This window comes from Mus caroli, unplaced genomic scaffold, assembly GCF_978045245.1.
Source record: "Mus caroli unplaced genomic scaffold, Mus_caroli_1 scaffold_1, whole genome shotgun sequence".
NCBI classification, from domain to species: domain Eukaryota; kingdom Metazoa; phylum Chordata; class Mammalia; order Rodentia; family Muridae; genus Mus; species Mus caroli.
Window position 1 is genome coordinate 150,882,767 of NW_028227256.1, and position 144,179 is coordinate 151,026,945.

The 144,179-nt window shown below is 43.1% G+C and overlaps 3 protein-coding genes and 2 non-coding genes across 7 annotated transcripts in view; 3 read left to right on the forward strand and 2 right to left on the reverse strand.

Annotated features, from left to right (window-relative positions):
- Positions 1-8,367: 8,367 nt before the first annotated feature.
- On the forward strand, positions 8,368-39,717 carry Shcbp1l (SHC binding and spindle associated 1 like). The gene is made up of 10 exons (XM_021163377.2): positions 8,368-8,772; positions 11,964-12,113; positions 16,651-16,865; positions 18,213-18,299; positions 18,369-18,587; positions 20,771-20,876; positions 32,196-32,349; positions 34,117-34,367; positions 36,028-36,150; positions 39,340-39,717. The coding sequence occupies exons 1-10, from the start codon at positions 8,410-8,412 to the stop codon at positions 39,589-39,591; spliced, it is 1,920 nt and encodes a 639-aa protein (XP_021019036.1). The 5' UTR covers positions 8,368-8,409; the 3' UTR covers positions 39,592-39,717.
- Positions 23,383-23,522, forward strand: LOC115032429 (small nucleolar RNA SNORA4). The gene has a single exon (XR_003838108.1). It is a non-coding gene; the product is annotated as a small nucleolar RNA SNORA4 (small nucleolar RNA).
- Positions 39,718-43,544: 3,827 nt separating the features above from the next.
- On the reverse strand, positions 43,545-79,448 carry Dhx9 (DExH-box helicase 9). Of its 3 annotated transcripts, none has more exons than XM_029477691.2 (28): positions 79,292-79,448; positions 75,101-75,233; positions 74,103-74,243; positions 70,059-70,176; positions 67,780-67,892; positions 66,976-67,124; positions 64,581-64,627; positions 61,767-61,903; positions 61,304-61,393; positions 61,032-61,193; positions 60,862-60,939; positions 60,242-60,433; positions 57,520-57,661; positions 56,800-56,882; positions 54,972-55,128; positions 53,637-53,737; positions 52,805-53,018; positions 52,569-52,663; positions 52,287-52,360; positions 50,660-50,812; positions 48,813-48,973; positions 48,103-48,214; positions 47,394-47,555; positions 47,162-47,289; positions 46,073-46,302; positions 45,867-45,982; positions 45,345-45,545; positions 43,545-44,509 (listed from the first exon to the last, which is right to left on the reverse strand). In XM_029477691.2, the coding sequence occupies exons 2-28, from the start codon at positions 75,209-75,211 to the stop codon at positions 43,846-43,848; spliced, it is 4,131 nt and encodes a 1,376-aa protein (XP_029333551.1). In that variant the 5' UTR covers positions 75,212-75,233; positions 79,292-79,448; the 3' UTR covers positions 43,545-43,845. The 3 variants fall into 3 exon arrangements, with proteins under 3 accessions (XP_029333551.1, XP_021016703.1, XP_021016713.1); XM_021161044.3 differs by having other exon boundaries at positions 67,780-67,895; XM_021161054.3 differs by lacking the exons at positions 66,976-67,124; positions 67,780-67,892; positions 70,059-70,176; ... (1 more) ...; positions 75,101-75,233; positions 79,292-79,448 and adding an exon at positions 65,340-65,478.
- Trnai-uau (transfer RNA isoleucine (anticodon UAU)) lies at positions 46,500-46,572 on the forward strand. Its single transcript has one exon. It is a non-coding gene; the product is annotated as a tRNA-Ile (tRNA).
- Positions 79,449-97,010: 17,562 nt separating the features above from the next.
- Npl (N-acetylneuraminate pyruvate lyase) overlaps positions 97,011-144,179 on the reverse strand; it is a 47,328-nt gene continuing 159 nt past the window's right edge. Inside the window, exons 2-12 of the mRNA XM_021167052.3 lie at positions 140,085-140,168; positions 132,074-132,147; positions 130,391-130,478; positions 123,435-123,492; positions 123,011-123,086; positions 111,174-111,266; positions 107,446-107,594; positions 107,286-107,332; positions 104,565-104,649; positions 101,260-101,299; positions 97,011-97,560 (exon numbers count right to left, since the gene is read on the reverse strand). Coding sequence (XP_021022711.1) covers positions 97,382-97,560; positions 101,260-101,299; positions 104,565-104,649; positions 107,286-107,332; positions 107,446-107,594; positions 111,174-111,266; positions 123,011-123,086; positions 123,435-123,492; positions 130,391-130,478; positions 132,074-132,147; positions 140,085-140,152 — 957 coding nt within the window. The 5' untranslated portion in view covers positions 140,153-140,168 and the 3' untranslated portion in view covers positions 97,011-97,381. The remainder of the gene's footprint in view (positions 97,561-101,259; positions 101,300-104,564; positions 104,650-107,285; positions 107,333-107,445; positions 107,595-111,173; positions 111,267-123,010; positions 123,087-123,434; positions 123,493-130,390; positions 130,479-132,073; positions 132,148-140,084; positions 140,169-144,179) is intronic.

Genomic DNA, 144,179 nt, shown 5'->3' on the forward strand with positions numbered 1-144,179 from the left:
TATCTCAGGAACACCTCGATGCTACGGGAACTCCGGAAACCCAGGGAGGACTGCTTTTATATATATATATACCCCAGCACTGGGGAGAGCTATGTGTCCTCCTGGGATTGGTCAGTCTGCTGGCACTTTGATTTGTATGCACCCGCTCGGGAGGGGTTGGCGCCAGATTCGGGCTAGCACCTGCGCAGTGGCCTTGGTTATGGCGACAGTGTACCAGAGGCCGGCGCCATCTTTTAGGCGCCCGGCTGCCTACAGGCACTGACAAATGCTTACTTGACTTATCCTCTGGGCTCTGGTCCAGTCGAAATGAGCCTCCTTGTGTGGAGTTTTGTGGTGGCTGTACGGAGTGTGTCTCCTCTTGTCTCTCTAACTCCAAGTCCCAGCCCAAGTGAACTCACTTCTGCTTTTATAACACTCGACTGAGTATGACTCTCCTGTAGCCAGTCACTGTCAATCTTTTGGGTAAATACAGCTCTTTTCAAAGCATAACGACCTCGTTCCATTTCCTTTGGTAAAACACCTACGCCATTTCTGGTACATACTCAAAAGCTTACAACTGTACTTCAGCCCTACTCAAAAACCTACCACGTTTCATTTCCAATACTCAGCACTCCCAATATTCATCAGAGTTTGTCTGTGCCTTTCCAGTCTCCTAGCAAAAATCCCTAGAGATAAGGAAGGTTCTGGAGCAGGGATGAGTTTGAGAGTGATAGGTTTTGTTTGTTTGTTTTTTTGTTTTATAACATTTATTTATTTATTTATTCATTTATTTATTTAGCTCGGGTCTGTTTATATAACCCTGGCTCTTCCGGAACTTGCTATGTAGTCAAAGCTGGCCTTGAATTCAGGGATCCACCTGACTCTGCCTCTCAAGTGCTGGGATTGATGGGATGTCCCACTATGCCTGGCCTAAAATAATTTTATTCATGTTGTCTACGTGTAGGTACGCTCGCCTTAGCACACAAGTGTCTGTCAGAGGATCATTTTCAGTTCCCTTTCTACCACGTGACCCTCAAAGATCACAAGCAGGACCTCTGGCTGGGTGTGGCCTGTAACTTTACCAACTGCGGTATAGCAATGGTCCCTACATCTATCCTGCCCCCTGGCCCCAAGACACACTGCTCTCCTCTCCATCCCTGTTTTTCTCTTCTTGTTTTATAAATATGTGCCAAGCAACCCACGCATTTTCACGTACAATTCGATACCTAAGCAACCAAGTCATAAGCTAATGTCACCTTGAGAAAGATTTGCATTTTGGGGTGGGGGTGTTTCAAGACAGGGTTTCTCTGTATAGCTCTGGCTGTCCTGGGACTCACTTTGTAGACCAGGCTGGCCTCGAACACAGAAATTCGACTGCCTCTGCCTCCCAAGTGCTGGGATTAAAGGCATGTGCCACCAGGTCTGGCTCAAGATTTGCCTTTGTTTGGAAATAATAGCAGACGACATTGCTGTCTAAAAATAACTCGGTTTCTGTCACTGATATATTTGACCCTTCTGAAAAAATGAAAAAAAGCTCTCTCCTTTTCTCTTTTAACATGGGAAGACATTTTTTTTTGTTTTTCCTGTCTGTGAAGTTGTTTTCCAGACGTGTAGCTATTTAGCTCTGTTTTTCAGTATAGGGAGTTCTTGGAAGTGGATTTTTAAAGAGGCAGTTCCAAGAATTCTATCTCCAGCTTGCTTGTGTGTGTCTCCTCTTGCTTCTCTAACTCCCCAGCCGCAGCCCTCATGAACTTACTTCTGCTTTTATAACACTCCACTGAGTATCCTGTAGCCAAATGCAGTCAGTGTCAATCTCTTTGGTAAAGAGAACACGTTTCTTACGATAACATCCACATTCTATTTCCTTTTGTAACAGGTGTCATTTTCGGTATATTTTCCAACCCTTACAGATGTCCTTTCTGGTACCACTCAAAAACCTAACACATTTCATTTCTGGCACATACTCAAAAAGTTTTCACTAAATGACTGGCTGTTGTTTTTTAAGAATTATTCTTTCACATTAATTGTATGTAAGTCTTGTTGCCTTTGGAGTCCCCAAGAGGTCATCAGATCCCCTGGAGCCAGAGTTACAGACAGTTTTGAGATGTGGGGGTTGGCAACAAAACTTGGTTCCCTGCAAGAACAATACTTACAAGAACCCTACAGTGATTTAATCTAAAACAAAATCTCCTTGAGCTGGAAGGATTGCTCAGTGGTTAAGGGCACTTATAGCTCTTGCCATATTGCCAAGTTTGCTTTTCAGCTCCACCTGGGAAATGCTTAAGTCTCTTCTGTTTTGCCTTAAGCCAGCTGTCACTAGGTGTCAGTGTCTGTTTTCTTTTTAAAGGAAAAAAAAAAAAAAAAGATACAGGGGAGCTGTTTGCTCAGTGACTTCAGATTTGAAAGATTAGAAGGCTGGGTTTGGCTTCATGATGAGCCAGAAAGAAGTTTTGACCGGAAGTGTTTTCTGATAGAAAATGGAGTGTAACTGTTACATAAAATCTTAAGAAGTTTGTACATCATGAGTCAACCTGTAGAGTCAATGCCCAGGCCCTCTCCCTGCAGATGCTCTAACACTCCCCAAACAACAATTACACAAAACAGAGTCACTGAGTTACAGGATTTATTAGCTGCCCACTGACTAAAAGCCTATAGCGTTACATCCTTGTGGTGAGGAAGGTCTTAGCTGAAATACAGGTGGGCAGTGTCAGAGAGGGAACAACCTAGTATGAAGGACAAATACCCATTGCAGTACAGAAGTTGTAACCTCCCCGCCCCCATTCTACCCCTCCAGCTACGTGATTCGCTCCCCAGTTAGACACTAAGTATCACAGAAAGAGATAGTGAGGTAGAAGAAGAAAGCCATGGAGAAGTGATGGACTACTGTCCCGAAGCTCAAACTTCAACTGAAAGAAGAAAAATCCATGACGAAGCATCGTGCAGATTGGGACTTGGCGATGGTGTAGTACAGGAAACTGTAACACTCAGGAAATAGTCAGGACCTGAACTCTTGAATTCACTTTTGAACAAACAGAGCAAGAGCCCAGCTCAGGCCGTGATAAGGCGATGGAACTTGGGGGAAGATGGGATCCGTCTAAGTGCTGTGAATGCAGAGAATCTGTGTAATATACCTACCTATCCCTCCTTAGGACAAAGATGCATAGACTAGGAATGTAGGGAAATTGGTCCTTGATGGACCCGGTTATGCCATCCCCAAGAGACTTGATTGCTAACGTAGTACAGGTTAAAAGAAAAAAGATTAAGCTGTACTTAGTAGGGGAGACATTACTACCGCCAGAGTATTCAGTATACACTTCTTCCTTGGGGGGAGGGGAATGGTGTAGTAAGCTTCAAAATTACTAACCCGCCCACCAGCTGGATGTGGCCAATAAAACGTCAAGGCCCACAGTGATTGCCAGAAGCCTGTGAGAACTGGGAATCAGACCTTAGAGACTAACATGGCAGGCTGGGGCAAGGTGCTTGGATTTAGACCTGAGCCTAACAGAACAATTCCATCACCGGTGAAGAGACTGCAGTGGCTCTAGAGGGCAGCACCGCCCCAGGATGTGGAGGCTGAATGTTTCATAGTAAATGTGAGATATAGAGGGATAGATGGAGTAGTGTCTCCCCTACACTGCTGACCTAATTTTTCTCTTTTGACGAAGCAATTGAAGAAGCGATTGGATTTTTTCTTAGTATATTGGACTTCACTAGTGTTTCCTTTCTGTGTCCTCTTAGCAACCAAATGTCCCACACTTGGAATCCATGGTGACAAGCCCTCAGAGATTCTGTCCAGGCTCTGTAGTAATGTTTATTTCTGCAATATTGACGCCTGAGTGTGGTATGGGCTCTAAGAATGCCCAGAGCACAGAAAAACAGTAGCTAAGGAATCTAAAAACGGGTCACTGTTGAAGTGGAAACTTAAGGGTTCTTTGGAAAGTCAGTTGTGTTAGATGGTGTTTTGCTGGGGCAAAGACATGAAGAACGTTTTGTTAAAGTGGAACCAGGTGTGAAAACCTGAGGTGGACTCTGGGAGGAATGTTTCGCTGAAGCAGACACAGGAGGAAGGATGATGTGCTAAAGCAAGCACGTCATGAAGGACTCTTTGCTAATGACACACATGTATTGGTCTGCCTTACAATGCATAGCTGAGCTGCATTTGCCAGGACTCCATAGAGAGAAACGCACCAAAACACTTTTGGTGGTGTGCTGCAGTTTCTTGCTGCCTCCTCTGATTCCGGCTGATTGGAGACATGGTTTGAGGCAAGGCACATGGAAGATATGTGATATTTGCAGGGTATAAAAAGAACTTCACGGAGTGATGGAGACAGAGCTTGGCTTGCTGGTACAGCTAGCTCTGCAAACTTGTGGGTCTCCAGTCTTTGCTGATCTTTGTTTCCCTGGAAGCGGAACAGCAGACAACTTCTGGTATTTCTGTTGGTCCCTCCTGCTGACTCAAGCAGAGGTTGAGGCTTGCCTGTGTCTGCTAGGTGGTATAACCACTGTTGGCAACCAGATTCTACTGAATTGGACTGCTGGTATAGCTGTGAAGTGTTTGCAAGTGGATCAAGCTGCTGCTGCCTGCTAAACTATGAACTGAACTGCCATTTTCCAGACAACACAGATGGGAGTTGCTCCAAAGAACCCTTCTAAACAGGTCCACTTCCCCGTATCCTTTCTTTTCCACTACCTCTGGTGGGTGGTGGGCCTGAAAGTAGGTTAAAGTCTTTAAGAACCACCATTAAAATATGGTTTGAACAAATTAGAGTTACACACTGTGTGGGTAGACAGGGGCATTTCCAGAGGCTGTAAGGTTGTTTAAAGAAAATCTCAGAGACATGAGGTTAGGTTACTGCCCTCTCATCTGTGGGCCAATATCCTGGCTAGTTTTTATATCAACTTGACACAAGTTAACGTCATCTTAGAGGAGGACACCTCAATTAAGAAAAAGTCTCCATAAGATATGGCTATAGGCAAGCCAAGAGGGCATTTTCTTAATTAGTGATGGATAGGGGAGGGCTCAGCCCATTGTGTGTTGGACCACACCTGGGTTCTAAAAGAAAGCTGGCTGAGCAAGCTATGAGGAACAAGTCAGTGAGCAGCAGCCCTCCATGGCCTCTGCATCAGCTCCTGTCTCTAAATTCCTGCCTGGCCTGAGCTCCTGCTTTGGTTTTCCTCAATGGACTACGATTCAGGACATATAGGCCAAGTAGACCCTAGCTGCTTTTGGTTATGTGTTTCATCACAGAAATAGAAGCCCTTACTCCGACAGCCAAGGGGTCCCTGAAGCATCATGAACTGTAAAGGTTATTGCTTCTCCTGCCCGTTGTGCCTCAATAGAGTGAGTCCCTGTGGCTGAAGACAGCAGATGTTTTAGCTGAAGCACATGAGGAAATCAAGCTTGTACTGAACTAGAATCTCCCTCCCTGGTGCCAGATGGTGGGGAACTGTCTCCAACAATTTTGCTTAGCTATTGACCCTGTGTGCGTGCGACAGTACCAACACGTCAGGCCAGAAGTTCCCAGTGGTGTAATAGCGTCACGACTATTTTGGGTGCAACCAATGGCTTTTCTGTTATATTTAATGCTACAACACAGGAGGGAACAAACAGCTGGTACCACGTGATGTCCTGAACACAGGTTTCATAGCACGCCTCCCTATCCTCCAGTTCTTACATCCTTTCCATCTCTTCCACAATGTTCCTTTATAGCCAGAACTGTTTTTTAATCCTTTGTAAGAGTGACTAATGACTTAGGGTCTTGTTTTGTAATTCTGGCTGTCCTGGAACTCATAGAGATCTGCCTGCCTCTGCCTCCCGGTGGCTCTGCATTCTTCACACCATTCTCCCTTCTATTTTATTCCTGTCTGAGTTGCCTACAACTTACTTCTCTTTCATAACTCAGCTCCACTGGGAATTTTATCTGCTCACGGAAATATAAATCAATACTTCTGGGGAAAAAACAATCTGGCAATCTGAAGTTGCTAACGTCGTCCTTTTCATAAATTAAAATTTAACAAAAGTTTAGTTAAGAATCCCACTTTGTGGCCCTGACTGGCCTTGAACTTAGAGACCCTCCTACCTCTGCCTCTCAAGAGCTGGGATTAATCTACCCCAGCTCTAAAAGGGTTTTTGTTTGTTTGTTTGTTTTGGGGGTTTGTTTGTTTGTTTTCTTTGAGACAGGGTTTCTCTGTACAGCCCCGGCTGTCCTGGAACTCTCTTTTTAGACCAGGCTGGCCTCGAACTCAGAAATCTGCCTGCTTCTGCCTCCCGAGTGCTGGGATTAAAGGTGTGCACCACCACTGCCCAGCACTAAAAGCTATTTTTAAAAAGACTCGGGTTAAATATTGATTACTCTGGCAAGAAGGAGATTGTTTTCTTCCATGCTTTGGATTTTTTGTTTATATTTATTTATTTTATTTTATGTGTATGAGTGTTTTGCCTGCATGTGTGTATGTATATGTAGCATATGTGTGCAGTACCTACAGGGGGCACAAAAGCATCTGATTCTCTGGAACAGGAGCTACCATGTGAGTTCTGGGAATCAAACCCTGGACCTCTGGAAGAGCAATGAGTCCTCTTAACTGCTGAGACATTTCTCCAGCCCCAACATAGTATGGCTTTGAAATATGTATGTAATAATCATAGTCCTTACACATGTTGTTGCCTACACTTTGCTTAGGGTAAGCAGGCCTTGTGTCTTTCATCTGTATGCCTTTGGCGTCTACACGGTGCCTGTCTGGCACTTAGTAGTTCCTATGAAACATCTGTTTGTTTCCGGAAGAAACAAAAACTGGTGCTGTGTTTGAAATTTAAACACTTTGAACTAGCTCACAGGATGTTTTTTTTTACTCTAAACTTAAGGGCTAAACTAATACTAATAAAATAATTATTTTTTAAAGAAAGGAAGAGCAAAGTATTTAAAACAAAATAACAAGAGTAAGCAGGGGGTGGCAGTGGGTGCCTATCACCATAGTGCCTGGGAGGCAGACGCAGGGCCCTGCAAGCTTGAGGCTCAGTCTACACAACACACCAGGCAAGCATGGACTGCACAGTAAGACCCTTCACACACACACACACACACACACACACACACACACGAGGTAATGAATTAAAAGAAGAGAAAAACAGCCCTGTAATAGATTTTATTTGAATGGGTGGTCTTGGGTGGTTATAATGGCACCATTTTAAAGAAGGTCAGAAACTCCAGACAAATACAGTGAAGTGTGAATACAGAATAATTCAAGTCCTAATTGTTTTCTGCACTACAGTAGCAAGATACAAATGGGAACATCTCCTTCAAAATAAACTCACAACTTCACACAGTGTCCTTCCAAGTGAGCGAGAGGGAAGGCAGGTGTTTTCCCAAGGCACCTCAGCTCGGGGGCTGTGCGCCCCAGCACAGAGTCCAGATAGAGTAAACAGACGGTATTCCAACGGGCTCAATACACAAGCAGTCTCACATACCGGGAACTGGAGTCCTGATGGTCATCAAAGGCCGGGAGCAACATTTAGGAAAATGGGCTTGCTCACCGTCGCCACCGCTGAAATCCATGTTGATAAGGGTTGCAGTACTGTAAACACCCATCAGGGAGAATTCTGAGCAGCTCCACAGATTAATTTGTCCCATTGGCTTAATCACATCTTCACACACACACACACACACAAAGAGCAATTTGTTTATGATATGAAGGGACGCCTAAACTGAGATCCGCATGGAAAGGTGATCCCGGGTGCCTACATCTATCCGCAGAGTTTTCTCTGGTAATAACCAGCTGGTTCCAGTCACAAATGCTTCCTAGAATAAAAATATGTTTCCTGGGCTGGTGAGATGGCTCAGTGGGTAAGAGCACCCGACTGCTCTTCCGAAGGTCCAGAGTTCAAATCCCAGCAACCACATGGTGGCTCACAACCATCCACAACGAGATCTGGCGCCCTCTTCTGGAGTGTCTGAAGACAGCTACAGTGTACTTATATATAATAAATAAATCTTTAAAAAAAATATGTTTCCTTTGGCTGGGGGGTCTGATTCAATCGGTAGAGTGCTTGTCTAGCAGGTAATGAACCGCCCCATTGAGTGGGGCAGGCCTGTGAACCCAGCACTTGAGACGGAGAGGCAGGAGGATCAGAAATTCAAGGTCATCCTTGGCTACCTAGATACTTCGAAGCTTGCCTGGCCCTGAAATGTTTCAGGACCTAAGGGGTGGATGGGTGGGGACCAAGGAGCTCCTAGGTTCTGCCATTAGGCGATTCCAAGGAGCAATGGGCGGGGTCAGAGGCAGGACCCCGCCCCTATCCCCGCCCCCGCGCAGCGTGCTCCCACCGCCCCCGCACCTGCCTTTATTTCCCGCCCGCGCACGTGCTCGCCCACGGAGCGCGCACCGGCTGCGTGGTCCCACGAGGGGAGGGCGGCCAACGGCTGCGGCACGAACATGGAGTCGGATGCCACGACCTCAGAGCCCGAGGCCTCGGTCGGGAGTGACAGCTCACCAGCGGAGCGGACTGTCTTAGCCACCCTCCGGGACTCGGTGGCCGCGCCCGCCAGGGGTCTCATGTCCCCCGTGCGCTCGGTAGTGGCCTCCCCGCGCCCCGTGAAGGGCAAGGCGGCACGGCGACGGCTCCAGCTCCCGCCGGTCACCCAAGCCGAAACAGGTGACGAGGAGCCCGTGCCCGCGGTGCCTGAGGACCAGGAGGAGGCGCAGCCCCTGCCACCGATCTATGCATCCCCCATGAGGGGCATGTGGCGCAGTGAGAAGGTGGCTCTGTACTGCGACCAGGTGCTACAGGGCTCGAAGGTGCGAAGCTGCAGAGGGGCCAGCTCAGGGAGGTTTGGGTCTTTCCCACAGCAGGAAAAGCAAATCTGTCCCTTCAAAACAGTCTTTTGGGGGGGGGGAAATCAGTCTTTTGGAGTCAAGGGGTACAGAATGCCACCTTGGTCACCTTAGTCGTTGCCCAGACCCTCAGCTCCTGCCCTAGAGAACTTGACTAACCTGTTATACAAAATTGTCAGTTAAAATGACACCTTCTAAAAGATGAGGCCGTGGAGGGCTCATCACAGTCTGGGCATACATCTTACTGTCCACTCAAATACACAGGGCTCGGTGTCCACACACCCTAGTGTCCACACGTCTCATTGTTAACACACCCCAGTTTTTAATACATCTTCATATTAGGCCCAAACATAAAGCAAATATTACGTTGGAATTGTGAAAATGGCAGCTAGAGAGACGGCTCCTTGGTTAAAAACATTTGCTGTTCTTGTAGAGGGATCAATTTTCCTGTCCCAGAACCCACAAGGTGACTCCCATCCATCCGACACTCCTGTTTCAAGGGATCCCAGATCCTCTCTGAGCCTTCCCAGGCATCAGGCGCAAGGGTGGTGTGAATACACGGATGCACATAAAAACAGGCATAAGATGTCCTAAGAATGGTTCCCAGTCAGTAAGTCACGATGTAGACAGATGTTTTGCATGGAAAGCACCTGATAACACCAAACAGAGTGGCACATGCCTTAAATCCCAGCACTTGGGAGGCAGAGGCAGGCGGATTTCTGAGTTCAAGGCCAGCCTGGTATACAGAGTGAATTCCAGGACAGCCAAGGCTACACAGAGAAACTCTGTCTCAAAAAAACAAAACAAAACAAAACAAAACAAAACAAAACAAAAACCCCACCAATCAGAACAAATAGCATACATTTTAATACTGCATTTTATTTAAAGTATAGCAGAAGAATTTGTGTACAAGTATATTCGTTGCAGTGATGGGTATAAAAATTGGTGCTGAGCATGGTGACTCATGCCTTGTTTGTCTTTTTTTTTTTTTTTTTTTTTTTGGACAGGGTTAGCCTGGAACTTGCTATGTAGACCAGGTTAGGCCAGAACTCACAATAATCCACCAGGTTGGGCCAGAACTCACAATAATCCACCTGCCTATCCCTGTACTTGGGAGGATGCTGGAGCCTGAGAATTGTGAGTTTAAGGTTAACCTAGGTCAATCTCAATAGTGAGATATTTGTTTCAATAGTAAAGAAATAGCTGGAATTCTAGATCAAGTGGCAGAGTGCTTGAAGTATTTGATTCCCAATACCAAACACATGCCCTGCATTTATTGACGCAATTCCTGCACTCCTGGAGAAAGGAAGAAAGGATAGAGCCATAAAGAACTACAATGAGGCAGGCATCATGGTACACCCCTGTAATCCCAGCACTTAGGAAGTTCAGGCAGGAGGATTGCCCTGAGTTTGAGGCTAGTGTGGGCTACCCAACAACATCCTGTCTCAAACAAAAATAACCCACAAAGAACTTCATGGCTTCACACAGTGGAAAACTATGCAGTTGTACATTCATGCTTATACTCTAATTAGGTTAAAAAGCAAGAAGCTTGGAGGTGGGCATGATGGGTGGGTGGGTGGGTGGTTAGACACACAGAAAAATGACTGAAAGGAAACAGGGCATGAGGTCAGCAGTGCTCACTCTCGCCAGGGTAGGGCTGATTTTAAATTATTGCTTTTGCATTTTCTGTCTCTTCTTCCTCCTCCTCCTCCTCTTCCTCCTCCTTTTCTTTTCCCCTTTTGAGTTTTGAAAGTCTCTCACTATGAAGTCCTGGCTGCCTGAAGCTCATTAAGTAGTCCAATCTAGCCTTCAGCTAGTGATGGCCCTCTTGCCTCTGTCTCTGGAGAGGTAGAGTGACAGATGTCCCCACCATGATGACCATGTATTTCTTGTGTTTTTCTTAAGTTTTGCTTATCTTAGAGACAGGAGACATTTTTAATTTAAAAAACGGGCTGGTGAGATGGCTCAGTGGGTAAGAGCACCCGACTGCTCTTCCGAAGGTCCAGAGTTCAAATCCCAGCAACCACATGGTGGCTCACACCACCTGAAATGAGATCTGACGCCCTCTTCTGGAGTGTCTGAAGACAGCTACAGTGTACTTACATATAATAAATAAATAAATATTAATTTAAAAAACATCCTCTATAAAACTCAGACTGTGTAAATGGCCTATTTTTAGTCAGATATTGAGGATTGGTGGCCATGCCTGCTAAAAATCTGTGGAAATATTTGTATTGATTATTCCATCATTGAGTATAGTCTAGTGAATTTCATAACAGCTTAGATTACTTACCCTCTATGTGTGTCTGACTTTAAATTTAAAAATCAAAAGGGCAAATACTTAACTGAGTGTTTAATACACTTCTTGTTTTATAAAATGGAATGCAGTTTAAACTTTTTATGTGTTGAATTTTTTGTTTGGCTGGTTTTTGAGCCAGCCTCATGCAGTCCGAGCTGGCCTTGAATTCACTTTGTATTGGATTCTGGTCTCAGACCCCATTTCTTCTGCGTGGGGAGGAGTCCGTGCTGGGATCGAAGGCCTGAGTCCGAATGTTTTAAGGAGTCAATGCCATTTTTTTTTTTTAAGTTCATCAAACACTCCTATGTGTGTTAAAACTGCTGCTGTGATTTCCAAGATCACACTCCTTCTGCCCGGTGGATTAATAAGCTACCTGGAGATGTGGCAAGAGTGAAAAGATCTCCTTTTTTTTCACACTTATGAGTTACTGTTAACTATACTGTTAAGTATAGTTTTAGTTTAAAATATATGATTTTTTTTTAGATTTTTTTCACTGTTTAAGGCAATATTGGTTATATTTTCAGATAAAAATTGTTATAAACGTCTATATATTTATTTAAAAGACTTATCCAATTAAAAAATTATCTGTGCTTGTGTGTGTGTGTGTGTGTGTGTGTGTGTGTGTGTGTGTGTGAGACGGGGGAGGGGTGTCACGGCATACTGTGGAGGTTGGGAAAGCTGGTAGGAGTCACTTGTTTGTCTCCGTCCACCTTTATTGGGGTTCTGGGAATTGAACTCGGATCTCACACTAGCTCTGCAGCTCCTCACCCTCAGAGCTGCCCCTCCAGGCTCGCTGCCTCTCCTGGCTCGCTGCCTTGCGTGGCCATCTGCACAGCTGTGTCTTGTCTCTCATTAGGCAGAAGATGCAGAGGAAGCTATGAGTAGATACCTGTTGGAGAAGCTGAAAGCGAAGGACAGATGGCTCGGAGTCTGGAAGAGTAACCCGGAGCTCTTCTTTGAGAAATATGAAGAGGCGTCCATCCCTTTTGTTGGGATCCTGGTCGAGGTATGTTTTCCTCATGTTGTCCATTGAATGAAACTAGCAGCCCCTGTTATGACTGAGCTGTGGTTCTGTTCATCTGGACCTGTAGTACTCAGGCAGATATCAAACTGGCGAGTGTGGGAGTAGACAAAGATGAGCACTGACATAGGTTTATGGGGACAATTAACGGTGAACTAGGATCTGGTAGCACTGAATAGTAGTCATCAGCCAGCTTCAGTCACCCAAATACTGTAAAAATAACAAAAATGTCTTTCCTGCCAGGCATGCACTCCCAGCACTAGTGCGACAGGCAGCCTGGCCTACATAGAGAATTCCAGGGTGACCAGGTGACACAGAGAAAACATGTCCCAAACAAACAAACAAACAAAACCCACAAAAATGTATTTCTTGAAAAACTAGTAAATTGGGCTTTTACAAATGGTCTACTAGGTCGTCATATTTATCTAGATTTTATATATAATCATTGAGATGAGGGAATAAAACCTGATGTGGAAACTGTTGTCAAATGTGACCTTTTCGGTGTGACTGTCCTACAAGCCATTACCTAAGCGTCAGGTGCACTAGTCCACAGGCTGGAGAGTGTGGCACACTGGTGTCATACTTTTGAGTCCCTTAAAGATAATTATCCTTGTATAGAAATTAATACCAATATTACAGTCATTACTGTCCTTCAAGAGATTTTTTTTCTTTTTTTTTTTTTTTTTTTTTTTTTTTTTGGTTTTTCGAGACAGGGTTTCTCTTTATAGCTCTGGCTGTCCTGGAGCTCACTTTGTAGACCAGGCTGGCCTCGAACTCAGAAATCCGCCTGCCTCTGCCTCCCAAGTGCTGGGATTAAAGGCGTGCGCCACCACGCCCGGCTGAGATTTTTTTTCAAATTTTTTTTCTTTTACATTTTAAGAAAACCTTTGTATGTGAGTGCCTAGTCCCGTGTATATATACCACAGCACATATGTGAGGTCCAAAGACAACTTTCAGGAGTTGCTTCTTGCTTCTCTCCTTCCATTGTGTGCGTTCTGGGGCTCAAAGTCAGAGAGTTAAGCTCAATGGTAAGCACTCAGCCACTGAGCCGTCTCCATGACCTAGAGGGATGTTTCAAGTGTGTTGCTTTGGTCACAAGAAAAACCTTGATGCCTCGGACCAGTCCCAGTCGGCCTCCCTCAATCTGCGAAAAAATTTCAGGGTTCCCATTACAGGTGAGCATGGAGTTGGCGAGAAAAGGGTGACAGACAGACAAGCACACAGGGAGTGCTGCATCTGGATGTAATTCTTCACCAAGTGAACACCAGTCTTATCTAATACAGAAAACAAAGGAGTAGGTGTCACAGCAGGCAAGGTACATTGAAGTATCTGACACAAAACAGAGGAATGCCTTCAAAGTACTGACAGGAACCAGGTAATGTTTACAGTAAAGATAAAACAGCCCTGCCTAGAGTCAGCTAATCACAGGTAAGGATTTCACACCCTAGTCACAATTTGTGCTATACCTTTGAGCCTTGTGAAGCTTGCACCAGGGGTTCTGCTCTAGCAGACCTTCTCATGAATAATGCAATACCACAACCCCCCTTTTTCCTAGGCCTTGGTAAATACTTGCATATGAGAGTAACTTGGCTATTTTTTAAAGTATCTGTAGGGAATTTCCATTTGTCAAAAGAATTCACCAACTTTCTTCTAATATGCCATGTAGTCTGCTATACCTGGCTGTAATGAAGATTCTAAGTATACTTTGCTAAGCTTGCCCTGAGACTTCTCTTTTCCAGTAAAATACTATAAGAAAGCATGCAAGACCCTCCACAATATCTCGGACAAATCTGGGGCATTCTAGCTATGGGAATGCCAAGGTTCCAGGAGGCTAAATGTCCATGAAACTCTTTGCCTCGGGACTGCTTCCAGGCTTTTAGGCCTGCCAAGAGAGTCACTACTGGAGTGGATGTAGCACCTTGAAATTTATCACATCACAAGCTACTTGAAAGCAATTAAAATATATATGCTGTGTGAAAAAGTGAGCTCAGATCTGCTTGCTGTCTTGCTCTGCTTCTTTTTTGTTTGTTTTTTGTTTTTTAGAGACAGGGTTTCTCTGTGTAGCCCTGACTGTCCTGGAATTCACTCTGTAGACCAGGCTGGCCTCGAACTCAGAAATCCACCTGTCTCTGCCTCCCAAGTGCTGAGATTAAAGGTGTGGCCACCACTGCCTTGAGTCTTACTGAAGCCAAGTCTCAGCGGTACTGTGTGGTGCATTCTGTTCTAAAGTCATAAGAATTTATTCCTATGGACCCAAATCTGTTACCCTCCCTAGAAACCTATGGTGTGTGTCGTGTGTGTGTGTGTGTGTGTGTGTGTGTGTGTGTGTGAGAGAGAGAGAGAGAGAGAGAGAGAGAGAGAGAGAGAGAGAGAGAGAGATGGAAAGACTGACAAAAAGAGACAGACTAGCTCTTAACTCCAGAGCTTCATGCACTTTAGGCAAGCTCTCTGCTACTGAGTTACACCCCAATCCTCATTATTTTTTGTGTTTCTGCCACAGCAAATGAGCATAAGTTTGGTGTATTAAGAGTGCCAGGTTACAGATCCTCTAACTCTATATAGATCAGAGATGTGCTGTGTGCCTAACGGAGCCGATAGTGAGGTGTACGCAGAATGACAGACTTTTCTAGAAACAGGGATGGGGATCTGTTTCCGTGCCTTTTCCAGCCTTCAGAAGTTCCCTGTGTTCTCCGGCTGTGGCATTTCTCCCCATCCTCAAGCTCAATTTGTCATCGCATTACCAAGTTGTCATCGTATCACCGTGGAGCTAGCTCTCCAGGCCGGAAGATGTGACAGGCATGGCCCTGGCTGGGTCGTCCAGAACAACCCTTCATGTCTGTCTTCCAGGGTAATCTAGCTGCAAGGCCCTTTTTGCTGGGATGGCAATATAGTCACAGGTTCCAAAGATTAGGGCCCAAGCATCTGTGGGGGCCATTATTTTACCCACTCCAGTCAGACATTGAAGAACAGAATTTGGAAACACAGCACTTGTATTTCTTCCAGAGGACTCAGGTTTGTTTCCCAGCACCCATGTCAGGCAGCCTCTAACTCCAGCTTTTGGAGGGCTCCAACACCCCACCTCCCGTGGGCACCTTCATACACCCATGCTCATCATTCAAAGTACAAAAAGGCTTTTTTTCAAGGTGGTAGTGCTTTGAAGGAGACTGTCCTCCATGGGCTCGTGTGTGTGTGTGTGTGTGTGAACAACTTGGACCTCACTTGGAGAGGTTATGGACCTTCCAGAAGGTGGAGTCTTGCTGGAAGAAGTACATACCTGGAGACAGGCTTTGAGGGTTTAGAGCCTCTTCCAAGTTCCAGATCTGCCAGCTTCCTGCGTGTGGTTGAACATGTGATTCCTCAGCTTCCTCGTCCGGCAGCCCACTGCCGTGCCTCTTACACAACCTCAAACTGCACGTTCAGATGAACGCCTCCCTCTATAAGTTGTCTTGCTCATGGGATTTTATCCCAGCAACAAGAAGTAGCTAGCTAATACGGGTGTTCACAGTGACTTTTATGAAATTTAAAATTTCATCAAGTGAAGTTGAGTGGCTGGCAAGCTGGCTCAGCAGGGAACGGCAGTTGTGAACAAGCCTAACAACCTGTTCCATCTTGGAGACTCGAGTAAAGTTGGCAGGAGAGAACTAATTCCACAAAGTTGTGAAGCTAAATCTATTCAGCCCAAGGACTTTTTAATGCCCTTTTGGAATGGTCTTTCATTTACAAATGATATAATGTAAACAATATTTCTTTAAACATACCTTGACCAAAGGCAACTGGGGAAGGAGGGTTGATTTGGTTTGCACATCTACATCATAGTCCACCATTGGAAGAAGTCAGGGCAGGCATCTGGAGGCAGGAGCTGATGTAGAGGCCATGGAGCGGTGCTGCTTACTGGCTTGCTCACCATCATGTGCTCAGCCTGCTTTCTTATAGAACCCAGGACCATCAGCCCAGGAATGGACCCACCCACAACAAATTAGGCCCTCCCCCTTGGATCCTAATTTTTAAAAATGCCCCATGGGCTTGACTACAGCCTGATCTTACGGAGGCCTTTTCTCAGTTGAGGCTCCCTCCTCTCAAATGAATCTAGCCCATGTCAAATTGGCATAACACTATCCAGCACAACATATTCTCTTTATGAAACTTTAAAGCTAATGCATTTAAGGAAATGCTTGAAACCAGGCACTTATGATATGTGCCTTTAGTCCCAGCACTCTGGACACAGAGGCAGATGGAATTCTAAGTACAAGGACAGCCTGCTCTACAGGGTGAGTTCCAGAACAGCCATGGCTACACAGAAAAACCCTGTCCAGAAAAACTCAAAACCAAAAAATAATAATAAACAGATAAATATATACTAAAAAGGAGGTGCTTGAAAACTTGTTGGTATTTACTGTCTATCCAGAATTATTCAGTATGTTGGTTGCAAGAAGCCATAAGAATCTAGAAGAATCAGCACTGTGACTAGAGCCTGGTGGCTTTGGTGAATTTGCAGTAACCTACTGTATGACATTTTCCCTAGGTGACGTGTAAACCCCGCCAGAACTTGTCGTCTTGTTTCAAAGTGACAGTTTCTGTGGCTGAGCCCTTTTCTTCTAACATTGCAAATATCCCTCGGGACTTGGTGGACGAGGTTCTAGGTGAGCTGGACTACAGTGCGCCTCTCCTGGAGGTGTATCCCGTGGACGGGCAGGACGCCGATGTCCGAGACATTGCTCTGGCCCTGGAAGTTGTAAGGTAACGAAGCTTTCTTACTCCTAAGACTTACAATTACCTTATCCAGCTGCTCATGTCATGCCTGAGCTGTGCTCAAAGAAACACTTTATATTGATTGATTGACTTGAGACTGATGGGTTCAATTAACCCGTTCTTAATTAACACAATATATGTATAACTCTGTTGGTCACAAATTGCACAAGTATTAGATATTAGAAAAGCTTTGCCCTGTTTTTATTTTGTACTTTATAAAGCCAGATGTGGTGGTGAATTCCTTTAATCCTAACAGGAGGCAAAGACAGGTGGGATTCTAGAAGTTTGAGACCGGTTTGGTCTATATAGTGAGTTCCAGGCCCCCCAGGGCTACATAGTGAAACCCTGTCTCAAATAAGTAAATCTAAAAATTAAAACAAACAAACAAAACCCCGAATTCTAGAAGCTGGGTACAGTGATAGACATGGGTGGTCTGAACATTGGAGAGGTAGAGGCAGGGGGATGGAAGTCTTAAGGTTCACCAGCTGTGTAGGAGGCTGAAGGCCAGCCTCGTCTAATGACACCGTCTCAAAAAGGAAACACAGTCCAGACAGTTTACCTACCCACTTGTGTGTGTGTTTGGCCGTCTGTCTTAGTGTCCTGTCTATTGTGCTGATGAAACACTGAAAGCAGAAGCGGCTTAGAGGAGGAAGGGTTTATTTGACTGACATATCTTGTCATGGAAGTGAGGACTGGACAGAAACCTGCAGGCAGACACTGTGGAGGAGCGCTGCTTGTGGGCTCCTGAAGGCTCCGAGTAACTAGCTTTCTTATGTAGCCCACAGTGAGCTAGGCCCTCACAGCAGTTAACAATTGAGCAGATTCCCCACAAACTGTCCCACAGGCTGTCTGATCTGGGCAATCAATCCTGATATTCCTTCCTCAAGAGACTTTAGGCTATGTCAAGTTGATAGTTAAGTAACCAAGAGAGCATCTGAAATATGTTTGATTTTGTTTTTTTGGTCCCAACTCCCACAAGCTGATCTCTGTGTTATGGGTGCACATGGTGGTGAATAAAAGAGACTGCTTTAAGGAAATAAATGTAACTTTTTAAAATTAAAAATCATTAAGAGCCGGGTGTGGTGGCGCACACCTTTAATCCCAGCACTTGGGAGGCAGAGGCAGGCGGATTTCTGAGTTCGAGGCCAGCCTGGTCTACAAAGTGAGTTCCAGGACAGCCAGGGCTACACAGAGAAACCCTGTCTCAAAAAACCAAAAAAAAAATAAATAAATAAATAAAATAAAATCATTAAGTTTTGACATAAAATTTTCTAGAAGCTTCGAGCATGGTCTAGGTGTCATTAGTCACAGTCATCCTAATTTGGTTTATTGTAGGTTTTTTTATGATTTTCTTTGGAGAGACTGGGATGATGAAGAAAATTGTGAGAATTATACTGCCCTTATTGAAGAAAGAATTAATCTGTAAGTAGAGTGGAGAGCGGCCGAGCTGCGGGGGGAGGGGAACGTGTAAAGCTCACTGTTCCTTTCCAGGTGGTGCGACATCCAGGATGGGACAATCCCCGGCCCCATCGCACAGCGCTTCAAGAAAACGCTCGAGAAGTACAAAAACAAGCGTGTTGAGCTTATTGAGTACCAGAGCAACATCAAAGAAGACCCGTCTGCGGCCGAGGCTGTCGAGTGCTGGAAGAAGTACTACGAGATAGTGATGCTCTGCGGGCTGTTGAAGATGTGGGAAGACTTGCGGCTGAGGTAAAGGATGATTCTATCAAGAGAGTCGCAGAGGAGCAGAGCATGGGGACTCTCTGGTGGTAGCTTCCGGCCCATAGACAAGTTTGATTAAAATAGTTTAGGGAGGTGGATGAGACTGCGCACATGTATAACCCCGGCCTATGATCACCAGGAGGATCGGGAGCTACGAAAGCCTAGGCTACATGAGAGGCTGTTTCAAAAACAACAACAACAACGAAAGTAGCAATCGGGGTAGTCATAACGATGCCTTATTAATAAATTAAGTACATTGGAAAATTATTGTAATATTAGCTATTTCTGTTATCATCAAGCAGTAAAGTGATCCAGTGAACCCCAAAGACTGAGTCTGAGGAGGACTGGTAAATGCGTTGTCTGCAGGAAAGGAGGCCTCTCTTTGAGCTGACAGGAATGATAGAGTCAGTACTTACCCTGAAGCTCTCGTCTCCTGCAATCAGGACACAGAAAAAAAAAAGTCAAAAGATAGAGGACCAGTGTAGTAGAGGTGTCGAAGGCCGATGTTACGGAGATCATTCTGTCCAGAGGGAAGCAGGCTGTGGTTTTATAAGTCACATCCTTAGAAGCAAACCAACCTGTTCACTAATGGTTTCTAAAACCATGGGGGCCGAGGAGACAGCTGAGCAGTGCAGAGCAGTTGCTGTATTGTAAGAGCTGGGATTAGTTCCCAGCACCATGTCAGGTGGCTCAGAACCTCCTATAACTACCGCTCAGAAAGGGTGAAGCGAAGTGACCCCCCACTTCTGTTTGTGGCCCCTCTCCCACAGACACACATCTACACATAAAGACAAAATAACCCTTTAAAAATTTAAATATGTCCCAAAACTTTTTACTTCTCCAGATCACAAGATACAACCCACCTCTGCTTTGTATAAGTCTGCAAGAGTGGATTATGAAATAAAATCAGGATCTTTCCTACTGTGATGGAAAGTCAGAGGGGCCAAAGCAAAGGTTAGAGTAGGCTACATACAGATTTCTCCATCTTAAAGAACAGTCCGTTAAAAATGAAAAGATTTTAGAATGTAAGGGTTTAAACATAAGTTATCTAAAAGATCTTGTTGGCCATGTGCGATAGTGGACACCTTTAATTTCAGCACTTAGGAGGCAGAAGCAAGAGAATCTCTGTGAGCTGTGGGCAAGGCTAGTCTACAAGTAGAGTTCTGGGCAACCAGTCCTACATGGTGATATCCTGTTCCAAACAAAAACAATTTAAATAAATAACTAGATAAGAAAGCTCTCGTTAGCCGGGTGTGGTGACACACGCCTTTATTCCCAGCATTCAGGAGGCAGAGGCAGGTGGATTTCTGAGTTCGAGGCCAGCTTGGTCTACAAAGTGAGTTCCAGGACTGCCAGAGCTATACAGAGAAACTTTGTCTCAAAAAACAAAACAAAACAAAACAAAACAAAACAAAACAAAACAAAACAAAACAAAAAAACAAAACAAAAAGAAAGCTCTTGTTAAATGCTCTCAAGTTGCCCACTGCTGTGAGGAGCCCCTCACTCAGGCCTAGGGACAATAGCAGACCCCCAAGAACTCACGAGAGACCAAGCTTGATGCAAACCACATGAGGCTTTATTCGGGGAAAGCCAGAGCTCTGGGGACGACTTGTATCCCACGCAGGGGTAGAGGAGTCGACCCCGAGGGGGAAGGGGTCCCAGTTTTTATAGGCCCTCAGGGGAGAAAGGAGAATGGGGGAGTAGGGGATTTCCAGATCTAAACAATGTCTATTCTCAAGAAATGGGTATGGGAGGGGTACAAGGAAAGAGTCTGGTGCGGGTGTAGCAACTCCGGATTGGCCCCGGCTGTGGTTGCTGGGGAGATTTTCTGACTCTATCCCAGCAACCAATATCACAAACACCTGGCAGTGAGGTGCAGCAGTGGGCACACACCTGGGTTCAAGGAACGGTCAGAACATTGGCAGACACATGAGTTCGAGGAGCGGCCAGAGCATTGTGCACCTCTATTTTTCTAAATCAGTGAAACTAGTTCTGCTAACAATGAAATCTATTTTGCCAATTTCAGGGCTTCTGTGATCTTTTATATTTTGTCAGGATCTTTCACTCTTAGCATGCTTATGGTTTATAAACCATGGTAGCTTACAAAGTGAAGATAGGTTGAGTTTTTTCCATGTTAATTTATGCACACTTTTTTTTTTTTTTTACTATAGAGTTCACGGACCTTTCTTTCCGAGGATTCTGAGACGTAGAAAAGGGAAGAGAGACTTTGGGAAGACGATAACCCACATCGTAGCCAAAGTGATGACCACCGACATGGTAAGACTCATTGTCCCCTGGGCGTCTGAGCGTCCATCCACTCAGTGTGTGCTGCCCACCCAGCACCGGCACCGGGACTGACACGGAGGGGGAGCCCCCATGGAGCGTTCTTGTCTGACTTGGGATAATGCCTGCTTTCTTCCTTATCCCAACTGGGTGTTGGCTACAGATACTAGATAAGCGCTGACAGCTCTTCACAGCACTGCGGCCTTGTTGCCAGTGAGTGAGCAATGTACCCACAAGAGAGGCTGCAGCCAGGGGGGACAGACATGCAGCGTTGGCTCTTCATACATTTCATAGATTTCAAGATAGAGATCCAGCCAAGTAAAGAGGCAGCCACAGCTACAGCATAGACTAATGAATACTGTAACAGGATGATATAAAGGGAACCTGTGGGTGGGCCACAGGCCAAAAGATTTTGACAATGCTGGCTCGGAAAACTAACCCAACCGGAACCTGGTTCTGTATCAACTGGACGGACCCTGGGTGGATGTGTTTAGCCAGCCTCTGAACAAATATAAGTTGTTCTGAGACCAAATGAAAATATCTCTACCCAGCTTGATGCTTCCCAGCATTTCTCTGTGAACTCTTCTGCCTCCCCTGGCCTCCGCTCTAGCCTGGTTTTCATTGTCTCTCGGTGCCTTTGCCCTCCCGCTGACCTCCCGGCGCTCAGGGTTTGCCCTTTTCTTGCAGTATCTGATCCCTATTTATCAGTCTCTTGTTATAACTTGTGTTATATAGTTATATACTTGTATATGTTTATGATCCAAAGCACATATACAGGCCTGATATGTGTTCTAAGCACAAACCTACTACTGCCTGTTACTCTTAGGTATGCAAGCTCCAATCTGCAATTAAGTTCAAGATCAATCAAGTTCAAGGCTTGCTGTTGTTCCAGCCTGTATTTAGTTGCTAATTATTATTTTCAGGAGTTATGGAGTTATGTGAATAGTCGTCATCACCTTCACACGCACTGGAGCATTGCCCCCAGTGACCTGCAGACTTGGGTCTTCCTTGTAAGGAGAATTTGATTTCAGTAACATTGCCACAGAAGAAGTCCTTCTGGGTTGAAGGTTGTAGTGCTTCCTGCAATCCAGTACCCAAGGGACTGGAGAGGAGGATCGTGGATTTGAGGGTATCCTGGGCCTCTTCCTGTGACCCTGTTGAAGGGGTTATGTCGAGGTGAACCTTGTCCACCTTGGAGAGTGCAAGAGTGCATTCCATTGCTAAATGACTGTACCCACACCTTTCTCATGAGTGTAATGTCCTTTCTGTGCCTGTCTTTTTAGTTTTGTATTTTAAGATTTCTTTATTGTAGCTGTCTTCAGACACACCAGAAGAGGGCGTCAGATCTCATTACGGGTGGTTGTGAGCCACCATGTGGTTGCTGAGATTTGAACTCAGGACCTTCAGAAGAGCAGTCAGTGCTCTTAACCACTGAGCCATCTCTCCAGCCCCTGGTTTTGTTATTTTTAAGGCAGAGTCTTGCAGCCCAGGCTAGCTCTGCTTCAGCCTCCAGAATGCTGGAATTACAGCATTGAGGCTCCTGCCTGCTGTGTGTGGCCATCTTTTGAATTCTATTTCGCTGTAAATGTGTTTGTCACTCATCCAGTCACTGGGCATGATCCTGGCACATTGTAGATACCAAGCAACAGTTTTTGTTGAATCAATAAGCCTAGTGTATGACAGGAAAATAAGGTAAGATGAGAAAGTCAGAGAAGTGCACCCTGGTTGGGACACAACTCCTAAGAAGAGTGTGAGAGACCAAAGTGAGCTGAAGGCTCATCCTGTTTGGAGTGAATCTGTTCTCTCTGCTTTGCTACATTTTATTTATTTTCTTTGTGGAAGAGGGGACATGTGTGTCACAGTGCATGCGTGGAGGTCAGAGGACATCTTGTGAGAGTCAGTTCTCTCCTTCTACCATGTGGGTCTTGGGTGTTGAACTCAGGTTGCCATGGCAACAAGAGCTTTCACCTGAGCCCAGACAGCTCCTCTTTCTAATATTTGTAACAAAGTGGTTGGTTTTGTTTTGTTTTTTGTTTTTTTTTCATTTTCTGGCAATTGATTGTACTACTTTATCAAAGATGTATTCCTTCCAACTCATACATTTCACCCTCTGCTTGTTGGCTTCCACCTTCTTTCACTCCTTAGCAATGTGCAGTTGAGTCCTTTTCCCCAGGGAAGAAAATTCTAGGTTTTTTCTTATGCTGGTAACAAAAATGTTGGAAAGCTGTGGCAAAGCCATTGCCATTGGCATTTTTCACATGGACTACATGTGACCACCAATTCTTCCCAAGCCAGTACCTCTGGTCACCACACATAGGTTTCTAGCTGCAAAACTTATTAAATCAATTATCTTGTAAGCTGGACCAGATGGTTCTTCAGTGACAGATCTTAAGAGAGGGGACCAGAGGATCAGAAGGTTAGGAGACAGATAAGTTTGGGACCTGGAGGTCTTGCACAAGCTATGCCTTATTCCAAGTAAGCTTATTAAAAAGTACAGCATCTACCAGAAGCTATATTTTTGGGGAAGGTTTTATTAAATCACCTTAACCAATGCAGGTTATTTGGTAGAATGAATAAGACCACACTCTGCAGTGGGATATACCACTTAGTATGGTTCATTACTATATTGTGGCCTACATTGGGGGGAAAAAAAGAGTATAGCATCTTATATACTCTTCCCAAGGTAGAAATGGGACAAAGTCAACAGAAACTGTCACAATAGGATAAAGTCAGAAGGAGGTTAATCAAGCAATGTCACACAAAGGAAACGCAGGTGCCTCAGGAGCTTTGTGGACTGAGCACAGTGGCCTTGGGACTGATATTCCTGTCTCCTCAGGAGGAAGAGCAGGAACCTTGGTGCCTTTGAGGCCCCAGCCCCAGCCCCAACTGGTCTTGTTCAGTCTCATCCTTTGTCCTTTCTTCAGATCCCAGCAGGCCTCTGAGAAATCCTTGGGTCAGTCTGGCTCTCAACAACCTTGCCAGTCTGCAGATAAATGAATGGTGATATTGACCACGATAAGCAATCAGGTAGAGATGCTGTATGTTCTGTGGGGCCTCAGATGAGGGGTTCCTTTTTTACACTTTGAACAATTTGTAAGTGGCCTTCTCGGGTACAGAACTGTGCCACAGTAAAGTGACCTGTGGTGTCATGTGTAGACATTTCTCCAGTCTTGTCAATGCTGATGAAATGTGATCACCCACCAGGGTTAGCACATTCGTGTTGTGACTTTGCGCATGCACACAGCTTTTTTGGGTCATCCGTGGTGAGGGCTGTGAAAACCTGTTCCTTAGGAAGCTGGCGAGAGGCTGCATTCTCTTAGCTTGGAGACTGGTAGATACATGGATTGGAAACATGCAGTCCACTGTGTTATCCGTGGTGGCAGCTGCTGCCTGCTTGAGAGCTTCTTTGGACCAGGAGCTGTGGCTATTCTGAGAACAGAAAGATGTAAATTTCTCTTTTATATTAATTATTATATCAGCACCTAGGAAACATCTTTGTAAAAATTATAGATCTTGTTTTTTCTCTCCTTATATTTTTGATTTGTACTTCTAATTTTTGTCTTTAAATCTCCTCTGATGTAGACACAATGGCACATGCCTGTGGCCTCAACACTCAGGAGGCAGAGGCAAGGGGATTACACAAGTTTAAGGCCACCCTGGTCTACATACAGAGTTCCAGACCAGGATAGACCACAAAACAAATCTGTTCTGGTTTTATTTTCTCCATTTTCCTTTATCAACAGAAACTTGATCTTTATCCAAAGCAATCCTGTTTTCATTTTGTAAGTAATTGTTCCTAATCTGTGGAGGGGCAAGATAGAAGGAAGGCAGCAGTGAAGAGACACTCACCCAACTGGCACCTGACTGAATACTTAGAGTTTTCACTTACGTGGCTTAACCTCCCTTCTAGCCCACTGCCTACGAGAGGTGGTGGGGAAAAGGTTATTAGGATACAGGGGGAGTGGGCCTGTGTGGACATAGTTCTTTGGAGCAAATCCAGTCTGCATTGTCAGGACATCAGCAGTTCAGTTCATGTGAATCAGCAGCAGCAGCAGCTGGCCCAGAAGAAGCCCCGGGCGCTGCTGTATGCTGCTGTATGCTGTGTAGAAGGAGTTCCTTGGGGAGTTTTCAATCCCCAGTTGTCAGGATCTCAGCAGTCCAGTTAGCAGTGTTAGTAGGATACCAAACACAAGTCAGCAGTGGTGGCACCACCCAGCAAAACCAGCCAGGCCTCTGCAGAATGGGCGTACAAGTCAGCAGGAGCCACTAGGACCAGCAGAGATACCAGGAGAAGTTCTCTGCCATGCCTCCCTCAAGGAATGAAGATCAGCAAAGACAAAGATTCAAGACTAATGAAACATTGCAAACCTAGCTATGCAAGCCAGACAACACTGTCCATTGAGTCATATTTATACTCTCTTCAAACATCACATACCCTCCCGTGGGTCAGACAAAACACCATGTGAGTCTGTCTTAACAAAACTCTACACAAGTCTATCAGCTGACATATCCAGAAACGTCCACTTCACTCCGCCAATCAGCCCAAGTCCGTAGAAGTGGCAAGAAGTGGCCAGAACACCACTAGAAGGTTTTTTGTTGTGTTTCTTTCCATGAAGTCATTACAAACGATGACTAGCAAGGAATGGCAGGGCACACCAATACCATCCAGTGTTGCCCACTGTCTGTTGGGTTATATTTATATTCATACTTAATATCATGTGTCCTTTGACCTATGTCTGCTTCAGGGAAACACCCCTTCACATGTTTGCTTTAGCAAAACATCATTTGACATAACTGACTTTCCAAAGAAACCAGAACTTTCCACTTCACTTGACTGAGACTTTTGGTTATAGATTGCCTTTGAGCTTGACAAGATATTATGGTTTGATCACAGGAGCAGATCTGCATGCCACCTTCATTACTCTCTAGGCTTTCTGCCCCTGTAATTACATTGATCACTATAAGCTATACAAAGGACATGGATGCTGCAGTCAGAAAACCCAGGGCCCACTGCTTCTGCCATCTCTTAGGGATAGCAGTTTCTGAGTCTGCTTCCAAATGTCTTTCATTTAGCATGGTGTGATGGTTTGTATATGCTTGATCCAGGGAGTGGCACTATTCGAAGGTGTGGCCTTGTTGGAGTAGGCGTGTCACTGTGGGCATGGGCTTTAAGACCCTAATCCTAGCTCCCTAGAAGCCAGTCTTCTGCTAGCAGCCTTCTGATGAAGATGTAGAACTCTCTGCTCCTCCTGCACCATGCCTGCCTGGATGCTACCATGTTCCCACTTTGATGATAATGGACTGAACCTCTGAACATATAAGCCTATGTGTTCATATAAGCCTCTAAACATATAAACATATATGTCCTTAAGAGTTGCCTTGATCATGGTGTCATATCACAGCAGTAAAACCCTAACTAAGACACATGTTTCAAGTTCTTCATATGGATTATGTGTCAGTGCTGTGCTCATTTTATAACCAGCGAGCTCCAGGACCTTCTTGTCACTGCAGTGTGGGGGTTACTGCTTTGGTTTGAATACATTAGTGCTAAACTCAGTGTTGCCAATAATGTGTCAGTGTTGCATTTAGGAAAATAAATTAGAAAGCACTTCCCCATGGTGTAAACTAACCTAAAGTGAAACCAGATTTGAGTTCTCTACTTCTGTCTCCCTGTGTCTTCCATTTTTTTCTGTGTGTCTGTTATATGAGTCTGAATCTATGCTCGCCTGCCTGCTCTCTTACATTTCTGACTGTCTTCATGAAGTGGGAGTTGCTGCAGAGGTCTTTAACAGGATTTACAGGCAGAAGCCACTGAGTTCAGCTGACCTAGCTGGTCCAGATAACAAACACAATCAGGTGATATCCGTAAGTTGTCTTCCATATTTGTGGGGGATATTTATTTTATAAGATTGCTTTCAGCCTATATTTGCTGTTTTTAGCAAGTAATGACCACAACACATATATACACACATGCATTATTCTCAGTCGGGGGCATGGAAGAGTACATAATTTAAGATTACAGCTTTGCATTAGTGTAGGTTGTAAAAGTTGAAATCCAAGACAAGTAAGTTTGGTTGTTACAGTATTCTTTTAAAAGACAGGTTAAAGATAAGCTGAGGACACAGTGGGATTCTGGTCGTAAGTGACCAGTCTCTAAGAAGGGAAGAGATAGTTTCATAATAATAATTTCAACATAATGCCATATGTTACAGATACGTATCTGCACACCACTGCACTTGGCATTGTTTAACGTGGTGGCTGGGGAACTGCACATGTGCAAGCATTTTACTGGCTGAGCCATTTCCCAGCCCAAAGCTCTTAAGGGAAGTCACTAATCCATGTTGAGTTCATTTTGTATTTAATGTGGGGTCCTAACGTCATTTGTGAAAGAGACCTTTCTGCCCTGAATTGTCTTGACATCCCATTGACTGTTAACACCACCGGGGTGTTCTTCCTCTAGCCTGTTGTTTGTATCCCACTAATGACGTCTTCTTTACCCCAATACCACACTGTTTGGTCAGTGTGACTTCGTAGTAAGTTTTGAGATTAGAAATGTAAGACAAAAAAACCACCAACAGATTGGGAAAGGATCTTTACCTATCCTAAATCAGATCCAATATATATAAAGAACTCAAGAAGGTGGACTCCAGAAAATCAAATAACCCCATTAAAAAATGGGGCTCAGAACTGAACAAAGAATTCTCACCTGAGGAATACCGAATGGCAGAGAAGCACCTGAAAAAATGTTCAACATCCTTAATCATCAGGGAAATGCAAATCAAAACAACCCTGAGATTCCACCTCACACCAGTCAGAATGGCTAAGATCAAAAATTCAGGTGACAGCAGATGCTGGCGAGGATGTGGAGAAAGAGGAACACTCCTCCATTGTTGGTGGGATTGCAAGCTTGTACAACCACTCTGGAAATCAGTCTGGCGGTTCCTCAGAAAATTGGACATAGTACTACCGGAGGATCCCGCAATACCTCTCCTGGGCATATATCCAGAAGAAGTCCCAACCGGTAAGAAGGACACATGCTCCACTATGTTCATAGCAGCCCTATTTATAATAGCCAGAAGCTGGAAAGAACCCAGATGCCCCTCAACAGAGGAATGGATACAGAAATTATGGTACATTTACACAATGGAGTACTACTCAGCTATTAAAAAGAAAGAATTTATGAAATTCCTAGCCAAATGGATGGACCTGGAGGGCATCATCTTGAGTGAGGTAACACAATCACAAAGGAACTCACACAATATGTATTCACTGATAAGTGGATATTAGCCCAAAACTTAGGATACCCAAGATATAAGATACAATTTGCTAAACGCATGAAACTCAAGAAGAATGAAGACCAAAGTGTGGACACTTTGCCCCTTCTTAGAATTGGGAACAAAACACCCATGGAAGGAGTTACAGAGACAAAGTTTGGAGCTGTGATGAAAGGATGGACCATCTAGAGACTGCCATATCCAGGGATCCATCCCATAATCAGCTTCCAAACGCTGACACCATTGCATACACTAGCAAGATTTTGCTGAAAGGACCCAGATATAGCTGTCTCTTGTGAGACTATGCCGGGGCCTAGCAAACACAGAAGTGGATGCTCACAGTCAGCTATAGGATGGATCACAGGGCTCCCAATGGAGAAGCTAGAGAAAGTACCCAAGGAGTTAAAGGGATCTGCAACCCTATAGGGGGAACAACAACATGATGAACTAGCTGCATATGTATTGAAAGATGGCCTAGTCGGCCATCACTGGAAAGAGAGGCCCATTGGACTTGCAAACTTTATATGCCCCAATACAGGGGAATGCCAGGGCCAAAAGAATGGGAATGGGTGGGTAGGGAAGTGGGGGGGGGTATCGGGGACTTTTGGGATAGCATTGGAAATGTAATTGAGGAAAATACGTAATAAAAAATATTAAAAATTAAAAAAAAACATTGGCAGTATGAAAAAACTTGAAGAAAATAAATGAATTTAAAATGATACAATAAAAAAAAAAGAAATGTATTTTCAGTAGGTTTGTTTGTTTGCTTGCTTGCTTGCTTGCTTGGTTCATTGGTTGGTGAAGATAACTTCTTGCTTTTCTGCAGAGTCCTGTAGAAGGGCTGAAGATATGGCTTAGTCAATAAAATACTGGGACCTGAGTTTCTATCCACAGAACCCATGTTAAACAATAAAAAGCTGCATCCTGAGGTACAGATGAGGCCACCAAAGTGGGCATGTGGTTTTTTTGTGTTTCTCATATGGTTTGCTTATCTTATAGACAGAAGCAAATTTTCATTTTAAAACTGTCATTACCCATGCATGCTCTTTGGTTGGTGGCTCAGTCTCTGGGAGCTCCCAGGGGTCTGGGTTAGTTGACACTGTTGGTCTTCCTATGGCATTGCCATCCCCTTCAGTTCCTTCAGTCCTAACTCTTCCATAGGGGTCTTCAGTCCAGTGGTTGGCTGTGTCTGCATCTGTCTCAGTCAGCTGCTGGTATAGCCTCTCAGAGGACAGCCATGCTAGGCTCCTGTCTGTAAACACAGGATAGCATCAGTAATAGTTTCAGGGTTTGGTACCCACCAATGGGATGATCTCAAGTTGGGCTGGTCACTAGATGGCCTTTCCTTCAGTCTCTGCTCCATTTTTGTCCCTGCATTTCCTTTAGACAGGAACAATTCTGGGTCAAAATTTTTGAAGGTGGGTTGGTGACCCTATCCCTCCACTGCGGGCCCCTGTCTATCTACTGGAGGCAGTTTCTTCAGGTTCCATCTCCCCACTGTTGGGCATTTTGGCTAAGATCACCCCCATTGAGTCCTGGAAGTCTCTCACATCCCAGATTTCTAGGACTTTCTAGAGGTTCCCCCAACCCCTGCCCCTAGAAGCTGCATATTTCTATTAGTTGAGCTTCTCTCCTGTCTCCCTCCATACCTGATCCTGCCCCTTTTTTCTCCTCTCTCTCCCTTATCCCACTCAGGTTCTCCCTCCCTCTGCCTCCCATGATTAATTTTGTTCCACCTTCTAAGTGGGATCAAAGCATCCTCACTTGGGCCTTCCTTCTTTTTAAACTTCTTAGGGCCTGTGGGTTGTATCATGGGTATTCTGTACTTTTTGGCTGATATACACTTATCAGCGAGCACATACCATGCATGTCCTTCTGTGTCTAGGTTAGCTCACTCAGGATGATATTTTATAGTTCCATCCATTTGCCTGCAAAATTCATGATGTTCTCCCTTTTAAATAGCTGAATAGTATTCCATTGTGTAAATGAACCACATTTTCTGTATCTATTCTTTGGTTGAGGGAAGTCTTGGTCACCAACCAAAGAGCATACAGAGGCTGGTCTGAGGCTTCCAGCACATATGTAGCAGAGGACTGCCTTGTCTGGCCTCAGTGGGAGAGGATGTGCCTAATCCTGTAGATGCCCCAGGGAAGAGGGATGGGGCGGCGGGGGGGGGGGGGGGATCATCCTCTCAGAGGCAAAGGGATGGAGTGAAGAACTCTGGGAGGTAGGGACTGACAGGAGGGGCAACATTTGGAATGTAAATACATGAAATAATTAAACAAAACAAACATCATTATTACTGGGTGGTGGTAGAGCACACCTTTGATCCCTGAACTTTGGAGGCAGAGGTAGGTGGATCTTTGTGAGTTTGAGACCAGGCTGGTCTCGAGTGAGTTCCAAGAAAAACAAAACAAAACAAAACAAAACAAAAAAAACTAAGGTGAAAATGGTGGCATTTGCTTATAACCTCGGTGCTGGGGAGATGGAGACAGGCGCCTGAGGTTTACTGGCCAGCTAGCCTAGCCGAGCTTATTTGACAAGTTCCAGGGCAGTAAGACTTCCTGTCTTAGTGTTTACTTAGCCATGGTGGACTGCAGCCTCAGACACTTTATGCTCTGAGAGTAAAGTATATAATCCCAGGGACCGGAGGCAGGCTGCATGTGGCAGAAGCATGGGCTTCCATAGCCGCGTCTAGACAAAGAATAGGCAGTATAGTGACTAATTCGAAGTAAACTCACTCCTGTCCTCCGTACCTGAGGAGGTCACAAAAGCGCATACCTGAAACAACGCCATGGGTTTTAAGAAACATCACAAAGACTCTTGCCCTGTTTTTTGTTTTTTGTTTTTCCTTTGTTTTTTGGTTTTCGGTTTTTCGAGACAGGGTTTCTCTGTATATCCCTGGTTGTCCTGGAACTCAGTCTGTAGACCAGGCTGGCCTAGAACTCAGAAATCTGCCTGCCTCTGCTGCTCAAGTGCTGGAATTAAAGGCGTGTGCCACCACTGCCTGGCCTTGTCCTATTTTCTTGGAGTTTTCTCATAAGCATTCAGAATTCTCCTCACAGGACACCACTCTTTGACTGTGTACCAAGGGTGGTCTATACCTTTAATCCCAGCACCAGGGAACAAAAGCAGGAGGTTCTCCATGAGTTCAAGGCCAGTTCAGTCTGCCTAGGAAGTTTCAGGTCAGCACAGTGAGATACTAGCTCAATAAATAAATTGATAAATATCATTGCTTTATGATAAATAATGAAGTTCCCTCCGTATCCCTAATGCAAATCTTTGGTACTTTTTGTTTGTAACTTTAGAATCTTCAGTACATGAAAGTGTGTGAATTTCTATAATTCTGAGCTAAAAAAAGAAAGTCAGGACTAACAATGGTTCAGTAGGTGAGGGGACTGAAAACCTGAGTTTGCTCCCCAGAACACACATGGTAGACAGAAAGAAACAATGGCCATAAGTTGTCCTTCACACATGTGTACACCACACCACACCACACCACACCACACCACACCACACCACACCACACCACACACACTCAATTAACTAAAATAAATGTTAAAAAACGAAGTGTAACTGGGCATTGTGGCACACATGAGACAGGGTTTCAAGTTCCAGGATCACCTGCACTACTTAGGGGAACTTTGATTTAAGGAGAAAGAAGAAGAAGGGAAAGAAGAGGAAGAAGCTGATGATGAAGATGAAGAACAGGGAGGAGGGGACTATCAGGAAGAAGGGAAGAGGAGGTGGTGGTGACAGCAAGAAAGAGTACAGTGTCCAGTGTCATTTGCCTCATATTTAAGGCTTGACCCGGCACTCCTCCACAACCTTGAGCTGTTCGTTTAATTTCACTACTTAAGGTAATACGTAATATTCAAAGTGGCTTCTGGCCTATAATCCATACCCAGCACTTGACAGAGGACTAATGGTCAGCAGATGAATGCATCCTCTTTAGTAAGTCTTCCGGAGAGAATGGCAAGTCCAGGAAGTGTACTCAGGTGACACGCTGCTAAGGTGCACGGCTTTCTTTTCTTTTCAGGTAAAGAACTTGTCTTCGGACACACTTCTCCAGCAGCATGATGACCTGAATCTGGCTTTGGACAGCTGCTATAGTGGAGATATAGTAGTCATTTTCCCGGGAGAATATCAAGCTTCCAACCTCGCTTTGTTGACTGATGACATCACTATAAAGGGTGAGCGTGCGGGCAGTCCTTTGCAATTTTTCTTACAGCAACACAGATGAGCCAAACTGTGTACTTGGAAGCATATTGTTCATACTTAGTTGAGCAATCAGAAGCAAGAACAGCTTATCTATCTTAAAGTCCCTGCGTGCTTTTCCCACTAAAGACCATGGTGCTCATGCTGGTCTCAAGCTTTTGACCTTCCCTGAACAGGCTTGGTGAGGGGTAGAGCTACACTGTGCCCAATGGTTCGTCATCATTTCTTTTTTTTTTTTCTTTTTGCGGTGCTTGGGATTGAACAAAAGCACCTGCTTAGGCAAGCACTCCACTGCTGTGCTATAGCCCCAAACACTACTCATATTTTTTATGCTTTTATGTAGTACTCCTATTGTCCAGTAGGGGTGAAAAAGAATAGTGAACTTACATTCTACAAGCAAATCTTTACTATAACAGTATCTTATCAAACAATCTGGGTAATAATGATTGTATAAATACTTTAAAACAGATGGTAGCCTTCTTGATGTTAAATTTTGGACAATTGCTTTAGTAGAGCAAATTATTGGTATGGTTATTCTAAGATTCTCTGGCGTTTGTGTGTGTGTGTGTGCGCGCGTGTGTGCATGCATGCGTGAATTCAGAGGTCAGAAGACAGCTCTAGGGAGTTTGCGCTCCCGTGCCACAGTGAGTCCTAGGGATAGGACGGAGATCATCAAGCGTGGCAGAGCGTGCCTTTACCTTTACTCAGAGTCATTGCTATGGTAACTGATTGTAGATCGGAAAGCAAGTTAAGATGCAGTGCATTTTTTGTCCTATTATACACAACCGTTGATTATATGAAAATATATGCGATTTAGAAGCTGGGTGAGTATGGTGCCTCATGCCAGTAATCCCAGCACTAGGAGGCTGAACCATGACTTTAAAGCCAGCCTGGGCTACATAGTGAGTTTTAGAACAGCCTGGGTTAAGAGTAAGATTTTGTAACTGTAATTGTTATTTTTATTTCTTATTATTACTGGTAATAACTAATGGAATGAGTTTGTTGAATAAATACTGGGGCTGGAGAGATGGCTCAGTGGTTAAGAGCATTGGCTGCTCTTCTGAAGGTCCTGAGTTCAAATCCCAGCAACCACATGGTGGCTCACAACCATCTATAGTGAGATCTGATACCCTCTTCTGGTGTGTTCAAAGACGGTTACAGTGTACTTGCATATAACAATAAATAAATACTTTTTAAAAAAATAAATACTGCAAGTATAGTTAGGTTGATTATAAACATAGGTTCCAACATCAAGTCATCAACTTAATCTCCAAAGATAACTTTATAGGTGTGGGTAAGGAGTTGGCTCAGAGAATAGAGGGTTTACTGTGTGTGCAACATGAGGAGCGTGAGGTCCCCTGTACCATATGATTAGGAGTGGCAGTGGGCACGTCTGTAACCCAGAGCTAGGCAAGTGGTGACAGTCCTGGGACTTACTGGCCAGTTAGTCTAGTTGAAACAGTGAACTCCACATACAACACGAGGCCTTCTCTAAAAAACGGCATAGGAAGTAGTGGAGGAAGGTACCTGATCTCTACCTCTGGCTTCCACATGCACAGGTGAGCACAACTTCACACCTACATGCGTATGGGCGTATACGTGATTGCATTATATGTAAATAGCCAATTAGTTGATAGTGAATATTTACATATATGTCTTGATGAAAATAAACAAATACATTATTGAGTTACTAAAGAACTTGGAAATTTTAGACTACTAATTTGTTTTTCTCTATGCATCAGGAGTTGGAAAGAGAGAAGAAATTATGATTACTTCTGAGCCTTCGCATGACAGTTTTGTGGTATCCAAAGCTGATAATGTGAAATTAATGCAGCTTTCTTTGATACAACAAGGGACAGTTGATGGCATTGTGGTGGTAGAGTCTGGTCACCTGACTCTTGAAAACTGCTTGCTAAAGTGTGAAGGGACAGGAGTGTGCGTTCTCACAGGGGCTTCACTGACGATCACAAACAGTGAGATAACTGGTGCCCAGGTACTTCCTTCTATAACAGTGTAGCTTTATATAACTGTAAGTAACAATTTGGAGTCATCCTGACTTAAAAACAAAAGGTACCAGCCAGGTGCTGGTGGTGGTGCATGCCTTTAATCCCAGCACAGAACAATTTCAGGCTGGGCTGGATGGCTCCTACCTTTAGTTCTGGCATTTGGGGACAGAGGCATTAGATCTCTGAGTTCAAAGCCAGCCCAGTCTACAAAGTGAGTTCCACAACAGCCAGGGCTGCACAGAGAAACCCTGTCTTGAAAAACAAACAATGCAATATCAATAACAAAAATCCCCCAGAGATAACAATTATGTGCATGTTTGGGCATGGCAGTATAAGTATACTTATCTCATGTAACACATGTGGAAGTCAGGGACAACCTTAGGTGTGAGTTCTTACTTTCTACCTTGTTTGAAACAGGATGTCTGTAATTAAAATTGTCTAATTTATTTATTTTTTTGTTTTTTTGAGACAAGGTTTCCCTATGTAATAGCTCTTGGTAGCCTAGAACTAGCTGTGTAGACTAGGCTGGCTTCGAATTCACAAAGATCTGCCTCCTCTGCCTCCCAAATTCCAGGACTAAAGGTGTGAGCCATCAAGCCCAGCCTGAAATTGTTCTGTTCTTGTTGTTGTTTGTTGTTGATGTTGTTGTTACTGAGTGTGTTCATTTGTGTGTGTATGCATGCATGTGTGCACACATTTGTGAGCTGTGTGTGCTCTGTGTGCAAGTATATGCACAGATCCATTTTCAGTCGTTGATGCTCCCTTGCTACCGTGAGCTCTGGGGAGTACTGTTCACTGCTGTTACACTCAGCAGGTTAGGTGACCTGTAATTGTCTAGAGCTTATCAGATAATTTACATTACCATTCATAACAGTAGCAAAGTTACAGTTAAGAAGTAGCAACAAAGCCAGGCATGGTGGCGCACGCCTTTAATCCCAGCACTCGGGAGGCAGAGGCCTGCGGATCTCTGAGTTCAAGGCCAGCCTGGTCTACAAAGTGAGTTCCAGGACAGCCAGAGCTACACAGAGAAACCCTGTCTCGAAAAAACAAAAACAAACAAACAAAAAAACCCAAAAAACCAAACCAAACCAAAAAAAAGAAGTAGCAACAAAATAATTGTATGGTTGGCGATCATCACCACCTGAGGGACTGTGTTAAAGGCTTGCTGCATTAGAGAACCACTAGTCTAGAGTTTCTGTTAACTCTGCCTCCCATATCGCCATAGAAGCACCAGGCTTTCATGCTTGGCTTTGCCATCAGTTCTTAAGGTTTGGATTCAGGTTCCCACGCTTACAAGTGCTTTTCCCCAGTCTCCAAAAGACTGTTTCTTAGCTTTCCACAAACTGGAATAACTCAGCTTAGAAAGAGAAGGACAAAGGGCTAGAGATGTCTCGTGAGTAAGAGTGTGCACTGGTCTCACAGAGGAGCTGAGTTTAGTCTCTGCAGAACCAACTTCAGGCAATTTATAACTGTGTGTAACTCCACTCCAAGTGACCTGATGCCTTCTTCTGTATTCTGTAAGCACCTGTGTTAGCATAAACACGTGTCTGGACACACATAAACATGTATGATTGCCTTTTTTAAAAAATGGGAGATATGACAGGCATGATGGCATATACTTACATTTTTGTCTGTTTTGAATTTCAGGGTGCTGGTGTTGAACTATATCCTGGGAGCATAGCCATTTTGGAAGGGAATGAGATTCACCACTGTAATAACCTCAGAACCAGTGACAGTTCAAAAAGCACCTTAGGTGGTGTTAACATGAAGGTATCGTCTTAGTACTTTTTGTTCGTTTTGAGACAGGATCTCACTATGTACCCCGACTGGCCTGGAACTCTATGTAGACCAAACTTGGCCTCAAACCCACTAAGATCTACCTGCCTCTCCTTCCCAAGTGCTGGGGTTAAAGGTGTGTACCATGAATGGCTTGTCTTAGTTTCTATTGGAGAAATGTTCTAAAAGTTTTAGGTAGGGCAGGTCTTAGGTTTTTTTCCTGTTGCTGTAATAAAATACTATGAGAAAAGCAACCTGAGAGAAAGGGCTTATTTAGCTCACAGTGCAAGGATATAGTCCATCATAGCAGGGTCAAAGCAACAGGAGCCTGAGGCAGCTGCTCACATTGCCCAGCATCATAAGAAGAGGAATTGAATGCTTACTGTTCAGCTGGATGGCTCCTTTTATAGGACCTAGTTCCAGGGGATGGTGCCCCCTTTTAGGATGGGTATTCCCACCTCAATTAACCTAATCAGTATAATCTCTCACCAGCATAGCCAGAGGCTAAATAATCCCTCATAGATGTGCCTGGAGACTTGGTATTTCTGTCCAGTTGAAAATTAATACTATACACTGGGCAGTGGTGGCGCATGCCTTTAATCCCAGCACTTGGGAGGCAGAGGCAGGTGGATTTCTGAGTTCAAAGCCAGCCTGGTCTACAGAGTGAGTTCCAGGACAGCCAGGGCTATACAGAGAAACCCTGTCTCGAGAAACCAAAAAATTTTTTAAAAAATTAATACTATACAAATATTAAAATAGTAATAGCCCTATTTGAGTACTATTTCTATTTGAAAAGGATTCCTACATATAATAAAACACAGTAACTGGTAACTGGTGGGGAACAGGCCTATTACTGCAGACCCCATCCCTCCAAGGTGGAGATTAAACAGGTCAGCCCAGCCCTTCCACTGACAATGTCCCCACTATCTTCTGAGACACAGGTGCCCTGGCTGGCCTGGGATTCAATAGCCTAGTCGGCCCTCAAATTATAGTCCTCCTGCATTAGCCTTCTGAATAACTGGGGTCACAGGCCACCAGGCCTAGCATAAAGTCAATCTGAAGGAGAAAATAGGCAGGCTCTGCTCTCATGTAACAGACGTTTCATTGACTAGATATGTAATATTTTTAGGTCAGTAAAGCAAATAGATACTGTAGGCAGATCTGTATTCCTAGCATTTAGGAGCCAAGGTCAGGAGTTCAAGATCTTTAGCTACACAGTGAGGCCAATCTAGATTATATATGAGATTCTATGTCAGCTGCCCCAACTCAAAGCAGCAAATTAAGAAAATATGTTAAAACACTTTTTTTTTTTTTTTTTTTTTTTGGTTTTTTGAGACAGAGTTTCTCTGTATAGCCCTGGCTGTCCTGGAACTCACTTTGTAGACCAGGCTGGCCTCGAACTCAGAAATCTGCCTGCCTCTGCCTCCCGAGTGCTGGGATTAAAGGCGTGCGCCACCACGCCCGGCGTTAAAACACTTTTGAGGTAAAATGTAGTGTACATGCCTATAACCCTAACTCTCAAAAGGCTGAGGCAGGAGAGCTGGTATGAATTCCATGCCTGCCCATATAACAAATAACAGGCTAGCCAGAAGTTTCTAAGACTCTGTCTTGGAAAGAAGGAAGGGGAGAGAAGGAGAGAAAGAAGGGGCATAGGAGGGAAAGAAAAGCAGGAAGGAAAGGAATTAAGGCTACTCTTGGCATGCTGTGGTGGCACAGACCTTTAAGCCAATTACTTTGGAGGCAAAGGCAGATGGGACTCTAGTAGTTGGGGGCCAGCCTGGTCCTAGTGAGATCTAGATCAGCCAAAGCTGTTATATAGTGAGACTTTGGATTTTCAGATTATAAAGATATTCAGTCAGCACTAGTAGACCACCCATGCTGCCAGTGACCCCACAGAGTTTTCAATAAAGTCAGGTAACTGGTTGTAACAGGGAAGATGTACAAGGGAGCACTGTAAGGTCAGTTTTGAAATACCCAATTTATCTTTCATTTCTGTTCTTAAGTATTTCTCAGTTATTCAAAAAGGGTTAGCTTCATCAGGACCACTTGTTTTTGGTTTTGTTTTTGTTTTTAGAGACAGGGTTTCTCTGTGTAGCCCTGGCTGTCCTGGAACTCACTTTGTAGACCAGGCTGGCCTCGAACTCAGAAATCCACCTGCCTCTGCCTCCTGAGTGCTAGGATTAAAGGCATGCGCCACCACGCCCGGCATCAGGACCACTTTTAACCATTCTTGCAGAGGTACAACCTAGTTACCAATTCAGTAGGTCTGGAGTAAAGCCTCAGAATTTGTACCTTGTTAGTTTCCAAAGTGATGTTGAAATTACTCGTCACTAAAACATAAACCCACTGATCACCATGACCTTAGAACAGCACAACACCGACACCACCTGGTGGATGAGTGGAACTGCAGCATCCTGAAGGCCAGAGTGAGCAGAGCCAAGAAAGCAGAGGCAGGAGGATGGAAAGTAAATAGCAAGCAAAATCCAACAACAAAACCCTGCATATCCTTGAGCCTTATTCCACAGTATGGTTTAAACCAGATCCCTGTCAAGTTCCCTGTGTAGTGTGTTCATGTTAACCTTTTACCCGAGACACATTTCTCTGTAATGAGTGAATACTCCATTATAATCACTGTTCTTAAAAGAAGTGGTTACTTGTAACAAGCATTCTAGTTTATTGGCAGCCTGTCCTTTTATCAAATCATGCTGTTTCATTGGCCTATTATATTTTTTACCATATTGTCTGATTTTTTTTGTTTTTTTTTTGTTTTTTTTTTGTTTTCTAAGATAGGGTTTCCTGGCTGTCCTGGAACTCGCTCTATAGACCAGGCTGGCCTCGAACTCAGAAATCTGCCTGCCTGCCTCTGACTCCCAAGTGCTGGGATTACAGGCATGCACCACCATTTCCCGGCCTGAAATAATTTTCATGTTTGATCATGTTACAGACATTAACAGGCTGCATCCCCTAGCTACAATTATTTATATCAGTTTAGGATAAAACATGAAAAAAAAAAACCCTATACTTTTTCATTCACATTTGTAGTAAGGTTGATGAAAGTGAAGCTAAGTGTTGTAGCTTTAAAGAACCCTGTTGACTCCAGAGTAAGTCTCAGTGCCATCTTATGTTGTTTGTTGTCTTTATATCAAATCACTGGACAGCTTATTTTCTCAAACAATTTAACAGGTTCTTCCAGCACCCAAACTGAAGATGACGAACAATCATATCTACAACAACAATGGCTATGGAGTGAGTATTCTTCAGCCATCAGAACAGTTCTTTATTGTAGCAGAAGCAGCTCTCAACAAAGGGGCTGCTTCAGGAGATAAGAAAGATGACAAAATGCTCTCCAAAGTCATGCAAACTCTGAATGTGGAAATGAACAACAACAGGATAGAAGCCAACTTAAAGGGGGATATTAGGATAGTCACCGGGTAAAGTGTCTGGATAGGTGTTCGTGTTTTATAGTTCAGGAATGTGATAAATGATTCTTGTATCTCAGAAATGGTTGTTTTAAATTCAAAGATTAAAATGTTTAAATGCTTGCTTTCATTCAATTTCTGGTTTTAATGTGTTAGTTAAGATTCTAGCTTTATAAAGGTGAGTCATATGCCACAGAATTTACTCTAGAAAGCACAGTTGAGGGCTGGGGATGTAGCTCAGAAGGTAGAGTGCTGGCCTGGCCTGGGAAAGCAAAGCCCTGGATTCCAGCACCAGCATCACAGAACCCACCACCTGAATGAAGGATGCCTATGATTCTAGTACCAGGGAGATGGAGTTAGTGGCCAGCTTGAGCCATCTTGGGTAGATTAGGTTCACCTGGATAATCCAGAATACCTCCCCATCTCAGAGACTTAACCTACATCACATCAGCAAATTGAGCCTTGTCATAATAAAGTATGTTTCGACAGTTCCTGAGAGCTAGGAACATTAGCATCTTTGACAACTATTTTTCCTACAACCTGTATTTTCTCAGCCAAGGGAATCTAAATTCAATGGGATGTTTCCTTGATACGGACCAATACACAGCTTCTAGCTTTGTGGCATACCAAGCAGGGACAGAACCATGAGCCTTACATGTAATAAGCACACATGCTACCATTTGTCGCATTACTCCCTCTCAACTTGATAAGCATCCAAAAAAAGAGGACCTCAAATGAGTTGTAACAGCCCTGGCTATCCTAGAAACCCCCTAACACTGTAGACCAGATTGGCTTGAACTCAAGAGATCCATCCACCTGCCTCTCTGCCCTGAGTGCTGTGATTAATCGGTGTGCTCCACCACACCCAGCTAATTTTGACTAACAATTGATGTAGGTGGGTGATGCTACTCCCAGACAGGTGCTCCTGAATGTAGGGAAGGACTGAGCAAGGCAGTCCTTTCCTACAGCTTTCCTAAGCAGCTTTCATTCATGGCTTCTGCTTCAGTCCCTGCTAAGACTTCCTTCATGGTGGCGCACGCCTTTAATCCTAGCACTTGGGAGGCAGAGGCAGGTGGATTTCTGAGTTCGAGGCCAGCCTGGTCTACAAAGTGATTTCCAGGACAGCCAGGGCTACACAGAGAAACCCTGTCTCAAAAAACCAAAAAAATGGGCTGGTGAGATGGCTCAGTGGGTAAGAGCACCCGACTGCTCTTCCAAAGGTCTGGAGTTCAAATCCCAGCACCACATGGTGGCTCACAACCATCCGTAACGAGATCTGACTGCCTTTTCTGAAGTGTCTGAAGACAGCTACAGTGTAATTACATATAATAAATAAATCTTTAAAAAAACCAATACTCCAAACTTTATCTCAGCAGAGGGAAAAAAAAAGACTTACTTCATAACCCTTTCCACCCCAAGATGCTTGACCAGTATAGCAACAGAAACCCCGCTCCCACAAGCCTCCTTGTATATACTCAAGATTCAAATTTACTCAGGTTTGTTTGTTTTAAAAAGACAGGGTTTCTCTGTGCAGTCCTGGCTGTCCTGGAACTCACTCTGTAGACCAGGCTGGCCTCGAGTGCTGGAACTAAAGCACCACTGCCCAGATCACACTGCTTGAAAATGGCTTAAATGGCTTGAAACTCCCACCCACTCTTTAGCAACTCCACAAACTTTTGATGTTCTGGACAAAGGACTTAGCCACTAAGAGATTGTTACCAAGGTTCCCAGTCTTTCACACAGCTAAAACCTGAAAGATCACAAAGCCTGACAAATGCATTTGTCCCAATTAAAAGGCATACAGATCCATCCTTGCACTTCCAAACAGTAATTTATACCTAAAACCTTCAAATTCAGTAACTGTTTTAGACATCAAAAACAATTTTATTAGCACCAATCCAATGTGGTCTGTGACAACTGTGCTTGGATGTCTACTGTCTGGACAGATCTGAAGATGGTCCCATTCATATTCTCTTGATCTGTCCCCATGGCACCAAACTCCAGATTCTAATCTGAACATGGCTTCCAGAAACTGGTGTTTGTTTTCTGTGGTAAACTTTTAATCTGATAACCTTTCAATTTCTTACTATAGGGTAGGAAGGCTACACTATATAATTAATGCTCATATTAAGAACAGCAGGTTGGAGTCGGGCGTTGTGGCACATGCCTTTAATCCCAGCACTTGGGAGGCAGAGGCAGGCGGATTTCTGAGTTTGAGGTCAGTCTGGTCTACAGAGTGAGTTCCAGGACAGCCAGAGCTATAAAGAGAAACCCTGTCTCAAAAAACCAAAACCAGCATGTTGGGCTGGGTAGATGGCTCAGCAAGTAAGAGCACTGACTGCTCTTCCAAAGGTCCCGAATTCAAATCCCAGCAACCACGTGGTGGCTCACAACCACCCATGAAATCTGACCCCCCTCTTCTGGTGTGGCAGAAGACAGCTACAGTGTACTTATGTATAATAAATCTTTGGGCTGGAGCAAGCGGGAGGTCCTAAAAACTCCAATTCCCAACAACCACACGAAGGCTCACAACCATCTATACAGCTATAGTGTACTCACATAAATCTTTAAAAAAAAAAAAATCAAAGAAAAGCACGTTAAGTGCAGTGAGCTCATTCACTATGCAAACTACTTTATCTAACTGGTACTCAGACCTCCATCTCATGTGGAGAGAGATCACTGCTTTGAGACTGTTGCAACGACATCAACCAACATCCAAATCTGGGAAACTAGAGCTGGAAGAACAAGTTCTGGTCCTATGGAGGGCTCTTGAGTTTCAACACTGAAAAACAGGACTATACTCAATGGTTCTCTCAAACTCCAGACTACAAATCTTAGGCCCCCACCATATAGGGGGGTGAACAGTGCATACAACTCACCTTCACATTTCTCAGTTATTTTTTATTCCACCCAAAATGGAGAATGTGGGATTTTCTAATTCTTTTCATACCATGTAAAGATCAAAAGCACCACAACCCATCAATATTCATGGCTAGTACAGCTTGTAAGAGTGGTTACAGAGAAATTCTCTAAGCAAAAGGGTGCTTTGGGTATAGGATCGTTTTAAAAGCAAGCTAAGGCCTACTAAGATACAGGGAATTATATTTTAATATAGAGAACAGAGATCAGACTAGATGTAACATGCAATGAAACAACTAAACTCTGTTCACACACATGGAAATGACAAATTTAACAGACTGTAGCAGAGGATGTCATGACCTTTGGCCCCCATTGATCTGATCTCCCTCCAACAATGTAGACACGGGTAAAACTACATACTAGTAGTGCTTGCCTAGCATGCCTCAGGGCCTGGGTTTTCCAGGATTTCTTGTTCCCAAAAGAATTCCAGCAACTTACTGGAAATTAAGATTTCAAAAATTATCAAAGCACCTGTAACTTTACATACTTTGGGATACATGTTAATGGGAAGAACTGGCCAACTTCTCTACACCTAAATACTGAGTCATACATTATAGGTCTCACCTACCATTGTTCATTGCCTAAATGTGTTCAAGGCCTCTATAGCTTTTATTTGGCCTTACATTTTCCCTGATGCACCCACACAACACAACCCCTGGAAACTAACTTGGAATAGAAAATGCTGGCCTTAGTCTTTTGTTTTCTTTTTTGTTTTTTCTTTTTTGTGGGGTTTTTCGAGACAGGGTTTCTCTTTGTAGTTCTGGCTGTCCTGGAACTCATTCTGTAGACCAGGCTGGCCTCGAACTCAGAAATCCACCTGCCTCTGCCTCCTGAGTGCTGGGATTAAAGGCGTGCGCCACCACCTTCAAAGACAAATGTTTTAGTGAAGATCAAATGTTTCACTAGACTTACTAACACACCTAAAGTCTCTGAGGGTGAGGCAAACCAGCTAGTTCCTGGATACACTTGAGACCCTAACATTAAAGGGGGGAATATAGGCTCAACTCTTATTCTGTAAAAAAGAACATCAATGACACAATCAATTTTCAGTATAATACTTTATTTTCTATTAAATGAAAACTAAGAAAATGTCAAGTTAAGTTAAAAGGCAAACCTTTACCCCTTCAAGAAAAAAAAATACAAACTGTATGTGTGATACTTGTATAACAGGTCATATTTTACATTACACAATATAAACAAAATCACTAGTCTACATTTGTTGCTTGAAACTACACATGAACTACAGATTAAGTGGGAAATGGGTTTACTTTTTTGGTGCAAATAAACATCTTGGAAAAACATACAGCATGCATTTTTCAACTGTATGCACAGGCTCTGACAGAGTCGAGTCTTAATAGCCACCACCACCCCCTCCTCCTCTTCCTTGTCCAAAATAACCACCTCCATAACCCCTTCGCTGGAATCCTCCAGATCCTCTATAGCCCCCACCGGATCCCCGATAGTCTCCACTGGATCCTCTGTAGTCTCCACCAAAGTTGTTTCTGTAGCCTCCTTGGGAACCTCCTCTATACCCACCACCACCACCACCACCACCATAATTCCCACGGTAAGAGTTGGGGCTTATACTATAACCTTCCCCACCACCATAACCCCCTCCCCCACCACCTCCATAACCTCCACTGCCTCCTCCATAGCCACCACCACCTCCATATCCACCCCCCCCAACACCATACCCTCCCCCACCACTTCCAAAGCCCCCACTACCCCCAAATCCGCCACCTCCACCTCCTCTGCCACCACCAAATCCACCACCTCCTCCACCACTGAAGCCTCCACCACCACCACCAAATCCACCTCCACTGCCAAAGCCTCCCCCACCACTGTTAAAGCCTCCTCCAAAGCCTCCCCCACTTCCAAAGCCGCCTCCAAAGCCTCCACTACCGTATCCACCACCATATCCTCCCCCACCATACCCTCCCCCACCATATCCCCTTCTATATCCACTTCCATTATCATATCGGGCCATCTTGGGAGGTCGTGGACCATCGCCATACCTAGGGGGGGAAAAAAATCATTAGTTGTGCTCTGTACACACTAAATTAACAACCACAGTGAATGAATTTTGACCTAATAATGAAACTCATGTGGCATAAACAGCACTTTTAGTATTTTTCCATAGACCACAAAGTTCCTCTAATCACAGTATTTTTTATCAAGTATTTTCCTGTACAAATGACTTTGGTGGAAACTCCTCAGAAACTATACTCAACTCATGACTCCCTACCCGTCTTTGTTCATGTTAAAGAAGCCAAAGTAATAAATCATAACAGTTCAGTTATACTAAAATTAAAGGCAGGTAACTTGATAAAAGAGCCAGGACTTTTTGGTTATTCATATACTATTATAATTCTAAGCCATGCTTAGAAGAATGCTAAGCATGCCGATTTCATAGTGTTTATTACTTCAGGAGTGATTAAAATTTAAATACTCAAAACTAATAAGCATAAATAATGAACAAACATACACTGTAACATTCCTTTCTTATAAAGGCAGGTGGGTGGGTGACCACTGAGGAAAAATTTCTTAAGACAGACAGTAAAATAAACACTGACCTTTCTATTTGAGAAAGGAATAATTAATACTGTATCTGAGATTCCACAGTGTGGAGGAAAAGGCCTCATCTAGGTTACATCATTTTCAGACTTTTAATCCGTTCTACTTTTTAGGGCTTTATTTCCCATATGGCATTCATTGTAAATTAATTTACAGAAAAAAGGAAATCTTATTCCGCGGAATTAAATTCCCACATTTAATGTAGCAAGGACTCTACCAACTAGTTTTAATAATTCTAGGTCTGCAAAAGCTAGACACATAAAATTAGGTACTCACCTTACACTTCCAATCATAAGGTTGATACCAGCAGCTGAGGGCCTAGAAATCTGTCGGATTGTGTTTAGCATATGTTCGTTTACAGGGTCCAATTGGCTGATAATATTTGGTTGTTTGGACACTTCAACAACCAGAGCTTCCATGGCTGCCCGGAGGGCTGTGATGCATGCTGCAGCTTCATGAGATATTTGCAGTCTGATCCTAAGATGAAGGAAAACAAGACATAAAACTGGGAACATATACAGAAAGAGGCGGATGAATACCTGCCAAACCGCCTACCATGTGTCAAAGTCGTGGCATAAATTTAACTATTTCATTAAACTTAAAACATGCCCCAAACCTAGGTGAATGTAAGTAACAGTAACATTCAGTATTAACATAAAAACATCTCAAAAAAAGTCCAGTCCTAAGTTTATAATATACCAGACTAAGAACATCTCTAAGGACTATTATTAAACACCTTATTCTAAAAAATCTTTATTCTAAAAATTCAGGTTGAAGATTACAACTAAAAGCCCCTACCAGTCATCTATAAACACAATCTGCCCATCCGACTGGACCTTCTTGGAGGCAAAGAGAAGGAGCTGTAAGGGGGTCACTAAGGTCATGCCTTTAGCAGAGATGGCTCGGGTTCTAATCTGTAAATAAAGAAAATGTAAATGTCACACATTGATAGGTAATTAGTCACATTACAACTTTCATCTTTTAGACTTCACTAATCCTCTTACCTTTTCACCAAAAACAAAGAAAGGAGATGGGTATTTCATGTCTTGGCTGCTAAAAGGACAGTTCACAGATGACTTGTGGATAAGTGCATTGCGTCCTTCAGTGGTAAGAATCTTTCTCTTTTCCTTATGATAGCATACATTTGGGTACACACCAAAAGCCAGCAGAGAGATAACAACATCCAAATTATTATCTGGTCCAGTGTTAGTAAACACTTGTGTCAATAAACAATCTGTAAAAAAAAAAAATTTTTTTTTGGAAAAATGGTTTGTAAAAATTAAGTAAGAAAAACAGCATGACTCTTTTAAGCCCTCTGACAACTTTCCCAACACAGAGCAAGTTTGAGAAATTCTTTTACAATCAAATGTATCCACTGTTCTTATTACTAGCAAAGCAGATGAAATGACAATTGAAGAAGTCCCTGTGCATGGTTCCATAGTGTAGTGGTTATCACGTCTGCTTTATATGCAGAAGGTCCTGGGTTCGAGCCCCAGTGGAACTACGTGGTGTGCTTGTTAATTAGGCCAGTTGGCCCACGTCTTTAATCCCAGCACTTGGGAGGCAGAGACAGGCAGATTTCTGAGATCGAGGCCAGCCTGGTCTACAGAGTGAGTTCCAGGACAGCCAGGGCTACACAGAGAAACCCTGTCTCAAAAACAAAAACAATAAACAAAATCCCAACATCCCCACCCCCAAAAACAAAAACCTATTTCAACTGTAACCTTTTAAAATTCTACTTTCTGGTACTAACACATATTCTGTTTCTGTTAAGCCCACTCCAGTTCACAAAGTTTAATCCAGTTGGGAAAGACTCAACTTGCTATTAAGAAATACAAAGTGTCTCATCCATCACATAAAAATATATATATGTTCAAGTAGGTGAGAATCATAAATATTTTTCAGCCATTGTACCTGTAGTTTATTGCCATGACTCACAAATTATCTTTTTGGGGGAGTTTTTTTTTCCTATATGATTGAGAAAGGGTGTTACAACTAATTCAGACTATCTTTGAATTCTCACTGATTTTATTCTTTTAGCCCCCTAGATCTAGAGTTACCAACATGAGACACAATGACCAGTTTATAAATACCTTCTGGAAATCCAGAGTTAATCAGAATCTCTTTAAGCTGTACTTTGGCCTCCCAAGTCATTCTCAGTGTAGCCATATTGAGTCTCTTCTGCTCACAAAAACGTATTTCTGCTTCTTCTCCACTCATCCTAAAACAAAACAGAAAAAGCATTCATTCTCAAAGGCTCAGCAAGCTGAATTACATACTCAAACAGCTTACTAAATTTTTACAGAGTTGCCTTTAAACTCCTACCTAGCATCATCCCAGGCTTGGAATACTGATAAAAGAGCCACGTGATCAGAAAATCTGTTTCCAGCAAAATTCCGGTGTATGTATCCCAGGCGTTTTCCTTCACTGATAAAGGGTTCTGGAAAGCAGGTAGCAGCAGAGATGGTACAGACAGCATCTCCCACACTGAAACAAGAGTAGTACAACAGTTTAAGTCTTCTTGCTAGAAGACCTTCAAATGTGGACTGAATCTTCTGTTGGCTAGGATACTGCCACTATCCCTGAACTCATCAGGGAAGAACTCCATAATAAAAACTAGTATTAGGGCCCCCAATGGAGGAGCTAGAGAAATTACCCAAGAAGCTGCAGGGGTCTGCAACCCTATAGCTAGAACAACAATAAGAACTAACCAGTACCCCCAGAGCTCGCGTCTCTAGCTGCATATGTATCAGAAGATGGCCTAGTGGAAAGAGAGGCAAATTGGTCTTGTAAACCTTATATGCCTCAGTACAGGGGAACGCCAGGGCCAAGAAGTGGGAGTGAGTAGGTAGGGGAGCAGGGGACTTTCAGGATAGCATTTGAAATGTAAATGAAGAAAGTGTCTAATAAAAAATTGGAAAAAACATTAATAACAAAACTAATATTTACTATAAATGACTTTATAGATTTTTTACCACCAGTCCATCTTGCCTTTATTAAATCCATTCTATTAAAAACAAAACAAAGAACTTACTAGAAAATACACCCCATTATCATCATTTTTCCAAAACGAGGTTCAATGGGGAGTTTAGCCAGGATTCGTCCAAGAGGAGTCAACTCATCATTGGCATCTAAAGCGTCAAGTTCTGTAGGAAAATACTTATTTGTGAGTGATGTCAATAAATATGGTGTTAGTGTTTTATCTTGTGACAAGTCAAATATGATGCCTGGAGCAAACAAGTCAAAAAACAAAAACAAACCCTGGATTACCTAACACAAAAGATGCTACAAAAGTATGCTCTATGAATATTGGGACTATAGCCATTGATACAGTATCAGCATCAGCAATTAAGTACCCACATATCCTAAAAGCAGTTGAGTACAAGATTCCAAGTTCAATGCAGAGCCATCTGAACTCAATGCCCTTATTTTTTACACCACACCACTTTTATAACAAATTTGAGATAGAAACAAAAACCAAAAAGCCCAACCTCTAAGACACACACATTTAAAATATTAACTACAGGGGAGGAGTAATCCATGTTCTGGTTAGTGTTCTCTATTTCCTTAAATGTTTACTGAATGAGACTTTATTTACACCCCTTCATCCATCAAGCTCTTCATGGAAATTATGATGCATAGCTGCATAATGCCTTAACAAAGTTCTCCCCACCCAGTCTGTATCTGACACACTCATTAAATAGGATTTGTCAGGTAAAGACAGACCAAGAAAGTAGCACTTACCTCTTAGAGTATGCTCTGCTTCAATTACAGCATCCAAAGGTGGAGGTTCAATTGCCTTTGCAAGGAATTGGCCAATTCCTCCTAGACGCAGAAGTTTTATGCTCAGAGCAATTTCATGCAATGGTGTTCTAAACATCTCTGGTGTCATGTGGGTCTCTAGTCTAAAATTTAGAAGTAGAAAAGTCAAACATGACAACTTAACACAAATCTCTGGATAAAGAAACTGGGGAGCCGGGCCTGGTGGCCCATGCCTTTAATCCCAGCACTCGGGAGGCAGAGGCAGGTGGATTTCTGAGTTTGAGACCACCTGGTCTACAAAGTGAGTTCCAGGACAGCCAGGGCTACACAGAGAAACCCTGTCTCGAAAAACAAAAAAAAAAAAAAAAAAAAAAAAAAAAAAAAAAACTATAAAATTAGACGAGTTGACTGAAAACTGGCTCCTGACTTTACTTTCACAGCCAGGTTGTCTTTTAACTGATAAGTAGAGGAGTAAGGAAAAAAGTTAATGTTAACACTTCTAACTATGGCTACTACCTACTGATCCTACCTATTAACAAGCATGGACAACAACAAAAAGGCCCCAAACTCAGCAAAAGGCAAGACATAAATATAAAACGAAGCCATCATTTCCAACAGGTCCCAGTGCCAACCATTTTGGAAACAACCAAAAAATTGTATAAGTTATTAATACTATTTACTGGGAAGTTATTATGAACAAGCACTGTTATGAGCATTTGATGGTAACTTACTTTCCAGACCAATCTGACAAGTCTCACAATACCTGAACTCAATAGGACAAACAGAAACCTTAAAAAAAATTAACATCTCTAATTCAGAAGTGTTTCTAAATAAAAATATGATGAGGAGTCATTGGTACTGTTGGCAGATGAAATTCTAACAATAACACCTTAACGTTTACAAAAATTTACCAATATATACACTACTTCCCATACCAGGGACAAACCACTCACTGTCAACTAAGAACATCAATAATTAGTGGGTGATTTTACTGTAAAAAGCCGCTTACTAGTGGCTGGTTCAATTCCAAAGACAATCAAATGTTGTCTGTCTGTGGTGTTTTTGCTTTGTTTTGTTTTTTTGAGACAGGGTTTTTCTGTGCAGTCCTGGCTGGCCTCCAACTAAAGAGATCTGCCTGTCTCCTGGGCTGGTGAGATAGCTCAGTAGGTAAGAACAACTAACTGCTCTTCCAAAGGTCCGAAGTTCAAATCCCAGCAACCACATGGTGGCTCACAACCATCTTGTAATGAGATCTGACTCCCTCTTCAGGAGTGTCTGAAGACAACTACAGTGTACTTACATATAATAAATAAATAAATCTTAAAAAAAAAGAGAGATCTGCCTATCTCCATAGTAAAAGTAAAAACAAGAAATCCAGCAGTACCGGCACATGCCTTTAACGTCAGTACTTGGGAGGCAGATGATATCTAAGTTGAAGGCCTACCTAGTCTACAGAATGAGGTCCAGGACAACCCTGTTTCATAAAATCAAAGGCACTACACTTGGCAACAGGCCTTTAGTCACAGTACTAAAAAAGCAAAAGAAGGCCCATGTTTAAGGCCAGCCAAAGGTTCATTGTGAGAGCCTATATATTCAAGCTTAAATAGACCTTACTAAGGGCTTAGATATATATGTACTTCATGGGGAAGAGTAGGAAAGGCATGCAAGATGTGTAGATGAAGAAAAATTCCATTCTTACATGAAAACCTCACTGAACCATCAAGATGGCTTAGTGGGAAAAACCCAACTGACAGCTGCCCCCAAGCTGTTCACAGCCCTCTATATATGACCCATACCAATAAACAAATGTAATTTATTTAGAAATTTACCTGTCAAAACGAGCTCGACTACAAAGGTGGAAACAGAACCCAGGTCGTACACGGCCAGCTCGCCCTTTCCTCTGCTCAAGGTTTGTTTTTGATGCCCATACAGTAGCATAGTTGGTCATATTGTTGTGAGCAGTAAATAGTTTCACTTTTTGTCTAAGAAAAAGTAGTTATGAAGGCAATGTTAGTATTAAATCAGTAATGATTTCATATTCTTTTAGCTGCCACAACAATGCAAAGATATCCCAACATTATATCACTTATAATAAGCAAAATTATGGCATGCTGGAAGTGAGGATATACAGCGGGGTCCTAAAAGTTCTCTGGCCAGCTTAGTGAAAGACCTTATCTCAGAAAATATGTAGGCATGGATGTGAACATACATTTACAAAACAGAATAATATATCCTAATAGCTACTTACAAAGATGTATGTGTATTCACAACATACTAAATTTAAAAGACTAGCCTAGTGGTGCAATCATATAGACCAAGCTACTTAGTAGGCTGAGGCAGCAGGATCACAAGTTAAAATAGAATGTGTAATCTACAGATTGACTTCTAGGACAGACTGTACAACCATGACACCTCTCCAAAAAAAACAAAAAACAAAAAACAGAAAGGACTCTGTCTCACCAGAACTACTGTAAGCTTAAAAACAAACCCAAAGCAAAACCTTACTTTAGCACTGTTGGGATTATACTTCAATAATTAGGGACCTAATTGGAATGTGAAGACTGGTTTTCAAGGTCAAGGTCATCCAGGTCAAATCTGACATCAGGAATGATCAATCTCATGGCTACTTAAAATTCACAAATAACTTTAAAGGAAGCTATAGATACTTACACTACTACATAACTGAGATTAAAAGTTAAACTTGTTATTAGCAAATCAAATTTCACCAACACAACATACTAATATTGAGAAAACGTGTACAACAGTTATAGCCAGGCTTTCCTTATTGTCCCCTCTACAACATTCTGTGCACTCATATAGATAATGCAAGAGCTCAGCTCACATAGGTTTATGTCCTTTACGAGGCTGAGTTGCACTACATGATCAAAGCTGGTAGATCTCATAACACCAGGTTGTAGGGTTTCATCTTCTGAAAGTAGTGCCCTCGTGTCTGTCTCATGCTAAGTAAGAATTACATTTATACAAAAAACAGCATGAAAAGTTCAGCGAGCAAACCACCGATGGGACGACCAAATAAAAGATCCTATGATAATGAGAAGTCAGAAGTTAGATGTAAATTTTGACTATATTCTAAACCTGGTAAATATTCTTAATCTAAAATCAGTGTATACAAACACATGGTGTTTGCATGGTATATAAAAGTAAAATTTGACAATGAAGTTTAAAAACTAGGTGTGACAGTATATAACTATGTGAAACTCTAGTATTAGAACAAGAAAAGACAAGTCTGAAGGGAAACTACCTCAAAAAAAAAAAAAAATTAGGGGCTGAAGAGACAGCTTAGTGGTTGCCATCTTACAAAGACCTGGGTTTAGTTCCCAGCACCCACATGAGCATCATGCACACAATCAGTGCATACACATATATACACATGCAGGCACTGATACAGATACACATACCTTACTAAAAAGAAAATAACAAGTTTTGGGAACTTACTTGCAGGAGTCAATGACGTAAACAACATCATTTATGGTAATGCTTGTTTCAGCAATGTTTGTGGACAAAATAACCTGCACACAAAAAAAAGTATAAATTTACACTAAAATCTTTCTGCTTATAAACAATACAGCAACAGGATTAAAAAGAAAAAATGATCTAATATAGAAAGAGAAGACTTTTCTATAATTTGATACTTTAGCGTTCCCCCAGTAGCTCTTGGAACATTCCTTAATAGTTAACATCTATATCGCATCTGATGCCCTTGCGATGAGTATTTACCTTGGTTACTCCATCTGGTACTGGATCAAACACTTTGCGCTGTTCCTCCCGAGGAATCTGAGAATGGAGAGGTAGAATCTGATACCGGTGACTTCCTATGAAACACAAAGGTTAAGGACAAAACATAAGCAAGTTTAAAACAAATGTTCTTTACAAATACTTTTAATCAACAGACATTATCATCCAGGACAAAAGCAAAAACACTCAAAGGCAATCTAAAATAAAAATGCTCATACCGAAATGCGAATTATTTTCTAAATGCTTTTGCATAGTATAAATCAAGTTCCAGCCAGGTAAAAATACCAACACAGCTCCAGGAACATTAAGGGTTTCGATGTATTTAAGAAGCGCCTCAATAAGTTCAAAAGGAGTTTCCTTTTCATTCAACTGAGACATGCTCAACTTTGTTTCTGGCCCATATTCGTCACCACATATTAGATTGCAATTTGCCTATAAGAAAAATGAAAAAATTTATTGTCATAATTACTACGGCTCTTAAATGTCTTTTCTACACAAGTGACATCTAATTCTGGCAGTCATATGCTGTCAGAGATTGACTTTAGTTCTGAACTAGAGAGATGATCAGCATGTAAACACCCTAGTAGTTCAGTTGCTTCCATCTATGTCAGGCAGTTCATAACTGTCTTATGTCTCCCCCAGTAAATATCCCAAATAAATTTTAAGTTTAAAAGTTTTAAAAGTTAGTAATGTTTTTGCAAAGTCTGGGTTCAAATAAAATACCCAACATTAAGGGTCCTGAACGGAATCAAAGGATCTCATTCATGGAAATGTGATGGAGAATATTCAATTGAGACTAATAATTTTCCAGGTCCTGTGACACGCAGAAACACAACACAAAGACTTCATATACTAGAGTATATAACCTCGACAGCTCCATCATTGAATCTGGAATTAATTGAATAGTCACTAATCTAAGATATCACAAATAATTAAAGAACCCTGCAATGTCAATTATTCATGCTGTGCTTTAACTTAAACCATTGTTCTCCAGATATTCTCATAATTACAATTCTTCAGTCCTGAAGGTATAAAGAGAAATTTACTTACATCATCATCTTCACCACCATCATCCTCCTTATCCTTCTTTTTCTTGTCCTTTGGAGGAGGAATGAATTGAGTCATCTGAATGCAGTCTTCCAGAAAATACTCTGTCAGGGACAATCAAGTTAGTTAAGTACACAATAATTTACAAATGATACAGTTGTAAATTCACTCGCTAATCCACAGTTCAAACTCCTATCAACTTGAGTCTTCACAAACTAAGAAAATTACAGCAGTGAAGTTTCATAGTCAAATTTAACTAAGGTAATTCATGAATATAGTCTTACAAAACCAGCTGGGCTTTCCTCTTTATATAATTATCATACACTCTCCCCACCAGGATCTCAATGTATAAACTGGAAGAATGCTACCAATCAATATATCTGAAATTCTAATAGGCCAAGAAATGTCTAATTATATCTTGCATATTTCAACCACAAAGTGACTCCCCAATATTGCAAACCAAACACACAGACACCTCCACCTAAATTAATGTTCACCAATTTTGTTGAGTGTTAAGCTGTGCTCCCTTGCCACTGGGAACTACACACTTCAGGAACCAATTACTATCAAATTTACTTATTTGAGTTGGGGAATCAAATTTCAGCAAGGAAAATACATCTACACATATTACTTAGAATGCCTTCGAATGAAACCTGTAGTTATCACTTATTAACATCCTTTTGGGTATATATTCTTATTTTAAACTTTGGATTTAAAGTAGTACCATCATCAACTTTCTACTCAAATTGTACCTCACTCCTGTGCCTGCTGATTAGGATGTGAGTTTTCAGCTACTACTAAGTCATGCCTACCTGCCTGCCCCTCACACCATAATCATGAACTAACCCAAAACTGCTAACCTCAATTAAACGCTTTTGATGTCTTGGTCATGGTGTCTCCTCAGAGAAAGACAAAGACATCTCTAACTGTAATCTGTAAGAACCTTAGTGACTATCCTCTACCATACATCCATGAATCTCTTTATAAATCTTTGAAGAAAAAAGCACAGCAAATACTAGAACTTTAAAACCCATAAAGAAATACATTAGCTTCTATTTCAGAAGTACATATAACTTTATTGTGTATTGTACATTCCTGTTTAATCTTCCAAAATTACTTCTCACCAAACCTGAGCTCACTCATAAACAATCAAACCCTAGAAATCCTCACCTCAGCACCCCAGCCCCAGGACTACAAGCCACGTGTCACACAATACACACATGCTAGACGGGGATTTAAAATCAGGACCTTGTGCTTACACACAGACTGAATGAGGTATTTTTCCAACAGAAACTCAGCAAAAAATCTGTTTCCTATCACACTTTACACAAAATTTACCTTGAACTGGGAAAGTCCTTCCATAAACCTCAATGATGGGACAATTGAAGAAATATTCACAAAACATGGTGGTATCAATAGTTGCAGACATAAGAACAATGCGGACTTCAGGATAAGCCAGAACCACATCACGCAGCACTACCAAAAGGAAGTCAGTCTATTGAAATAAAAAAAAAAATTCAACAGGAGGTAAGCATTTTATCAACTGACCTTCATCACCAGCCCTTCCTTTGTGTGCATATGTGCAATCTTTTTTTTTTTTTGGTTTTTTGAGACAGGGTTTCTCTGTATAGCCCTGGCTGTCCTGGAACTCACTCTGTAGACCAGGCTGGCCTCGAACTCAGAAATCGGCCTGCCTCTGCCTCCCGAGTGCTGGGACTAAAGGCGTGCACCACCACTGCCCGGCATATATGTGCATTCTTAAGGGGAAAAACCTTAAAGGTATATAAATAATTTAATATTTTATATTAAAATTAAGTTTGTAATTGCACAACTTTGACTAGAAACATGATAAAAATAGTTCTAACAGCAATCAAAACAACCCAGTTTTGTAAAGTTTAAAATGTCTGCTAAGCCACCACCCTCAATTATAGTTCTTTCCTATATAAGCTTTGTATATATACCACACTTGAAAGTAAAGAATTTGAACACAACTACTTACGGTTAAGAGTATAAATAAAGCTATTCTCCAAAAGTTATTAAATCATAAAATGAAAATTTCAGTGCTAGGATTGACCACTTAGCTAAACAGCGGGGTATCTGCTTTTAACTGCAAGGCCAGAATTTGATCCCTAGGAGCTTTAAAACACATACATCCAATAGTACTTACTAAAACATGTGCACATTATTTCCTACTTAAGATTTTCAAGATCATGTAAATCATATTTGTGAGGCAAAATGCACTACCTGTGTTTGTATTGTATACACAGAATCGTCTGTCAGAACAGTTATTGTAATATCAACCCAGGGACAGCTTCAATGACCAAGTATATACTGACATTTTCTTTAAATAGACCACATGTTATTTTAATCTGTAACTAGGGACATAAGCAAAGCTTTTATTTGATACCAGGATGCAGAAGCAGATGACCCAGATCTGAGTTTCAAAACCGCCTGGTCTACATAGAAAAATCTGGTCTAAAAAGGCAAATAAATGCAGGACTGGAAAGATGGCTCAGAGAGCCACCAGCTCTTTCCAGAGGTCCTGAGTTCAATTCCCAGCAACCACATGGGTGGCTCATGACCATCTGTAAATGGGATCCAATGCCCTCTTCTGGTGAGTCTGAGGACAGCTACAGTATAGTTATATTAAATAAATCTTAAAAAATTAAAAAAAAAAAAAAGAATGGCGGGCTGGTGAGATGGCTCAACGATTAAGAGCACTGACTACTCTTCCTAAGGTCCTGAGTTCAAGTCCCAGCAACCACATGGTGGCTCACAACCATCTAAGGTCTAACGCCCTCTGAAGACAGTGTGCTCACATATAATAAATCTTAAAAAAAAAAAAAAAAGAATGGCAAGTGCAAAACATAGTAATAATAAAAGTTGTTCTACACTGGGCAGTGGTGGCACACACCTTTAATCCCAGCACTTGGAGGCAGCCTGGTCTACAAAGTGGGTTCCAGGACAGCCAGGATTACACAGAGAAACCCTGTCTTGGAAAAAAAATCCAACTCCCCCCACTCCCCCTCAAAGAAAACACTCATCACAATAAATACCTTATTAACCGACGGTTCTCTAAACTAAAAGTTAGTATTTACCAGTAAGAGAAAGAAAGCAAGGATTTGACTTCTCCAGTTACATGAAAAGGCATGCATAGGATACTTACATTAATATCTCTTTCATGAATTTCATCCACAATAACATGACTGATTCCTCTAATGCCAGCTTCTAGTTTTCTTAGAAGCACCCCTTGGGAAAGAAAACAAAGAGAAAAGAAAGAAAAAAAAGTTTTGTTAGAGTCAAAGACCAAAACATTTAGCAGGGTGTTGGTGACTTTTGCCCTTGGGGTCATTGTGGTCTACAATGGATCAGATAACAACTAATCAACTAATCAAATACAATCATTGCATTGTATAGAAAAGGTCTTGCTTCAATAATATGCAAATAGAAATGTTTTAGATTTAGTTAATTTTATTTTTGGAGACAATAGTTTCTGTGTACAGCTATGACTGGCCTGGAAGGCATTCTGTACACCAGGCTGGCCTTGAACTCAAGAGATTAACCTATCTCTAGCTCCAGAGCCCTAGAATTGAAAAGTACACCAAACCAACAATAGCTGTTGGCAGTTCACTTTAAAAAAATAAATAAGTAAATAAACTGCAAACGAAAATACATCACCAGGCTGGAGAAATGGATCAACAGTTAAGAGCACTGACTGTTCTTCCAAAGAAAGGTACTAAGTTCAAATCCCAGCAACCACATGGTGGCTCACAACCATCCGTAATGAGATCTTCTTCATAATTACCTCTTCTGGGGTATCTGAAGACAGCTCCAGTGTACTTAAATATAATTAATAAATTAAAAAAAAAAAAAAAACATCACTGACCTACAGTACAAAACATTATACTGGCATGAGGGCGTGGAAGTATAGACTCAAATCGAACACTGTAACCACAGCTTTTCCCAGGCTCTTCTCCTCTCTCATAAGCAACTCGCTCTGCCACTGCAACTGCACTGATCCTTCTGGGCTGAAACAGAAATACAATATGAAATTACAAAGTTAGTATAGTTAGTTATTTAATAGTGTCTATGTGATATAAATAAAACCTACTAACATTGCTAGGCAAGTGCTCTATCAACAAACTAATACATGGCAGGATTTTTCTGGGCTTTTTCCGAGGCAGGGTTTCTCTGTAATAGCCATGGCTGTCCTGGAACTCACTTTGTAGACCAGGCTGGGCTCAAACACAGAAATCGGCCTGCCTCTGCCCCCACATGCTGGGATTAAAGGCATGCACCACCACCGCCCAGCCACAGCAGTTTTTTTTAAGTCTCAATTAACTCATTTAATAGTGAAATAATAGAAATGACCTTTATCAAGTTTGAATTTTTAATAAAGGAAGAATATATAACTATTTCCATTATATACATATGCAATTTATTTTTAGTTAAGAGTAGCTGCCTCGTGGGGCAGTGGTGGTGCATGCCTTTAATCCTAGCATTTGGGAGGCAGAGGCAGGCAGATTTCTGGGTTTGTGGCTAGCTTGGTCTAAAGAGTTGAGTTCCAGGACAGCCAGGCCTACACAGAGAAGAAACTCTGTCTCGAAAACAAACAAACAAAAAGAGTAACTGCCTCTAACTTCTAGTTCATCCCTTTAAAAATGATTAAGAGGAAAGGCACAAACCTACAAGGAACTGTTTCTTAAAAATACTATACACTTAATCCAAGTTTGAGCCAATACATGTCTCATTTTACTGTCCTAGAACTCACATGCATAAATCTTTTTTAAAAAGTTAGCTGTTAGCCAGGCGGTGGTGGTGCATGCCTTTAATCCCAGCACTTGGGAGGCAGAGGCAGGAGGATTTCTGAATTTGAGGCCAGCCTGATGTCTACAGAGTGAGTTCAAGGACAGCAGGGCTACACAGAGAGACCTTGTCTCGAAAATCAAAAAAGTTAGCTGTCAACAGATGATAAGGTTAAACCACATATATCGAGAATGTTAAGAAACTTTAAATTATGCTGCTAAAAATCCCTGTTTCATAAAACTTCCCTACAGAAACTGTAACTATAGTTAAGATTTATCAGCCCCTCTAACAATCTACTTAAAATTCTGACCATTCTAACAGTCAATTCCTTCCCCTAAGATGTTCCAGTCCAACAATTTTTTGTTTTGTTTTGTTTTGTTTTTTTGTTTTTTCGAGACAGGGTTTCTCTGTATAGCCCTGGCGGTCCTGGAACTCACTTTGTAGACCAGGCTGGCCTCGAACTCAGAAATCCGCCTGCCTCTGTCTCCCAAGTGCTGGGATTAAAGGCGTGCGCCACCACCGCCCGGCTGAGTCCAACAATTTTTGAATGTTTTAAAATAATTATCTGTAAGTGAGCATGCTCAAGAATGTCAACCTTGCACACACATAGTAATATTCATTTATCTTACTGTGAAGAAGCTGTTCTCTTTTACATTCTTGGATTTAATGTCTTCTCTCTCACAGGCAAAACTTGTCTGGCTATCTAATGTTCTTTTGCAATTCCACATTTATACTTCATAGTCTAAGCCTAGGATGAACTCAAGTGTTGCCAAACAATTCCCACATTCCATTTTGATGGCCGAACGAAGAAGACAGCTTTATTTCCACTTTAAGCTGTTAATAGACTTTAAATAAAATGTGCATTCATGGTTAAATGCACAGTAACACTGCCCTACAGGCTTCCTGCTAAATCCAAATTTGTGTTCACTTACAAATAAAGCAACTAATTGCATGATATATACTACCAATGCAGAAACACCCTTTGTAAATGCACACGAAATAAGGTTCATTACACTCCCAAGTCATAAATGGGGTTTGTTCAGGGTTACAACCAACAGTTTAACTTGATAATCAATACTCCTAGTAACTACTGCCCCCACCCCCTAATCCTGAGCAGTTTAAAAAGTTCTTATGGGACTTGAATAGCCAATTTTATGAAATCTTCCTTTGAAATTAGAAACAGTGGGCTGGAGAGATGGCTCCACGGTTAAGAGTACTGACTGCTCTTCCAGAAGGCCTGAGTTCAATTCCCAGCATCCAAATGGTGGCTCACAACCATCTGTGTAACGGGGTCTGATGCTCTCTTTTGTCTGAATATAGTTGACAGTGTATTCACATACATAAATTAAATAAACTTAAAATAAAAAGGAAAAGAAATTTAGAAAAGTGAATGTTACAACTCAGTCTTTAAGAGTGTATGTCCAGGGCTGGTGAGATGGCTCAGTGGGTAAGAGCACCCGACTGCTCTTCCGAAGGTCCAGAGTTCAAATCCCAGCAACCACATGGTGGCTCACAACCATCTGTAATGAGATCTGGCGCCCTCTTCTGGAGGGTCTGAAGACAGCTACAGTGTACTTACATATAATAAATAAATCTTAAAAAAAAAAATAAATTAAAAAAAAAAAAAAAAAAAAAAAAAAGAGTGTATGTCCAGCATGGTCAAGGCTTTTTAGGTCAAATCCCCAAGGGGTCGTGGGTAGGAGAGTGTTTGCGTTTTAACAATCTTGAAAACTTGCTTGACCATAAAATCTCAAACAATTGCTAGAACTCTATAAACTCCAAGACAAACAATGACTTCTTACCTGTGTCACGACAATATTGCATTCGGCTGCTCTGTCATTCTGGATAAAGTCATCCAAAATGTACTGTGGAACTTGTGTGGTTTTACCACAACCAGTAGCTCCTCGGATAATCACAACTGAATTTGAACTAATGGCTTCCAGAATTTCAGCTTCAAATTTCTTCACAGGAAGCAGCTCTCTCTCTTGTAACACCTGGTTTAGCAAAGTTTAAGTTTAAGTTATTTAAATCATTTCCATAAATGAGTACTGCTTTCTGTACTTGAGGTATTATTTCAAAGAATGAAAACATTATTCTCTATTAAAATTGATTCCCACTAAAATTTCTAGAAAATGTGATCTTCATACTCTAGTTCATTCTTAAGTCTTCATAAACATTATAAAAGTATTTTCCATTTTGTAATGACTTGTTAAACAATGTTATCACTTTACATTTGCTGTAAAAGTATTCAAACCACCTAATACTGAAAAACCAAGAAAGTAGTCCAATTCACTCATAGGTCCTGAATAGCCACTGTCATAATTAACTATAATTACCAATTTGGTACAAACCTGTCATTCAATCTAACTACAATGTATTTTAAGCTCTAGACAATTTATGTATAAGATCTTCCAACACTCACACTTTGTAAATTATGATCTTGTTCCATCTGGTATGTTAATTCATTTTTAAGGTCCATGCTTATTTGTTCTGTAGAAGCCTGTAAAAAGAAAACATTCAAAATCTATTTAACTCTGACCTAAAGAAAGATACAAAGGAAAATAAAGATCTAAGAACCCATATTGCACTTACATAAGCAAGGGGTCCCTCATCAATGTTGCTACTTGTCCAAGGATTCCAGTTGGATTGTGGAGGTGACCAAGGAACCACTCCCACTGCATTTTGTCTCTGAGATGGTTCAAAATGAGCCAATTTCCCAATGTTAAGTATAACTGGCATAGAAGGATCAACAGGCTATTTAAAAAAAAAAAAAAAAAAAAAAACAGCAAAAATAAATAAAGGAGGTATGCTCCTAAGGAAAGACTCTAAAACAAGGTAAACTACAAAGCTGTATATATGCTTACTGGGGGCACAATTTCAAGATCTAGCTCTTGAACCACATTTTGCAGCTGAAGCTCCAAATCTGGAGAAAGGAAAACTTTGTAAGGCTCCACCTACAAAGAAGGAGTAAAGAAAATCATCAATATATCCACTACTAATTTCACCTAAACTAATTAATATACAGCTGACATTAGGGCTATTATTACTAATTGCCAGAAACCAACAACTCTAAGTGAGAATTTCATCAACAACTCACTCAGTGGCCACTGTAAACACAAGTTCAGAGTACTGATCAGTACAACATTTAAATTTCTTCATCACTAAGTGCTGAGCTCACAGAATATAGCTCAGAAATAAAACATTATTTGTTTGGCATTTAAAAACCCTAATTTCCATCCCCATTCTAATGCCCCTCTTCCAACTCATCCCTCAAACTATAAATTCAACTCCTTTAGCCAAATACTACATTTATGCCTAAGAACTTACTCTCTCTCCTTCTTTCTTCTTTGTAAGCCCAGAGTAAGCTTCAATCACTCCAAGATGATAGAGCTGTCGGACAAGTGAGAGGGCACATGACTGTGCTGCTAATTTCTTATTTGATCCATGTTCACGTGCGAAAATCCCTATAAAGATTACCAAAGATAGAACTGAGCTTTAAAGAACCATAACAACTAGATATTTATATACTAAAGAACCATTAATATAAATTATAGCACAGATCTTCCCATTCTATTCACTAACCAAATAAAATTCTACAACCTAACAACTAATCATTTTGATAAAGACTGGCACAATATTGACATTAAAAAAAAAAAAGATTTATTATGTATATACTGTATGCATGTAGGCCAAGAAAAGGGGACCAGATCACATTATAGATGGTTGTAGCCAGTGTAGTTGCTGGGAATTGAACTCAGGACCTCTTGAAGAGCATCCAGTAGCTCTTAGCCTCTGTGCCATCTCTCCAGCCCCTAAACTGTCATTACTTGCATGCCATTAAATCAGATTTAAAACAATGAAAACAAGTATAAGACAAAATTGAATATACAGTCACTGCTTTGATTTGTTAAGATATTTCTACTGAATTATCTCTGAAGTTTAAGATTATATGAGCCCAGGGTTCCAAAACAACTTTAATGAGAGCAAGGTTTATAAAAAAGCCTTACTTACAAGTCCATTGTCTGTCACAACTACTTCAGTATGCTTTAAAGTATCAAAGTAAAAACAGACTGAACACAAAATGTCAGTTCTATACAAGTCAGAGCTACATGGTGAGAAGCTGATTCAAAATAAAAAACAAGTGAAAACTGACAAGTTATATAGCAAAGTTTTCCATAGGCTAAACATAAGTATTTTTGTTAAGTTGCAGAATTCTTTATACAAAGTATAAAAAGTATTTTTATACAGAATTCTTTATACAAAGTATTTCAGGACCTTTTTCTAACTCTCCTGATCAAATGAATTGAGCCACTGTTATTATATATGGTACAAATTTAAAGTCTGTCAGTAAAACAGGTACAGAGCCTATTGTATCCCAACATACCTAATAGGTCTTAATCTTAGTGTTCAATAAAAAGAATATAAGCCTATCATCTAACATGGATATCATCTATGTTTTCTCAGGGTTAGTGATCTCATGGTTTCTGTCTGGTTGAGAGGAATCAGACAGCATAGCCTCCAACAAGTGGGTTTTTTTTTTGTTTTGTTTTTGGTTGTTGTTACAGAGGGTCTCACATATTCTGTATTACTACTCTCACTCTGGACACACTTTTCTGATTCTTCTGCATCATCTCCCAGTGTTAGGTCTGTACCTCCTTACCTAGCTTATGTGGTACTTGGGATCAACCCCAGGCCCCAGAATATTATGCAAATAATCCTCTAACTAACTTAAGCTACAAGCCACCAGCCCTCACACTTAAATTTTGGTTTGGGGTTTATTTCATAGAAAAATTTCAGGTCCTTCTAAATCTAAACTTACTACAGCACTGAAACCCAACACAAAAGAACAATTTTTGCACATTATACTGATAAACAGCCCAAGAATTTGTTCATGGTAGGCAAGCACCTCAGCTTGTTTTGTTGTGCAGGAAACCAAACTTCATAGCTTTCTACTAATCTTCTAATTAATTGTCTAAAAATCTTCTAAATCTATAATCTTACCTATTTATTTCAGACTACTTAAAAACTGGGGTTTTGTGGCTGGTGAGATGGCTCAGTGGGTAAGAGCACCCGACTGCTCTTCCGAAGGTCCAGAGTTCAAATCCCAGCAACCACATGGTGGCTCACAACCATCCACAACCAGATCTGGCGCCCTCTTCTGGAGTGTCTGAAGATAGCTAGTGTACTTATATATAATAAATAAATCTTAAAAAAAAAAACAAAACAAAACTGGGGTTTTACAGTTTTACTGTTCCTTTTGTTCCTTGAGACAGGTTTTCCTCTATGTAGCGCAGGATGTCCTGGAGTTCACTCTGTATACAAGAGGCTGGCCTTGAACTCAGATATGCCCCTTCCCTTGCCTCCCAACTACTGGGATTAAACGCTTGTGCAACCACTGTCCAGCATCCTGTTTGTTAAAGCAAGGTTTCACTCTGAAACCCAAACTACACTGGAATTTATGGGCAATCCTCTTTATACCTTAGCAATCCATACAGGGCATACTGGTACTTATCACCATGCCTAACTTTGACGGTGCTGTCATGTAGTCAAATAGCTATTTTTAGGCATTTAATTCTATTATCCAATCCAACCCTTGTTAAATTCCATTTTCCTATTTTAACCTAGAACTTTAAAAATCCTTCATGATTTCTTTGGCCACTAAAATATTACATTGGCATCTTTTGTATATGCAGATGGGGAGATAAAGCTGGTGTTAAAGATCAATATTATATTAACATTGCGGCAGGTACTATTGAGACCTAAACCTTGCTACCAATAGATTTCTTTGGCATATGCCAAGACCTAGACCAGTGAGTTCCCACAGGCACTGGCAGCTGCTTATTAGGACAAAGGGCTCTGTCCACTGTGCACCTCCTTAGCTTTACTTTCCCTAGCCTGCTAACACCTTCCCTCTCTTACTTGCCAATATTACCAACTCCTAAGACCCTATGTGTACTCAATCTATTGTTCCTTTAAATGAATAAATTTTTCTATTAATGTAATAGGCTAAAATTCTCTTCCTGGAAAATTTAATAACTTCTTTACATTGTTACATGTTCTATCATAGTAGCCCAAGCCTTCAATGTAAAAATATTTCTGCAAAAATGTTTAAGAGCATTTAAAAAAAGCAATTACACTTACTTCTGCCGAGCTGCTTGATATAAATGGTCATTTCTGCAATAAAGCTCCTGTAACAACATATACAAACAAGGTTAGAAATTTACCACCGTAAATTACTCCTTTATCTCCCTAGTCAGGGAGGATTTCCAACTGCATTAGACAAAAATTATAGCAAAAACCATTTCGAACACTTATTTTTGTCCAATCCTAGAACAGAAAGTATGTAAACTGCAAATATATGTCATTAGGTAAAAACAGCTGATGAGCTTTCTTTCCATGAAAAGAAAATGTTATGGTTTTAGATTATTGATTTACTATTTTTATCCCAAGGTTGGAGTCTGAATATGAAAATGCTTTCAATGAAAGAAAATTGTTTGTAATTGAGAGCTAAGAAACACACCAGACTCTTCAAAAGTGTTTGAACTAACTTACAACTGCAACCTGTTAGGGTAATTTATACATGCAACCACTATATACCAGTAGCACCTGTAGCAGAGTTCCAATTTATCTCAAGCTGGAAGAAGTCCTTGGTTACAAAAAAAATTTAGCCTATTTTTTTAGATACTTAAACCAGGGCCTAAAGAACAAAAGTCATTTTTCACATTACAGATAGCTAAAACTGCTAGCAGGCTCTAGGAGTAAATATAGGTTTTAGGTTTTTATGCCGGTCCTTTACTGCTCAGGCACATTCAAACTTGTCTTTGTGCTGTGAATAAAAGGTTAGGAGAAACTTAAGGGGAAAAAAGTTAGTTTCCTTCCTCAACTTCTTTGTCAACTGACCTTCAGGCACAAGGGCTTCAAGGGGGTCAAAGGCCACTGGCTTTCAGGGGAACAACATCCACCCTTTCATTAATGACACCGATGACAGTATGTTTCTCAGCCAGGCTTAAAGTCAGCACTCAATCTCATTCTCCTCCACCTAGGGGGGAACAGCAACACCAGAAATCAGTTTACAATAGTTTCCCATGTGATTGCTTAGTTCAGCCTAAGCATCAGCACATGTGTATATGAACACAGACCTCTGGTGTTGCTGTCTTGTTATGCCTTTCAATAAAGGACATACAGGAGCAATGTGTCCCAGCTCCAACTGTCTGCCTCTTACATTGTTTTGTCCTGAATTCTTTGTTTTACATCAGAAATCAGTAAAATACTGACATCAAATGTTGGTGGTTTTTTTTGAAGGGTGGGTTGGGGGGTTGGGAGGGCAGCAATTCAATGAGCTTCAGGAATACTTAGATAAAAATAGTAAAAGTGGTAGTAGTAGTTAGTAGTAACATTAATGCTGGGAATTTGAGCTCAGGGCCTCATGCATGCTATACAAACATTCCAACCCTGAGCTCTTATCGCCAGCCTTTCTAATTATTCTTAAGAGAAAAACCACCAGGAGCTGCCAAGTACAATAAGTTGTAGACAAAGTATTAAAGGAAATGAAGTCTTTTTACAGCCTGGGAGTTTTGTTTTTTAAATTCTGATACCAAAACGGAGAACACTCTTAAAAATATAACACTAAATATAGTATGAGAATTCAGGACTGAACAAAGTAGTAGGAAGCAGGAGGAGCCATGCTCTCATCATTTTTAGTAAGTGGTCAATTTGTTTTGTTTTGTGTAATAATTTTAGGGTTGCTACTTGCACCCAAGGGAGAACACTTTAATTTCAGAAAAATGTTTTAAATTTATTTTGGATAATTTATTTTGTATAATTAAAGATAGCAAATCGAATCAAAATATTTTGAAAACCACTTCCTTTTCTCTTCCAATAAAAATACAGTGCCTCCCTGAGAAATCTAATCTGTATGAGCCTTCCTGGGAGTAATAAGTACTACACCCTGGAATGCTCTTAGGAAGAACATCAAGCAGGCTGAGAAACATACGGTCACATATCTTCCCTTACATTGTTTTAAAAGCTTAACAGAAAAAAAAAAAAGGCATTCTAATTTAAACCATATTTAAGAACTTCGCGATCCTTTAACTTCAGGGTACTCAAGTAACGGGACTCTTAAAAGAGCTGCCAACATTAAACTGAAATCAAATTTGGATATAGGTAATACATACAATCTACTTCTAAGACAACAAAACATACCAGAACCATTTAAGTATTTAAAGATATCGCCAATAACTACACTGGGGGGGGGGGGGAATCACCGCCTCTGGCCAATTAGGTCAACTCGTAGCAAACCACCACAGTAGATATTAACTGACATCAAAGTCCAGCAACAGACTTTTGCAGGACTTCTTATAGAATAGCATTACATTCTTTTAAAAAAGTATGGTAAACTACAAGTCAGTAATTCTTATATATTTATCTTTTTACAATTCACTGCTGGCGCACACAGTTAACTGAGTAACATTTAGTTAATAAGCATAAAGTCAAACCACCTTAACTTTTTACAAGGAAAATAGTGAAACAAGCAAACCTGTTGTGGTCGGGACCCACTTGGGTGTACTTATATTCTCCTTGGATCTTTTCTTTTTGGAAATACTGGTTCAGACGAGCCTTAGCATTTTCCAGTGTCCAGTTTCCATGAAGCCCAGCATTTAAATCCACTTCTTCTGACTCTAGAGTCTGTAGAATCAATGATGAGTAAATTTGGCTGCACAATAATAATGTACAGGTTTTTTTTTTTTCAATATAAAGCCAGATTTTTATTTTTGTAGTGCTGAGATCCAGGGGTTTGAACATGACTAGTCAACCACTTTATCACTGAGCCTGTTTTTTTTTTTCTAAGATTTATTATTATACATAAGTACACTGTAGCTGTCTTCAGGTGCACCAGAAGAGGGCGTCAGATCTCATTAAGGATGGTTGTGAGCCACCACGTGGTTGCTGGGATTTGAACTCAGGACCTCTGGAAGAGCAGTAGGTGCTCTTAACCACTGAGCCATCTCTCCAGCTCGAGCCTGTGTTTTTGAGATAGGATATCACTATGTTCTTAGAACACTATAATCCAGGTTGGCCTTGAACTAGTCATTCTCCTGACCCTCTCTTTAATGCTGAGACTACAAGCATGTACTCCAGGGTTATACAACCAACTAGTAAAACAGGCTTTTTAGCTAGGGCCACTGGAATGAAGGCCAGCCTGGGATTGAAGACTGTCTCAAAACAAACAAACCAACAACTCAATGTGCTATTAACTTGTATAGGTACTCAACTCTGCTGTGAAATAAATCCCAAGTCCCATTTTCAAGAATTTAAATTAACACTATGTAAGATTCCTCACCGCTTGCACTTCTTGTTCTTCCTTTCTTGAGTAGTAATCTTTAAGGTTGGCTCCTCGGTCCCAAGTAGGTCCAGGAGAGCCATAGCCAGAAGACTCAACTCCAGAATTATTTTCTGCTATATAAAAAAAAGAAAATTGCTCTTTTAATTAACCAAGTTTGGGGGAAGAAAGCTACATATTTTAACAAATGTCCCTGACTACGTGTTTGTATACAGGTTTTCAATAATCTGGAAGGACATCTGAAATAATCAGGACTGTATTGGTCAGCCTATTTATTTATGGTTGTCTATGTCTATGCATGTGGCGGCCATAGTGTAACCTCCAGGAAGCAGTCAAGTAGTTTAGTCTAATAATTAATGTTAACTGGCAACTTTACTCTCAATCCCATGGTATGGTCTGTTAAGAGATTTTCTTGGTTAATGAGAGAAGACAAGACACTGTAAGTGTCCCATTGTTTGGATAATGAAAATAGAAAACAAACTAACAATTAACAGCACAAATTCCCTGCTCTCTGCCAGGTGATCAGCTGTCCACGCTTTTGCCACTTTCAATCTTGTCATGCACTATAAAGCAGAATAAATAAACCCTTTCTTATTTGACCAGCTTTTCACTGGGCTAGTATATTTAGGTACCTAGCAGGCCAACATTCCCACAGAACCATTTGTCTACACAATATGGATGCTGGTGGGGTATAGAACACAAGTACTCATACTTGGTTGACTCTTTCTACTCAGCACTAATCTGTACTTTTTTTTAACTTAAGACACTGTAGCTGTCTTCAGACATATCAGAAGAGGGCATTAGATCCCATTACAGATGGTCATGAGCCACCATGCTATTGCTGGGAATTGAACGAAGGACCTCTCTCTCTCTGCAAGAGCAGTCAGCATTCTTAACTGCTGAGCCATCGCTCCAGCCCCACTAATGTGTACTTTTAAGACATACTTATTTCAGTTGTTTTTATATATAAAATAACAAAGCACAAAACTATCCAGGCTAGGAAATGTCTAGCTGGTAAAGGTATGAACCTAATAATCTGAGTCTGCATTAAAAGCTGAATGTATTTTTTCCTGTCTTCTATACACTTGTTCTTTAAAAAAAAAAAAAAAAAAAAGGGGGGGGGGAGTTCTTGAATACAATACACACAGGGGAGGTCAGTCTGTCTCTATATTATTTAGCTTTGGCTGTACCAAAACTTGGTAAGTAGACCAGAACACCTCTGAACTCATGAGGATCTATTTGCCTCTGCCTTCCAAGTAAGTGCTGGAATTAAAGGTGAGTATGCCACCGTGCTTGGCCCAAAAGCAACACATCTTTTTAAGTAAAACATTTTTTAGAGATGCTGGAAATGAAGTTTGTTTAATACAATGCCAAGACGTCTACAAAGCACCAAGCAAGCACTGGGTTCAACCCTGACCACAGAATAACACTAGGTGTGGTGAACATGCCTAAAGCCCAGCTTTGGGAAAGTAGAAACAGGAGAATCTGAAAGTGTAAATTCATTCTCCAAATTACAGCCTAAATAAAAACAGAAACACAAAACCTAATTCTGAAAAGAATGCTAATCCCAGGACTAATAATTAGGAGCCCCTGGAAGTTTTGACTCTATATAAACCCAGAGTGGGATGCTAAAGAGATGGTTCAGCAGTTAGGAGCACTGGTTTCTCTTACAAGACTCATGTTTGATATGCAGTACCCATGAAGGCTCAGGTTAACTCCAGTTGTGAGGAGTGGTGGCCTATTGTGGCCTCCACAGGTACTTCAGGCAAACATCAATATGCATGAACTCTAAAGTGACAGATTAGTTTCATAATTTGTTCAAGTCAAAATAGGATAGATGCTGTAAATTGTGTTTCAGTATTTGTTAGAAACCTGGTCAAAATCTTACTCTGCCCTTAATAACCCAAATAAAATTTTCAGCAGGGCTAGAAACCACAAATCCTCTTACAGGTATACAGGTAGGGCAAAACAAAAGGTGGATGTAATACAAAATTCAGCCAGAGTATCTAATATGTGCAAAGCCCTCTAAGCCTGATACACAGCCATATAAAAGGCAACTAACTCATAAAATTCTATAACCCACTTGGTGGCCCGTAAGTATCGCAGGTAAAACACCTATAAATTTAAATCTTTTAAACAGAACAAACCCTACAACAGTGGCAGCTTGAGTGGGATCACCTAATAAACATGTTTATTGATTTTTCTATACAATGACAAGATGAGGTGACCAAGCATGATTGTGCTATCCTCCATTAAGTACATATATTCAAGTCACTTACCTTCTGCTTTGAGAGCCAGGTGAGGAGGAAGTGGCCCTCCCATGGGTGCTGGTAAGCCTTCTCCGGTACTTGCTGTGCTATCAGAGGTGTCACTAAGTATGGGCGGGGGTGGTACAATCTACAAAAGGAAAAGTCAAGTGTCAGTACTTGGGTTTTTTGTTTGTTTTGCAGAAACTAGAAGACTCTTTCAAGACTACTCAAAGATACCCATATATTAAACATCCTTCCCCATAGTATTTTTCCCATTTCTGTGTTTGAAGACAAAGTTTCAAGTAACTTAAGAATGATATTACCTCCACTTGCTGAGATCCTAAGTACATGTTACAGCTTGGCTTTTACCATTGGTTTTGTTTCCTTAGTATCTGAACATCTTTTAAAGGATGTCCAAATATCATACACTCCAATCAGGAATCATTCTTTTTCATTTTTGATCTGCAAGGATACCTGTGCACTTAGAAAGCTTTCTTAGCTGGGCACAGTAGCTTATACCACACCCTATCACCTGGGACACTAAACAATCAAGAATTCAAGACCAATCTGGACTATCAGTGAGTTCTAATTCAACTTTTCTTGAAGTAATAAGAATCATCTTAAAGGATTAAGAAAGCAGCTACAGCCGGGCGTGGTGGCGCACGCCTTTAATCCCAGCACTCGGGAGGCAGAGGCAGGCGGATTTCTGAGTTCGAGGCCAGCCTGGTCTACAAAGTGAGTTCCAGGACAGCCAGGGCTATACAGAGAAACCCTGTCTCGAAAAACCAAAAAAAAAAAAAAAAAGAAAGCAGCTACAAGCAGTAGTGCATGTGTTTAACTCCAGTAATGAAAGAGGCAAGGATACATATCAAGGATACCCTGTCTTTTTAAAAAAATTAAATCTTCAGCCAAGTATGGTAAAGCATCCCTTTAATTCCAGCAACTAGAAGCGGGATAGCTGCTCTAAATTTGAAGCCATTCAAATTGAGAAGTTAAAGAGCAACGTTAAAGTAGCTCAAAAACAAAAACAAAACAAAAAACAAAAGTGCTGGGCATAGTGACATACACCTTCAGTCAACACTACAGGAAGCCAGGCGTGGTGGTGCATGCCTTTAATCCCAGCACTCGGGAGGCCAGTCTGGTCTACAAAGTGAGTTCCAGGACAGCCAGTGCTACACAGAGAAACCCTGTCTCGAAAAACAAAAACAAACAAACAAAGAAACACTACAGGAAGCAGAGGCAGGCTGGTCTACATAATGTGTTCTAGGATAGTCAGAGCTACGGCCTACAGAGTGAGACCTTGTCTCAAAGATAAACATAAGCAAGAGTTTTCTTGTACAGAAGTATAAAGTGCCGGGCGGTGGTGGCGCACGCCTTTAATCCCAGCACTCGGGAGGCAGAGGCAGGCGGATTTCTGAGTTCGAGGCCAGCCTGGTCTACAAAGTGAGTTCCAGGACAGCCAGGGCTACACAGAGAAACCCTGTCTCGAAAAACCAAAAAAAAAAAAAAAAAAAAAAAAAAAAGAAGTATAAAGTATTATATGTTATAGTGAATAACTGTTCCTTTTCAGTGAGTTCTAATTCAACTTTTCTTGAAGTAATAAGAATCATCTTAAAGGATTAAGAAAGCAGCTACAGCCGGGCGTGGTGGCGCACGCCTTTAATCCCAGCACTCGGGAGGCAGAGGCAGGCGGATTTCTGAGTTCGAGGCCAGCCTGGTCTACAAAGTGAGTTCCAGGACAGCCAGGGCTATACAGAGAAACCCTGTCTTGAAAAACAAAAACAAAAACAAAAAAAAAAAAAAAAAGAAAGGGCCAATGAAATGACTTGGTAAGGGCACTTGCTAGTAATTCTAATGATCTATGTTTGATCCCTGGACCTCACCTAGTAGTGGAAAAGTTGATTCCTTTAGTTTGTCCTGGGACTAGGCACAAATACATAAGATAAATATTGGAAAAGAAAAAATAAATAAAAAAAGAAAGAAAAAGATAAATATAAGAAATATTTTAATATTTGTACAGGGTTGTTATAATCTATATATATATATATATATATATATAATTAAAACAACCATGGTATCAAAATCAAAAGTAGCAAAGTATGGCAGCACACGCATATAGTTCCTTCACTCCAAGTCTTGTAAATTCAAAATCAGCCTGATACAGCCAGGACTGCCTAGTCTTAAACCAAAAAAAGGATAATCCGCCACATGACTTCTCTTGGATATTAAATATCAGCATTTTTTTTCCTTTTTCGTCTGCCTTGAAACTCTCTGTAGACCAAGCTGGTTTCATATCTGCCTACCTCTGTCTCCCTAATGATGGAATTAAAGGAATAAAATAGGCCACTACTGACCAGTCCAACGGAGTTTTTGAAACCTAACATATGATATATACAGTGAACAATTCTATTTAAGTGTATCTCATTTATATATTTCATTAAAGCATTGTTTGGGGAACTAGATACCATGCCACACACCTGTATTTTAAACATTTGGTTATCTGAGACCTGTTTTGAGTTTTCAAATGCTTCTAACTTAAGTTGTAAAACAAATCTTTAAAAAAAACATGGCAGGGCAGTGGTGGCACACACCTTTACTCCCAGCACTTGGTAGGCAGAGGCAGGCAGATTTCTGAGTTCAAGGCCAGCCTGGTTTACAGACTGAGTTCCAGGACAGCCAGAGCTATACAGAGAAAACCTGTCTCGAAAAACTAAAGGGGGGAAGAGCCCACCAGATTTCACAGCCCAACCAATTATCCCAGCTACTCTACTCTTAAGACCCAAGCAAGATCTGTCTAGGCTACCCAGAGACCCAGCCTTGGTCTTAGCTGGGCAGTGGTGGCATAGGCCTTGAATCCCAGCACTCAGAAAACAGAAGCACATGATCTCTGAGTTCTCTACAAAAACTAGTTCCAGTCAGCCAGAGCTAAAGAAACCCTGTGTAGAGAAAAAAGGAAAAAACAAAAAAACCTATCTTCATAAAAAAAAAATTTCGCCGGGCGTGGTGGCGCACGCCTTTAATCCCAGCACTCGGGAGGCAGAGGCAGGCGGATTTCTGAGTTCGAGGCCAGCCTGGTCTACAAAGTGAGCTCCAGGACAGCCAGAGCTATAAAGAGAAACCCTGTCTCGAAAAACCAAAAAAAAAAAAAAAAAAAAAAAAAAATTTCACTTAGGCAGCCTAGAATACATAACATGTATGTTTATAAGGGAGAAGAAGGAAAACCCAGTCTTACAATTAAATTTCAGTAACTGCCATCTAAAAATAACGGCTTTTCGAGTTCAAGGCTAGGGTGTTTTAGGGAATAGAATACAAGGTTGAAGCCTTTATCTCTTCCAAAACAAACCCTCTTGCCCCTCCTGTATCTCACCACCTGAAATGCCCTAGAATAAGAAAAAAATTGGAGGTTGGCAGGGTGTATGTAGTAGCACCTGCCTTTAATCCCAGGATTGGAAGACAAAGCAAGTGGATCTCTGAGTTCAAGGCTAACCAACCTCTACATAGTGAGTTTAAGGACAGCCACTACTACATAGTGTCAAAACGGAGGAAGAAAGTGGGGAAAAAAACTGAGGCTAGCACCAGGACTTGATACACTATGACCTATTGTAATGAACACTCATGAAAAAGAAAAGCTGAATTTACAATGGTGCTATTTCCCAATGAAAACAATCTGAAAATTTTTATTTTTTCAGCCAAAAATTAATTTCTTGTACTTATCCCTTCTGAGCATCATAGCTTAGTAATACAATATACTTTAAATGCTGACTGTTCATACTCTTTGGGGGCATGTCTGAATGGCTGTGTTTTTAGTGCTTATTGGTAGCCTGAGGAAAGGACAAATTCACAACTCAAGGTATGGTTTCTACCAAGTATGTCCTTTCTGCACATTTCAGGTAGAAAAAAAAATCTCAACTGTTTCTAAAACTCAATACATTTTTGTATAGCCACTATATTCTTTCATATAATGTCCCTGCACAGTGTATTTGTGGGCACACTCTGTAAATCTGTTAACTTGAACCCAAGGGTAGAAAGGGGAAAGCAAACAAAAATATCAAGTTCTTGGTCATAAATACTTACCCCAACAGCTGGAACTTCTTCACTCTTTACTTCATTTATTCGAACCAAATAGTTAACAAAGTCTCTGGCAGCATTGCTCTGTGCATCCTTTTTATTGGTGGAATTGCCCATACCAGCATAATTAAACCCTTCTACTCGAACCTTTAAGATTCAAGGGGGAAAAAAAGTTGAATTAAAGCTGGGTAATTCTAGGATTTAAAAAAATAAATTAAATGGCCAATTAAAGGCAAAATACAACTATTTTAGACACACTACATAAGTAAATATTCCTTTAACATACCCAAGCAACACATGGATTATTTAACTAAAACCGAGGAACTGAATTAATTGTTCATTGATATACTGGTTCAACAGTATCAATTTAAGCGTCTCAGGTTTCTACACTTAAATTTTTTCAGATTGGGTATCTAACTAAGCTCTGTGGACAGTACTTGCCGATCAAATGGCTGGCCTTAAACCACCACCACTGAACTGTGGGGCTTAGGGGAGACAAGACAGCAAGTGGACTAAGCAAGAGCACTTTGCCTCCAAACTGATGAACTGGAATTGAATCCCCTAGACTGGTAGAGCAAGAGAAATTAACTCCCACAAACTGCCCTGATTTTCACATGGTTCTGTGCACACACAACCATGCAATTTAATAATAACTTTGTAATAACTAAGGGAAAACACTACCTTTCTTTTTAATACTTTGCTTCTCTAAACAGAGAACCCAGGGGTGGTGGTGCATGCCTTAAGTAAGTCTAACCACACCCACCCCCCAAAATGTAAAACTGCAAACATTTATCCTCTGACTTACTAGCACCAAGGAAGCTTTGGAAGCATTAGAGTAATTTCCCTAGCCAAGTATTGCAAGATAAGGTTTCTTTGAAAATAATAAAACCAGCCAAGTCAAAACAAATTCTACAACCTGCAACAGTTCAGCCTTTCCAAATGAAACATTCCTTTAAAACCAGACGAACTTCACAAGTATATAAATTAACTGTATTCTTAAATACCTCACACATGAATTTCTGTCTGTTTTTGTTTCCTACTGCTCTAATTTCATAGGCTGGAGTCATCTTCCTTTTGCCACACCAGGCATACAGAAAATTTTTAATGTCACCCATGATTCAGGTGTCTTCTTCACACCTAAGAAAACAAGTTAAAAACATTATGATAGCAAAACCTCATACATTCTATCACACTACTCTTAAACTTACCTATAAAGAAAATTTAATTTAATTGAACTCTATGGCATGTAGTAAAAAAGATACAAGCTGTAAAATTTGAATTATACACATACCCTACAATGGTTATTGTTGTAGACTGATTTTTAATTTCAAATGTTTTATGCTGTAGCCTACATTCTACAATGAATATCTTACATGCTTTAAAGTTATCCCTCCCAGCAATGAGAATGAGAACCATGTCACATTCTATTACTTTTTTTTTAAGATTTATTTTATGTACATTGGAGCTGTAGTGATGGTTGTGAGCCATCATGTGGTTCCTGGGAATTTGAATTCAAGACTTCTGCACAATCTGGTCGCAAGATTTATCTATTATATCTAAGTACACCGTACTTGTCTTCAGATGCACCAGAATAGTGTGTCAGGTCTCATTATGGATGGTTGTGAGCCACCCTGTAGTTTCTTTGAACTCAGGACCTTCAGAAGAGCAGTTGGCACTCTTAACCACTGAGCCATCTCTCCAGCCCCTATTACTTTCTAAATTTTCAGAGAAATTTTAAGTGAAAATGAAATAGAAAAAAAAAAAATAAATAAGATGGCTCAGTGGTTAGGTTCACTTGCTGATATTGAAGATACAGATTCAGCCACTTGCAACTAGCAATCATTGGCTCTAAGCGTTCAGACCTCTCAAGGTACCTGGCATCCAAGTGTACACAAACTTACAGAATACTCATACACACAAAAATAAAAGGCATTATTTTTAAAAGAAAATTTAAGCAAAGTCCCATGTGACTGACTCATGGTGTAGTCAAATTCAAATTCACTGTATCAAGAAATACCACCGAGCCGGGCGGTGGTGGCGCACGCCTTTAATCCCAGCACTCACTCGGGAGGCAGAGGCAGGCGGATTTCTGAGTTCGAGGCCAGCCTGGTCTACAAAGTGAGTTCCAGGACAGCCAGGGCTATACAGAGAAACCCTGTCTCGAAAAACCAAAAAAAAAAAAAAAAAATACCATCACAGACACACACAAAGCCAGGCAGTAACCTTCACTTGGAAGATGGCTATGAACAAAAGTTTACTTAGAGTTACATATAGCACTCTCCACAAACTAAAACAACCAAAACTACAGAAATGGCCACAATTTGTATATAATCAGGCTAAAATCTAAATAAAGCCTTTATTTTAACCTATAGCCTAGACTGACTTCAGCTACCATAAACAGACCAAAAACCAGGGAGGGGCCAGCTGTTTTTTAAGGCCACTGATTTACATAACCAGTTCTAGGCCTCCTATGATTACATAGTGAGACAATCTCAAAACAAAAACCTGGGGCTGGAGTTGGCTCAGTGCTTTCTCTTACAGCATTTCTCTTTCAGAGGAGCTAGGTTTGATACCTATATCACAAGGTAACTTGCATATACACATTCATAACTCTAGTCCCAAGGGACCCAAGGCCCTCTTCTAGAGGCAAATGGTACATATACATACCCACAAAATACTCATGCAGAAAAAAAAAAAAAAGATCACATTTAGGACAGGGGAGAGGAGATCTATTACTATATATAGTAGGCTGTAAAATGACATCTTACACCAACCAAATCTGACCCCAATAAACTTCTTAGTCTTATCTTGTGGCCTACCAACTTTGACTAGTCATTTGGTAAATCAAATGACAAAGCCAGATAATACAAACTCAAGCTAAAGACATGGAGACCAGCCTGGTCTACAGAGTGAGTTCCAGGACAGCTAGTGCTAAAGAGAAACCCTGTCTCGAAAAAACAAAAAGCTAAAGACAATAAAGACTCCTTCACAAGTCTGGCTGTTCTGGCTCAGGCATTTAATTCCAGCACTTGGAGAGCAGAGACAGGCTGATCTCTTTAAGTTGGAGGCTACCAAGTCTACAGAGAAACCCTGTCTCCAAAACAAAAACCCCAAACATAAGTAAATGTACAAAGTAAATGAGTAACAAAATATAGGGCCCATCAAACCCCTTTATCTCTAGAAAACCCATTTAATATTAAACATTCATGCTAATTAAGTCCAAACAGATCGATACAGTCCTTAAGGCTCCAAAATTTATCCGAGGAAAATACTAATATTCCCATCTATAAACTAGGCATCTCAGTAATAATTTTAAACGTACTAAAGTATATTCAAACCCTTATCCATTAAATTCCCATCCCCAATAACGGCACCATACAACCCAACTTCACAATTGGGAATTCTAACCCGATCCCCAAAGATCTTTCACAGCTATCTCTTGAATCCTTAAAAGTCCTGCTGATATTACCCTTAGTAGCTTAGGAACTATTTAATCCTTAAACTGCCTGTTGTACTGTTTGGTTTTACTTTTATTACTTTGATCTGAGGAAATTTAAGAGAACTGGAGAATAAAGAGTGTGAATGGCCCCCTAGAAATACTCAGTGGTTAAGAGCACTGACTGCTCTTCCAAAGGTCCTGAGCTCAAATCCCAGCAACCACATAGTGGCTCACAACCATCTGTAATGAGATCTGATGCCCTCTTCTGGTGTGTCCAAAGACAGCTACAGTGCAGTTATTTACTAAAATACCAAGCTGGGTGTGGTAGCATACACCTTTAATCCCAGCACTTGGTAGGCAGAGGCAGGCGGATTTCTGAGTTCGGAGGCCAGGCTAGTCTACAGAGCGAATTCCAGGATAGCTAGGGCTATACAGAGAAACCCTACCTCGAAAAACCAAAACAACAACAAAAAACCCCACAACTTGGGCTGGCGAGATGGCTCAATGGGTAAGAGCACTGACTGCTCTTCCAAAGGTTCTGAGTTCAAATCCCAGCAACCACATGGTGACTCACAACTACCCATAATGAGATCTGACAGCCTCTTCTGGTGTGTCTGAAGACAGCTACAGTGTACTTACATATAATAAATAAATAAATCTTTAAAAAAAAAAAACCCACAACTTCTTTTACAGACCTAGAACTTATCCCCTGTGGAGAGCCTAAATGGATGTCAAATTTTCCATCATGGTAGCTTCATGTCACATCTGCCCTGCTGTTTTGGCTCCAGAAATGTCTTCACTATTACTCGTTTGTTTTTCTACAGCTCCTCTCTCACTTGCCACCACTAACTGATACGTATTCACACATATCGGAATCAATCAAATTTTGTTTTGTTTTTTGAGACAAGATTTCTCTGTGCAGTAGCCCGGGCTGCCCTGGGACTCAAGAGATCGAACAATGCCTTCCACTACCAACCCAAGTGCTGGAATGAAAGGCTTGAGCCATGGCTCCCAATTTTGTGTTTTCATTCTTGCCACCCGGAAACAAATTCATCTCTTTTCTCACCCTCCGGTCACGTGGCCGGCCCTCCCTTCCTCCAGGACGGTCTAGCCTTAGGCGTAACTGATCTCTCACTGCCCTTTGGAGCGGATACACTGTGCACCTCAAAGCCAGACTCAGGCTCGTGCACCTCTCAGACTGAGGCGCCGTCCCTTAACGACCGTTATCTACAGCGGGGCTATCCCGTTGCGCGGTGTAATTCCGCCATCACTTACTAAATCATGCATTCATTTTCCTACCACCTGCTCCTCATCCCGCCCCACCCAGCCATGCCCAGTCACCAGTGCGGAGTGGGAGGACCTGCAGCGAAGCCCCGGACCCCAAAGCGGGCACTCCCACCGGGCCCGGGTGTCCCGGATGAGAACCGAGGACGACCCCCCACCACCACGCGCCGGGTGGCGTCGAGCCGCTACCCCTACAGGCAACGGATTTAAGACACCCGCCGCCGGTCAAGCCGAGAAAGAGGTCTCCGAGAGCGGTCAGCCCGTGTGAGGGACTCCACGGCCTCGGGACACCGGAGCTCCGCCGCGCTATGCGCCCACGGCCCGTAAATCCGGGTACCCGCTGCGCTGCCCCTCCCCCACCCGCTCGCTCGCTCGCCCGCGCCTCACAACAAAGCCACAGCGGAGCTGCGGAAGCCAGCGTCGGCCCGCAGCAACGAGCCCGTGTCCGGGGCCGCAACGCCCCCTTTCTTACCCTCCTCCGCTTCTCCGTGCCCGAGAGCACTGCCTTCTCAGGCTAGTTCGCAGCACCAACCTTCCACGAGAACGAGGAAAGAACACACCTCACCCCGCATGGAAGCAGCGGCGAAATGGCTCCGACCGCAGGACCCAGGGGGCGGAGTCGGCGACTCGCGCCTGCGCGGTAGGCCAACTCAGGAGCCAGCAGGCCCCCGAGGGGGCGGGGCTTCAACCACTTCCGGGCGCCAAACCTGAGGTCGCGCGAGATCTGCTGGCATAGGCCCATAATTTCCGGTCAGTCCATAACCCGCTTGGTTTCTGGAAGTTATGTCTTCTTGCCTTTGTCTTTGTAGAACAGGCTAGCCCACAACTTAACGCTGTCCCCTTGCCTCCACCTCTGAAGGCAAAATTTAGAGACATGCCACCATGGATCTCCTTTTTGATAGTTTATCTTATGTAAGGGCAGTGTTGCGGGATTAATCCTTTCAGAGTTTATCAGAATAGCCACTTTAAAATATGCCAAAGCATTGTATTTCTGGGTGCTGTATGTTAAAATACAAGGACTGAAGTATTTCTGCTTCATCAAAATGCTGCAGGCAACCGGGCAGTGGTGGCGCACGCCTTTAATCCCAGCATTTGGGAGGCAGAGGCAGGCGAATTTCTGAGTTCGAGGCCAGCCTGGTCTACAAAGTGAGTTCCAGGACAGCCAAGGCTACACAGAAAAAAACAAGAAAGAGAGAAAGAAAGAAAGATAGAAAAATAGAAAAACTAGAAAATAAAATGCTGCATGGTGGCACTTGCCTCCAGTCACAGCACCCAGGAAGCAGAGACTGGCAGACCTCCATAAGTTCAAAACAGCCTGGGCAACATAATGAGACCCTGTCTAAACAGCAAACAAACAAAAACTTTAGAGGTTAAAAGCACTTGTTGCTCTTGTGGAAGGCTTGGATTCAGTTCTCAATCACACAGTGGCTCCCACACAACCATAACCTCAATTCTAGGGTACCCAACAGGTACAACCATGGTGCACTCAACTACAGGCAACAAGACATAAAGTAAAATGAATCTAAGACAAGAAAGAGAACACCGGCTTATTGGTTTATTGCCAGGGGTGGTGGTATATGCCATTAATCCCATTGTAGTAAAACCCATTACCCCACCAAAAAGAAAACCCTAGCTCAAGATGCATCTTCTCCACTCCACTTCCCAATTATCTTTTGGCTGGGGAGAGGGACTCTTTTTTTTTTTTTCAAGACAGGGTTTCTTTGTGTAGCCCTGGCTATCCTGGATTTGTAGACCAGGCTGTCCTGGGACTCACAGAGATCCGTCTGCCTCTGCCCCACCCCTCACCCCTCAGACTGGGATTAAAGGCATGCTCCCAGTTATCTCAAAATCCTGTCCTTTTGTTTAGCTTCAAATGAGAAGACTCTTTTGTGTTTAATACTTGTTTTGAGGGGTGTTGTATTTTTGAGGTACTGAAGAGTAACTCAAGGTTACCCTACTACTAAGCTACACCTCAAACCCAACCTATTTGTCTGTTTATTGTTGTTTTGTGCTAAACTAGCATGCCTCAAGCCCTGATTTGATCTCCACCCATGCAATCAGAATTATGGAAACTTCCAAAGGAAACTGGTGTTTAAAACTCCCCAGGGCAGAGGGTGAGTGCAGCGCTCGGCTGGTCTGCTTGCCTAGTGTGCAGAGGCAAGGGAGTCAGCACAGAACACAGAGACAGAACAGTGGACATTTCACTTCTGCTCACTTTCACCGACCCTTTCTCTATTTTAAGGACCTGCCTCCTTCAAGCGGTGTTCTAAATTCTACAGGGCCCCCATGGGGTGGCTTCTTCCTCTCTGCTCATGTGACTTTGTCTGAAGATAAATGGCACACGCCTTTAATCCCAGCACTCGGGAGGCAGAGGCAGGCTGATTTCTGAGTTCGAGGCCAGCCTGGTCTACAAAGTGAGTTCCAGGACAACCAGGGCTATACAGAGAAACCCTGACTCAAAAAAACAAAAACAAAAACAAACAAACAAACAAAACAACAAAATGCAGATCTTGACCCCGGGTGATCCAGCTTCCAAACTTTCCAAAGCTCACAGAGAAAAGACTTGGCCGATTGAGAGGATTTTCTCTTTTTTTTTTTTAAGATTTATTCTATTATTATATCTAAATACACACTTACATTGTTGCTGTCTTCAGATGCACCAGAAGGGAGCCTCAGATCTCATTACAGATAGTTGTGAGCCATCATGTGGTTGCTGGGATTTGAACACATGACCTTTGGAAGAGTAGTCAGTGCTCTTAACCACTGAGCCATCTCTCCAGCCCCTGAGAGGATTTTCTACCCATTGTCTCATTGTGACCTTCCTGCCCTTGAACTTACCCCAAGAAAAAGATTTGAGACAAAAAAAAAAAAAAAAAATCCCCAGAGACAGCACATCTATTTCCTCCCCCTAATTTCTGTCTCTTGGGATATTTGGAAGAAAGGAGAGCAGTATGAACCTTGATTCCAGGAAGAGAACTGAAGAAAAAAAAAAGAGCTGGGCTCAGTGGAGAGAGTGCTTGCTTGGAGTCCCTGACGTCCTGAGTTCCAGCTCTAATATCATAAGAAACTGAGCATGGCACCTCAGGTCTGTAATCTCTGCATTCAGGATCCAGAGCCAAGGGGATCAGGATTCAAGGTCATCGTCTTCAATAAGCAGGTTTGAGGCCATCCATGTGACACGGTGCCAGACCTTTGAAGCACAACTGACTCCAAGATGTAAGCACTGTTCATTGTACCATCCAGGCTGTAAACTCAGCGTGGAGACAGCACCGCCTGCCAAAACTAAAAGTCTCCATCCATCAAAGTCCACAGTTAAGGAAAAGTGACTAACTGTGCTAACTTCTCCCATGGTTCTGCTTCTGTGAACCTGCTCTTTTTTTTTTTTTTTTTAATAGTGTGTGCATGGTTTTTTTGTTTTTTTTTTTTTTTTTTTTAGATTTATTTATTTATTATATGTAAGTACACTGTAGCTGTCTTCAGACACTCCAGAAGAGGGCGCCAGATCTCGTCATGGATGGTTGTGAGCCACCATGTGGTTGCTGGGATTTGAACTCTGGACCTTCGGAAGAGCAGTCGGGTGCTCTTACCCACTAAGCCATCTCACCAGCCCCCGGTTTTTTTTTTTTTTTTTTAATTAGGTATTTTCCTCAATTACATTTCCAATGCTATCCAAAAAGTCCCCAATACACTCCCCCCCCAGTCCCCCACCTACCCACCCCCACTCCTTGGCCCCGGCATTCCCCTGTACTGGGGCATATAAAGTTGGCAAGTCCAATGGGCCTCTCTTTCCAGTGATGGCCGACTAGGCCATCTTTTGATACAAATGCAGCTAGAGTCAAGAGATCTGGGGTACTGGTTAGCTCATAATAATGTTCCACCTATGGGGTTGCAGTTCCCTTTAGCTCCTTGGGTACTTTCTCTAGCTCCTCCATTGGGGGCCCTGTGATCCGAACCTGCTCTTTTAACTGAAGGATATCAACCCAGGACTTGATTTTTATGTTTCAAAGCTCACCTGAGAAAGGCAAAGGGCTACACTGGGATCCCAAACACCAGAGTAGTCACCACCCAGCTAATAAAGACTTTCTATTGGCTTAAACCCATGCCAGAGCAGTCTTCTCTGGTGAACCCCTCAACAATCCTGAGACACTAAGACCCTTCCACAAAGCAAAACAAAACCAAACAAACCCAGAAAACCAAAAAAGAAGAGGTTTAGCCAGGCGTGGTGGCGCACGCCTTTATTCCCAGCACTTGGGAGGCAGAGGCAGGCGGATTTCTGAGTACGAGGCCAGCCTGGTCTACAGAGTGAGTTCCAGGACAGCCAGGGCTACACAGAGAAACCCTGTCTCGAAGAAAAAAAAAAACAAAAAAACAAAAAACAGACAAAAAAAAGGTGAGGTTTCTTTGCTAACAAGCCTGAGGACCTGAGTTTGATCCCCGGGACCCACATGGTGAAATCAAAGAATCTAGTCCCTCTAGTTGTCCTCTGACCTCCACACAGGCCATGTTGTTGTGCTTCACACACACACACACACACAGCACTCACACACATGCATTTAATGTAAATATATAATTAAATGCAAGCTGTGAAATATTAAGGTAGATACAACATTTTAAAGATATCCAATGAGAGTAGAGTTGTAGCTCACTGGTAAGGATTGAGCTTAGCATGCCTATGGCCCTGACTTGAACCTCCAGCACATCCATACTTCGGGGAAAAGCCAAGCCCAGTACAGCAAGCCTATAATCCCAGCTGTGTGGGAGACAGACTCAGGAGGACCACAGGTTTAGGCCTGCTTGGGCTATAGAATGAATGTGCTCAAAGCCAACCAGGGCAACTTGTTCTGAGACTCCATCTCAAAATAAAATGGAGGTTGGGGGAATGGGTTGAGAGCCCAGCAGGGGAGCAATTGGTTAGCATGTATGAAGCCCTGTGTTCAATCCTCTATATTTAAGAGATAGATTTTAGAGAGAGAGAGAAAGAGAGAGAGAAAGAGGGAGAGAGAGAGAGAAAGAGAGAGAGAGAGAGAGGGAGACTGGACTACTGATTACTGTTAAGTTATAGATCTTATTTGGCTGCTCTCCTTCCCCTCACCCCCTCACACACAACCCCCGTAAATTCTCCTATTTTCCTCTCCCTCTCTTCCCTTATCCCCTTGTGCCACAACCTTGAGGCTCTCAGAATTCTCTCACTCCCCCTAGCAGCTAGCTCAGCTCTCCCACTAATAGCAAGGCCTGAGACAACTTTGAGTTGTAACTTTCTTCTCCAGTCTGGGGCCTTCCTCCTCCATTTCAGGCACATGTAGGCTAGATCACAAGTAACTTTTCTCCCCCCACCCCACCCCCCCACCCCCCTACCCCCCCCACCCCCCCCCCCACCCCTTCAGAAAACCTCTGAGACCTTTGCCCTGCGGTTTGAGGATACTCCCTCCTTTCACAGCCCTCTATTGTTGCCTACAGTTTGCTTGTTCTCTCCTAATGCTCTCCCACTTCAGGGCACATCTGTGCTTAGTTCTGATACAAGCTTCAGGTTGCCAATGCTGAGAACAGAAAATGTGGAGTGAGCACAAAGATTGTGTGTGTGTGTGTGTGTGTGTGTGGTGTAAAATATAATTTTGAGCCAGGGATTTAATATGTAGTTATAGTTATCCTGGAACTCACTATGTGGACTTAAATTCGTAGAGATCTTCCTGTCTCTGCCACCTCAGTGCTGGGATTAAAGGCATGTTGTACCAGCCTTGGCCTGAAAGGGAATTTCATGTCTTTCTATGAACCTGCAATAGTTTCTAAGAGAAATGTAGCTCAATTAGTAGTGTAAGCCTAGCATCGTGGCACAGGCCTATAATCCCAGCCTCAGGAAGCAGAAGATCAGAAGTTCGATCTCAGTTACCCATAGATATTTAGGGTGCTCAAGGCCAGCCTGGACTTCATGAGACTGTGTCTCAAAAGAGAGTTGGTGCGGAGGTAAATGCCTGCCTTCAGGATCTTTAGGTGGCTATTCAAGCAGGAATTCAAGGTCAAACTATTTGACAGGAGATTCGGTCTCATAAATAAATGAGATGGCACATTAAGAGGCCTATGTAAGTACTTAGTACAAAATGGTTGTTCGGTAAATGTTTTATTAGAGTGATTGTGAAAGCCAACACTGGAAATAGTCACTGTGACCACAGTGATATGTTGTTGGCTGGCTAAAGTCACTTACCAGAACCCACACTATCTGCATACTAGAAGTTCTCAGTAACTTAGTTCAATGTGTAAATAAAGTAGGAAATATTGTTTTATTGTATAAACTGTCCCCCCCCCCAAATTAGTCTTTCTTCCTCCTCCTCTTCTTTTTCTTTTCTTTTCTTCTTGTTTTTGCTTTGGGTTTTGTTTTTTTGGGTTTTTTTTTTTTTTTTTTTTGGGTTTTTCGAGACAGGGTTTCTCTGTTTAGCCCTGGCTGTCCTGGAACTCACTTTGTAGACCAGGCTGGCCTTGAACTCAGAAATCCGCCTGCCTCTGCCTCCCGAGTGCTGGGATTAAAGGCGTGCGCCACCACGCCCGGCTCTGTTTTTGTTTTTTAAGGCAGGATGGTTTTTGTTTTAACAGACCTGTCTGTTGACCAGACTTCCTCTCTAGACCAGGCTAGCATCAAATTCTCAAAGATCCACCCGCCTCTGCCTCCTGAATGCTGGAGTTAAAGGTGTGTGCCAGTATGCTGGTCAAAACACATTGTCTCTTAAATATTATTAAGCTCAGAGACTATGAAAGCATAAGAACTTTATTGGGGTCTTAGGTGAATGAAAAAAAGAAAGAGAAAGGAAGGACGTGACTTCTGGGTATGGTGGAGAAGAAGGTTCATTGTAGATGAAGAGGCAAGCATAGCTAGAGGCAGGGATGTCTGGGAGAGTCTGGTCACATGAGGAGAAGGGGGAGGGGAGGGGAATAGAGGGAAAACTAGCTGGATTATACAGAAAGGGCAGCTGGGGAAGGACAGCTCAGCCCCTGAGCTGGAGAAGTTTAGGGTAGGAGGTAGGGTATGCCAACCATACCCTGTAAGAGGCAGAAACTGAGGAACACTGGGTGAACCTGGCAGCCAGGTCCATTTTGATATGTTAAATAGGCACCTCAGTTAGCCTCTTGCCCCAGGTTTGAGACCTAACTTTAGGAATTGCAGCTAGGAAAATATAGCATGCACTTACAAAATTATTATTATTATTATTTAAAAACATTGGTCTCTTGTTGAAGCACACAGGATGGCTCTCGCCTTGGTTTTGTAGCTGCCCCTTACTTTGGGTCATCTCATAACTCATTCCTCTTCAAGGCACAGAAAGAAGAGTAACTGGAGCTTAGCTGTTTACCATGTCCCGTTCGAGATCTCCCTCTACCCAAAGGCCAATGACTTTTGTAAAGCTGAAATGATCCTGAATTACAGGAAAAGCAGAGCCTCTAAGAACAAACCAGTCCCAGGAGGAGGGCAATTACCTCCGAGGGCTGGGCTGCCGTCTGACAAAGCAGTTATCTCCCAAGAACCAACTTGCCCTCCCAAGTAACAAGGACCACACACAGCCAGTGAGACAATAACCAACCAGCCACTCCTTCAGCAGGATTGGCCGTCCCTTTTGCTCAGTCCCTCCCCTGATTCTTCCTGGACTCAAATCTAGAGCTAACCTCCCTTCCTTATTCATGGACATTGGGGATCACGGGACCCCCTTGATCTGTTATTCTTCCCAATGGTTAATCATCCTTTCCTTTTACCACCTCTCTTGTTTTTAGTTGGTGCATTGGAATGCATGGCAAAGCTTGTTGGAGCTACTGGGGCTAAGGTTTCTGCCTCAAATTCTGACTACCTAGGGAGCACTTTAAGTGGTGGGTCTGGTTTTCCCCACTGTGAAAGCGAAAAGGACAGCTTTCACTTTAAGGGGGATGAGTTTGCTATGGAGCCAAATGGAAGTGATCATGATCTAGGAACACATATTCAGGATACCCCAAGCACCGTGTTTCAACATAAAAGTATCATGAAGACTGGGCATTGGTGGCGCACGCCTTTAATCCCAGCACTTGGGAGGCAGAGGCAGGTGGTTTTCTGAGTTTGAGGCCAGTCTGGTCTACAGAGTGAGTTCCAGGACAGCCAGGACTACACAGAGAGACCCTGTCGGGGGGTGGGGGGGGGGAAGACTCATGAAGCTTTTATAGTAATAGAATAGACTAAAGGAAATCATAAATGGAGATGGTTTTTCTTTTTTTTTTAAGATTTATTTATTTATTTATTTATTTATTTATTATATGTAAGTACACTGTAGCTGTCTTCAGACACTCCAGAAGAGAGAGTCAGATCTCATGATGGATGGTTGTGAGCCACCATGTGGTTGCTGGGATTTGAACTCTGGACCTTCGGAAGAGCAGTCGGGTGCTCTTACCCATTGAGCCATCTCACCAGCCCGGAGATGGTTTTTCAAATAACTTGGTGGGTTACAGTAAAGCAAAGAAATATCTATTCAAGGTCTCAGATGCAGTCTGATCATCCTTAGCCTTCGGGTCGGTGGGAGCTCTGGCCTATTTATACATTTCAAAAGGCATCTGCCTGATAGTCATGAAGTCAAACAGAGAGAAGAAACAAATAGCTATAGAGGGGAACTATGTTAGCTCCAAATAATTTGCTCCCGTTCTCTACAATCTTTGAAGCTCTAAGTTGGCAATCAGTTCTGGAGACTGTTTAATGTAGGTGCAGCTTTTCCCTGGGACTTCAGTTCCCAGAACCCACAGAGCTTGCACGGAAAGCCATGCTTATAGTACAGCAGCCACACCACACCACACCACACCATACCACACCACACCACACCACACCACACCACACCACACCACACCACACCACACCACACAGAATGCTGCTCTATGCTATTTCAGGTCTCTGACCTCAAATCTTAGGAATAACACTAGCTAGGAGATAGGGTTATGAGGGGATGGTTGGCTTTTAAGTCTGTTGGTGTGAGGCACACTTTGGTATCATTCACTTAAACTTCACTTGTCACGGCCTGGAGGGATGGTCCAGTAGTTAAGAGAACCCGGTGTTCTTAGAGAGGACACAGACTGAGTTTCCAGCCCCCATATGGTGACTAACTGCTATGACTTTAGTTTCAGGGATCTTCCGGTTCCCTCAGGGAGTGCATGCAAGCGGCACACAGATACACAAGCAGATAAAATACCCATACACATAAACTGAAACTAAAATAAATCATGCCTTTAATCCCAGCACTTGGGAGGAAGAGGCAGGCAGATTTCTGATTTCAAGGCCAGCCTGGTCTACAAAGTGAGTTCCAGGGCAGCCAGGGCTATACAGAGAAACCCTGTCTCGAAAAACCAAAACAAACAAACAAACAAACAAAAACACTAAAATAAATCTTACACTGTAGGCATCCAGCGGCTACCCACAAACTGGATTTACCGGAAAGGGGGAGCTGGAAATGAAAAAGAGATGGGAGGCCGGGGTTGGGGGGTGGGGGGTTGGGGGGATGGGGGGGAGGGGGAGAAGAATGAAGCCAAGCTAAGGTTCCGGTTAAGGCTCCAAGTTCAGCACTGCTTTATATAGGGAGAGCCCACAGAACCCAGCCTTTGTTTCAGCTGGATTATGTTGCAAAGCAAGGTCAGCGGGCAGTCTATTCTTCTAAATTCCCATGGGAACTTGCAGGAGCAACCAAGGCCGTTGACTCTACCAAGGTCAATAAGGTCCACTGTGGCAAGCACTCAAGGTCTGTTCAGCCTGCTCAAGGCTGGGAAGGCCACACATTAAATCAAGTGTGATAAGGTATGCATTTACCTCAGCACTGGAAAGGCAGATAAACTATGTGCATTCAAGGCCAGCTTGGTCTATAGAGTAAGATCATATTTCAAAAGAATAATAATAAATAGATCCACTTTCTAGTTAGGGATGTAGCTCTTTTTTGTCTAGTGTTATGGACCCCTGAGTTGTATCCCCAGTACCACATAAGCCAGTGGCATATGCCTATAATCCCAGCACTCAGGAGGTAAAGGAAAGACAGAAATTCAAGATTACTAGGTTACCAGGTCCAGTTTAAGGCTAGTCTGAACTACACCACATGCTCTCTAAAAGAAACAAAACCAAAAACAACAAACAAAAAACTCTTTTTTTAAAAAAATTATTTATTATGTACATTATGTACAGATGCACCAGGCATGAGATCTCATTACGGGTGGCTGTGAGCCACCAAGTGGTTGCTAGGATTTGAACTCAGGACCTTTGGAAGAACAGTCCATGTTCTTACCTGCTCAGCTATCTCACCAGCCCCCCAAAAACTTTTAAAATTCATATCCTGGTTCTGACACAAATCATATAAGCATGAGATACTTAAACACCCTCTACCACAGTTCTTTCTTTTCTTATTCTCTTTCTTTCTTTTCTTTTCTTTTTTTTTTTTTTTTCCTGAGACAGGGTTTCTCTGTGTACCTTGGTTGTCCTGGAACTCACTCTGTAGACCAGGCTGGCCTTGAACTCAGAAATCTGCCTGCCTCTGCCTCCCAAGTGCTGGGATTAAAGGCATGCACCACCACGCCCAGCCTCTTTCTTTCTTTTTTAAGACAGGGCCTCACTGTGTAACCATGGCTAACCTGGAACTCCAGATATAGACCAGGCTGGTCTGGAACTACAAAAGGTAGGGCCCAGATTAAAGATGTGCCTCAAGATCTGGGTCACAGGGCCTGGGGAGATGGCTCAGTGGTTAAGAGCACCGACTGCTTTTCCGGAGGTCCCGAGTTCAAATCCCAGCACCCACATGGTGGCTCACAACCATCAGTAATGAGATCTGATGCTCTTCTGGTGTGTCTGAAGACAGCTACACTGTACTTACATACAGTAATAAATAAATGTTTTTAAAAAGTGTATTTGTAAAAAAAAAAAAAAAAAAAAAAAAAAAGGGCTGGTGAGATGGCTCAGTGGGTAAGAGCACCCGACTGCTCTTCCGAAGGTCCAGAGTTCAAATCCCAGCAACCACATGGTGGCTCACAACCATCCACAACGAGATCTGGCGCCCTCTTCTGGAGTGTATGAAGACAGCTACAGTGTACTTACATGTAATAAATAAATAAATCTTAAAAAAAAAAAAAAAAAAAAAAAACACAACAACGGGGCTGGTGAGATGGCTCAGTGGGTAAGAGCACCCGACTGCTCTTCCGAAGGCCCAGAGTTCAAATCCCAGCAACCACATGGTGGCTCACAACCATCCACAACGAGATCTGGCGCCCTCTTCTGGAGTGTATGAAGACAGCTACAGTGTACTTATATATAATAAATAAATAAATCTTAAAAAAAAAAATAAAGTCCACTAACTGTTGGCTATTTGTTCTCATGTTTTAAAAAAAAAAAAAAAGATCTGGGTCACAGGTGTGTTCTCTATTTCTTTTTTTTTTTTTAATTTTTATTTATTTATTATATGTAAGTACGCTGTAGCTGTCTTCAGACATACCAGAAGAGGGAATCAGATCTCATTACGGGTGGTTGTGAGCCACCATGTGGTTGCTGGGATTTGAACTTTGGACCTTTGGAAGAGCAGTCGGGTGCTCTTACCCACTGAGCCATCTCACCAGCCCCGTATTCTCTATTTCTGAATTGTAGTTTATTCCTGATATAGTCAAGTTGACAATGGGGACTAGCCATCACTAGTGGCTTTTATTTTTTTGTAGACTACAATGCAGTAGCAAACTGTTGTTGGGCTGCTGTACACTCTGATCACGGTGCTCAGAAACAGAGGCAGCCGATCAGGGGCCAGTCTGGTTAGAGGAGAACTTGTCTCAAAAGCAAAAATGCAAACAAAACAAAACAAAACAAAAAATAACCAAGCCAGTCATGGTGGTGCACGCCTTTGATCCCAGCACTACTGAGGCAGAGGCAGGTGGATTTCTGAGTTTGAGGTCAGCCTGGTCTACAAAGTGAGTTCCAGGACAACCAGGGCTATATAGAAAATCCTGTCTCAAAAAACCAAAAAAGCCCAGCACCACCACCACCAACAACAACAAAAACAAAACAAAAAAACCCAACAACAACAACAAAAAACAAAACAAACGAACCAAACAAATAAACAAAAACAGAACAACCACAGCTGGTAGGAGAAGAAGATAATTGTGAGTTCCAGGTGAATCCAAGCTACTGAGTGAGACACTGTCTCAAAACAAGCAAACAAACAAAAACAACAAAAAGAAGCTAGGCTTTTTTTTTTTTTTTTTTTTTTTTTTTGAGACAGGGTTTCTCTGTATAGCTGTGGCTGTCCTGGAACTCACTCTAGACCAGGCTGCCTCGAACTCAGAAATCCTCCTGGCTCTGCCTCCCAAGTACTGGGATCAAAGGCGTGGACCACCACGCCCAGCCTAAGAAGCTAGGCTTAGTGGTATATATCTGCAATTATAGAACTTAGGAGTGGGAGTCCAATCTGATACCTTGTCTACAAACTAGAATAAAAATCAAACCCCAGAAATCAGAATAATACTAGTAAATGTTTATGATATAATTATCTGATTTATAGTGTAAACATATGTATCCCTCCATCATACCATTTCTGAAAACTTTTATTTTATTTTTGTCTTTTGTTTTTTGTTGTTGTTGTTGTTTTATTTTTTTAAAGATTTATTTATTATATGTAAGTACACTGTGGCTGTCTTCAGACACTCCAGAAGAGGGCGCCAGATCTCATTGCAGATGGTTGTGAGCCACCATGTGGTTGCTGGGATTTGAACTCTGGGCCTTCGGAAGAGCAGTCGGGTGCTCTTACCCACTGAGCCATCTCACCAGCCCCGTTGTTGTGTTTTTTTTTTTTTTTTTTTTTTTTTTAAGATTTATTTATTTATTACATGTAAGTACACTGTAGCTGTGTTCAGACACACCAGAAGAGGGAGTCAGATCTTGTTACGGATGGTTGTGAGCCACCATGTGGTTGCTGGAATTTGAACTAAGGACCTTTGGAAGAGCAGTCGGGTGCTCTTACCTGCTGAGCCATCTCACCCGTTGTTGTTGTTTTTGAGACAAGGTTTCTCTGAGCAGCTCTGGCTGTCCTGGAACTCACTCTGTAGACCAGGCTGGCCTCAAACTCAGAAATCTGCCTGCATCTGCCTCCCAATTGCTGGGATCAAAGGCGTGCGCCACCACACCAGGCTTTATTTTATTTTATTATTTTTAGTTTTGGTTTCTCGAGACAGGGTTTCTCGAGACAGGGTTTCTCTGTGTAGCCCTGGCTGTCCTAGAACTCACTCTGTAGACCAGGCTGGCCTCAAACTCAGAAATCAGCATGCCTCTCCCTCCCAAGTGCTGGGATCAAAGGCGTGTGCCACCAACGCCCTGCTGTAACAAGTGTTCTTAACTGCTGAGCCAGCTCCTCATTCCTTTCAGTTTGGTTTTGCTATGGTAAAACACCAAGACCAAAAGTAACTAGGGGAAGAAAGAGCTTATTTGGCTTACAGGTTACAGCCCAGCCTCGGGGGAACCAAAGGCAGGAACCAATGAAAAGACCATGCTAACTCCTTTGCTCCCAGGGCTTGCTTGCTCTGCTTCTTACACATCCCAGTTCAGCTTGCTGAGGCATGCTGCCACCCACAGTGGTCTGTGCTTTTCCATACTAGCTATCAATCAAGAAGGTCTCCCACAGTGTCACCTACAGGACAATCCGACTTTCTCAATTGATGTCTCCCCTTTTTAGATGACTCTAGCTTGTGTTACATTGACAAAAAAGAAAAAAGAAGGGGCTGCAGAGATGGCTCGAGCATTGATTACTCTTCCAGAGGTCCTGAGTTCAAATCCAGACATCACATGGTGACTCACAACCATCCGTAGTGAGATCTGATGCCCTCTTCTGGTGTATCTGAAGACAACTACAGTATGCTTATAGTAAATAAATAAATCTTTAAAAAAAGAGAGAAGAAAAGAAGCAAAAGTTATGTGTGGGGCTACAGTAAAGAAACGGAGATACATGAATGTTCCATTATTGGGGAAGGTTTTTTATTGTGACTAGAGGAAGAACACTTCCACGGGCATCTGGAAATATCCAGAGCAGAAGACTTGGCCAGGGCTAGGGAAGCAGGGAAGCTGGAGAGAATAGTGACATCATAAGATAGCAAGAGGTGGAGAATAGAGAAAGAGAGAGTGCAAGAATTCTAGAATAGCCAGTTATAAGAACAGTATACAATTGGGGGAGGGTTGAAGATTAGGGGAGGAGCTTTGAAGTGTAGGACAAGGGCTGGCTCAGCAGTTAAGAGCACTGACTGCTCTTCCAGAGGTCCTGAGTTCAATTCCCAGCAACCACAACCACATGGTGGCTCACAACCATCTGTAACAGGATCTGGTGTGTCTTCTGGTGTGTCTGAAGACAGTGACAGTGTGCTCATATACATAAATAAATCTTTTTCTTTAAAGATTTTTTTTTTTTTTGGTTTTTCGAGACAGGGTTTCTCTGTATAGCCCTGGCTGTCCTGGAACTCACTTTGTAGATCAGGCTGGCCTCGAACTCAGAAATCCGCCTGCCTCTGCCTCCCGAGTGCTGGGATTAAAGGCGTGCGCCACCAACGCCCGGCAAGATTTTTTATTTTATGTGAGTGCAGTGTCACTGTCTTCAGACACACCAGCAGAGAGAGTCAGATCCTACTACAGATGGTTGCGAGCCACCATGTGTTGGCTGGGAATTGAACTCAGGACCTCTGGAAGAGCAGTCAGTGCTCTTAACCGCTGAGCCATCTCTCCAGACCCCCATGAATAAATCATTAAAAAAAATGAAATATGATAGTTAAAACTATCAGGGCTGGGTCTATCTTTTTACATGCTTACAAATTAACTTTGAATATTGTGTATTGTAACCTCTGTTTCAAGATAAAAATCTGATATCAAGCTCATTGGGAAAATTGGCAGTCTGAGACTAGTAGTACTTGGGACTTCTTGTGGGATTAAAGGAGTAAAGAGATAGGAAAGTGCTGTGAGCAGACCCTGGAACCAGGAATAGAGAGCAGTGCATGCAGTTTCCTAGAAAAGCTCGAATATTGAGAGACATTTCCCTTTTATTACTATCTGAAAAGCACAGGGGTTCTCTGTTCTTGGGGAACTTTCTAGAATGCCTGTTGTATTTATAAAACAAAGGTGGTTTAGTAAAGCGGGAGGGCACACTTCAGCAGGCCAGGCCAGTGTGTCCCCCTGAACAGTCAAGCCATGAAACAGGCTTAATATTAAATGGTTTACTGTTAGGAAGGGAGGGGACCTGGAGAAGCAGGTAGAGGGACAGGAGGGGGACAGGAAGAGAGGAAGGGAGGGAGGGAGGGAGAGAGAGAGAGAGAGAGAGAGAAAGAAGAGGCCAGCAGGGAACATAGAGGAGAGAGGGTCAGAGAGATTAAAACTGGTCTTTTAAAGATTTATTTATTATGTATACAGCATCCTGCCTGCATGTATGCCTGTACTTTGGGCTGGGCATGGTGGCACAAGCCTTTAATCCCAGCACTTGGAAGGCAGAGGCAGGCAAATTTCTGAGTTCGAGGCCAGCCTGGTCTACAGAGTGAGTAGGACAGCTAGGGCTACACAGAAAAACCCTGTCTCAAAAAACAAAACAAAACAAAAATAATAAATCTTTGGGCCGGAGTGAACAGGGACTGAGGGAGCGGAGTTGACCAGAGAGAGCTGGGTAGACGAGTGAGCAGGAACTACCGGAGAGAGCAGAGGTTCTAAAAATTCAATTCCCAACAACCACATGAAGGCTCACAACCATCTGCACAGCTACAGTGCACTCACATACATACATACATTCGTACATACATACATCTTAAAAAAAAAAAAAGGGGGCTGGTGAGATGGCTCAGTGGGTAAGAGCACCCGACTGCTCTTCCGAAGGTCCAGAGTTCAATTCCCAGCAACCACATGGTGGCTCACAACCATCTGTAACGAGATCTGGCGCCATCTTCTGGAGTGTCTGAAGACAGCTACAGTGTACTTACATATAATAAATAAATAAATCTTAAAAAAAAAAAGGAGTTGCCGTGGTTACGGTGTCTCTTCACAGCCTTAGAAAGAACCCTAAGACAGAAGTATTTGAAGTGACTGTACTGGAAGTAGTGTGCCACTAGGGGTGACTTTTGAAGTTTCAAAAGCCCAAGCCATTCCTAGTTCTCTTGATGTCTCACATTTATGGAACAGATGAAAGCTCTCAGTTCCAGTGCCACACTTGCTTGCCTGCCTGCTGCTGCGTTCTGCTCCCTGCCTTGCTGATCATGGATTCTAACCCTCTGGACCCATGAGCCCTGAATTAAAACTTTACTTTGATACATTGCCTTGGCCACCGTGTCTTATCACAACCATATAAAAGTAACTAAGACAGGTAGGTGAAATGATCTGTGGTTTACAGTGCCCGATAACCAGAGTTGGATTTCCAGAACCTGTATGGTAGGAGAGAACCAATAACTCCAAGCTGTTCTCCAATTCCTGCATCCACTAAACTAATAAACAAATAAATGGAATTTAAAAATTCAAACAAAAAGTAAGGCAAGATACCCTGTTGAAGAGTCCTATTTTTGGCAGTGTATGTTTTTTGTTTTGTTTTTTTGTTTGTTTGGTTGGTTTTGGTTTTTTCGAGACAGGGTTTCTCTGTGTAGCCCTGGCTGTCCTGGAACTCACTCTGTAGACCAGACTGGCCTCAAACTCAGAAATCTGCCTGCCTTTGCCTCCCAAGTGCTAGGATTAAAGGCGTGTGCCACCATGCTGGGCTTGTTTTGTTTTTTAGTTAAGTCTAATTGAGACTTTGGTGAGATAGTGACTTCTTTACTTCTTTGCCGAAGCAGAGAAGTTCATTTTGTCAAAGATCAGGATTCAGAGGGCCATGGCAAGATTCCATCTTGAGAAGGAAGTAGGACTGAGCAGCCCTAGGGCCTGATTCAAGGGATGCTCCCAAGAGCTAGAGCCTCTGGTCAAGCTGCCAGGCTTGCAGAGGACAACAGCTGCAGGAGGTAGGACGCAAAGACCAGATGTGGACAGATGAAGCTCAGGGGACACTGGCTCTGGTAGTAAAGGCTACCCAAGGTGGTAGGGCCCACTCCTTGTGGCCAGCAGCTGAGCAGGTGACTCAGAGCAACCTTGCAGTAAGAGCCCTGAGCCTGAGGTCAGCCAGCTGAGACTCCAATCCTCGAAAAGGGCAAAGATCATGGATGTTGAAATAAGAATTCTTGAATGTCTGACTTCCCTAACTACCCCCCTCCAGCAGGGTTAATGCTGAGCTGGGTTTGCAAGCAGAGGCTCTTCCTTCTGTACAGATCTCAGGCCTGTGCTTAGTTCCCAGAAGACCCCCCTCCCCCTCCCCCTCCCCCCCTGGCTAGACAGGATGGGTTGGGGTTGTATAAACTGGGGAGTCTCTAGAGTGTGAGGAAAACCTGCTCAGCCCACAGACTGCAAGGCTTAGTGTGGCCAGAAGAGGCTCCTGGTGTGCAGAGGGAAGTTCCTAAAAGGAAGACATCTGACTCAGCACCAGTCCAGGAGACGCCACTGTCAATGAATCCCTCTCAATTTGGCAGTGTCCTATTTTAGAGGATCTAGAAAGACTCGACTCCAATACTGTCTTTTTTTTTTTTTTTTTTGGGTTTTGGAGACAGGGTTTCTCTGTATAGCTCTGGCTGTTCTGGAACTCACTCTGTAGACCAGGCTGGCCTCAAACTAAGAAATCGACCTGCCCCAGCCTCCCGAGTGCTGGGATTAAAGGTGTGCACCATCACACTCGGCCAATACTGTCTTAATTACTTTACTTTGCTGTGACAAAATACCATGACCGGAACAACTTCTACAGGAAAAATATTTACTTGGGCTATGGTTAGTTAAGAGTCCCTGATGGCCGGGTAAAAGCGTGGCAGGCAGCAGCAACAGCTGAGAGCTCACAGCCTGACCCACAAGCAGGTTTCAGGAGCTCAAGCCAGGCCTGGTGACTCACTGTCTCTTCCTGTTGTCTGTGGATCCAAATGTAGAAATGTCAGCTCTTTCTCCAGTCCCATGTCTGCCTGGATGCGACCATGATTCCTGCCATGACAATAATGGGCTAAATCTCTGAACTGTAAGCCAATCTCAACTAAATGCTTTTCTTTGTAAGAGTTGCTGTGGTCACAGTGTCTCGTCGCAGCAATAAAACCCTAACTAAGACAATACTCAAATTATAAAACTTAAAACAAGATTAAGACAATAAGTGAGCCGGGCGTGGTGGTGCTCCCAAAAGACAGGTGAAATTTATTCAGCAATAATATAACTAATACAGCAATTAATATAGTAATATGAATTATATTAATTAATGTAATTAATTAATAATTGTAATTACTATTACAATTTTCACTTGGTTCCATTGCATCTGTATAAGTAGAGATTTCTCTATAATAATTTTACAAAATGAATGACTTAGGGCTTGTGACTCCTTTATAACAAAAAAGTTTAGGTTCATAATCCGTATTTCTTGATTAGTGTGGAATTCTACCTGCTAAAAGAAAGATGGGTTCAAATTCACCTAAAAAAGTCCCTGAGAAAAGAATGTACTATTGAAGATAGATAAGTCTAAGCTTATGTACCCAGACTTATCAGGCACTAGCTAAAGGCTTCCCCATCCTTTACACTAGGGGAAGAAAGGAAATCCAGGCTTTTTAGCTTGGCTTCAGCCTTAGCAGTAAACTCCTGGGTGGCTTTCTGCAGAGGAAGCCGGGGTGGGCCCATTGGAATCCCAGAGACCAGCGTCATGATGGCTTTGGTTTGCGACACTCCAAAACCTAGATGGGAAAAACAAAGGGTGAGATGTAGCTGGTACTGCCCACTTCCCCACAAACATCCCAAAGAAGAGGTTATGTGTAAGGATCTACTACAAGACCTGGTAAACCTAAAAGGTGAGAACACTCGTAGTTAGGTTTGCCTGAGCTGGGCATGGTGTCCTCACCAGTAATCCCAGCACTTGGGAGGCAGAGATAGGTGAACCAGAGCTTAAGGTAAGTCTGGGCTACATGAGACCCTGTCCCACACATACAGAGTAGAATAGGGATCCCTCCTTTCAAGGCTTTTAAGAGATGGACCAGCATTTAGAAGCATCCCCTATTCTTTCAGAAGACACCAGTTTGGTTCCCAGCAAGCACCAATGTAGCCAATGTAGAGTGGCTTGAAACCCTTTGTAATTCCAGCTTCAGGGGATTCAATTCCCTCTTCTGGCCTCTGTGGGTACTGTACTTATATACAAATACCCATACTTCCACCACCCCCACCCCGGCCCCAACACACAGCTAAAAATGAGATAGCATCTGTGGTAGAGTGCTTATTTAGTATATAAGAGTCCCTGAGTTCAAGTCTCTGCTTTACCCTAAATAAATAAATAAACAAACAAACAAGCAAAATAGAACAACACAAAGAGCCAAGGCTGGAGCATACAATATAGCTTAGCAGGTAATGGCAGAGCTGCCAAGGTACCCAAGTTCAATCCCAAGGACCCACATGATGGAAGGAGAGAACTGATTCCCTCAAACTGGCCTCTGACATCCACATGTGGGCTATGGTACACATACTAACTCAATTAAATAAATAAATCTGTAATGGGATCTGATGCCCTCTTCTGGTGTGTCTGAAGATAGCAACAGAGTATTCACATTAAAAAAAAAAAACCCAACAAAACAAAACAAAACAAAACTCCCAATTACATAATTTCCTTCTTAATGTTAATTTTTATTTATTTTATTTTATTTTATTTTTTTAAGAATGTATTTCAAGACCAGCCTGGTCTATATACAGAGTGAGTTCCAGGACAGGCAGGGCTACACAGAGAAACCCTGTGTTGAAAAAAAATTTACTTATGTGTGTGTGCATGGCACATGTGTAAGGGTGGGTGCACTCATAGATCAATAAAGGGTGTTGGATTCATTGGAGCTATTGTGGGCAGCTCTACAAGGGTGCTAGAATTTGAACTTTGGTCCTTTGATAGAGTGTAAAACATTCTTTTTTTTTTTTTTTTTAAGAATTCCATGTTGTTGCTGGGATTTGAACTCAGGACTTTTGGAAGAGCAGTCAGTGCACTTAACTGCTGAGCCTTCTCTCTAGTCCATGTAAAACATTCTTAACCAGTGAGCCATTATATCAGCCTTTTTATCTCCCCCATCACCTATTTTCCAAAATTCTCATTTTATTCTATGTGTATGGGTATTTTGTCTTCATATATATTTGTGAACCATATGAGTGCCTGGTGTCCACAGAGGCCAGAAGTGTGTCAGATCCCCTGGAACTGGAGTTATGACAGTTGTAAGCCACCTTGTGGGTGCTGAAAAATTGAACCTGGGCACTTTGAAAGAGCATCCAGTGTTCTTAACCACTGAGCCATCCCCTAAAGCCCTCTTAGAGATCAGGTTTTAGATCCCTGGCTGTCCTGAACCATGTAAGTCATGGTTGGGCTGGAACTTGTGGAAATCCCCTTATCATTCTTTTACAGGGCTGATATTAGTCATTTATTTATAGTTCATTTTATTATTTATTTGGACAGGCTCTATAGTCCAGCCTGGCCTTAAACTCCTTATGTAGCCAAGAATGGCCTTGAACGTCTGGTCCTCCAGCCTCCATTATCCCTTGCTGGGATTATAGACAAATACTACCACACCTCACTTTGCAGTTAATTTTCTACCTTAATGTACTTTAGAAACATAATTATTATATCAAAATCATAATCTTGTGAAAAGTATTGGTTAGAACAAAGGAACAATAGTGCTAATGAACAGAACCAGTGGCTCCCCACCATGACAATGTTACTAAACACAGAAAGCAAATGGAAATACTGTGTTGGAGGGACTGGAAAAGCTGGCTGAAATCTGGGAAGGAGACCAAGTAGACAATAGATGTTTGGGCAGAGCAGAGAGTTGCTACAAAGAACCAGCGAGGCTCTGAAAGGGAGGTGGGAAGTCTGCCAGGAACACACTGAGAACTTCTGGACTTGACCCATGCCCGGTGATCCCAAGGGCCCATCTGCAGCAGCAGAATCAATGGCAGCAGCTGTCATTGGCCACGCTGGAAGGAAGATATTCTGCAGAGGTTCCTCTCCTCAGACTCACTGTGTTTTCCCCTAATTTTCCTTTGTCATCCAAACCTCCAACTGTTTAAATATACTGGTGTTAATAAACTCATTTTCAATTTCAAATACTCTTGGGGGTAACTGTCAGTCATTCATAATTTAGTAAGATCTGCATTCAGATTGCCTGCCTCCAAGTACTTAGAATGAAATCAGTCAGAGTTTGGCAGCAGAATTTTAATGAGCAGAGGCAAATGCTCTGTGTGTGTGTGTGTGCTCACACCCATGCTGGAGAGCAACATGCTGGTTGGTGGAGAGAGACATTTGCAGGAGACTGACTGCCAAAGTTAACTCAGCCTATTATTTAGTTGGTGCTCAAGGTCAGAGTCATGACTCTGCCCACAGCTGAGCACAGTAGGTAAGCCAGGAGTGATGGGAAGCCATTTTTTACACCTGGTCAGCTTTGGGGACTCAGGAGTTGGCCTGGCCTAGCTGCTTTGAGAGGTACAGGTCATGGGTATTTAAGGTTAGAGTCCGTGGTGCCTGGGGGCCTGTGTGCCTTTCAGTTCTTTAGAAATGGAGGCAGCGAATCATTCAGGCTGCATCTGTATCTCTGTGTTCTCTAGAAATCAGTGAAGCATATAGAAACTTGACAGAACACTTAGTCTTGGACATAGAATCCTGCCTATATAGCTTGGAAACCTCACTGTATCCTGGTAAATATAATTGTATTCTTGGTAACTGCCATTATATCCTTCCTCTCCTTTTTTGTCTCTTTCTTCTTCCTTCCTTCCTTCCTTCCTCTCTCTCTCTCTCTCTCTCTCTCTCTCTCTCTCTCTCTCTCTCTCTCTCTCTCTCTCTCTCTCTCCTTTTTTCTTTCTTTCTGAAACAGGGTTTCTCTCTGTAGTCCTGGCTGTCCTTAAACTCACTCGGCTGACCTGGGTGGCCCTAAACTCAGAGATTCATTTGCCTCTCCCTCCCAGGTGCTAGGATTAAAGATATGTACCACCACCACCTGGCTATATTCTGTTTCTCATAAGGGTGTAGAATATCTGATTGTCCTTAGGCATGGTGGCGCACACCTTTAATCCCAGCACTGGGGAGGCAGAGGCAAGGGAATCCCTGCGTTCGAGGCCAGCCTGGCCTACAAAGTGAGTTCCAGGAGAGCCAGGACTACACAGAGAAACCCTGTCTCGCAAAACCAAAACAACAACAACAACAAACCAATTGCTTACAAAAAACAAAAACAACCCCCCCAAAAAACAAAACAAACCCCAAAACTTGTCACAGTCTCAGTCTTGCTGTGTGACTCCTGTGACCCACCCCCCATGGATGATATTCCCAGAGACCATAACCTGGTAACCCTGGCTCAGTAAGCAAGCACTGGCTGGTACTTTCATTCTGCAGCGAGGCAGACAGCAGGAAGGTCACTCACCTAGCTTGATCACATAGTTGATAAATCTCTGGATACGAAACTAGAATGGAAAAAAAAATCTGTGGTCAGCATCATCACACCGTGAAACCCATGTCTGTATTCAGAAGTCAGACCCGGGAAACTCTACCAAGGCCATCTGCCTTAGCTTTCTGTAGACCTCCAGAGTGGAAGAAAGAAGCTGGTGAGGCGGCTCAGTCTGCTCAGGCTAGGACAGGAGAAAACAGAGGTCCCGGAGTTCTCCTTTGATCTCCATATGTGCAAGTGCACATACATTTAACAGGTAAATAGGTAAAAGTCAAAAACATAAAACCATTGAGTTGTGTTTATAGGCAAGGTATCCTGACAATTTTTTTTTTTAAAAAAGATTTACTTATTTTATATGAGTACACTGTCACTGTCTTTAGACACATCAGAAGAGGGCTTCAGATCCTATTACAGATGGTTGTGAGCCACCATGTGGCTGAACTCAGGGCCTCTGGAAGAACAGCCACTGCTCTTAATTGCTGAGCCATCTCTCCAGCCCCCATAAGGTCTTTCTTTATCTAGAGTTTTACCATTAATGGATGCTTCTCTGAAAGTACCCTGCTGTGATCTCATTTAAATTTCTTTGTAGATAGTGAGTTCAATACACACCAACATCCCATCTTTACAGTCATTATGGGACTGTGTGAGCCTCTCTTGAGAAGGTTCCTAAACCCTTCTCTTTCTACAAACCTCCACGCTTAAATCCACATTAAACTTGTTTCCTAGGGAGTTCTAACATTACTTCACATTGGCTCCTCATGAAGTTCTTTTCTGTGGCAAAGTCAAGAATGTCTTTAGGGTTGGGGACGGAGCTTAGTTGGTAGGGGCACTCTCCTCTAACATGCAAGAAGCTCTGGGTTCCACTGGAGCACTGCTATATGATCAGGTATAGTGAGCCTGGCTTAGTGGGGTCTGTCTGTAATCCCAGAGGTAGCAGGATTCATAAGTTCCAGTTCTTTCTATTGTAAGAGTCTCAGCACGGTATGGTGACATGAACACTGGGCGAGGGAAGGGAGTGGGGGAGCTAAGGAAGGAGAAAGGCTTTCAGTTCGAGCTTATCCAGTAGGTAGCAAGATTCGAACTCAAAACAAAACCAGGGCTGGAGAGGTGTCTCATCAGGCAGAAAAAGTGCTGTGCATGCCTGACCACCTGAGTTTGGACCTTGGAGCCCACGTAAAAAACGTGAGGACTGACTCTGTGAAGTTGTTCTCTAACACGTGCACAAACACACACAGAAACGCCTCAAAGCCAGCCTTCTCTTGCACCATCTGATCACTTCCTGCCTGGTGGGTGTTTCCCACTCTGAACACACTTCTGGTGCACACCAGTGACCGCTCTTGACTCTGGGTTATCCTTCCCTCAGTTTAGGTTCTCAGCATCACACTTTGATATTTTTTGGTGATTTTTTTTTTTTCCGAGACAGAGTTTCTCTGTATAGCCCTGGTTGTCCTGGAACTCACTCTGTAGACCAGGCTGGCCTCGAACTCAGAAATCCACCTGCCTCTGCCTCCCAAGTGCTAGGATTAAAGGCGTGCGCCACCACGCCCGGCTCTTTTTTGGTGATTTAAGTGGAACGTCCTTAAGGGTGGGAACATACAGCTGTCATTTGCATCTGTTAGGGCTCAGGCCCTCAGTATGTCTAGAAATGAGTCCGAACCAGACTATAGAAGAATTTCTGGAGGTTAGATACAAGTCAGCACTTTTTTCTTTTTGATTTATTATGTATATTGCATTCTGCCTGCACATATATGCCTGTAGGCCAGAAGAGGGCACCAAATCCCATTACAGATGGTTGTGAGCCACCATGTGGTTGACTGGGAATTGAACTCACAACCTCTGGAAGAGCAGCCAGTGCTCTTAACCTCTCTCTGAGCCATCTCTCCAGCCAGTGAAATGGGCTTTCTAACCTGAAAAACTATGTATCCTTCTCATAGTCCCCATGGCTTGCCCATCCCATGATCCCTTGGTACTGTCTATTCTCGGCTCTCTTGTTCTTTCTATGCTGTCTCTTGCTATTTCCACTACCCTCCCCCCCCCCCACGTTCCTAGCCCCAGTCTGTTTGCTTTGCTCTTGTGAAAGTTATGGTTTAAGTTTTAATTATTGTGCCTATGAGATCCATGAAACAAAATGCCCCTAACCTGGAAGCCCCTGGCTAAGGACAGCTACTTCCTGAAATGATGGAGGCAATTGCTTATGGAAGATAACAAGCCATATGTTTTCAATACCCTAAAAGGGTTTGGTGGACTCAACTGCAGCAATGTACATGGTTACATATAGGCAAGAAGTATGTTGGTGAGAAACATCTCAGGATGTATGCTTGCTCCTGTATGTTGGTTAATGGGAAGATGGCATTATGGGATTGCCTCCTTAAGCCTCTGCAAAATATGACTCATTGCTATCTACTGGGAACCATGTGGACCTGGCCAGAATTCATCAAGCTGGTCAGTATTTAATTAAAGTTTGCTCTAAATTTGGCTCAAAATTGTGGCAATGTTCTTATTCCTCATAGGTGGGATTAACACTCTCTACTCTAACCCTTCCAGATCCTCTGTGCAGTTTCTCTTTCTTACCCACAAGAAAGACCTTCCCCGTAATGGGGACAGCTGTCATGTTGACAGTTTCTTTACTGTGCCCCTCACATACAACATTACTGGACAGCCTCAGACAGGAGAAGTGCCATCAGTTCCTAGCTAGCCTGGGTCAGAGTATGAGACCCTGACACCCCCCCCCCAAAAAAAAACCCCAATAATAACAAAAATTAAGGGTGGATGGGACTGGAAAGATGGTTCAATGGTTAAGGGCACTGGTTGCTCTTCCAGAGGACTGGGGTTCAATTCCCAAGATCCACATGGCAGCTCACAATTATCTGTAACTCCAGTTCTAGGAGACCCAACACACCACACCAACACCCCCTGCCCCGTGTCTGTGTGTGTGTGTGTGTGTGTGTGTATGTGTGTGCGCACGCGCGCGAAGGCAAAACACTTAAGGATGTCCTGAAGTTACTCTCACAGAAATCTATGACCATTGTTTTACAATCACAAAACACTGTGAAGATAGAATAAAAGTAAGATCCTTTGTAGGCGTAAGAGAAGACTGTCTCTTTCCTATCTGGGCATTGTATCCCCTTAGATATGGGGACAGGGAGGATGGGGTAGGGGCGGATTCCATTTAAACAAGAAAGATAAAAGAAAGATAGAGGGGAGAGGGACCTTCAAGCCTGCTGAGAAGGGACAAAGGACCCCCCAGAGAAAGAAGGCAGTGACTTATGTGACAGGTTTACCTGGTAACTAAGCGCTGAAGCCAAGTCCTTCTGTTCAAAAGCCTCCAACATCTGGTTTGTCTTTTTTCCCAGGTAGTTATAGGTACTGGCAAGACAACAACAACAACAAAATACCCCAAGATAAATAAATAACTCAGCAGGAAGGAGCCAAGCTCTCTATACTCATGTAATGTTTAAAAGGGAAAATTAGGGGTTGCAGAGTGGCTCAGTGGTAAGGCTACTCTAGCATATGTAAGGGACTAGGTTCAGTCACCCCCCATACCCCCACCACATAATCAAATTCTAGACCAACCAGCTTGGGCAACATAGTAAGAACCTGACCAAACATCAGGAGTTTAAGGCCATCCCAAGCTACATAGTGAGTGTGAGCCTAATTTGGGCTACATGAGATCTTGTCTTGAAGGGAAAAATCCATACAAACAAACACAAAGGAAAAAATACACTGAGGGTCCCCACTATTCTATTTGTAGGGTCAATTGATAAGGAAAACCAGTCTGTCTTCAGTTATGAGTTCTCTAGCAACACAAAGCAGGACCAGCAAGGTGGCAGAGAGATGTGTTATTTCTCCATCTGTGAAATGGGCGAATTCAAGTCAGATCAGATCACATTAAAGGCAGGTTTACTGGGAAACTGCTCTTGGGTGGGCGAGTTCACTGACCCCAAGGACCAGGGAAGTTGCTGTGAGGAAGGGGTGGGAGGTTAGGAGTGGAAGAGAGAAAGAGAGAGAGGATGCATAGAGAGAGGATAGAGGGAGGGAGAGAGGGAGAGGGTGAGGGTGAGGAAGAGAGAGAACAAAAGGTCTGGATAGGGAGGAGCCTTTGGGGGAAGGGCCACCCAGCCACTAGGCTGGAAAGTTCAGGACTGGGGGCAGGATATGCCAGGTAGGGACTGAGGAATGCTGGGAGAACCTGGAGGCCAACACAGAGAATCCCAGAGGGGATACAGTCTGAGAGTAAAAGTTGGAGGTGTGTTTTAGTCAGGAGAGACTGAGGCCAACAGCTGCCTAGGGCACACACACAGACTCAGAGGTAGGCAACTGGGGCTCAAATGTAGCACTGATTTAAATACTAAAAGTCATATGCTGCAGTGCATGGTTGATCTCAGCATTCGGGAGGGTGGCAGAAAAGGACCTCTCTGAGTCTGAGGCCAGCCTGTGTCTAGCAGGTTCTAGACATTTGAGAGGCAGAGCTGGAGGTTCAGGGGTTCAAGGTCATCTTCAGCTGTGTAGTGAGTTTGAGGTCAGCTTGGGCTACATCAGTGGATCAAGTCAATAGTGTTTATCAAAGACATGCATACCAAAACTCAGTGTGAAGAGTAGCTTAGAGTACCTGAGGAAATACACTTTCAGCTGGTACAGTTTACTGTACCTGCAACATACCCTAGTGAAGTTAGCAAGTATAGTGGGCACACTGACTGAATCTTGGTGGACCCTTGACTAAGTCAGATGGCACAAACAATACCCTGAAATGGGGAAGAGAAAGACATGCTGAAGAGACAGAGGTGAGCGTCTTCAGGAGACCCTTGGGGAAGGGTGGCTTGCTGTGGATGGTGAGAGCTTTGTAGTTTCTGGCTCTCTTGGGCTCTAGGGTCTGGCTGCATTTGTCTCAGTTACCTGGTTTGTCCGCATTTTATAATAACTTCCTTACTGTTTGTTTTAAAGGCAGGTTAGCTCGAATGGATTTCTGTCCATTTGTAACTAAGTTTCTAACAAACCAGCTTTGAGATACTGACCATCTTGTTCTACAGGCCCTGCTAAGCTGGAGTCCCCAGGCTTCTTTAGTGCATGCACTCACCTGCCTCACCTGATTACGGTGGAATGTAATTTCCAAGTTGGAGGAATGACAACTATGTCCTGAACAGATGCAAATGACAGGCGACTTCTATCAGGAAGGACTATCGTGGGACATAGCTTTCTTCTTTAAGATTTATTATTATTATTATCTGTGTGTATGTGTGTGCCTCATGGGTTTTGGGTTTATGTGCACCACGTGCAAGCAGGAAACTGCCAAGGTGAGAAGAAAGTGCCAGAGCCTGTAAATATAGTGAATTGCCATGTGGGTGCTGGGAACTGAACCCAGGTTCTCTGCGAGAGCAGGCAGCAATTGCTTGCTGTTATTGTCTCTCTCTCTCTCTCTCTCTCTCTCTCTCTCTCTCTCTCTCTCTCTCTCTCTCTCTTTGACAGAGTCTATCTATTAGCTAACTCAAAATCATGGCTATCCTCCTAGTTTGTTCCTCTGAATGCTGGTATTACAGGCATGGGTCGCCACACATGACCATACTGGAGTGTTTTTATTTGTTTTGCTGTCATTTTGAGATAGGGTCTGATGGTCAGACTCGATCCAAACTTTTTATGAGTTGAGGATGAGTTTGAAGTTCTAATCCTCCTTCTTCAACCTCTCAAGTGCTGGCTTATAGGTTTACATCAATATTCCAAGCCTCTCCCTCCCTCCTAAAGCTGGAGGATTTCCTTAGCATTGGAGAGGAAAACCATAGGGTGAGCAGAGGTGGGGAGAGAAGAAGAGGAGAGAAGGCCATTTCTTTCCAGTTAGGGTCCATCTTTCCATGACTGACTCTAACAAATGACTTCTCCTTACTCAGTGTCTCTTCAAAGAACACGCCTGTCATTACAGGGGACTTCTATCAGAAAGGACGAATATGCAAGAAGCCCATCTAACTCAGCGATGAGTGACTTTAAATTTGTAATCATTAGGTCAGACTTACCTGCCTACTGCTCCAGTGGCTCCCATGACCAGAGCACTCAACAGTTGCTGATGAAAAAGAGACAAAGAGATTCATGATTTTGAGAAAGAGAAGAGCCGCTCCATCACAAACAGCTGAATGGGTCGCTTGGAAGCTAGGACATGACCAAGGGGTAACTTACTTCGTCCACCCCAAAGAGCAAAGCAAACTGTCGCTGGTGATTTTGATCGACACACTGGCCGAAATCCAAGAGATCCGTGTCGGTGAACTTCAGTCCTTGGAAGGTGGGGATCTTATCCTGAATCCCGTCCAGCAGCTCCTCAGCGCGAACTTCAGAACAACACACACTTCAATAATCCACACAGCCACATCAAATACCATCCTGAGGTGGCCTTTTCACACATGACTAGATTCTAATGCACTCTGATGGCTGAGGCAAAGTGATTCTGGGGCCAGCCTAAGCTACATAGCTATACTGCTGGGCAGTGGTGGCACACACCTTTAATCCCAGCACTTGGGAGACAGAGGTAGGTGGATTTCTGAGTTTGAGACCAGTCTGGTCCACAGAGTGAGTTCCAGGACAGCTAGGGCTATACAGAAATAACCTGTCTCAAAACAACAACAACAAAAAAAGATGGCTCAGTGGTTAAGAGCACTGACTGTTCTTCCAAAGGTTCTGAGTTCAAATCTCAGCAACCACATGTTGGCTCACAACCATCTGTAATGAGATCTGATGCTCTCTTCTGGTGTGTCTAAAAACAGCTACAGTGTACTTACATATAATAAATAAATAAATAAATAAATCTTTAAAGTCAAACATAGATGGTGTACCCCTGTAATCCCACTGTAATCCCAACAGTAGTCAACAGGAAGAAGCAGACAGTTTCTGTGAGGTTGAGATCAGCCTGGTCTGAGTCATCCAGAATGGGATACATACTGAGACTATCTCAAACAAGCAAACAGACAGACAGACAGACAGAGGCAGGCAGACCTGTGAGTTTGAGGGTAGCCTGGTCTACATTGTGAGTTTTAGTATAGCTAGTGCTATGAAGAGAAATGGGATGGCTTTTTGTTTTCTTGGTTTTTTTCTTTTCTTTTTTTTTCTTTTCTTTTCTTTTCTTTTCTTTTCTTTTCTTTTCTTTTCTTTTCTTTTTTGAGATATAGTCAACTCTAACCTAGGGTGGTCTCTGTACACAGCTGTCCAGGGTAGCTTTGAACTTCTGGTCTTCCTGCTTTTACCTGAGTCTAGGTGTGCGCTACCATGCTTTGTCCACGTGGTACTTTGCACATCTGAGGTGAGCACTTGGTATTTTAAACTGATCTCCATCCCTAGGCCACCTTGTGTTCGAATGGTGACACCAGCCAGGCTTCTGGATGGGGCTCATTACAGGAAAACCAACCTGGTGACTAGAGGATGGGAGAGGAGCTAAAGGTTGAAATAATCATCAATGACCAATGACATAATCAATTACAGCTATATAATAAAGTCTTTACCCTTAAAAGAGGATCCAGAGAGCTTCTGGATTGGTGAACATATGGAAGTCCCTCTGCATCTAGAGAGGGCACCGAAGCTCCCGCATCCCCTCCTACATACCGCTACATACCGTATAGGTCTTAAATAGGTAAGAGGATTTCTTTGAGTCCATGAGCTGCCCTTGCAAATCATTCAAACTCAAGGATGGAGTTAGGAGAGCCCCACTCTGCCACAGGTCAGAGGAAAAGGCCATAACCTGGATCTGGCTGCCCAATGTGCAGGATCTGCTACTATCTCCAGGTAGTCAGTGATAGATGTGGACTCATAAGCTAAACACTTCACCTCCAATGGAGAACTAACGGGTGGCAGGGGAAAGTCCCTACACGCATTACAGTTTGGTGACCAGAGGTGAAGTCTTTCTGTTAGGTGGTAAGCATGAGCAAGTACTGAAGACCATTTCTTCCTCAGAGGGTTATAGCCTTGGGCTGAGAATCTCTCAGGAGTAAAGGAACAGCCGAACATGCATGAGGTCTTGGGCTTGGTCCCGAGCAATACATGGACACAGACACAGGGACACAAACATGCCTGCGCACGCACACACAGTTAAAGTACGTGTAGCTCAGAAGCAGAATATTTGTCCAGAATGCACACAACAAGAAAAAAACCTAGAGGAAAAGTCAGGGAGATAAGACACCTCCCCACAGGCGAGGCACTGGGACTACAGCAGGGAGAAGGTGCAGGCAGTTCCTGTCTGGTGCGACTTACTGTCTCCTACCTTCTAATAGAAGATGCAGAGGGTTTGGGATGCAGTTCAGTGGTAGACCACTTGCCTAGTATGAGTGACACCCTGGGTTCAAGCCCCATTATGGCAAAACTAACCAGTTAAATGAATATGGAGATACAAAGTGGCTGCTATATGTGCCTAGAGTTTATGCTGTAGCCTAGGCTGCATTGCAACTTACTATGCAGCTCCCCTAACCCCACCAGCAACCACTCATGGCAGTCTTTCTGTTTTAGCCTATCAGATTTTCTTATTCTTCTATGGGGCTGGAGAGACGGCTCAGCACTTAAGAGCACTGACTGCTCTTCCAGAAGTCCTGAGTTCAATTCCCAGCAACCACATGGTTGTGGGGCTCTCCTAACCATCTGTAATGGGATCTGATGCCCTCTTCTGGTGGTGTGTCTGAAGAGAAGTACAGTCAGTGTACTCATATGCAGAAAATAAATAAAAAATTCTTTTTTAAAAAAAGAGAATCTTAAAAGAAGAGGAAAAAGAAGGAGAAGGAGAAGGAGAAGGAGAAGGAGCAGAAGCAGAAGCAGAAGCAGAAGCAGAAGAAGAAGAAGAAGAAGAAGAAATCTCATGCAGCCTAGACTGACCACCCGATCCACCTGTCTCTACAGAAAATTACAGGTGTGTGTGCCACAGCCCGTTTTATCAACTCTTCTTTTTTTTAAATTTATTTATTTATTATATGTTAGGACACTGTAGCTGTCTTCAGACACACCAGAAGAGTGCACCAGATCTTGTTATGGATGGTTGTGAGCCACCATATGGTTGCTGGGATTTGAACTCAGGACCTTCGGAAGAGCAGTCGGTGCTCTTATCCGCTGAGCCATCTCACCAGCCCATCAACTATTCTTTTAAGCCTAAGCACCTTCATATAAATAAGGTGATGTGAATGACTGATGAAGGCTGAGGTAATGGGATGGCTTGCTTTGGAGCAATTATAACTGCCTCATCAGTGACCTGTCTAGTCCAGTAAGGTGGGATGGAGTGGCATTTTTTTTTTTTGTGTGTGTGTGTGTATTTGTTCTATTTTTCAAGACAGAGTTTCTTTGTGGAGTCCTGGCTGTCCTAGAACTCATTCTATAGACCAGACTGGCCTCAAGAGATCTGCCTGCCTCTGCCTCCTGAGTGCTGGGATTAAAGGAGTGACAGCACCATCAGGAATAGTAGAATTTCTTTTTTTTTTTTTTTTAAAGACTTATTTATTATATGTAAGTACACTGTAGCTGTCTTCAGACACTCCAGAAGAGGGCGCCAGATCTCGTTACGGATGGTTGTGAGCCACCATGTGGTTGCTGGGATTTGAACTCTGGACCTTCGGAAGAGCAGTCGGGTGCTCTTACCCACTGAGCCATCTCACCAGTCCGTAGAATTTCTTGATGGAAGGCTTAGGAATGGGAAGCTGGAGAAAATGTTAAAAAAACCAAAAACAATACTTGGGTTTTGGACAAATGGCTCAGGGGAGGAAGACTGGTCCTTCTTTCATTTCCTCTGCTCACAGAGCTCCTCAGGACCATCTCTAACTCCAGTCCCTGGGAATCTGATGTCCTCTTCTGACATCCACGGTCACCAGACATACATGCAAGGAAGTTACTTGCAGTCATACACATCAAATAAATAGATTGAGAAGAATTGAAAGCATACTCACTCTTTACCCCGGTCACGGACGGCATGTGGTAGTAATAAAATGGCAAAGTGGGGGCTGCGGCTGCCACCTCCCTCAGGAAGCTCATCAGGGCATCTGAAAAAAATAGGAGTCATGTGAACACAAATGAGACAAGTGGCTTTCCTGCATTAGGGAATGGTTCAGTGAGATGCAGACAGCTTCTGGAAAGCTGAAATTCCTGACCACCCTATCGTTCAACTACACAACTAAACACCCCTGTGCCTTAAGTTTTATTTTTTTCTTTTGCAGAAAGGTCAAAATAAGGGGGCTGGAGAGATGGTCCAGAAATGACAAGCACTGGCTGCTCTTCCAGAGGATCCAGGTCTGACTTCTGTGCTCACACAGTGGCTCACAACCATCTATTCCAGTCCTGGAGGATCTGACACGGTCTGCTGGTCTCTGAGGGAACCAAGCATGCCTGTGTGGTTCAGACATATGTGCAGACCACACACCCACACCCACACACGCACACACAAATAAAACTAAAAAATATGATAATTGCTTTCCTATCACACTAGTATACCATTAAAAAACTGGCCCTCACTGGGCAGAGTGGGGCACACCTTTAATCCCAACACTCAGACTTGGGAAGCAGAGGCAGGGGAGCATCTGTGAGTTCAGTAGCCTGATACACTAGCTCGCTAGCCAGTGATGCATAGTAAGACCCTTTCACAAAAAATAAAAGAATAAATAAATAAATATAAAAATAAAAAATAAAACATAAAAAAAGAAAGAAAGAAAAAGAGAGCCGGGCATGGTGGTGCACACCTTTAATCCCAGCACTCGGGAGGCAGAGGCAGGGGAATTCTGAATTCAAGGCCAGCCTGGTCTACAAAGTGAGTTCCAGGACAGCCAGGGTGATACAGAGAAACCTTGTCTCGAAAAAACAAAACAAAACAAAACAAAACAAAACAAAACAAAACAAAACAAAAAAAAAAAAAGAAAGAAAGAAAGAAAAAGAGAAAAGGTTCCAGGGAGGCTAGGAAATGGCCTAGTCAGTACCTGCTTCTCGAACAGGCAGTAAGACCTAAGCTCAGATCCTTGGCGCCTGGTAAAAAGCAGGCACAATGGTGTGTGCCTGTTATGCTTGCTCTGAGAAGTAGACACAGGTGGATCCTTGGCCAGTCAGTGAACTCCAGGCCAGTGACAGAGGAACCCTGTCTCAAAAAATATGGTGGACGGTAAAAAAGGAAGATATCTGAAGTCAGCTTGGCTTTTACATGTAAATGCACGCGCATGCACACACACACACACACACACACACACACACACACACACACACACTAAGGGTGTAGCTCAGATGTAGGTGTATACATGTCATACCCAAGGACTGGGTTTGATCACCATCATGGTGGGGGTGGAGAACAAGGCACATACTTTCCCATTAGTAGAAGATGATCATTACATATTACCAAGAAAACAACATGGAGGACTCCCATCCTTTTACCCTAGGAGGACTACATGACAACAACAGAGACCATGCACCAGAGTCATAGCCAAGCAGCTGTAACTCAGACAATTCTACAAAAGCAGAGACATCAGCTTCAAGAGGGAGGTTATAGCCAGGCCTGGCAGTGTAGGCTTGTGAACCCAGCTTCCAGGGAGACTGAGACGAGAGGATCAGAAGTTCGAGACCTGGGGCCCGTGGGAAGGCTACACAGGTAAACGTACTTGCAGCTCAAGCCTGACAACCTAAGTTTGATCCCCGAGATCCACAAAGGAGAGAGCTGAGTCTTGAAAGTTCTCATCCCCTCATCTCCATACTCAATGCACTGTGGCCATGTGCATTCATGTGGGGTGTATGCACGTGTATACACACATACACACACACACACACACACACACACACACACACACACACACACACGCTGCGTTCTGCCCATCTGGGCAATGAAATAAATAAATTCAGGGCCAGCTTGAATATCTTAGACATTTTTCTCACACATTTAAAAAAGAGAGGGGGCCAGACCTGAGACTGCTTCGGTTGGGTAGGGAGAAATTCGGCCTACATAGGGCCACAAGCCTCTTCCAGTCAGAAAAGCACCGGGATAGCTAGGGCGCAGGGTCGGCTGACACTCGCCAGCTACCCACAAGACCCGCCACAGGATCTTAAGACTTCTGGTGAGTGGAACACAGCTTCTGCTCCAATCCAATTGCGTGCAGGACCTGAGACTGCATTAGTTAGGGAAGCAGAAAACCGGCCTGAGTAGGACCACAGGCCTCATCCGGCTGGATCAGCACCGGGGTAGCTAGAGCACAGGGTCGGCTGACACCCGCCAGCTACCCACGACCCCCGCCACAGGATTTTGAGACTGCTGGTGAGTGGAACACAGCTTCTGCTCCAGTCCAATCACGCGGGACCTGAGACTGCTCTGGTTGGGGAGAGAGAAATCCGGCCTACATAGGGCCACAAGCCTCTTCCGGTCAGAAAAGCACCGGGGTAGCGAGGGCGCAGGGTCGGCTGACACTCACCAGCTACCCACAACACCCGCCACAGGATCTTAAGACTTCTGGTGAGTGGAACACAGCTTCTGCTCCAATCCAATTGCGCGCGGGACCTGAGACTGCATTAGTTAGGGAAGCAGAAAACCGGCCTGAGTAGGACCACAGGCCTCTTCCGGCTGGACCAGCACCGGGGTACTGCCAGCTACCCACGACCCCCGCCACAGGATTTTGATACTGCTGGTGAGTGGAACACAGCTTCTGCTCCAATCTTTAAACAGTGACAACGACAACAACTAACCCCAGAGATTACCAGATGGCGAAAGGTAAACGTAATAATCTTACTAACAGAAACCAAGACCACTCACCATCATCAGAACCCAGCACTCCCACTTCGCCCAGTCCAGGGCACCCCAACACACGGGAAAAGCTAGACACGGATCTAAAAGCATATCTCCTGATGATGGTAGAGGACTTCAAGAAGGACTTTAATAACACACTTAAAGAAATACAAAGGAACACTGGTAAACAGGTAGAAGACAATAAAGAGGAAGCACAAAAATCCCTTAAAGAATTGCAGGAGAACACTGCTAAAGAGTTACAAATCCTTAAAGAAAAACAGGATAACCTAATCAAACAGGTAGAAGTCCTTAATGAAAAACAGGAAAACACATCCAAACAGATGATGGAAATGAACAAAACCATACTAGACCTAAAAAGGGAAGTAGACACAATAAAGAAAACCCAAAATGAGGCAACACTGGAGATAGAAACCCTAGGAAAGAAATCTGGAACCATAGATACCAGCATCAGCAACAGAATACAAGAGATGGAAGAGAGAATCTCAGGTGCAGAAGATTCCATAGAGAACATCGGCACAACAATCAAGGAAAATGTAAAATGCAAAAAGATCGTAACTCAAAGCATCCAAGAAATACAGGACACAATGAGAAGACCAAACCTACGGATAATAGGAGTGGATGAGAATGAAGATTTTCAACTCAAAGGACCAGCAAACATCTTCAACAAAATTATAGAAGAAAACTTCCCAAATCTAAAGAAAGAGATGCCCATGAACATACAAGAAGCCTACAGAACTCCAAATAGACTGGACCAGAAAAGAAATACCTCCCGACACATAATAATCAGAACAACAAATGCTCTAAATAAAGATAGAATACTAAAAGCAGTAAGAGAAAAAGGCCAAGTAACATATAAAGGCAAGCCTATCAGAATTACACCAGATTTTTCACCAGAGACTATGAAAGCCAGAAGATCCTGGACGGATGTTATACAGACACTAAAAGAACACAAATTCCAGCCCAGGCTACTATACCCAGCCAAACTCTCAATTAACATAGATGGAGAAACCAAAGTATTCCACGACAAAACCAAATTCACACATTATCTCTCCACGAATCCAGCCCTTCAAAGGATAATAACAGAAAAAAACCAATACAAGGACAGGAACCACGCCCTAGAAACAACAAGAAGGTAATCCCTCAACAAACCTAAAAGAAGACAGCCACAAGAACAGAATGCCAACTTTAACAACAAAAATAATAGGAAACAACAATTACTTTTCCTTAATATCTCTTAATATCAATGGACTCAACTCCCCGATAAAAAGACATAGACTAACAAACTGGCTACACAAACAAGACCCAACATTTTGCTGCTTACAGGAAACTCATCTCAGAGAAAAAGATAGACACTACCTCAGAATGAAAGGCTGGAAAACAATTTTCCAAGCAAATGGCATGAAGAAACAAGCTGGAGTAGCCATTCTAATATCTGATAAGATTGACTTCCAACCCAAAGTCATTAAAAAAGACAGGGAGGGACACTTCATACTCATCAAAGGTAAAATCCTCCAAGAGGAACTATCAATCCTGAATATCTATGCTCCAAATACAAAGGCAGCCACATTCATTAAAGAAACTTTAGTAAATCTCAAAGCACACATTGCACCTCATACAATAATAGTGGGAGACTTCAACACACCACTTTCACCAATGGACAGATCATGGAAACAGAAACTAAACAGGGACACAGAGAAACTAAGAGAAATTATGAATCAAATGGATCTGGCAGATATCTACAGAACATTCTATCCTAAAACAAAAGGATATACCTTCTTCTCAGCACCTCATGGTACCTTCTCCAAAATTGACCACATAATTGGTCACAAAACAGGCCTCAACAGATACAAAAATATTGAAATTGTCCCATGCATCCTATCAGATCACCATGGACTAAGACTGATCTTCAATAACAAAATAAATAATAGAAAGCCAACCTTCACGTGGAAACTGAACAACACTCTTCTCAATGATACCTTGATCAAGGAAGGAATAAAGAAAGAAATTAAGGACTTTTTAGAGTTCAATGAAAATGAAGCCACAACATACCCAAACTTATGGGACGCAATGAAAGCATTTCTAAGAGGAAAACTCATAGCTCTGAGTGCCTCCAAAAGGAAACTAGAGAGAGCACACATTAGCAGCTTGACAACATACCTAAAAGCACTAGAACAAAAGGAAGCAAATTCACCCAAGAGGAGTAGACGGCAGGAAATAATCAAACTCAGGGGCGAAATCAACCAAGTGGAAACAAGAAAAACTATTCAAAGAATCAACCAATCAAGGAGCTGGTTCTTTGAGAAAATCAACAAGATAGATAAACCCTTAGCCAGACTCACTAGAGGGCACAGGGAAAGCATCCTAATTAACAAAATCAGAAATGAAAAAGGAGACATAACAACAGATCCTGAAGACATCCAAAACACCATCAGATCCTTCTACCAAAGGCTATACTCAACAAAACTGGAGAACCTGGATGAAATGGACAAGTTCCTAGACAGATATCAGGTACCAAAGTTGAATCAAGATCAGGTTAATGATCTAAACAGCCCTATATCCCCCAAAGAAATAGAAGCAGTCATTGATAGTCTCCCAACTAAAAAAAGCCCAGGACCAGACGGGTTTAGTGCAGAGTTCTATCAGACCTTCAAAGAAGATCTAATCCCAGTTCTTCACAAACTATTCCACAAAATAGAAACAGAAGGTACTCTACCCAACTCATTCTATGAAGCCACAATTACTCTGATACCTAAACCACAAAAAGACCCAACAAAGATAGAAAACTTCAGACCAATATCCCTTATGAATATTGATGCAAAAATCCTCAATAAAGTTCTTGCTAACCGAATCTAAGAACACATCAAAACAATCATCCATCCTGACCAAGTAGGTTTCATCCCAGGGATGCAGGGATGGTTCAATATACGGAAATCCATCAACGTAATTCAGTATATAAACAAACTCAAAGACAAAAACCACATGGTCATCTCGTTAGATGCGGAAAAAGCATTTGACAAGATCCAACACCCATTCATGATAAAAGTCTTAGAAAGATCAGGAATTCAAGGCCCATACCTAAACATGATAAAAGCAATCTACAGCAAACCAGTAGCCAACATCAAAGTAAATGGTGAGAAGCTTGAAGCAATCCCTCTAAAATCAGGGACTAGACAAGGCTGTCCACTTTCTCCATACCTATTCAACATAGTACTTGAAGTCCTAGCCAGAGCAATTCGACAACAAAAGGAGATCAAAGGGATACAAATTGGAAAAGATGAAGTCAAAATATCACTCTTTGCAGATGATATGATAGTATATCTAAGTGACCCTAAAAATTCCACCAGAGAACTCCTAAGCCTGATAAACAGCTTCGGTGAAGTAGCTGGATATAAAATTAACTCAAACAAATCAATGGCCTTTCTCTACATAAAGAATAAACAGGCTGAGAAAGAAATTAGGGAAACAACACCCTTCTCAATAGTCACAAATAATATTAAATATCTTGGCGTGACTCTAACTAAGGAAGTGAAAGATCTGTATAATAAAAACTTCAAGTCTCTGAAGAAAGAAATTATAGAAGATCTCAGAAGATGGAAAGATCTCCCATGCTCATGGATTGGCAGGATCAACATTGTAAAAATGGCTATCTTGCCAAAAGCAATCTACAGATTCAATGCAATCCCCATCAAAATTCCAAATCAATTCTTCAACGGATTAGAAAGTGCAATCTGCAAATTCATCTGGAATAACAAAAAACCTAGGATAGCAAAAACTCTTCTCAAGGATAAAAGAACCTCTGGTGGAATCACCATGCCGGACCTAAAGCTCTACTACAGAGCAATTGTGATAAAAACTGCATGGTACTGGTATAGTGACAGACAAATAGACCAATGGAATAGAATTGAAGACCCAGAAATGAACCCACACACCTACGGTCACTTGATCTTCGACAAGGGAGCTAAAAACATCCAGTGGAAGAAAGACAGCATTTTCAACAAATGGTGCTGGCACAACTGGTTGTTAACATGTAGAAGAATGCGAATCGATCCATTCCTATCTCCTTGTACTAAGGTCAAGTCTAAGTGGATCAAGGAACTTCACATAAAACCAGAGACACTGAAACTTATAGAGGAGAAAGTGTGGAAAAGCCTTGAAGATATGGGCACAGGGGAAAAATTCCTGAATAGAACAGCAATGGCTTGTGCTGTAAGATCGAGAATTGACAAGTGGGACCTCATGAAACTACAAAGCTTCTGCAAGGCTAAAGACACCATCAATAAGACAAAAAAACCACCAACAGATTGGGAAAGGATCTTCACCTATCCTAAATCAGATAAGGGACTAATATCCAATATATATAAAGAACTCAAGGTGGACTCCAGAAAGTCAAATAACCCCATTAAAAAATGGGGCTCAGAACTGAACAAAGAATTCTCACCTGAGGAATACCGAATGGCAGAGAAGCACCTGAAAAAATGTTCAACATCCTTAATCATCAGGGAAATGCAAATCAAAACAACCCTGAGATTCCACCTCACACCAGTCAGAATGGCTAAGATCAAAAATTCAGGTGACAGCAGATGCTGGCGAGGATGTGGAGAAAGAGGAACACTCCTCCATTGTTGGTGGGATTGCAAGCTTGTACAACCACTCTGGAAATCAGTCTGGCGGTTCCTCAGAAAATTGGACATAGTACTACCGGAGGATCCAGCAATACCTCTCTTGGGCATATATCCAGAAGATGTCCCAACCAGTAAAAAGGACACATGCTCCACTATGTTCATAGCAGCCCTATTTATAATAGCCAGAAGCTGGAAAGAACCCAGATGTCCCTCAACAGAGGAATGGATACAGAAATTATGGTACATTTACACAATGGAGTACTACTCAGCTATTAAAAAGAATGAATTTATGAAATTCCTAGCCAAATGGATGGACCTGGAGGGCATCATCTTGAGATTGTGAGGTAACACAATCACAAAAGAACTCACACAATATGTATTCACTGATAAGTGGATATTAGCCCAAAACTTAGGATACCCAAGATATAAGATACAATTTGCTAAACGCATGAAACTTAAGAAGAATGAAGACCAAAGTGTGGACACTGTGCACCTTCTTAGAATTGGGAACAAAACACCCAGGGAAGGAGCTACAGAGACAAAGTTCGTAGCTGTGATGAAAGGATGGACCATTTAGAGACTGCCGTATCCAGGGATCCATCCCATAATCAGCTTCTAAACGCTGACACCATTGCATACACTAGCAAGATTTTGCTGAAAGGACCCAAATATAGCTGTCTCTTGTGAGATGATGCCGGGGCCTAGCAAACACAGGAGTGGATGCTCACAGTCAGCTATTGGATGTATCACAGGGCTCCCAATGGAGAAGCTAGAGAAAGTACCGAAGGAGCTAAAGGGATCTGCAACCCTATAGTTGGAACAACATGATGAACTAACCAGTACCCCGGAGCTCTTGTCTCTAGCTGCATATGTATCGAAAGATGGCCTAGTCGGCCATCACTGGAAAGAGAGGCCCATTGGACTTACAAACTTTATATGCCCCAATATATGGGAATGCCAGGGCCAAAAGAATGGGAATGGGTGGGTAGGGAAGTGGGGGGCGCTATGGGGGACTTTTGGGATAGCATTGGAAATGTAATTGAGGAAAATATGTAATAAAAATATTAAAAATTAAAAAAAAACATTTTATGAACAAAAAAAAAAAAAAAAAAAGAGAGGGGGAAAATGCTGTCCCAGAATAGTTCAGGTCCTGAGTTCAATCGCTAGTGCTTAAAAAGCTTTATTTTTATTTAAAAAACAAAACAAAACAAACAGTGTTAGGCACGGTGGCACACTTCTTTAATCCCAGCACTTGGGAGGCAGAGGGAGGTGGATCTCTGTGAGTTTGAGGCCAATCTGGTGTTCAAAGAGAGTTACAGAACAGCCAGGACTACACAGAGAAACCTTGTCTCCAAAAAACAAACAAAAAAAAGCATGTGTGTGAGGGATAAGAGTGGTGGCTGGCATCACTGGGCACTTTCCCCCTTTTCAGATGGATCTGGACAGAGCAGAAGCCTGCCTCTGGTTTAGTGAGGTAGTGGGAGTCCTCTGGTTACCAAGTCAACTGAAGCACTACTCAGAGATCTAGAGCTGGCTGACACTGCATGACACCCAAAAGCGGGACAATGTTATATGTCATACCTTCTTTTTTCTTAAAAAAAAAAGTTTATATATATATATATATATATATATATATATATATATATATATACTGTAGCTGTCTTCAGACACACCAAAAGAGGGCATCAGATCTCATTACAGATGGTTGTGAGCCAAGATGTGGTTGCTGGGAATTGAACTCAGAACCTCTGAAAAAGCAGTCGGTGCTCTTAACTGCCATGCCATCTCTCCAGCCCCTGTGTCATAATTTATGTACAGTGCAAAAATGTTCAGCACACAGGAAAATTGTTATGTATAATTCACTTCTCTGTTCATTTTTTTTGGAAAAACTGCTCATGTAAAAAATGGCAAAACAGCCTGAAAAAACAAAACAAATCATGTCTATTCTAAATTCTCAAACTATCAGTAAATAAGTTACTTACCTATAAGAGTAATTGTTTCCTATCTGCCAACAATTGCAGACATTCCACAACAATTCATGCATCTAGTTATGGTTTTAATCCTCTGCACAAATAGCTCCCTCTCCCCTGCTCCCTAAATCAGGACAGCAGATATCCTAGGTGAATAACAAAAGGAAATAGAAAGGGGAAGGAAGGACTTGGCTGCTCCTGGGCTTGGCAGAGGAGAAAGTTTGTTGTAGATATGAGTGGGAGATCATAGCCCGAGTCAGGGACCTCTGGGAGAGTCCAGGGTGGTCATGACCCTTAGCTGTGTGAGGAGGGAGAGGGGAAGGGAGAGGAGAACCAGGTACAACAGTCAGAAGGCCAAAGGAACAAAAAGACCAGGTAAGGAAAACTTGTGGATTATACAGGTAAGAGCCTCTGGGGGAAGGCAGCCCAGCCACTGGGCAAAGTTGAGGATAGAGGGTTAGGTATGCTAGCTATACTCTGAACAGGCAGACACTGAGGGATGCTGGAGAACCTGTCAGCTAGGTCCGCTTTCATCATGTTAAATAAGCATGTCAGCCTCAGCTTGAAACTTAACACTAGGCTGGCCTCAAATTTCCCATGTTGCTGAAGATGGCTTAAACCTCTGATCTTCCTGCTTTGCCTCTTCAGGGCTGGGATTTTAGACATGTACCGCCAACCTGGGGTCCTAGAGTTCAGTGCATGCTAGGCAAGTACCCTGCAAACCACACTATACCCCCCAACCCCTTTTATATTTCTTTTATTACTAATCAATAAGGAGTAAATATCATATTCTCTTGTTGGTGGAGACAAGAACAGAAATTCAACATTTCTTGCTATGCAAAGAGCTCAAAGGCCAGGCATGGTAGCTCATGCCTCTAATACCAGCACTCAGGAGGCGGAAGTAGACAGATTTGTATATGAGTTTGAGGCTAGCCTGGTCTACATAGTGAGTTCCAGGATAGCCTGTCTCAATGCCTCCTCCCCAAACAAATAAACAAGAGTCCAAGGGAAGGTTGGGCTTCTTGAGAGCCTATCTTAAACAAACAAACAAAAAAAGCTGGTGAGATGGCTCAGCAGAGTAAGAGCCTTCCAAAGGTTCTGAGTTCAAATCCCAGCAACCACACGGTGGCTCACAACCACCCGTAATGAGATATAACGCCCTCTTCTGGTGTGTCTGAAGACAGCTACAGTGTACTTATTTATAATAATAAATAAATCTTTAAAAAAAGAAAGAAAAAGAAAAAACAAAACAAACAAACAAAAACAAAACAAAACAAAACAAGCCAAAGGCTCTTCCTCAGGTTCTGAGTTCAATTTCCAGCAACCACATGGTGGCTCACAACCATCTGTAATGGGATCTGATGCCCTCTTCTGGTGTGTCTATCAATAAATCTTAAAAAAAAAACCCAAAATACACACACACACACACACACACACAAAACCTCCTTATATTTGGATACAAATAGTTTCTTCAGAGAAAGTACTATAGAAGGAGAAAATAGCTTATTTTGGAAGACAGTGGGTGTTTTGGTGATCAATTCTAAATAAGACATGTAGTTTCAAAATTGAAAAATGAAAGTTTCATTTATACTTGTCTTTTGAGAAAAATGCGCTCATGCTTTGACATATGAGTCTGAAACTTCTTTCACCAGGAGTGCACACCTGACCCAAACAAAGGCACCTCGCAGCTGGGACTCAGTGGATGATAAGCCAGATCAGCTGGTGCGATAGTTTGTATATGCTTGGCCCAACAAGTGGCACTATTTGGAGGTGTGGCCTTGTTGGAGGAAGTGTGTCACTGTGGGGATTGGCTTTGAGCCTCCTACTAGCTGCCTGGAAGCCAGTCTTCTAGCTGCCTTTGGAACAAGAGGTGGAACTCTCAGCTCCTCCAGCCCCATGCCTGCCTGGATGCTGCCATGTTCCCACCTTGATGATAACGGACTGAACCTCTGAACCTGTAAACCAGCCCCAATCAAATGTCCTTTATAAGACTTGCCTTGGTCATAATGTCTGTTCACAGCTGTAAAATCCTAATTGAGAAAGCTGGCAAGGGCCGGCAAGATGGCTCAGTGGTTAAGAGCCCCGACTGCTCTTCCAAAGGTCCTGAGTTCAAATCCCAGCAACCACATGGTGGCTCACAACCATCTTATGCCCTCTCTGGAGTGTCTGAAGACAGCTACAGTGTACTTACATATAATAAATAAATAAATCTTTAAAAAAAAAAAAGAAAGCTGGCAAAATAAGGCAAGTGCTTTAATACAGTCTCCGCTGTGGAACTTGGAAGAGGAACAGTAATCCATTGCAATGTCACGCCTCCAGTCTATAGGAGTTTGTGTTTATGAATTAAATATATATTTATTTTAATGAAAGCAAGAGGTGAACAGGAAAAAGCATTGTGCACTCAGGCCAATGTCCTTCCTTACCTTTGTTCTGTGACTTGAAAAAGAAAGGCGCAATGACAGCAATGCCATCAGCTCCAATTTCTGCTGCATGTTGGGCCTTAAAAAAAAAAAAGGCAACAGTAGAGTTAGTGATCGTAGTCCCATAGAACCTACTCCCAGACAGACGACAACACCAGAGTTCAGCAGCAACCTCTTCGAATTTGCCAGCTAACTCCTGCGACCCCCCCCACCATAAAATTACTTTCATTGATAATTATGAACTGTAATTTTGCTATTGTTATGAATCGATATGTAAAGATCTCTGTTTTCTGATACTCTTAGCCCAATCCGGTGAAAGGGTCACTGACTCGCCCTCACAAGGGGTCAAGACCCACAGGTTGAGAACCACTAAAGTAAACCATCATTGCTAAGAATATATGTCCCGGATGGCAAAGCAGAGCCATACCAGTTCTTGTGACTCCTTCACGTTTAGTGCTCCCACGTGAATCACCACCTGGTCCAACCTGCAGAAGACAAGCATGTGAATCGCCTGGAGTTTAGAAGAATAAAGAAGGGCTGCACCATTCTGGCTTGTGCTGGTTTAATAGTTAGCCTTGAGACTAATAAGATGGTTGAATCAATTCTACCAGTATCCCTGGGACCCACAGCATAAACAAGAGAATCAATTCCCCAAACTTGTCCTTTAACCTCCATATACTATGTGCATGCACATAAAAAACCCCAAACCCCAAAACTAATCAAGAATGCATGAAAACTGGGTCTAGTGGCACAGGTCTGTCATCCCAGATACTTGGAAAGCTGAGGCAGGAGGATTTCAAATTCAAGACCAACTTGGGGAAATTACTGAAATTATTTGTTTTCAAAACAACAAAAATTTTAAAATACATTATATAAAACTCAAAAAAAATTAAAAATATTATTTAAAAAATTCAAAAGTACCTGGGTGTGATGGCTCATGCCTTTAATCCCTGCACTCAGGAGGCAGAGGCAGGTGGATTTCTGTGAGTTCAAGGCCAGATCCAAGTTCCAGGACAGCCAGGGCTACACAGAGAAAACCTGTCTTGAAAATAAATAGGGGCTGGCGAGATGCCTCAGTGGGTAAGAGCACTGACTGCTCTTTCATAGGTCCTGAGTTCAAATCCCAGCAACCACATGGTGGCTCACAACCATCCGTAATGAGATCTGACGCCCTCTTCTGGAGAGTCAAAAGTCAGCTACAGTGTACTTATGTATAATAATAAATGAAGCTTTGGAGTTGACCAGAGCAAGCAGAGGTCCTAAAAATTCAATCCCCAACAACCACATGAAGGTTCACAACCATCTGTACAGCTACAGTGTACTCAGATACATATACATATACATATATACATATATATATATATATATATATATATATATATATATTTTTAAAATAAATAAAGATAGAGAATAAAAAGTAGGCAAGGCCCTAGTGGCACGGGTCCATAATCCCAGCTATTTGGAAAACTGATGCAGGGGGATCACAAATTTAAGGAGACCTTGGGAACTTACTGAGACCCTGTCTCAAAATAAAAAATGCAAAAGGGCTACAGATATTTGAGATCTATTTCAGTGGCAGGGCACTACCCTAACACGTAGGAAACAGCTCTGAATTTAACCCCTAGTGTTACCACTTTAAGAAGTACATAAAGGTATTTCTCTGTTTTCATACAGGAAGTAAACTGGCCACTATTCAAAGTTATTTTAGGGTTGAAGAGGTGGCTCAGCAGTGAAGAGCACTGGCTGTTCTTCAGGAGGACCCTGGTTTGATTCTCAGCACCCACACCGTGGCTTACAACCTTCCAACAGTCCAGTGTGTGTGGAGGAGGGGTGGGGGGATTGTGCTGTGGGCAAGGGCCTTCCCTGCTGAGCCATTTCCTCTACCCCTAAGTTATTTTATTATTTATTTTTGGGATAGGTTCTTTCTATTATGTAGTTCTGGAGCTTATTATGATGGGATTAAAGGGATACACCACGGCCCAGCACTCAGGAGGCAGGGGCAGGCAGATTTCTGAGTTCGAGGCCAGCCTGGTCTACAGAGTGAGTTCCAGGACAGCCAGGGCTATACAGACAAACCCTGTCTCGAAAAAAGACAAAAAACAAAAACAAAACCAACCAACCAACCAAACAAAACCCCCCAAAAAACAAAACCCCCCCAAACCCCAAAAGAACAAAAAAAAAAAAAAAAGGAGAGGGGTGTGTACACCATCATACTCAGCCCTCCAAATTGTCCGTTTTCCTCCCAATTCACAAAATCTTATTTGTTCTTGGTGTTGTCTGTTGGTACTCAGTGTGGACTCCACCCTCACAGTTACCTGGCAACAGTCAGGTAGGCCTGGCCCACTATAAAAGGGGCTGCTAGCCCCCTCCTCTTTCTCTTACTATTGCTTCTCTCCCTTGCCTCTTGCCTCCTTGTTCTCCCTCTCTTCCCATTCCCTTTCCCCCTCTCTCCACATGGCCATGGTCAACTTGTACTTCTCTCTACTCTTTCCCTCTCTCTGCCTCTACTACCCTCTTAGCTCCCCTCCCCATGCCCTGAATAAACTCTATACTACACTATACCATTGTTTGGCTCTCAGGGGATAGGGATGCCTTGGCATGGGCCCCCCACCCCCAGGTACCTCTTTCCCTCATACCTCACCACACCCCCATAGAACATATCTTAATACCTCTCTATCTTTTTATAATAACAAAATTGACTACCTGATCAGAAGCACTTAGAAAAAAATATATATGGTCAATCTACAGGTCACACACTTTCTATATACAAGCCCATGTGTTAGCATTTCTTCTAGGCTCCACCCCACAGTTACCTGGCAACAGCCAGGTGTTCCTGACTCACTATAAAAGGGGCTGCTTGCCCCCCTCCTCACTCTCCTCTCTTGCTCTCTTATCCTCTTCCCACTTTGTCCCTTCTCTCCGCCCTCCCTCTCCCCCATCTCTCTTCACCTGTTCATATCCAGCCTCTACTCTCTCTCTTTTTCTCTCTCTCTCTCCCCCTTTCTCTACCTCTACTACATCCTCAACTCCCCTCCACATGCCCTAAATAAACTCTATTCTATACTATTGTGTGGCAGGTCCCTCAGGGGAAAGGGTTGCCTCTGCATGGCCTGCAAAATCCCCTTCCCCCACATAGTAGCAAACCTCCAAACATATCCGTGGCTTCCTTTTCTTTTTTATAAAACACAACAGCACGCAGAAAGAAAATTTTTGTAAAAGACCATAGCAAGGCAGTTCTTTCAGGATCCAAATGTACATAGGCTTTCTTCAAAACATCTGCAGATAGAACTCTTATACTCAAGAGCTTCATCTAAAGTAAAAGATATAGCAGGAAATGTGGATTCGAGGGCTGAGCCAGGTCACTGGGTCCTGACTGGCATTAAAGGGAGTGTGCTCGGTTCCCAGGACATGCAGGACTCTGCAGCTAAGAACATGAGCTCGGTTTACCAAGAACATAACATGGGACGGGACAGATGGCTCAGTGGTTATGAGCACTGGCTTGTTCTTTCAGGACCTGGGTTCATTTCCAAGCACTAACATGGTGGCTTACAATTGTCTGTAACACAAATGTTTTATTAAAAAAAGAAAAAGAAGCCAGGGACATGTTTGGAAGAGGCATGAACATGTATGGTGCAGGGGAAGGGGCTGCCTCTGCTCGCCCATGCTGAGGCATCCCTTCCCTCTGAGATACAGTCACAGGACGGTATAGAATAGAAAAGAGAGCCGGGCTTGTTTGGTGCAGGTCTTTAATCCCAGCACTGGGGAGGCAGAGGCAGGCGGATTTCTGAGTTCGAGGCCAGCCTGATCTACAAAGTGAGTTCCAGGACAGTCAGGGCTATACAGAGAAACCCTGTCTCCAAAAACCAAAAAGAGTTTATTTAGGGCATGGGGAAGGGAGTTGAGGAGGTAGAAGAGATGGAGAAAGACAAAGAGAGAAGGAGTAGAGGCTGACCTTGAACATATGGAAAAAGGAGGGGAGAGGGGTGTGGGGAGAGGGGGGACAGAGGGGGACGAGAGGAAGAGAATAAGAGAAGAGGAGCAAGAGAAGAGAGTGAGGAGGGGGCCAGCAGCCCGCTTTATAAGAGTCAGGCACATCTGGCTGTTGCCAGGTAACTGTAGGGCAGGACCTAGAAGAAATGCTAACAAATCTGACATCTTTTTCTGGCCTTTGTAGACACCAAGCACACATGTGGTACACCTTCATACTGTTGGGTTTCAGACCCGGGACAAGCAGCTGAGATATGTATTTAACATACCAAAGCCGACCTGGCCTCCAGGTTCTCCCAGCATCCCTCAGTTCCTACCTCTTACAGGGCATGGGCACAGCCCGCCCTCTACCCTGAACTTTCCAGCCCATGAGCTGGGCTTCCTATCAGCCAGACATTGGTTCTCTCCTCCCCCACTCTCTCTGCATCTCTCTCTTCTCTCTCTGCATACACGCTTTCTCTTTTTCTTCCGCTCTGTCTCGCTCTCCATGGCAACTGCACTGACCCCTTTCCTTTGTGGCTGGTGAAGAGCTACTCCCCAGTAAACCTGCCTTTCTACTTTAATTTGGCTTGCATTCGCTCACTTCGTTGGCGCAGATAACTTACCACATACACTCATACAATAAAACGAATAAATAATAAAAGTATTCATAAAAAGAAAAGTGGCAAGGGGAGAGGGGGCAAACTCCAGAGGAAAAGAATACAGAAAGAGGAATCCTCTGTAGGAAGAGAAAAAGCTGACCTCAGCTTCCCGGAGCTGCAGCTGCGTGGCAGCAGGGCAGGACTTCCTGCCCTCTATCAAACAAAGGAAACCTCAGCCCTGGTTCTGCATTTCTGGGCCTCACAGCTCCCCTTCCCCAGCTTGAATCCACCTTTGCACTGCTGCAGAACCACTCCCGCCCCAGGACTGAATGAAAGAGAAACTTCACGGAAAGACAGTAAGCTTGTACTGCAGGAGCCTAGAAACAGACAACGTTGAACTAAAGACATAAGAGCAACATGGCAGAGGGAGGAAGGGGGCTGACTTTGACATTAGTTAGCATGCCTAAGTCTAAAGAATAGAGCCTAAGTCTAAAGAATAGGGCAGTCTGGAGAAAGCAAGCAACGTGGTACGCACACCTTTAACCTCAGCGTGGTACGCACACCTTTAACCTCAGCATCAGAGGCAGGTGAGTCTCTGTGAGTTCAAGCAAGCCTTGTCTATATAGTGAGTTACTGCACAGTCAGAACTATGTCAAAAGATCCTGTCTCAAAAAATAAAAATAAAAAATAAAATAAAAATACTAGGGCATTAGTTCCTGTCACACTGTGTACCTGCTATTCCAGAATTTGGGTGGTGGAGACAGGAGGATCAAAAGTTCAAGGTCACCTTTGGCTACATAATGAGTTGAACCAGGCCAGCCAGGTTAACAAAAGTCTCTCCCTTGGGGGAAAATAAAAGAGATTGGAGGGATGAGTCAATGGGTAAAGGAGCCTTGCTGAGAAGTCTAAGGATCAGAGTTCTATCCCCAGGACCCTCTTGATGAAAAGACCTGACTCTTTCAAGCTGTCCTCTGACCTTCACACATACACTCTCTTTTTTAAATTTATTTTTATTTGGGGTGGGGGGTGGTTTCAAGACAGGTTTCTCTGTGTGTCCCTGGCTGTCCTGGAGCTCACTCTGTAGACCAGGCTGGCCTCTAACTCAGAAGCTTACACTCTCAAACATCATGATGATAATGATAATAATAATAATAATCATAATGATAATAAAGGAACTCGGCAGGTGATTCAGCCTGCTTCAGTTCAAAAACAAACCACGGGGCAGTAGTGGCGCACACCTTTAGTCCCAACACTCCAAGGCAGAGGCAGGTGGAAATCTGAGTTTGAGGCCAGCCTGGTCTACAGAGCCAGTTCTAGGAAAGTCAGGGGTGTAGAGTGAAACCCTGCTTCGAAAAACCAAAACTCAAACCAAACCAAAATGATACCCAAAGCCCAAACCACCCAAAACAGACAAATAAAAATAAACAAACATAGTAAGAAAAAACGTCTACCTAACATCGCTCTGGTAAGCTATGCTAGCATCCCACCATTGGGGATGAAGAAGCCTCCCCATGTAGACACCAGCTTTGGGGTCCTCCAATCCACACTTAGCTATATAGGAAGGTGAGGGTGGGGGGGCTTGCTCAGCTGTTACTACTAACTGACAATATCTTGTCTCTATCTGAATACTTCCAACCACTCCTTTGTCTCCGTGTATACGTAATCAGACCTGGGGAGTGTTGGATGTTGCAACCTGCTTCTCAATCGGATGGAAAGAAGACTGAGGGCAAAGATGTTGCTCCAGCTGCCCGGTGTGATGCATTACCCAATGCTAGTTTTATGTCAATTTGACACAAGGTAGGGTCATCTGGAAAAAAGGAATCCTAATGAGAAAAGACCTCCATAGATTGGCCTGTAGGCAAGTCTTCAGGCCCTAGAATCAAAGGCAGTGGTTCTCAACCTGACAGGAGTCACATAGCAGATACTAACATTATGACTTATAACAGTAGCAAAATTACAATTAGGAAGTAGCGACAAAAGTAATTTTATGGTTGGGGTGGGGGTCCCCACACCTAGAAGAACTGTATTAAAGGGTCGCAGCATTAGGAAGGCTGAGAACCACTAGTCTAGGGGATTTTCTTGATGGAGATTGCTGTGGGAGGGCTTAGCATAATAGGCAGAGGGGTCTAGGGCGGATAAGAAAATAACAACCTTGATGGTGGTGGCACACATCTTTAGCCCTAGCAGCACTCGGGGAGCAGAGGCAGGCAGATCTCTGTGAGTTCCAGACCAGCCTGGTCTACAGAGAATTGCAGTACAGCCAGGGTACACAGAGAAACCCTGTCTCAAAAAAACCAAAAATCAATAAAATAAACTATAAAAATAAAATAAAAACAAACTGATCAAGCCACAAGGAGCAAGCCAGTAAGTCCCCCTCCTCCACGGCCTGAGTTAACTCCCACCTTTGGGTTCCTGTTCTATTTGAGTTCCTGCTCTGACTCCCCTTAGTGATGGACTATGATGTGGCAGTATAAGCTAGATAAACCCTTTCCCTCCAAGCTGCTTAGCTCAACTCATGGTGTGTCATCATAGCAACAGAAGCCCTAAGGCAGGAATAATACACACAACAGCAGGTCACCCTCCTGTTCTCCTTTAGTCCAAGGACGGGAAACCCTGAGGACTTGGCCGATCAGGGTGGTTTCTGAGTAAGAAAGAGCTGGGGTGTTTTGTGGTCCGGCTGCCCTTCCCCAGAGACAGGGAAGGAGCGTCCTTCGAGCTCCAGCTCCAGTCCCCCCTCAGCTGACTGGGACAGTGGGAGGAGCCTGGCTGGCACAGATCTTGCCCTTGAGTGGGTCGCTCACTCAGTTATACTCACTTGTTCCTCCCTTGTTTAACCCATTCCTCCGCGACCTGGCGACGTTCAGAGATGCTCAGGGACAGGCCTTCTCCTGTGGTGCCATTCACTGTTTCAAACAAAGAGTCAGTCAGTGGGACCCCGCAATGCTTTTTTATTCTGTCAATCCTAAATCTGGAAGGGCTGGGTCTGAAACCCCTGCGTGAGAGGAAGGGGCACGAAGAATAAACAGAGAAGGAGCCCGGAGGGAGATGGGCCGCTTGTCCATTTTAAAATTCAGACTTGGTCCTTTTTCTATCTTCATCTAGTAAAAAGACAGCGAGGAGGTCAACTGTGAGTTTGGTTAGAAATTGCTCCTAGTCATTAGGGACAGATGGGAATTAAAAAAAAAGATTTATTATTTTTATTTCTGTGTGTCTGTGTGCACATATGTGCCTTTGCGAAAGTGGCAAGAGTCTTAACCACTGAGCCACCTCTCTGGTCCAGCGATGTATGTATGTATATATGTATGTATGTATGTACGTACGGATGTTTTTGAGACAGGATTTCTCTGTAGCCCTGGCTGTCCTGGAACTCACTCTGTAGACCAGGCTGGCCTCAAACTCAGAAATCTGCCTGCCTCTGCCTACCAAGTGCTGGGATTAAAGGCGTGGGTTTCTCTGTAGCCCTGGCTGTCCTGGAACTCACTCTGTAGACCAGGCTGGCCTCAAACTCAGAAATCTGCCTGCCTCTGCCTACCAAGTGCTGGGATTAAAGGCGTGCGCCACCACTCCCTGCTCGATTTTTTTTTTTTTTAAAGGCAGAGTGTTATACTGTTTCCAGGCTGGCCTTATGATCCTCCTGCCTAAGCTGGGACTATAGGTGCATGCTACTACATCGGTTTAACTTGTATGTATGTATGTATGTATGTATGTATGTATGTATGTATGTATGTACATAATTACTTTTTAATCCTTGTACATTTATTTTTCCTTTATTTATTCTTCTGTCATATGATACACCCTAATCGCCTCCTTCTTCTAGTCAACCCCCCTTCCCATATCTACTGCTCCTCTGTTTTCCTTCAGAAAAGAGCAGGTCTGTCTTCATTTCCCCTCCCCTCCCCCTCCCCTCCTCCCCTCCCCCCTCCCTTCCTTTCTCTCTCTTTCTCTCTCTCTCTCTCTCTCTCTCTTTCTTTCTTTCTTTCTTTCTTTCTTTCTTTCTTTCTTTCTTTCTTTCTTTCTTTCTTTCTTTCTTTCTTTCAAGACAGGGTCTCTCTGTGTGCCCCTGACTGTCCTGGAACTCACTCTGTAGACCAGGCTGCCTTTGAACTCAGAGATCTGCCTCCTCTGCCTCCTAAATGCTGGGATTAAAGGGGTGTGCCACTTTGCCAGGCCCTGTATCAGAGAGCTAAACTGTTACTTAAGCAGGCTTTGCTGTTACTCTACCCCTTTTTTCATGACCTCAAGGGTCTCTAAGACATAGTGTTTTGTCTCTAAGCGGCGGATGAAAATACTGTATTTGTTGGCACACTGCCAAATGAGGTACTCTACAAGGAATCTGTAGACCTAAAGTCAGTGAGCCTACACATCTGCAACTTTTAGTTATCCTAGCAGGCTCCTCTATGACCTGTGACACGTGCCCTATGACCTTCTAGCCAGGTGAGATCTATGACTTGCTAAGGCCTGAGCTAGACACATACAGAGAACTCTCAAGATGACTTACCGAAAATATTCTTCACCCCCTGTTCCTTCACCAGGTAATCCACATACTGACCAATGACAGGAAAGTTGATTTCTCTAAAAGACAGGGGGAAATAGGAAATAATGGATATTTAGTCTTTTTTATTTTGATGGTTATTCAACCAATCCCTGGCTCATGAACTGCTCATATTAATAATTATTAAAAATCTACTCTAGGGTAGGGTACATAGCTCAGCTGATAGATGGCTTGCCTAATATGCACAAGACAAACTGGTGGTAGTGATACATGGGGTGTGTGTGTGTGTGTGTGTGTGTGTGTGTGTGTGTGTGTGCGCGCGCGCGCGCACACACGTGTGTGTAGAGGCCACTCCCCTTTGGGGAGTCTGTCCATCATGTGGGTCCCAGGAATCGAACCAAATCATCAGGTTTGGGGGTGTGGCAGGCAAGCACCTTCCCCACTCAGCTATCTCACCAGCCTTGCCTTGCCTTGCCCTTGCCCTTGCCCTTGCCTTGCCTTCCCTTTCTGGAGAAACTTTCTGGTTCTGGTGTAACCTGAGCGAGCAATTCCCAGAGGCATTTCTGCTACTCTAATCCTATCGTAAATGCTCCAGGACTTAGAGCTAAGCATGCCTCCACAGGTTTCTACCAGCTTTCCTTTAAAAATTAAGGCCTGTTCTCTCTGTCCATCATGCCCATCACGACTACAGAGATGGCTCAGAGGTGAAGAGCACTTGCTTGTTGCTTTCTGCAGAAGACCCAGGTTTAGTTCCTAGCCCCCCTCACAGTGGCTCAGACCATCGGAGACTCTAGTTTCAATGATCTGATATCCTCTTTAGACCTCCTCAGGCAATAGCCATGCACACAGTGCACAGGCATACACAGAGGCAAAGCACTCATACATATAAACTAGAAATAAACAAGTCATTAAAGCAGAGACCTTTAACTGAGATGCTCAGGAGTGACCTCTTACTGGACCGGCCTAGGACTGAATGTCTCTAGGGTTCCAAAGGCAAATCCCCATGGGGAGAGCACGGTTTCAGAAATAACCTTCATATTCTCCTTGTCTCCACTCTTTCGGGTCTCAGCTGAGCTCTCTCAATAAGATGTGGATTTACAATGTCCAGTCCTAGGGTCTCCTGTAGCTCAGGCTGGCCTACATAGCTCAGGGAGCTATGTAGCTGCAGCTGGTCTTGAACTCCAGATGGTTCTGCCTCAGCTTCTCAACTGCTGACATCGCAGGCGTGATCTACGACAACTGGCTGAGCACCTGCATTTTAACAAACTCCCCATGTGAGCCGCCTGTACGTTTCAGTCTGAAGTGCAATGGTGACCTTGTGAAGATCTGAGACTTAAGGAGAAAATAAATGGGCTAAAAAACCTGCACTAAATGGCTCACCACTATATAAAGTTAAGTTGGCACTGGGCAGTGATGGTGAATGCCTTTAACCTCAACATTTGGGAAGCAGAGGCAGGCAGCTGTCTGCGTTCAAGGCCAGTCTGTTGAGTTCCAGGACAGTCAGGGTTACACACAGAGAGACCCTGTTTCAAAAACAAAACAAAACAAACAAACAAAAAACAAAGAAAAAGACAAATTATGGTAGGGAGGATAGCTGACCAGAGTAAAAATTCAAAGGAAAGCCAGGTGGTGAGCCTGACTGGTTACTGTTGCAGAACCACGGCTACATTGCCAAGAACACAAGAGACCTAGCTGGCCCTCATTTCTGCTTTTGTATAGGAGCTGAGGTTCCTAATTTGGGTTTAGCCTCATTATCATTCTTTTCATCTTATTCCTTAAACAACAATAAAAAAAATTGAATACATCTAAAAAACAGACATCAAAGGGTATTTCGGCCAAGGGAATAGAAACAAAGGGAGAAAAGAAGAAAGGGGGCAGATTCTGAGATGAAAGGAAAAGATACAAACAGCAAGACTGCATTGTGGGTAGTGATTGCTCATGGCCCAGGGGCAGGAAAGGGGTACTTAGGGACAAATTTAAAGCCACTAATCTAAAGTCATGAGGGAAGGAAGGGCACTTTCTATAGTGGCTCAGGTCCCAACATAACACTACCCTAGTCTGTGCTTCACAAAACTTACAAAGAAGTATTGACGTGGATACCGTATCTCCTGTGTGATATTTTGTAACTTTCACTATTATGTTAATGGAGTGAAGGAGGTTGTGTACATACAACCTGGAAGCTGTGACTAGGTTAAGAATTAAGTGCATTGGGGTTCAGACATGTGGATGGTAAACCCCAAGAAGGGATGCTGGGAAACAGCCATGGGGCTGGGCTTGGAGTGAGAGCTAGGGTGAAACTGCCTCCTCTCTCCTCCCACTATGTCCGGAGCTGTCATCATGTCTGGCTCTGTCCTGGCACAAGCCTCTTTCTAGGGAGCTGGTAGTGCCCTGGAGCAGATGTAGGCAGGTAAAAGCCAAATTTCTTCTCCTTCCTCTGTGAACTTCACAGTTTTGTTCTGTTTTTGGCTCAGCGGGAAGGGGTTCTCTCTATACTCACCCCCTTCCCTGCCACAAGCCTTCTGGTTGCCCTGGGTGACAATTCTCCTTGGGTTCCTAGGAGATGCATTATCTATCTTCTTAAGAAGAGAGCGAAGTCTGGGGATGCTTTTAAATGCCTTTAGGAATGGTACCGACGCTCGCATTTCTAGGTCAGTGGAAGAATTGTCTAGAAAAGGCTCTCAGCCTATGCCCCCTTTGGAAAGGCTGGAGAGGGACAATCCTTTAGAACAACTTCTGTTTGACTTTCCCAGTGTTAAAACTTTTGCATAGAGGACTTTTTTGGGCTGGGGACTTAGCTTAGTTGGTGAAATATTTACCTTGAAGACAAAAGGACCTGAGTGTGATGCACAGAACTGATGTAACAATACACCAGTGCTGAGAGGTGGCAGCAGACCCCTGGGACTCACTGGCCAGCCAGCCTAGCCTACTTGTCGATTTCCAGGCCAGTGAGACTCCACTTCAAAAAATAAGGTGAATGGCACCCAGGGAACAATATTTTGAGGTTGTTTTTCTGCTTTCCATATGTACATGGACAACACACACACACACTGTGAGACCCCGACTTAGAGCATTTCTCCCTGGAAGGTAAAGCCCCTGAATGTTCCCCAAGCTTGTCTTCCCTGATCTTTAAAAATACAGCTAAAAAGAAGCTCTGTGTGGTTTTCTCTCGGGACACTGGGGTCTGGCCAGCTCACCCCGGGACTTGAGTGGAGGGCCAGCTTCGGGGGTCTTACAACACATACACACACATACACACAAACACACACACACCACTCGATCATGTACACCCACAAATGACTGAAAAGCCATGTATCTAAGAAGGCTAGGGCTGACTTTTTCTGAGACAGCGTTTCAGAACGTAACCCTGGCTGCTAGCATTTTGTCTAAGCTCTGCCCCAGTTACCTGGCAACAGCCATGCATGTCTGACTGACTCACTATAAGAGGAGCTACTTGCCCCCTCCTCTCTCTCTTGCTTACTTGCCTGCTTGCTCTCACTCTGTCTTCTCGCCCCTCTCCCCGCTCCATGTGCCCAAGGCTGGCCTCTATTCCTCTACTCTCTCTCTCTCTGCCTTTCTCTACCTCTACTACCATCTCAACTCTTCTGCCCAAGTTCTGAATAAACTATTCTATACTATACCATTGTGTAGCTGGTCCCTCAGGGGGAAAGGATGCCTCAGCATGGGCCTGCGGAGGCACCCCCTTGCCCCACACCTGACTGCATCTCCACCAAACATGTTCCTTTTCTCTTTATTTTTATACAACACAACATTTGGTGCTGAGCATATTCCTTCTCTATTTTTATACAACACAACACTGGCTCTCCTAGACAGGTCTCTCAATAGCCTTGGCTGTCCGGGAACTCACTAGGTAGACAGGGCTGTGAGCTAACTCACAGGGATCAGCCAGCCTCTGCCCCCAGTATGCTGGGATTACAGGTGTAGGCTACCAGTAGGGCTAATTTGTCAAAGGGGAAGATCAGTATCTGTCCTGTTAGAGGTTCCATGTCCAGGCAACCACCTCAGGCCTTTCTTGCTTGCTGTAGGTTGTAAGTCTACAGCCCTTGACCAAGACACCCAGGAGTACATTCACAAGCGGACCCAGGGCATGTAAGGTGGCTCAGCAGAGAAAGGGCACTTGTCACAGCCAAGTGATGGCGTTTGATGGAGAGAAATGAAACTTTTTTTTTTTTTTTCTATTTAGGTTTTTTGAGACAGAGTTGCTCTGTGTAGCTCTGGCTATCCTCAAACTTAGTCTGTAGACCAGGCTGGCCTCAGAGAACTCAGAGATCTACCTGACTCTGTCTGAGATGAAAAGCATGCACCACCAGTGAACAATGAAACCTTGGGCTGAAGAAATGGCTCAGCGGTTAAGAGCACTGACTGCTCTTTCGAAGATCCTGAGTTCAAATCCCAGCAACCACATGGTGGCTCACAACCATTCCTAATGAGATCTGATGCCCTCTTCTGGGGTGTCTGAAGATAGCTACAGTTTATTTACATATAATAGATAAATCTTTGGGCCAGAGTGAGCTGGGCCAGAGAGAGAAGAAAAAGTGTCTGAAGACAGCTACAGTGTACTTACATATAATAAATACATCTTTTCTTTTTATAATTTTTTTTTAAAGATTTATTTATTATATGTAAGTACACTGTAGCTGTCTTCAGACACTCCAGAAGAGGGCGCCAGATCTCGTTGCGGATGGTTGTGAGCCACCATGTGGTTGCTGGGATTTGAACTCTGGACCTTCGGAAGAGCAGTCGGGTGCTCTTACCCACTGAGCCATCTCACCAGCCCCTAATAAATACATCTTTAAAACAAAAAGAAAAAAATGAAACATTTTCCCTTGACATTTGGCCTTTTCTCACACCCTGCCCCCTTTTTATTGTTTTTCTCTCTCCTGTCCTGAGGAACCAGGACTACAGGTCCTTGTTTTCTTTTTAAAAATTTATTTATTTTATGTGAGTACACTATAGCTGTCTTCAGACACACCAGAAGAGAGCATCAGATCTCATTACAGATGGTTGTGAGCCACCTTGTGGTTGCTGGGAATCGAACTCAGGACTTCTGGAAGAGCAGACAGTGCTCTTAACCTCTGAGCCATCTCTCCAGCCCTGGTACATGTTATTGTACCTAGAAAAAAGTGACTTTTAAAAATTGTTGTAGCACTGACATAGAGCTACAGGTCCCTGGTGGAGCTGTCAAGATGAAACTGGACTGTGTAGATGAAATGCCCATCATGATGGCTGGCACCCAATGTCTGCTCAACCAAATACTCGCTTCCCTTCTCTCTTTTATTTGTCTGCCACCATTAGTCATCCCTGTGGTACATTGGCTGGTGAAAGTCAACTTTGTTAGATGCTGAAGGTGTAAAGATAAATAAGACACTTATCAAAGGGCATCAGATGCCTGGGACTTAGCTACACACAGTTGTGAGATGCCATGTGGGTACTAGGACTTTAACTCAGGTCCTCTGGAAGAGTAGCCAGTGCCTTAACCACTGAGCCATCTCTCTAGTCCCTATAAGAGTATTTTGATGGAGCAAGTGATGAGAGAAAAGAGTCAACATAGCTCAGTCTGTCTGTCCCTGCACTCACTGAGCAAGGGTGAACTTCAACCTATTCTCTCGCCTTTCTCTCCCAAGAGCTGACTTTACAGGTTTGCAAAACTACCCACTGGGCTCCAGAGACTTGCTAGTTATCACTTTGGGTCTGGGCCTTCAGATAACAGCAGACTAGGGAAGGATGCACAGCTGCTCCCAGGGTGTCCCAGATGAAAAGTAAGGCTGTCTGGAGGATACACTTCTGAGATTAATGCAGCAGGAAGTGGATGGAATGTGCTGAGCTGTGACACAGACAGGATCTCACTTGTCCAGCCTGCTCCTGTAATCACATGCCTCTTGCTTATCTATGCAACAAGTGGCTGAGGCATTGAGAAAGAGCTGATTTCAGCCTTTCCCAGAAGCTGGGAAAAGGGAGAAGTAACAAAAAACAAAGACCATTAGCCATCAGAGTGATCTACATAATACTTCAGCGCGTTAGATCCAGGAAGGATGGGAGTTTTTCATACATCTTACAAGTCTTGGGCTCCAAATATCTAAGGGACCACCTCTGAATGAGAACTAGAAGCTCTTATTAGGTTTACAAACTCAGGAATAGAACTCCCCAAAGAAAGGCCTTTTAAGGAGTATTAATTAGCCCACCTTCCTCTAATCCTTGTCTCTTGCCACAGTGACAATCCAAAGCTGTTGTTTTAAGTGCAGTGGCCAGGCACTGTAGTAAGGATTATCTTCCTAATGCTCTTCAGCTTGCAATGTAGTATGGTGACAACTCTTTTCTTACAGGAGGAGGAAGCTTAAAGAAGCCAGAATTCACCTCTGAATGGGTCAATAACAATCTGATGGGTCAATAACACTCAGATGGGGAAGTGCCCGTTCCCCTTGTGTCAGGTGTCCAAGGAGGAGTTGTGCATAGTGCAGAATCATGTATGGTGCGCACCCTCCACCCCCAGCCAATCAGTTTCTAAATGAGACTGGAAAGATGTCTGATGAGTCCACCTTGCCGATGTCTTGCTCTTTCTCGAAGCATACAGTTCTCCTCAGACACTGGTCCTTGAAAATTGTATGTCAACTTGACACAAGCTAGAGTCATTTGGAAAGAAGGACTGATGAGTTCAAGGCCAGCCTGGTCTACAGCGTGAGTTCCAGGACAGCCAGGGCTACATTCAGAGACCCTGTCTCAAAAAGAAAAAAACAAGAGCTGGAGAGATGGCTCAGCGGTTAAGAGCACTGACTGCTCTTCCAGAGGTCCCGAGTTCAATTCCCAGCAACCACATGGTGACTCACAACCATCTGTAATGAGATCTGATGCCCTCTTCTGGTGTGTCTGAAGACAGCTACAGTGTACTCATATACATAAAATAAATAAATTAATCTTTAAAAAAAGAAAGAAAGAAAGAAAGAAAGAAAGAAAGAAAGAAAGAAAGAAAGAAAGAAAGAAAGCAAGCAGATTAAGCAGGCCAGGGGAAGCAAGCCAGTAAGCAGGACCCTCCACGGCCTCTGCATCAGCTCCTGCCTTCCTTTGATGATGAACTGTGATACAAAGCATAAGCAAAATAAACCCTTTCCTTTGCTTTTGGTCATGGATTCATCACAGCAATACAAACCCTAGGAAACAGCCTGCTCTGTTTCCTTTGTGTAGTGTGTGTGTTTTGATAGATGTGTGTAGTATGATGTGGATATGTTACTGAGCCTATGTGTACATGGGTACATGCTTACATGAAGGTTGGAAGCTAACTTCATATGTCTTCTTTGATTGCTCTCTGCTATGCTTTGAGGCAATATCAGAACTAAACCTGAAGCTTTCTGACTCAGAGCTCCTCCTGTCTCTACCTCGGCCATCCTGGGATTACCTGACTTTTACACGGACACTGGCGATCTGTACCTGGGTCCTTACACTTGTGCAGCAAGCATGGTTCCAGTCAAGCCATCTCTTCAGCACCTTCCCCTCACTTTTGTTTTTCCTTTTGGTTTTTCAAGACAGGGTTTCTCTATGTATCCCTGGCTGTCCTGGAACTCACTCTGTAGAACATGACTGGCCTTGAACTCAGAAATCCACCTGCTTCTGTCTCCCAAGTGCTGGAATTAAAGGCATGCACCACCACTGCCTGGCCCTCCCCTCACTTTTCTGAGGTGAGTTCCATGATTAAACCCTAGCAGACTCCACAGTGAGCCACCCTGCTAGCCACTCAATGATGCAAAAGTCCAAAATGACAGGATCCCTAGAGGGCCTGGGACAGTACTCATGCTAAGATAGATCCTCCTCTATTCCTCCGGCCCCGTCTGGGCTTAAAGGCACCAGGAGGACTTCTTTCCCTCTCCCTTTTCCACTGTGATGATGGCCAGCCCTTTTCTGACTTAGGAGGTCAGGCACACTGCAGAAACTATCATTTGGTAAGACCACCCCAGCAGAGGTTCCAGTGACTGGGAACAGGTGCCCCTCTGGCCCCAGTAATAGTTACCCATTCTCTGTCATTGGAGTGATGGTGGCAGCAACAAGACCCCGGAGTTTCTTCTTAGGGAAGGCCATTGGGCTACTGGAAGGTCTGGAAAACACAGTGTTATTAACTCTCTTTCTTCAAGGAATGTCAATTAATGATCAAACGCCCAGGCCAAAGTTCATTCCCAGTTTGGAACTGTAAAACAAACTTATAAGATAGAAACACCCAGAACAAGTAGAGGAATGTAAAGATTTAGAACCGAACTATATTGGTGGGGAAACTTTAAAGACAAAGAGAGGGTGGGCCTGGGGAAATACTATCTGGAGGGCTTTCCATTTTAGCTACACAGAGAGCTGGAGAAACCCAGACCTCAGGAGGAAGAGGGGGAAGATCCAGCAGCAACGGTCTGGAGATATAACTCTACTCAGGGGCCTCAACTGTACGAGGCTGCAATTGCTTAAACTGAAAATAGTTAGAAGGCATTATTTCTTTCTTTTCTCAAGGTTTTTTTTTTGGCAGGGTTTCTCTGTGCTCTGTGTAGCTGTGGCTGTCCTGGAACTCACTCTGTAGACCAGGCTGGCCTCCAACTCAGAAATCCACTTGCCTCTGCCTCCCAAGTGCTAGGATCAAAGGTGTGTGCCATCACGCCCGCCTCTTCTCTCACTTTTTAAAGATTTCTTTTTATATGCATTGGTGTTCTGTCTGCATGTATGTCTGTGTGAGCGTGTCAGATCCCCTGGAACTGGAGTTACAATTGTGAGCTGTCATGTGGGTGCTGGGAATTGAACCCTGGTCCTCTGGAAGAGCAGTCAGTGCTCTTAACCATCTCTCCAGCCCCATAATTCTTTTCTCTACTCATATCTTAAGGTGGCATCCCACCAAAACCCAGTATTTAAAGGTTTCAATGAATCATTAGCTATCTCCACCAAACCAAGTATCCTCTGGTATTCTAAATCTGATATTATTTATTTTGCAGCTTCTGTAGACTTTTTTTTGGGTCTTTCTCTCTCTCAACATTTTTGTGCATGTGTCTAGGTCTACAGGGCACACACAGCACGTGTGCAGAGGTCTGAGGACAACTTGTGGGAGCTAGTTCTTTCTTTTCACAAACTCAGGTTGAACTTTTTGCCTTTTTTTTTTTCTTGAGGCAGGGTCTTTGTAAGCCATCCAGCCTCTACTCACTGTGTGTTGGAGGGTGGTCTTGAACTCCTGTTCTTTCTGTCTCTCTGGAATTATTGGCGTATGCTACCATACCCAACCTCTACTTGTAAGCTGTACATTAAAGGCATGTACCACCATGGTTTTTTTTTTTTTTTTTTTTTTTTGTGGTTCAGGATGAAACCCAATTTTTTGGGTATGGTATGAACTTAGTCAACTAAGCTACACCCCAGTTAACATCTGGTTTTCTTTCTGTCTTTCTTTCTTTTCTCTTTTATTTTATTTTATTTTTTGATTTATTTATTTTATGTATATGACTACACTGTAGCTATCTTCAGACACACCAGAAGAGGGCATCAGATCCCATTACAGATGGCTGTGAGCCACCATGTGGTTGCTGGGAATTGAACTCAGGACTTCTGGAAGAGCAGATAGTGCTCTTAACTGCTGAGCCTTTGGTCCAGCCCAACACCCGGTTTTCAGCTCATGTGTGATGACTATGTAGGTGCCTGAATGAAACATTTGGACTGAAGCTGATGGCCAGTTCCCTGACAGATACACCCTGTTGGTACAGGGAGCATCATTTCTTTTTTTTTTTTTTTTTTTTTGCTTTTTCAAGACAGGGTTTCTCTGTATAGCCCTGGCTGTTCTGGAACTCACTTCTGTAGACCAGGCTGTCCTTGAACTCAGAAATTCGCCTGCCTCTGCCTCCCAAGTGCTGGGATTAAAGGCATGTGCCACCACTGCCCAGCTGGGAGCGTCATTTCATTCCCTCCTGTGGGACTGATGGTGCTTTCCACCGGGCAGAGTGAACCTGACCATCCTAACTTGGAAGACCCAATACATAGTTCCCATAGAGAGGAAACGAGAATTCTAGGAGAGAGCCTGGATCAGCAGGCAGGTGGAAATGCCCACTACAAGTCTCTATCTGTCATCCCTACAGCGATCTTAAACCAAGATACCCAAAGTGAACCATACCACCTTAGCCCTCAAGTCCTCTCCTTTCCTTACAGTGTAGCCCTAGAGTCGGAATGCATCTTGGCTCCACCATTTCTCTCCTGTAGGGAGGATAACACTCACAGCGTTTACAGGGTCAAACGAATGAACTGACACAGTGTGCTTGATGGCTGTGCCGGACACATGCACTGTGCTCTCTGTGAAGTTCTGTCTAGTGGGAACTGTCATTTGTGCTGCTGCCTGCTCCCCAACACTCAGCACTTTTGCCCACTGAGGTCCCAAGTCACATAAACTCTGCTATCTCCTTACCTGGAACTTCTTCCTTCCCCTCTCCTGCGGGTCTCATGACAAACCTCGTGCTACCTTTTATCTGGATCGGTAATCATCGACCCAGGTCCAAGAAGGTTAAAATGATAAGAAGCTGAGGGCTTGAAGCAATCAGCATTAAGCATCCTGTCAATTCTCAGCTCTGGCTACACAGACTCCCATCTTCTTGTGCTTCTGGCTGCATTTATTTCATATTTGATAAGAACATCTTTAAGTTCTGATCGGGAAGCCTTATACATCTTTGAAAGCTATTAAATGAATCACCACTTAGATGCAGTTTGAGTGGCTAGAAACATAGGGCCTGTGAGAGAAAAGGAGGGGGGCTGGCAGTCACTGTAACACCCCCAGAACACCCACATTTCTAACCTTGTCTCTATCCTAGTCAAATGACATCAACTTCCTGGCCTGCTGGGAAGGTTTCTTTATGCCTACAGTGTACCAGCTCCACTGTTCAAAAACATTCCTGAGGCCACTGCCTGTTTTCCTTGTGGCTTATCTTTGCTCCAGAACATCTGTCTCCCACTTCGATCCCTTCAGTGTAGCTCACTTTTCAAACTCACTCTAAGAGTCAAGGAATTGCTGTGCATCTGAGGATCAGCATCTGGGAGGTGGAGGCAGGAGGGTTGGGAGTTCAAACCCATCTGTGGCTGACCACAGGCAGACAGGGGAGACCAGCTTGAGTTATTTAAGACCCAGTTTCAAGGACATCAAAACAAGCCGGGCATGGTGGCGCACACCTTTAATCCCAGCACTTGGGAGGTAGAGGCAGGCAGATTTCTGAGTTTGAGGCCAGCCTGGTCTACAAAGTGAGTTCCAGGACAGCCAGGGCTATACAGAGAAACCCTGTCTTGAAAAACAAACAAACAAAAAATCATCAAAACAACAAAACCCAGAGGATTCAGCAGGGCATGGCAACACACATCTTTGATCCCAACATTAGATCTGTGAGTTCAAGGCCAGCCTGGTCTACTTGTAGTTTCAGAACAGCCCGGGCTACATCATAGAGATACCTAGTCAAAGAAAAGAGAAGAGAAAAGAGGATTTCTTGATCCTCCAAATAGAAAATTGTTTAACTTCAGATTTCCTCCTGAACTGTTACTTTTCATTAAAAATCCCAGCGTTATAAGCAGGATATAAGCTCATTTCTGTCCAACACTGCAAGCCACTTGGAGGCAGGAGGATCAGAGTCTGTGGCCAGCTTGAGATACAAGATCAACTTGGGAATATTATGCTTTGAAATAGTTCATATTTGAATTAAGAGCAAATAATCACAGTGCTCTCGCACCCATGACTTAAAGTGAGCTTGGGATGTTCTTGTTGAAACGCGGGGGAGAGGTAGATCCCTGGAGACCTCATCCGTGTGAAGGAATGCCAAAGCACAGACAAAAGTTGGCTTAAATTTAAAACCGCTAAGTTTTAAAAGGGAGGAGGGGGAAGTGATGTAGTTCTGAACAAGGAGAATGACTTGAGAAATACTTGGCAAACTAGAAATGCAGATATTGAAAAAACACAAAACATGAAATACAAGCAACCTCTCCTATAAGAGATAGGTGTATTAGAGCTAACGGCTAAATTCCCTTCTGCTCAAAGGCTTAAGAGACCGATTCTGACAAGGGTTCCCGGAGGCCAGGCTACGCGGGTCTGCAAAGAATCCCCGAGTGTCACTGGCCCCAG

Coding starts and splice junctions, on each gene's coding strand:
- Shcbp1l (XM_021163377.2), top strand. CDS start 8,410: ATGGAGTCGGATGCCACGACCTCAGAGCCCGAGGCCTCGGTCGGGAGT. Junction 12,114..16,650: donor TTGTTGGGATCCTGGTCGAG/GTATGTTTTCCT, acceptor CATTTTCCCTAG/GTGACGTGTAAACCCCGCCA. Junction 18,588..20,770: donor TGGGAAGACTTGCGGCTGAG/GTAAAGGATGAT, acceptor TTTTTACTATAG/AGTTCACGGACCTTTCTTTC.
- Dhx9 (XM_021161044.3), bottom strand. CDS start 75,211: ATGGGTGACATTAAAAATTTTCTGTATGCCTGGTGTGGCAAAAGGAAG. Junction 61,394..61,766: donor AGAAGAAAGAAGGAGAGAGA/GTAAGTTCTTAG, acceptor CCTTCTTTGTAG/GTGGAGCCTTACAAAGTTTT. Junction 48,974..50,659: donor AGTCGAGCTCGTTTTGACAG/GTAAATTTCTAA, acceptor TCTAAATTTTAG/ACTAGAGACCCACATGACAC.